General features: G+C 42.6%; 1 protein-coding gene and 1 pseudogene across 5 annotated transcripts; both read left to right on the forward strand.

Annotated features, from left to right (window-relative positions):
• Positions 1-34,645: 34,645 nt before the first annotated feature.
• LOC135524014 (rho GTPase-activating protein 44-like) lies at positions 34,646-57,426 on the forward strand (annotated as a pseudogene).
• Positions 57,427-69,161: 11,735 nt separating this feature from the next.
• LOC135524015 (nuclear distribution protein nudE-like 1-A) lies at positions 69,162-92,717 on the forward strand. 5 transcript variants are annotated; one of them, XM_064951125.1, is made up of 10 exons: positions 69,628-69,728; positions 74,216-74,316; positions 76,990-77,143; positions 78,327-78,475; positions 81,555-81,691; positions 81,916-82,083; positions 87,533-87,621; positions 87,763-87,917; positions 88,302-88,336; positions 89,560-89,648. In XM_064951125.1, the coding sequence occupies exons 2-10, from the start codon at positions 74,222-74,224 to the stop codon at positions 89,568-89,570; spliced, it is 993 nt and encodes a 330-aa protein (XP_064807197.1). In that variant the 5' UTR covers positions 69,628-69,728; positions 74,216-74,221; the 3' UTR covers positions 89,571-89,648. The 5 variants fall into 5 exon arrangements, with proteins under 5 accessions (XP_064807195.1, XP_064807197.1, XP_064807193.1 ...); XM_064951123.1 differs by lacking the exons at positions 69,628-69,728; positions 88,302-88,336 and adding an exon at positions 69,162-69,281 and having other exon boundaries at positions 89,560-92,717; XM_064951121.1 differs by lacking the exon at positions 88,302-88,336 and having other exon boundaries at positions 89,560-92,717.
• Positions 92,718-103,259: the final 10,542 nt, after the last annotated feature.

Consider the following 103,259-nt stretch of genomic DNA (forward strand, 5'->3'; position numbering starts at 1 on the left):
TAGATTGATCATTTTTAATACATTTTAGAATAAGACTGTAACGTAACAAAATGTGGAAAAAGTCAAGGGGTCTGAATACTTTCTAAAGGCATTGTATACTGTGATCAGTGTCCCGACCTTTCACTGGCCTGCAACATTTTCTCTGTCCCTCTTATCGTTCTCAGGAGCACAACAAACAAGAACCCTCCCTTAGAAACAGCACGTGGATACATTTCCCGTCATTTCAATCCTGTCTGCATAATTGTTTGCTCTAACCTATCCACTTTCATTACTATGCACTGAAATATGTCCATGTAGATTTGAAGACGCTATTGTGCCACATTCTCAGTCTGCACTGTAGTGAACTCTTGTAACTTGGGATGGGTTTTTAGGGTGTTCATCTCCTCTTACTTTCCTCCTCTTCCTCCCGGCACAGCTATTAGTCATTCTTTCTGCTCAGTCTCTTGTTCAGTATGAGAACTTGGCAGTGTCTGAGCCTCCCCATGCTCCTGCTGTGAAGAGTCCAAATAACTGTCCCTACACAGGGTGCCAGAGTTCCTCTCTCTGTCAACAAAACACAACACTGGGGGGAGAGTTGGAGAAACAGGGGATGAGAGAGAAAGGAAGAAAAAGGGAGAGACATAAATAGGGAAGGAGAGAGAGAAAGAAAAAGACAAGGAATGGAGAGAAAAGAGAGAGAGTGACGTAGGATAGAGGAGAGTCAGAAACAAAGGGAAAGAGTATAGGTCCATTTGCCAAATGTGTGATTCTCCAGAATAACACCATTGGCTCTGGTTCAGGCCTGATTGGGGAGTGAGAATTGAGTAGTAGTGAATCTGTAAAAACTGTCCAATGAACCATTGGTGTTGTTGGATGCAAAACAGACCTCTGACCAGACGTTCACTACTCTGGGGAAGCATTCCCTGTTTTTATGCTCCTTGTACCATATTGACATATGGTAGTTAATAGCAGTCACGTCCTTACACTCTGCCCTCCATCACAACTACACAGTACCAAACATACCCACCAATACACTACTGTGGGCCTCTGCTATGTTTTATCAGTGTTGAAATATTGATGCTACAAGAGCATGAAGCATTAATGTTTCAGCGACACTCATCTTGTAGCAGCATAGCAATGCTACTTCCTGAGACCTCTGTTGCCCGTCTGTCTCATCATGGTTCTGGTCTAACCTTTGAACCATAATTGTGAGTTACTGTAGGTAAACCACTTTCATTGTTTTGAGTAGCTCTCTGTAAAATGGCGACCCCCTTGGAGAGTGAAGTACGCTAGTAGACTTTTCAGATGTTGCTCATCTTTCGGGTTAACACGAGGCTTTAAGTTTGGCTTGGCTATGAGTGCCGCATGTGTTTGTCAAGCTTTTTGAAAACTTGAAGTCTCTAGTCTTGTGTGTCCCTTATACTGAGTTTTCTGTTTCCTATGCAGCATGTGTATTTGGCTCTGAGGTCATTCCCAGACCGGACCGTGTGTTGTCCAGCATGGGGGGTACATTATTGTGATATACAGTTGAAGTCGGAAGTTTACATACACTTAGTTTGGAGTCATTAAAACTTGTTTTTCAACCACTCCACAAATTTCTTGTTTAACAAACTATAGTTTTGGCAGCTCACTTAGGACATCTACTTTGGGCATGATAAGTAATTTTTCCAACAATTGTTTACAGACATGTTATTTCTCTTATAATTCACTGTATCGCAATTTCAATGGGTCAGAAGTTTACACACACTAAGTTGTTTGTGTCAAGCCCTGACCTTAGTTCCTTTTTTATGTCTCTATTTTGGTTTGGTCGGGGCGTGAGTTGGGGTGGCCATTCTATGTTGTGTTTCTATGTTTTCTGTTCTATGTGTTTGGCCTGGTATGGTTCCCAATCAGAGGCAGCTGTCTATCGTTGTCTCTGATTGAGAACCGTACTTAGGTAGCCTTTTCCCACCTGGTGTTTGTGGGTAGTTGTTTTGTGTGACAGGGAATTTTTACAAGGACTAAATGTCAGGAATTGTGAAACTGAGACTAAATGTATTTGACTAAGGTGTATGTAAACTTCCGACTTCAACTGTAGTTGTTGGAATGAAGGTTTTGTTTACAAAGCTTATCCCACAAATTTGAGGACAGCAAGTGACTTTTTCCAGCCAAGCGACCCATGTTATTATCAAAGGATTTTCAGTGACTCAGACTACTTTAGAAGACATCTGCTAGTGACAGCCTGCGGTTTATGTATCTGATTATTTATCCAGTCGTGTGTTTGTTGAAATAGAAAGTACAGCCAGGCCCAAAGGACATCCACTGAGATTAACACTAACACACACTGCAGCATACACACACAGACTTACATACTGTATACTTAGATTTCAGCATACAAAGACACCTAGTACAAGTATGAAGACTCAATTAAGATTTTTTTTAATTCCTCCCACTCACACACATACACACATTGCAGCACATGACCTTGAAGTTAGTGAAGAGATGTATTTTGTATTTTATTCTGGATACCGATTAGCTTCCTGGGGTCCAATCACGATTACGCAGTTACATACAATAAAACAGTACATAACACAACATATTATTACACTACCATAAAATAGCTACAATACAAAATCAATAATAAAGCCAAATAACAATTTTAAAATGTATGTGTTATTATTATTTGTTTTTTAAAATCTGATTTTACTGCTTGAATGAGTCACATGATGTGGAATAGAGTTCCATGTAGTCATGGCTCTATGTAGTACTGTGCTTTTCCCGTAGTCTGTTCTGGACTTGGGGACTGTGAAGAGACCTCTGTTGGCATGTCTTGTGGGGTATGCATGAGTGTCTGAGCTGTGCGCTAGTCGCTTAAACAGACAGCTCAGGGATTTCAACATGTCAATACCTCTCACAAAGACAAGCAGTGACGCAGTCAATCTCTCCTCTACTTTGAGCCAGGAGAGATTGACATGCATATTATTAATATTGGCTCTCCGTGTATATTTAAGGGGGGGGGGATTTCTAGCTGCCCTATATTTTCCCACTGTGCTATAAAAGATCAGAATATTTATATTCTCAAATTCTTTACAGATTGTAAATAGAGACCGACCAGCTCATAATTTCATTTAAAAAAAAATATTTTTATCATCAGATAATAAATTACATATGAGTTGTTAATGGACCTGTTTTTTTCTTCTATGTTTACCAAGAGACCTTAGAGATCCTTATTATTCTCTGTTTGGTTAGTCAGGGTGTGACTCGGGTGGGAAATTCTATGTTTTCTGTTTCTTTGATTTTGGCCGAGTGTGGTTCCCAATCAGAGGCAGCTGTCTATCGTTGTCTCTGATTGGGGATCATACTTAGCCAGCCCTTTTTCCCACCATTAGATTGTGGGATCTTGTTTTCTGTTTAGTTACTGTTGCCTGACAGAACTGTGCGTTTTCAATGTGTTTTTGGAATTATGAACACTTTCCACGCTGCTCTTTGTTCTACTCTTTCTACCACCAACGAGAGCCGTAACGTATCAAAAATTGAAATTGTATTTTTTATATTAGATAAAAGTAGTGCTGGGCGATATGGCCAAAATATCATATCACGGTATTTAAATTTAAAAAATCACGGTATGACAGTATTTCACAGTATTTTATGTTTTTAAATTATAACATTTCTAAATTTGCTTTAGAAATAGTCCATGACTTCAGGGTGGCAACACATACATTCTAAGTGATTTCAATGGGTCTTTCTCCATTCTGATTGTTTTATACTATTCAATTCAACTTCAACCACAAAATATTTTTTAGCATTTTCTTAAATTTCTGCATTTCCTGCACTCATTTGAGATAATGTCCACACTGCCATGCAGGGCTGCACGATATGGGCAAACAATCTTAACCTTATTTTGAACCAAATGTTCCAATAGCGATTAGACATGATTAAGAGCAAAACACTTGGGTGAAATGTTGGAATCATGGAAATATGATTATTCTATAGTTATAGTATGATTGTGGGCACTTCGAATATTGTTTCACATGAAAACAAATGAAAATTCCAGGGAGGAGTTATTGTGATAGGGTAGGAACCAAAGTGTTGATAATTGTTTCCTAGGAGACCCTATAATCTTTGGCTACATTGTCTGTTTTCTCTTAGCTACATCATGTAGCTAACATTAATGCTTCTTGTATTCCTCTTTGATTTAGGGTTAGGTATTGTTGCACAAACAACATGCTGATTTAGGTCTACACCATCACTGGCATTATGGTCAATACAGCACATGCATTGATCATAACAGGCTGTATAACTAATTATGTTTGCTCTGACTCGGTACATTTATTAGCTAGCTACCTGCCGATTAGCATTATCGGCTAACAAGATTTAGGCCCAACTTACTCAGAAAAGACAAACTAGCTTTTTGTGGATGTAAGCAACACAAACTAATAGTGTAATTATAGAACACTACTGGATTTATATGAAGAAGCAAAGTGAAAACAGCATTGTTGTCATCAACATTGTTGCATGTGCTGCATTGACCATGCATTTTGAACACACACACATACACACACACACACAACCACTAGCTCATATGTTCAATGTTTGTTCCAACTCAGGAGAAGACTTGATATGTGAATGCGTATACAGTTTGGCTGTTTAAGAAGGAATGCGAAATTGAGCAAGAATGGGAAGATTTGATTGACCAATATCTAGTACTAGCTGAGTGACCTCAGATACCCTCCTCACCCATACAGGCTGGCCCCCCATTAAGGCCAATCTTCCCAAGCACCTCTGTGAATGAACATTTAATTATTCTGTGACTCCCTCCCCAAGGGTTACTGCAGCCAGTGTTGCCAGTACTGCCGCGCCCTGAGTAGGGGTACTCCACCTGTATTCCCACCGGCTAGGTACGAGGTCGTCAAGGTTCTCATTAGCAGCTTTGAGAAAATCCTTGTATATTATGCTTACCCATCCGGGGGCTATGGCTTTTGGACCTAGCCTGCCAGGCAGGCTCAGACTCTTGAGGGGGCGGTGCTGCTTTAGTGGGTCTCTAACCACGTTCACCTTTCTGTCATGGCTGTGTAGGCTACTTGCCTATAACGGATAAGGACTTCTCCTTTGTGGGTGGGTCACTCATGTGGGTGTCTAGGATATAGGGTTGGCACTGTTCCATCATGATAGGACAAAAATAAACAAACAATATTTTTATTTTAAAATGTATATCTTTATCCGTCTTTGTGCTACTTGACCATATGACTGGGCAGTAGTCCAGGTGTGACAACTAGGGTCTGTAGTACTTGTTTTGTTGATAGAGATCTAAGAAAGCAGAGGGGCACTTTATTATGGACAGACCTTTCCCGATCTTAGCTACCGTTGCAATATGTTTTGACCATGACAGTTTACAATCCAGGGTTACACCAAGCAGTTTAGTCTCCTCAACGTGCTCAATTTCCATATTATTCAATACAATATTTATTTGAGGTTTAGGGTTTAGTGAATGATTTGTCCCAAGTACAATGCTTTTAGTTTGTGAAATATTTTAAACTATCTTATTTCTTGCCACCCATTCTGAAACTGACTGCAGCTCTTTGTTAAGTGTTGCAGTGATTTCACTTTCTGTGGTAGCTGACGTGTGCAATGTTGAGTCATCAGCATACATAGACACACAGGCTTTACTCAGTGCCAGGTCATTAGTAAAGATTGAAAAAAGTAAGGGCCCTGGACAGCTGCCCTTGGGAATGCTTGACTCTACCTGAATTATGTTGGAGAGCCTTCCATTAAAGAACACCCTCTGTGTTCTGTCAGACAGGTAACTCTCAATCCACTATATAGCAGGGGATGTGAAGCCATAACACATACGTTTTTTCCAGCGATAATGTCAAAAGCTGCACTGAAGTCAAAACGGCTCCCACAATGTTATTATCAATTTCTCTCAGCCGATCATCAGTCATTTGTGTAAGTGCCATAAATGTTGAATGCAATTCCCTATAAGTGTGCTGTAAGTCTGTTGTTAATTTGTTTACTGTGAAATAGCATTTTATCTGGTCAAAGTTTACTAAGGGTTGGTAACAGGTGGATTGGTTAGCTGTTTGAGCCAGCAAAGGTTGTTTTTCTTTTCATGGGGATCGGAATGACTTTTGCTTCCCTTCACGCCTGAGGGCGCATGCTTTCCTGTAGGCTTATATTTAAGAGATGGCAAATAGGAGTGGCAATATAGTCCAATATCTTCCTCAGTAATTTTCCACCCAAGTTGTCAGACCCAGGTGTGTGTGTGTGTGTGTGTGTGTGTGTGTGTGTTTGTGTGACAGATCTCAGCTCAGTAGGTGTTGACAAATGAAAGCTTGGCCTCCATCTAGCTCTACCACCACCGTGTTCCCCCAACAGAGAGACCACTCTTAACTTTAAAACTGCATTCATCATCAGATGACATCTACACATTACAGTTTTATCCACCCCGACCGTTGTGGAACATTGTGCTACCATGACAACCCATCCCCCACACCCCATCTCCATTGCTGCAGAGTGAAGCATGCTGGGTAATCTAAATTCACCTGGAAGAACTCTCCTTCTCAATAGACCGTACTTTAATGTAAGAAGCAGAGTTACAAGGGGAAACACAAATCTACTAGCATGAATAACAGTTTAGCTAACATTTCACTCCTTTACTCTGAGTGGAATGTTGGCTAAACAGCCTGGTACATGGCTACAAATCTACAGCGTGATGACATTTACAGTTACGTTTACCAGTGTGGGGTATGAACAAATGCATGACTATCTGTCTCTTATATCAGTCCTTAGGCCTTCAAGCCACAGGGAGCACACATGACATGATTACTGCTTTATTGAGTGTTGTGTGCCTGTGGCAGGCAGGTGGGAGAAATCCAGTGTGTAATTGAATGGTGTTATGAAGAGCCATTTTATTTGTCCCAATGTGACTCTTCACAAACAGGGCTTTTATTGGTTGAGTCATGTCATGATGTCATGAAGCAAAAGGGTGGTGGCTTGTGATATCAGACCATGCAGTGCGTCCATGAATCCAGAGAAAGAAAGTTGTTTTTGGAGACTGCTAATACTATCCTCCCATTTTGATTTTCATTTTGATAGGAAAATCACTTCATAAACTCTCTCAATTTGTTATTGTGATGTGGCAGCCTGAGTTGCTCTTGGAATTGTGCTGTTATGTCAAATTTTGTAACTCTTCAGCTTTCGACCAACCAGGTTGTGTCACGCCCTGGTCTATATTTATTATGTTATCTTCAATTATTGAGTCAGGCCAGGGTGTGACATGGGTTTATTTGTAGTGTGTTTCGTCTTGGGGTTGTGTGGGGTGTATAGATTAGTCTATGGCTGCCTGAGGTGGTTCTCAATCAGAGTCAGGTGATTGTCTCTGATTGGGAACCATATTTAGGTAGCCTGTGTTTCACTGTGTGTTTGTGGGTGATTGTTCCTGTCTCTGTGTTTGTTGCACCAGTCAGGGCTGTTTCGGTTTTCGACGTTTGTTGTTTTGTATTGTTCGTGTTCTTCTTCATTAAAGATGTATCGAACGAACCACGTTGCATTTTGGTCCGATCCTTATTCCACCTCTTCGTCAGAGGAGGAGTTGGAAGAAAGCCGTTACAGAATCACCCACCACAAACAGACCAAGCAACGTGTCAACGGGCAGGAGCCACAGGAGAAGCAACAAAGGCAGCAACAGCGATCACAGGACTTCTGGACTTGGGAGGAGAAATTGTTCGGAGAAGGACCCTGGGATCAGCCTGGAGAATATCGCCGCCCCAAAGAAGAACTGGAGGCGGAGAGAGCTGAGAGGCGCTGGTATGAGGAGGCAGCGCGGCAACGTGGATGGAAGCCCGAGAGTCAGCCCCAAAAATTTATTGGGGGGGGGGGGTCAGGGAGAGTGTGGCAGAGTCAGGAGTCAGACCTGAGCTCACTCTCCCTGTTTATCATGAGGAGCCAAGGAGGAGACCAGAACCGGTGTTGGAGGTGAGCGAAGCAGAGACTGTGAAGGAGTTAATGGGGAAATTGGAGGAGAGAGAAATGAGGGAGTTGCTGTGTTGGTGCTTTTTGCATGGAATTCGCCCGACGGAACGTGTCAGGAATTTAATGGCACCTGGGTCAGCGCTCCATACTCGTCCTGAGGTGCGCGTTAGTCGGCTGGTGAAGTTGGTGCCAGCCTCACGCACCAGGCCTCCTGCGCACATCCCTAGCCTTGCACGTCCTGTGCCAACACTGCTCTCAAGATCTCCAGTACGCCTTCACGGTCTAGCCCATCCTGTGCCACCTCCACACACCAGCCCTCCGGTGGCAGCTCCCCGCACCAGGCTTCCTGTGAGTGTCATCGGCCCAGTACCATCAGTGCCAGTACCACGCATCAGGCCTACAGTGCGCCTCGCCTCTCCTGCGCTGCCGGAGCCTCCCGCCTGTTCAGCGCTGTCGAAGCCTTCCTCCTCTACAGCGCTGCTGGAGTCTCCCGCCTGTTTAGCGCTGCCAGAGCCTTCCGCCTCTACAGCGTTGCCGGAGTCTCCTGCCCGTTTAGCGCTGCCAGTCTGCATGGAGCAGCCAGAGCTGCCAGTCTGCATGGAGCAGCCAGAGCTGCCAGTCTGCATGGAGCAGCCAGAGCTGCCAGTCTGCATGGAGCAGCCAGTCTGCAAGGAGCTGCCAGTCTGCATGGAGCAGCCAGAGCTGCCAGTCTGCATGGAGCAGCCAGAGCTGCCAGTCTGCATGGAGCAGCCAGAGCTGCCAGTCTGCATGGAGCTGCCAGTCTGCATGGAGCTGCCAGTCTGCAAGGAGCTGCCAGTCTGCAAGGAGCTGCCAGTCTGCATGGAGCAGCCAGATCTGCCAGTCTGCATGGAGCAGCCAGAGCTGCCAGTCTGCATGGAGCAGCCAGAGCTGCCAGTCTGCATGGAGCAGCCAGAGATGCCAGTCTGCAAGGAGCTGCCAGTCTGCAAGGAGCTGCCAGTCTGCAAGGAGCTGCCAGTCTGCAAGGAGCTGCCAGAGCTGTTAGTCTGCATGGAGCAGCCAGAGCTGTCAGTCTGCAAGAAGCCGCCAGAGCTGTCAATCTGCATGGAGCAGCCAGAGCCGCCAGTCAGCATGGAGCAGCCAGAGCCGCCAGTCAGCATGGAGCAGCCAGAGCCGCCAGTCAGCATGGAGCAGCCAGAGCCGCCAGTCAGCATGAAGCAGCCAGAGCTGTCAGTCTGCCAGGATCCGCCAGTCAGCCAGACTCTTCCAGATCTGCCAGTCAGCCAGACTCTTCCAGATCTGCCAGTCAACCAGACTCTTCCAGATCTGCTAGTCAACCAGACTCTTCCAGATCCGCCAGTCAGCCAGGATCTGCCAGAACTGCCAGCCAGCCAGGATCTGCCGGATTCAACTGCCTGGCTGGGCTTCCTCTCGGTGCTGGGCTTCCTCTCAGTGCTGGGCTTCCTCTCTGTCCCGAGCTGCCCCTCTGTCCCGAGCTGCCCCTCTGTCCCGAGCTGCCCCTCTGTCCCGAGCTGCCCCTCTATCCCGAGCTGCCCCTCTGTCCCGAGCTGCCCCTCAGTCCAGTGGGGTTCTGGGTGAGGACTACTAGGCCATGGTCGGCGGCGAGGGTGGACAATCCTAGGACGCGAGGAGGGGGGACTAAGACATTCATAGAGTGGGTTCCACGTCCCGAGCCGGAGCCGCCGCCATGGACAGGCGCCCACCCGGACCCTCCCTATTGTTTTGATGTGCGTCCGGGAGTCCGCACCTTAGGGGGGTTCTGTCACGCCCTGGTCTATATTTATTATGTTATCTTCAATTATTGAGTCAGGCCAGGGTGTGACATGGGTTTATTTGTAGTGTGTTTCGTCTTGGGGTTGTGTGGGGTGTATAGATTAGTCTATGGCTGCCTGAGGTGGTTCTCAATCAGAGTCAGGTGATTGTCTCTGATTGGGAACCATATTTAGGTAGCCTGTGTTTCACTGTGTGTTTGTGGGTGATTGTTCCTGTCTCTGTGTTTGTTGCACCAGTCAGGGCTGTTTCGGTTTTTGACGTTTGTTGTTTTGTATTGTTCGTGTTCTTCTTCATTAAAGATGTATCGAACGAACCACGTTGCATTTTGGTCCGATCCTTATTCCACCTCTTCGTCAGAGGAGGAGTTGGAAGAAAGCCGTTACAGGTTGTTAATGTAAAACTGTCTGTTACCAGTGACTTACAGTTGAAGTCAGAAGTTTACATACACTTAACTCGTTTTTCAACCACTCCGCAAATGTCTTGTTAACAAACTATAGTTTGACAAGTTGGTTAGAACATCTACTTTGTGCATGACACAAGTCATTTTTCCAACAATTGGTTACAGACAGATTATTTCACTTATAATTCACTGTATCACAATTCCAGTGGGTCATAAGTTTACATACGCTAAGTTTACTGTGCCTTTAAACAGCTTGGAAAATTCCAGAAAAGGATGTCATGGCTTTAGAAGCTTCTGATAGGCTAATTTAGAGTCAATTGGAGGGGTACCTGTGGATGTATTTCAAGGCCTACCTCCAAACTCTGTGCCTCTTTGCTTGACGTCATGGGAAAATCAAAAGAAATCATCGTAGACCTCAGAAAAAATGGTAGACCTCCAAGTCTGGTTCATCTTTGGGAGCAATTTCCAAACTCCTGAAGGTACCACGTTCATCTGTACAAACAATAGTACGCAAGTATAAACACCATGGGACCACACAGCCATCATACCGCTCAGGAAGGAGACGCGTTCTGTCTCCTAGAGATGAACGTACTTTGGTGCGAAAAGTGCAAATCAAATCCAGAACAACAGCAAAGGACCTTGTGGAGATTCTGGAGGAAACAGGTACAAAAGTATCTATATTCTCAGTAAAACCAGTCCCATATTTACATAACCTGAAAGGCCATTCAGCAAGGAAGAAGCCACTGCTCCAAAACTGACAGAAACAAAGCCAGACTACGGTTTGCAACTGCACATGGGGACAAAGATTGTGCTTTTTGGAGAAATGTCCTCTGGTCTGATGAAACAAAAATAGAACTGTTTTGCCATAATGACCATCGTTATGTTTGGAGGAAAGAGGGCGAGGCTTGCAAGCCGGAGAACACCATCCCAACGGTGACGCACACAAGTGGCAGCGTTATGTTGTTGGGGTGCTTTGCTGCAGGAGGGACTGGTGCACTTCACAAAATAGATGGAATCATCAGGATGGAAAATTGTGGATATGTTGAAGCAACATCTCAAAACATCAGTGGTACCTTCAGGAAGTTAAAGCTTGGTCGCAAATGGGTCTTCCAAATGGACACTGACCCCAAGCATACTTCCAAAGTTGTGGCAAAATGGCTTAAGGACAACAAAGTCAAGGTATTGGAGTGGTCATCACAAAGCCCTGAGCTCAATCCTATAGAAAATTTGTGGGCAGAACTGAAAAAGAGTGAGAGCAAGGAGGCCTACAAACCTGGCTCAGTTACACCAGCTCTGTCAGGAGGAATGGGCCAAAATTCACCCAATTTATTGTTGAAAGCTTGTGGAAGGCTACCTGAAACATTTGACCCAAGTTAAACAATTTAAAGGCAATGCTACCAAATACTAATTGAGTGTATGTAAACTTCTGACCCACTGGGAATGTGATGAAAGAAATAAAGCTGAAATAAATCATTCTCTCCTATTATTCTGACATTTCACATTCTTAAAATAAAGTGGCCATCCTATCTGACCTAAGACAGGGAATCTTTACTGGGATTAAATGTCAGGAATTGTGAAAAACTGAGTTTACATGTATTTGGCTAAGGTGTATGTAAACTTCCGACTTCAACTGTAGCTGGCTAAATAAAGGTTAAATCAATGTGTTTCTCAGTGGGCTCTGTCACACTCCTTACCCTGTTCTGTCCATTAGGCATTTGGTTAGAGGAGTGCCTGTGAGCGTACCACAGAGGCTAACCAGGGACCAGAGAGGAAATGGAATTATGGGAGCCCTGGCTGGGCTGACTTGGCCTTGGGCCTTATCTGGCACCTACTGTACCCACTGTATCCTACACACACACACACACACACACACACACACACATACCCCTCTAGAGGTAAGCAGTACCTTAAATCCCGCCATAGTGCTTATCTGCTTTTTAAAAAATCGCAATAAAGAAAACCAGGATTGATCCCCCCACACAGCATACTGCCGTAGGGGTCCCGGCGCTTAACAACGTTAGTAATGGATTTATCTCCCATTCATAGCTGACCTGTCCCTATTTTAATGCTGAGGAAAGCCATTAACTAGTGATTTGATGTGATCCTGACAGCACGCTAGCAAGCTTCAGTTAATTCATTAAGAGCTGCTACTTAGCTTTTAGCATCCTCCCATAGGCATGCACTGCACAAAGGGCTAACTAACATCACCATCCACGATCAGTAGCCTTTAGCCACTGTAGCCAATGATAAGACATCCCTTGGTCCTTGAGGCTGATTGAGATGAAGTACTTGGCAGATTAATGAATATTTGATGAGGATAGTCATCTCCTGTGTGTGAAGTGTTTAAAGGGCCATTTAAGGTAACTGGTTCACCCCCTGAACGAGAGATGGAGGGGCAGGGACCCATGTAGGGTTGAATGGCGGGAACCCAGTTGCCAAGATTTACCGGGATTTGCCGCCCCAAACCACTCCCTTTTGCCGGGATAGATAACTGAGAGAAACTGGTAAATTACAATAAATTATTTATATGAACAGCATGGTGTGAAATGGAACTGTTAAATTATATGCAATGTCTAAATCTGGCTTCTCTATGGCCTCTGCATGATGAATCAACGCTCAGGGTGGTGACAGACTGCCCATCTCAGTATGGAGCGCAGATCACAATGCATGTAGACCTATCATCTCATAATGATAATTTGTTTTTCTTTGACAGGTAGGCCTACATTTGCTGTAGAATATCCTATGCTACAGTAGCCTAATATAAATACTTAATGTGTGTCTAATGTACCCATCTCATCTGGCTTTCAGGGGTCACCTTGTTTTTAATTGTAAAGATGATTTAATATTTTAGTTTTAAAACAGCTTATCTGTAACGCACTGGGCGTAGTGGGTGCGGAGTCAGGCGCAGGAGGCAGAAGGTACAGAATAGCGGTACAGAATAGCGCATTATTACGCACAGGAAAAATAGTACTCGCCAAGATACTGGGCGCACATACACAAATGCCCAAAACCAGGACCTAACCAGTCCGGAGGGAAAACCCCAAAAACAACACGCACTACCACACAATAACACAGTGGGAAAGAAATAAGCCCGCACAAAGAGCAGGCCTACCGGCTTAAATAGCCCAACTAAAACCTAAACCAGATACAGGTGTTACTAATCAGACAAACAACAGAAAAGGGAAAAGGGATCGGTGGCAACTAGTAGGCCGGTGACGACGACCGCCGAGCACCACCCGAACAGGAAGAGGAGCCACCTTCATTAGGAGTCGTGACACTATCACTCGAATCTCATTACTTTAAATCTGTGCACGCATGAGCAGTCTCTCGCAGTCTTTCTCTCTCTCCATCAACTACATTCAAATTGCATCCAAAATAGATAATCCTGTTCTAGATTGATATATACAGTGCCTTGCGAAAGTATTCGGCCCCCTTGAACTTTGCGACCTTTTGCCACATTTCAGGCTTCAAACATAAAGATATAAAACTGTATTTTTTTGTGAAGAATCAACAACAAGTGGGACACAATCATGAAGTGGAACGACATTTATTGGATATTTCAAACTTTTTTAACAAATCAAAAACTGAAAAATTGGTCGCCTCGCTTCGAGTCTTTGGAAGTATTTAGTTTTTTATGTATTATTTCTTACGTTGTTACCCCAGGAAATCTTAAGTCTTATTACATACAGCCAGGAAGAATTATTGGATATAAGAGCGATGTCAACTTACCAACATTACGACCAGGAATATGATTTTCCTCTGTTTGTACCACCACCTAGGACAATGGATCTAATTCCAGAAGCCGACCCAAAACAACGGTGCCCGCAGAAAGGGCAGACGGAGCGGCCTCCTGGTCAGGCTCCTTAGACGTGCACATCGCCCACCGCTCCAGAGTATACTACTCGCCAATATCCTGTCTCTTGACCACAAGGTAGATGAAATTCGAGCAAGGGTCGCCTTCCACAGAGACATCAGAGATTGTAACATCCTCTGTTTCACGGAAACATGGCTCTCTCGGGTTATGTTGTCGGAATCGGTTCAGCCACCTTTCCTTCTCCATGCATCGCGCCGACAGAAATAAACACCTCTCTGGGAAGAGGAAGGGTGGGGGTGTATGCTTCATGACTCGTGTTGTAATCATAACAACATGCAGGATCTCAAGTCCTTCTGCTCACCCAACCTAGAATTCCTTATAATCAAATGCCGACCATATTACCTCACAAGAGAATTCTTATCAGTTATCTTTACAACTGTGTACATTCCCCCTCAAGCAGACGCCCTCAATGAACTTCAATGGATGTACCAGTGACTAGAACCATTCAACCAATGCTGGTCTGACCAATCGGAATCCACGCTTCAAGATTGTTTTGATCACGTGGACTGGGATATGTTCTGGTCAGTCTCAGAGAACAACGTCGATCTATACACTGACTCGGTGAGTGACTTTATAAGGAAGTGCATTGGAGATGTTGTACCCTCTGTGACTATTAAAACCTACCCTAACCAGAAACCGTGGATGGATGGCGGCATTTGTGCAAAACTGAAAGCGCGAACCACCGCATTTAACCATGGACAGAGGTCTGGGAATATGGCTGAATATAATCAGGGTAGTTATTCCCTCCGCAAGGCAATCAAACAAGCGAAATGCCGGTACAAATGCCGGTACAAACTAAACACCTTCTTTGCCCGCTTTGAGGATAATACAGTGCACACCCCCTCCTACGGCATCCCTAGCCACGTCCTCAGAGCAGAGCAAACAGGCTGGTGTGTTTACGGACATATTCAATCACTCCCTATCCCAGTCTGCTGTCCCCACATGCTTCAAGATGGCCACCATTGTTCCTGTACCCAAGAATGCAAAGATAACTGAACTAAATGACTAACAGGGCATAGCACTCACTTCTGTCATCATCAAGTGCTTTGAGAGACTAGTCCAGGATCATATCACCTCCACCTTACCGGCCACCTTAGACCCACTCCAGTTTGCATACCGCCCCAACAGGTCCACAGACAATGCAATTGCCATCACACTGCACACTGACCTATCCCATTCGGACAAGAGGAATACCTTTGTAAGAATGCTGTTCATTGACTACAGCTCAGCATTCAACACCATAGTACCCTCCAAGCTCATCATCAAGCTGGAGGCCCTGGGTCTCAACCCCGCCCTGTGCAATTTTGTCCCGGACATTCTGACAGGCCGCCCCCAGGTGGTGAAGGTAGGAAACAACAGCTCCACTTCGCTGACCCTCAACACTGGGGCCCCACAAGGGTGCGTGCTCAGCCTCCTGTACCCTTCTGTACTCCCTGTTCAGCCAAGACTGCCTGGCCATGCACGCCTCCAACTCAATCATCAAGTTTGTAGATGACACGACAGTAGTGGGCTTGATTACCAACGAGACAGCCTACAGGGAGGAGGTGAGGGCACTCTGAGTGTGGTGTCAGAAAAACAACCTCTCACTCAACATCAACAAATCAAAGGAGATGATCGTGGACTTCAGGAAACAGCAGAGGGAGCACCCCCTATCCACATCAAAGGGACAGCAGTGGAGAAGGTGGAACGTTTTAAGTTCCTCAGGGTACACATCACAGATCAAATGAAATGGTCCACCCACACAGACAGTGTGGTGAAGAAGGCGCAATAGCACCTCTTCAACCTCAGGAGGCTGAAGAAATGTGGCTTGTCACCCAAAACCCTGACAAACTTTTACAGATGCACAATCAAGAGCATCCTGTCGGGCTGTATCACAGCCTGGTACAGCAACTGCACCACCCTCAACCACAAGGCTCTCCAGAGGTTGGTGCGGTCTGCCCAACGCATCACAGGGGGCAAAATACCTGCCCTCCAGGACACCTACAGCACCCAATGTCACAGGAAAACCAAAACGATCATTAAGGACAACAACCACCCGAGCCACTGTCTGTTCGCACCGTTACCATCAAGAAGGCGAGGTCAGTACAGGTGCATCAAAGCTGGGACCGAGAGACTGAAAAACAACTTCTATCTCAAAGCCATCAGACTGCTAAACAGCAATCACTAACTCAGAGAGGCTGCTGCCTACATTGAGACTGGCCAATACATTGACACTGGCCACTTTAATAAATGGATCACTAGTCACTTTAAACAATGCCACTTTAAATAATGCCACTTTAATAGTGATTTACATATCTTACATTACTCATATCATATGTATATACTGTCTTTTATACCATCTATTGCACCTTGCCTATGCCGTTAGGCCATCTCTCATCCATATATTTAAATGGACATATTCTCATTCACCCCTTTTAGATTTGTGTGTATTATGTAGTTGTTGGGGAATTGTTAGATTACTTGTTAGATATTACTGCACTGTCGGAACTAGAAGCACAAGCATTTTGCTACACTTGCATTAACATCTGCTAACCATTTGTATGTGACCAATAACATTTTATTTGATTTATCTGTTTTACAATAGTTCTTTTGCTTGTCTTTACTCATATCCTTAACCCCTCCCATCTGTTTCTAAAGACCATTCTATTTGCCATATATTGTAAGGGATTTCCTCCTCTTCTTCCGAAGAGGAGAGGCGAAAAGGATCAGAGGACCAATATGCGGCGTGGTAAGTGTCATGAACAACTGACTACATAGAACAAGAAATGTGAAAACCCTAACAGTCCTATCTGGTACAGAGACAGGAACAATCACCCACAAACACACAGTGAAACCCAGGCTACCTAAGTATGATTCTCAATCAGAGACAACTAATGACACCTGCCTCTGATTGAGAACCATACTAGGCCGAAACATAGAAATACACAAAATATAGAACAAACAAACAGACTGCCCACCCAACTCACACCCTGACCATACTAAATAAAGACGTTCACATGTAAACATGCAGTGGACTGGCTATTTTGAAAATATGATTATATTAAATTAATAGAAGGAATGAAGCAACAACGCTAGCTAATATTAGCTATGTCGGCTAAGTTATCTAGCTAGGTTAGCCAGCTACTGTCATGGTAGCTAGGTTAAAAAACGTTCACAGGAAGAGTGAAAGAGATAGTGGAGGAAAGGCAAAGATATGATTACAGAGCCTGCCAATTTATTATTGCAAACCATTTTTTTTAGATAAAATACAAAAATGAGGCAAGCAATGGGAATCTGTTAAAATACTTTGGTTATCTAATAGTGTACTATTTATTATTAATGATTGGAGAAGTAGAAAAAAAAAGGAGTAAAAAGAGGAGAGTGGAAGAGTGAGGTGGAAAGGTAAAGAGAAGGAAAGGAAGAAAGAGCAGGAAGATGAGTGGAGAAAGATTGGAGGAGAAGAAAAAGTTAAGAGAGTAAGAAGAGTGACACAAGGAGAGTGAAGAAGAGCAGAGAGAGGTGGTACAATGGCTCTTTCCAAGAAATGGAAATGCCATTTTAATGACAACGTGATGAGAGAATTTCCATTTATACGCTCAGGTCAAGACTATAGAATGGTTAACTGCACCCTTTGTAATTCCTCTTTTTCAATTGCCAGTGGGGGAAGAACGGCAGTGGTAGAATATCAACAGATGAAAAAGCATAAAGCCTGTCTGATTGGCCGTGTTGGTATGCCCTCTGTCACCACATTCTTCAAGAAGGTAGAGCCTTCCCAAGAAGAATATGATTTAGGTGTGCAGTCTTTGCATACCACACTATGCGACACAATCATAGTTACAGATCTGTGGACTGCACAGCACAACTGACACGAAAGCTTTATGAGCCGAAGTTTACATGTGCTAGGACAAAATGTGAAGCCATAGTGAGTAACGTGTTAGCACCATGGGCAACTACTTTGGTAACACAGGACCAAGACCAGGTTGAATTTGTGTTCCTGTCCATTGATGCATCCAATCATGGACATGTAAAGCTGCTGCCAGTAGTAGTCAGATATTGTAAGATACAGTATATGGTGGCAACACATCTGTGGAAACAATACTGCATGATTTTGTTGAATTGAAAGGAGAAACAGTAGAGGATATTGCAGCTGAGGTCCTGGTGGTCATCCAAAAATGTAACCTGCAAAACAAAGTTGTGACATTCTCTGCCGACAACACAAATACCAACTTTGGAGGACTGAATAGGCTGGGGAGGGTCAATGTCCATACCAAAGTTAAAAATGCTCTGCAGCGGGAGGTGATTGGCTTAGGTTGTCCTGCCCACATCATTCATAACACGGCTAGAACAGCTTTGGATATGACTCCCCTTGATGTTGAGTACCTGCTCACAAAGATATTTTCATATTTTCACCGTCAAAATAGAAGACTGAAGAGCTTTTGTGAGTTTGTTGGCCAGAAGTACCATAACATTTTAGGACACAGCAATGTTTGCTGGCTGTCCATGCTCCCTGCTCTAGAAAGAGTGCTGAAAAGGTATGTGCCATTGAAATCCTTTTTCTTTCTGAAGAAAAATGCCCTGTTGTCCTGTGAGCAATGTTCAAAGATCCACTGACTGAACTTCGGCTGGCCTTTGTCCATGGAAACTTGACCATATTCAGTGACATGAGCAAGAAGCTTGAATGCCAGGACCGCTGTGCTGTGGAGTCAGCTGCAATTCTGAGAAACATTGAAGCAAAATTGACTGCAAGATGTGATGACAACTTCATTCCAGTTTTAGTCAGAGGACTTCTGAGAGAGCTAGAGGAAATGGAGCATTGTCTAAAGTGAGCTTTCTCAAAACATCCCAATCATTCTTCACTACGGCTGTGAACTACTTGCAAGCATGGGGAAAGCACACAGATAATCTAAAATATTTACATTGACTCAATTTAAAAAGGAAATATCCCTCTCTCTTTCTCTCTCTCTCAAAGAATTCCAGCAGTGATGTCAGAAACTGCTTCAGTGTTTGATGCTAGTCCCTGACTGCTGTAATGGAACCTATGCTGATCTAGCTGACTGATGCCCTGATGCAGCGCTTTAATTGTACAGCATTCCAGTTTTTTTAAACACGTATAATTGCCATTTCCTGCAATCTAGAGCAAAAAATTGCCTTATATAATAACAAAAAGTTATATATAGTGCGGAAAGTATTCAGACTCCTTGACTTTTTCCACATTGTGTTACGTTATAAAATTTAGGGGGGAAAAAAATCCTCAGCGGGTCGAGAGTTTCAAGTTCCTTGGTGTCCACATCACCAACGAACTATCATGGTCCAAACACACCAAACAGTCGTGAAGAGGGCACGACAATACCTTTTCCCCCTCAGGAGACTGAAAAGATTTGGTATGGGTCTCCAGATTAAGATCTAGAAGATAGCACTATTTGGTAAAAGACCAAGTCCATATATTGGCAAGAACAGCTCAAATAAGCAAAGAGAAACGATAGTCCGTCATTACTTTAAGACATGAAGGTCAGTCAATCTGGAACATTTCAAGAACTTTGAAAGTTTCTTCAAGTGCAGTTGCAAAAACCATCATGCGCTATGTTGAAACTGGCTCTCATGAGGACCGCCACAGGAAAGGAAGACCCAGAGTTACCTCTGCTGCAGAGGATAAGTTCATTAGAGTTAAATGCACCTCAGAAATTGCAGCCGAAATGAATGCTTCACAGATTTCAAGTAAAAGACACATCTCAACATCAACTGTTCAGAGGAGACTGTGTGAATCAGGCCTTCATGGAATTCACGAATTGCTGCAAAGAAACCACCACTAAAGGACACCAATAAGAAGAAGAGATTTCCTTGGGCCAGAAACACGAGCAATTGACATTAAACTGGTGGAAATATGTTATTTTGTCTGATGAGTCAAAATTTCAAATTTTTTCGTTCCAACCGCCGTGTCACGGAGTCGGTGAACGGATGATCTCTGCATGTGTAGTTCCAACCGTGAAGCATGGAGGAGGCGGTGCGATGGTGTGGAGGTGCTTTGCTGGTGACACTGTCTGTGATTTATTTAGAATTCAAGGCCCGCTTAATCAGCCTGGCTACCACAGCATTCTGCAGCGATACGCCATCCCATCTGGTTTGCGTTTAGTTGGACTATCATTTGTTTTCAACAGGACAATGACCCAACACACCTCCAGGCCGTGTAAGAGCTATTTGACCAAGAAGGAGAGTGATGTAGTGCTGCATCAAATGACCTGGCCTCCACAATCACCCGACCTCAACCCAATTGAGATGGTTTGGGATGACTTGGCCCGCAGAGTGAAGAAAAAGCAGCCAACAAGTGCTCAGCATATGTGGGAACTCCTTCAAGACTGTTGGAAAATCATTCCAGATGAGGCTGGTTGAGAGAATGCCAAGACTGTGCAAAGCTGTCATCCAAGCAAAGGATGGCTACTTTGTAGAAAATAAAGAATAACCCCTGAAGGTGTGTCCAAATTCTTGACTGGTACTGCATATATAATTTATTATTATTATTTTTTTTTTTATTGTGGCGCAACCAATCCACAAGGTGGCCCAGCTCCTCTCTTACATTCTTTAGGGAGAACCCTGGTATTAACTAACAGATAAAAAGGACCAGTACAAAAGCCTATATGGCCAAGACCGGAGTCATATAACCTGAGTTTACAAAACATTTAGGAACACTTTCCTAATATTGGGTTGCACCCCTTTTTTGTCTTCAGAACAGCCTCAATTCGTCTGGGCATGGACTCTACAAGTTGTCGACAGCGTTCCCCATGTTGACTCCAATGCTTTCCATTGGTGGACAATTCTTTTTTTTTTTTTACCCCAATTTCGTGGTATCCAATTGTTGTAGTAGCTACTATCTTGTCTCATCGCTACAACTCCCATAAGGGCTTGGGAGAGACGAAGGTTGAAAGTCATGCGTCCTCCGATACACAACCCAACCAGCCGCACTGCTTCTTAACACAGTGCACATCCAACCCAGAAGCCAGCCACACCAATGTGCCGGAGGAAACACCGTGTACCTGGCAACTGCGCCCGTCCCGCCACAGGAGTCGCTGGTGCGCGATGAGACAAGGACATCCCTACCGACCAAGCCCTCCCTAACCCGGACGACGCTAGGCCGGTTACGACAGAGCCTGGGCGCAAACCCAGAGTCTCTGATGGCACAGCTTAACATCCCTACCGCCCTTAACCACTGCGCCACCCGGGAGGCGGTGGACAATTCTTGATACACACAGGAAACTGTTGTGTGTGAAAAACACAGCAGCGTTGCAGTTCTTGACACACTCAAACCAGTGCGCCTGATACCTACTACCATACCCCGTTCAAAGACGCTTAAATATTTAGTCTTGCCCATTCACCCCCTGACTGGCACACATCCACAATCCATGTCTCAATTGTCTTAAGGCTTAAAAATCCTTCTTTAACCTGTCTCCTCCCCTACATCTACACTGATTGAAGTGGATTTAGCAAGTGACATCAGTAAGGGATCATAGCTTTCACCTGGATTCACCTGGTCAGTCTATGTCATGGAAAGATGTTTCGTATACTCAGTGTGTACAGGGCCAATGCGATTTCTGTCTGATCGTTCCGAGAGCGCTACTTTCTCCTCCATAGCCGTTGCTAAGTGAAAATCAACACTGTTTATTTCGGATAGTTTTCAAAACTCATGAAGATACCACAAGAAAGCAGATATGCAATTTGTTGACACCACAACACAGTACATACATGGATACACATATATCCATAATGCCAATCAATAAAAATGTCTGTTAAATTCGCTGTGTTGTTTTGCTTGTTTTACAGCGGGACATTTCATAGGGAATTGTTGGAGGCACTCTCGTATTGTTACATCACCAACATTTTGAGAATAAGATGGTAGCCATTCTAAAATCTGGCCAAACTCTCTATGGCTCTAGTCAAGACTAGGCTGACTCTTTTTCTTTTTGATAAACTCTATAGTATACAGTCTTTATATTTTACAACTGGAATAGTTCTATTCGTTACTGGCTACTTCCAAATGTAATCGAACCACCTTCTGTCTCCACCTGAAATGGTCAGAGCTGGCAGTCTCTGTAGCAAAAGTGTTGGTACTGTAACAATAATTGATGAAAAAGTAAATTAATGTTTCCATAGAGAAGCCTCCATGTTCCTCCCCAGCCTCTCAAGCCTCAGCTGTGATCCCCATACTACACTAACTATACGGGCCAAGTCCCCATAAAACCAACGTCAGCAAAATAGACACCTGATATTCTGCTTTCTCTACTCCATCCTGTCTCTATATTCCCTTCTCTCTCAGCCCTCTCTCTATTCTTTCTCCTTCCTTCCTCGTTCAATTCCACCTGGAACCACCTTCTGACTGGTGTTTTTTCTATGATGACCATCCTCTTTGCACATCTATTGTGTGTGTATGTGTGTGTGTGTGTGTGTGTGTGTGTTGGCTGGCTAAATATGTGCTAGAGAATGAAAAACATGTCTGCAGAGAGAACTAGAGCTCAGACGATAACAAAGCAGCAGCCATGTGGAATCTGTTGCTCTGAGGAGGCGGTGTTGGATTTCTCAGCCTCTATCCCTCTGTGTCATGTATGTGTAGGCCATGCATGTGTACAGTAGTATTTCAAGTAGTTTTTGGCCTACAGATGGACATTTTGGCCCCGTTTTACTTTCTCTGTAAGTCTTTGTGTGCCTGTTGCATGATCCCACAGGGCACACACTGGTTGAATCAACGTTGTTTCAGTGTAATTTATCAACATATTGTGACGTGGAATCAACTTGGAAAATACATAGGATTTTTTTTTTAGAGTCATCAACCAGTACTGTTTTCATCTAATTTCAAGCAGCATTGTAAACATTGAAATTAGGGGTAAAACTTCAACTTAAATACTGTACATTGACTTGACATGATTAACAGGTTGTTACATCAATCTAATTTCAAAATAATCATCAGAACTATGTATACATTAAAATTGCGTTACAAATTCCACATAGAAAGATTTTTTTTAAATAATAGAATTTTTATTCAACGTACTATGTATTGGGGTGGTTGGAATTATGTTGAATTTCTGATTTGATTAGACATAGTGTTTTAATTGACCTTGTTTCAATGTTGATAGTAAAATGGTATGTTTGAATCAACGTCATATTTTCAACATCATGCTATCAACCTAAATAAAGAGGTGTATTGAAATAAAATGTGAAGCCACAGTCCAATGATTTCTGCCTGAACAGTGACTCCTACTGGTGTCTGAAATGTAATGCACATCAGTGAGAATGAGTCTACCATCCAAATGCCTTCTCTACTGTCTGCACTCTGCTTAGCTTTGGAAACAAGCTGTGTTTGTTTCAGCTGAGCTATCATGTCAACACATTTAGATATTGATCAGCTTCCATACTCATGTGTAAACTACCTAAATAACATTGAATAGTTGAAAGTAACTCCTCTGACTTTTCTTACACAAGCTGTATGTGAAAGTAAATTCGGAGTGAGGTTGGTTTATGTAGGCTACATTGACATCTGATTTGCACAACAAAGGGCAACATCATTTCAACGTGTAGCTAGGTATACTATCATTCATCCATGGTTGATTGGATCATTGAAAATATCTACCATTAGCCCTATAAATTGGATATTGTCTTGTATATGAAGGATGGTCAGTGGATTTTAAATGTTATTAATATGTTGGATTCACGTCTCTCATCTCAACCACAAGTCTTTAAAGTTTGATTTGATTTAGTGCTATTGTTTAACTTAGATTTTTGGTTGAGATGGAGAAGTGAATTCAACATATCAATTAATAATTTAATTTAAAAAAAATTAAAAAATGGATATTGAATTGTGAACACAAACAAACATTTGAAGGAGATGTGTCTTCTGCTTCGATAGTATACAGTGCCTTCAGAAAGTTCACACCCCTTGACTTTTTCCACATTTTATTGTGTTACAGCCCAAATTTAAAATATCTTTTTTTGTCACTGGCCTACACACAATCCCGCCTAATGTAAAAGTGGAATTATGTTTTTTGACATATTTACCAATTAATAAAAAATGAAAAGCTGAAATGTCTTGAGTCAACCGTATTCAACCGCTATGTTATGGCAAGCCTAAATAAGTTCAGGAGTAAACATTTGCTTAACAAGTCACATAATAAACTCAGCAAAAAAAGAAACGTCCCTTTTTCAGGACCCTGTCTTTCAAAGATAATTCGTAAAAATCCAAATATCTTCACAGATCTTCATTGTAAAGGGTTTCCCAACACTGTTTCCCATGCTTGTTTAACGAACCATAAACAATTAATGAACATGCACCTGTGGAACGGTCATTAAGATACTAACAGCTTACAGACAGTAGGCAATTAAGGTCACAGTTATGAAAACTTAGGACACTAAAGAGGCCTTTCTACTGACTCTGAAAAACACCAAAATAAAGATGCCCAGGACCCCTGCTCATCTGCGTGAATGTGCCTTAGGCATGCTGCAAGGAGGCATGAGGACTGCGGATGTCCGTACTGCGAGACACCTAAGACGGCACTACAGGGAAACAGGACGGACAGCTGATCATCCTGTCAGTGGCAGACTACGTGTCACAACACCTGCACAGGATCGATACATCCGAACATCACACCTGCAGGACAGGTACAGGATGGCAACAACAACTGCCCGAGTTACACCAGGAATGCACAATCCCTCCATCAGTGCTCAGACTGTCTGCAATAGGCGGAGAGAAGCTGGACTGAGGGCTTGGAGGCCTGTTGTAAGGCAGGTCCTCACCAGACATCAAAGGAAACAACGTCGCCTATGGGCACAAACCCATCGTTACTGGACCAGGCAGGACTGGCAAAAAGTGCTCTTCACTGACGAGTCGCGGTTTTGTCTCACTGGGGGTGATGGTCGGATTCATGTTTATCGTCGAAGGAATGAGCGTTACACTGAGGCCTGTTCTCTGGAGTGGGATCGATTTGGAGGTGGAGGGTCCGTCATGGTCTGGAGCGGTGTGTCACAGCATCATCGGACTCAGCTTGTTGTCATTGCAGGCAATCTCAATGCTGTACATTACAGGGAAGACATCCTCCTCCCTCATGTGGTACCCTTCCTGCAGGCTCATCCTGACATGACCCTCCAGCATGACAATGCCACCAGCCATACTGTTCGTTCTGTGCGTGATTTCCTGCAAGACAGGAATGTCAGTGTTCTGCCATGGCCAGCGAAGATCTCAATCCCACTGAGCACACCTGGGACCTGTTGGATCGGAGGGTGAGGACTTGGGCATTTCCCCCAGAAATGACCGGGAACTTGCAGGCGCCCTAGTGGAAGAGTGGGGTAACATCTCACCGCAAGAACGGGCAATTCTGGTGCAGTCCATGAGGAGGAGATGCACTGAAGTACTTAATGCAGCTGGTGGCCACATCAGATACTGACTGTTACTTTTGATTTTGACCCCCCCTTTGTTCAGGGACACATTCCATTTCTGTTAGTCACATGTCTGTGGAACTTGTTCAGTTTATGTCTCAGTTGTTGAATCTTATGTTCATACAAATATTTACATATGTTAAGTTTGCTGAAAATAAACGCAGTTGACAGTGAGAGGACGTTTCTTTTTTTGCTGAGTTTAGGTTCCATGGACTCACTCTTGCATGGACTCACATAATTTTTGAATGACTACCTCATCTCTGTACCCCACACATACAATTGTCAGTAAGGTCCCTCAGTCGAGCAGTGAATTTCAAACACTGATTCAACCACAAAACCAGGGTTTTCCAATGCCTTGCGAAAAAGGGCAGGTTGTTACGGTTTTCTTGCGGTGAAGGAGAGGAGGACCAAAATGCAGCGTGGTTATTTAGATTCATGTTTAATGAATAAGAACACAAACAATAACCGTACCGCAAAAACCGAAACAGCCTGTACTACTGCAAACTAACACAGAGACAGTAACAATCACCCACAAAACACTCAAAGAATATGGCTGCCTAAATATGGTTCCCAATCAGAGACAACGATAAACACCTGCCTCTGATTGAGAACCACTCCAGACAGCCATAGACTATTCTAGATAACCCTACTATATCACAATACCGATACCTACAACAACAAACAAACAAGACAAAACACACCACATAATAAACCCATGTCACACCCTGACCTGACCAAAATAATAAAGAAAACACAAAATACTAAGACCAGGGCGTGACACAGCTATTGGTAGAAGCAAACATTGAATATACCTTTGAGCATAGTGAAGTTAGTAATTATACTTTGGATGGTGTATCAATACGCCCAGTCACAAAAATATAAAAGAGTCTTTCCTAACGCTGTTGCCAGAGAGGAAGGAAACCGCTCAGGGATTTTACCGTGAGGCCAATGTTGACTTTAAAACAGTTACAGGATTTATTGGCTGTGATAGGAGAAAACTGAGGATGAGTCAACAACATCGTAGTTACTCCACAATACTAACCTAATTGACAGAGTGAAAAGAAGGAAGTCTGTATAGCGGGGTGTGGAACCCATTCCACGGAGGGCCTAGTGCAGGATTTGTCCCCGGGCCAATTTTTTTCTGAGCTAATAGTCGGTGGGCCAGAACATAATTAGTATATAATATAGCACAATGAATTGGCCTACACTACAAATTAAACATGTTTTTAACACATCTGATTAGTACATAATAAACTAAGTGACAATAACATAATAATAACATAAAATCACCATGTATCAATTATTATTTTTGTCTATTTCTATGTGCATTGATCGGTGGGGAAAAACAGGTCTACGTAGCTTACTGTAGGCTACACTATTGTTTTTAACATCAACATTCGTTCAGAACAATTAGCCTGATAGCAAGAAAAAAAAATGTTGTATCAAAAGAAAAGTGGATAATGAAAATCGAAGTTTCAGGGAAGAATATACAGAGAGGTGTGTGTTCATCTTACCATCTTTGCCCAATGCCAAGCCAGTGTGTCTTATGACTCTAAGCATGGAACTTTCAAAGTGGACTTCCCGCCCCAGAGAGGCCAGACACAGAAACATTGAAGCGTTAGCTGCAAGCTACACACACAGTTTTTTGGGCTGACAAATTCTGTCACTTAAACAGGTTAAATTTGCAGTTACAAGGAAGAAGAAAAACAGTTGTGGACATGGTGGAAAAACTTGAGGCCTTTACTAGGAAGCTTGAGTTGTTTGGTTTGGACTTGTCAACTGGAAGGCTACTGCATACTGAAGAACGACAGGCAGAGGGATCAGACAACTTCTCCACCAAATCTGAATACTACAGCATGCCCAAGGATATCATTGTGTTTGTACATGATCCTCTCACAGTCCACCCAGGTGGAGAATTGTCCTCCCTTGCCAAGAGAACAATACCCTCGCTGGATGAGGCTGCAATTCAAACTGAGCTGATGAATTCCAGACATCGAGCCACTTCAAATCAAATCAAACTTTATTTGTCACATGCGCCGAAAACCACAAGTGTAGACTTTACCATGAAATGCTTACTTACAAGCCCTTAACCAACAGTGCAGTTCAAGAAGAGTTAAGAAAATGTTTACCAAGTAGACTAAAATAAAAAGTAATAATAAAAAGTAACACAATAAAAATAACAAGGCTATATACAGGAGGCACCAGTACCGAGTCAGTGTGCGGGGGTACAGGTTAGTTGAGGCAATTTGTACATGTAGGTAGGGGTGAAGTGACTATGCATAGATAATAAACAGCAAGTAGCAGCAGTGTACAAAAGGGAGGGCGGGCGGGTCAGTGTAAATTGTCCAGTGGCGATTTTATTAATTTTTCAGCAGTCTTATAGCTTGGGGCTAGAAGCTGTTGAGGAGACTTTTGGTCCTCCGGTATCGCTTGCTGTGCGGTAGCAAAGAAAACAGCCCATAAAATTGTCAGAGACTGGAGTCTCTGACAATTTTATGGGCTTTCTTCTGACACCGCCTATTATATAGGTCCTGGATGGCAGGAAGCTTGGCCCCAGTAATGTACTGGGCTGTTCGCACTACCCTCTGTAGCGCCTTACGGTCAGATGCCGAGCAGTTGCACTTGGCCATGGTCTTGGCCAAGAGGTCTTGGCCATTGTGGAGAGGTTGGGGTCTGTTTGATTGAGTGTGTGGACAGGTGTCTTTTATACAGGTAACGAGTTCAAACAGGTGCAGTTAATACAGGTAATGAGTGGAGAACAGGAGGGCTTCTTAAAGAAAAACTAACAGGTCTGTGAGAGACGGAATTCTTACTGGTTGGTAGGTGATCAAATACTTATGTCATGCAATAAAATGCAAATGAATTACTTAAAAATCATACAATGTGATTTTCTGGATTTTCACAGTTGAAGTGTACCTATGAGAAAGGGCAATGTGGAGTAAAATTGAGATTGCGTCATCTGTGGATCTGTTGGGGCGGTATACGAATTGGAGTGGGTCTAGGGTGTCCAGGAGACTGCTATTGATGTGAGCCATGACCAGCCATGCCGGAGTCGCTTCTTCACTGTTGACGTTGAGACTGGTGTTTTGCGGGTACTATTTAATGAAGCTGCCAGTTGAGGACTTGTGAGGTGTCTGTTTCTCAAATTAGACACTCTAATGTACTTGTCCTCTTGCTCAGTTGTGCACCGAGGCCTCCCACTTCTCTTTCTATTCTGGTTAGAGCCAGTTTGCGCTGTTCTGTGAAGGGAGTAGTACACAGCGTTGTACGAGATCTTCAGTTTCTTGGCAATTTCTCACATGGAATAGCCTTCATTTCTCAGAACAAGAATAGACTGATGAGTTTTAGAAGAAAGTTATTTTTTTCTGGCCTTTTTGATTCTGTAATCGAACCCACAAATGCTGATACTCCAGATACTCAACTAGTCTAAAGAAGGCCAGTTTTATTGCTTCTTTAATCGGAACAACAGTTTTCAGCTGTGCTAACATAATTGCTAAAGGGTTTTCTAACGATCAATTAGCTTTATAAAATGATCAACTTGGACTAGCTAACACAACGTGCCATTGGAACACAGGAGTAATGGTTGCTGATAATGAGCCTGTGTATGCCTATGTCAATATTCCATTAAATATCAGATGTTTCCAGCTACAATAGTCATTTACAACATTAACAATGTCTACACTGTATTTCTGATCAATTTTATGTTATTTTAATGGACAAAAAAATTGCTTTTCTTTAAAAAACAAGGATATTTCTAAGTGACCCCAAACTTTTGAACGGTAGTGTATATTTTGTTATTGTGAAAGATAGCCTACCTCAGCCAGTTAAGTTAAGTAACTTTTTACTGAGTACCACTCTCCATATTTTCAAGCATAGTGGTGGCTGCATCATGTTATGGGTATGTTTGTAATTGTTAAGGACTGGGGAGTTTTTCAAGATAAAAATAATAAATTAAATGGAGCTAAGTATAGGCAAAATCCTAGAGGAAAACCTGGTTCAGTCTGCTTTCCACCAGACACTGGGAAATTAATTCATCTTTCAGCAGGACAATTTGCTTACCAAGAAATTGCTTACCAAGTTGCTTACCAAGAAGACAGTGAATGTTCCTGAGTGGCCTAGTCACAGTTTTGACTTAAATCAACTTAACAATCAATGGCAAAACCTGGAAATGGGTGTCTAGCAATGATCAGCAACCAATTTGACAGAGCTTGAAGAATTTTGAAAAGAATATTGGGCAAATGTTGCACAATCCAGGTGCGGGAAAATAATATTTAATACATTTTGAATTTAGACTGTAACACAACAACATTTGGATACAGTGGAGGCTGCTGAGGGGACGACGGCTCATAATAATGGCTAGAATGGCGTTAATGGAATGGTATCAAACACATCAAAGATGTGGTTTCCATGTGGTTGGTAGCACTCCATGGACTCCATTCCAGCCATTATTATGAGCCGTCCTCCCACCAGCAACCTCCTTTTCAAAGAGTATCTTAAATATCCCACTCCCCCCTCCTAGCTCTGAATTTGCTGATAGCTACTTTACTGAGGAAAAATGTACTTACTATGCCTGTGATATGTGGTTGTCCCACCTAGCTATCTTAAGATGAATGCACTAACTGTAAGTCGCTCAGGATAAGAGCATCTGTTAAATTACTAAAATGTAAAATGTATGAATAATTATTGAAGGAACTGTATATACTGTAGCTTATATTATGAATAACATATACATGTATAAAAGACAATATCCAAAGGTAAAAGTTTATTATAAATATCATGAATTTTGCATCCTATTTGTAGGGGGAATGGAATAGAAAAACTGCTCAACTTCCAAAGGTCCAATCAACCATAGACAAATGATAGTATACCTAGCTTCACGTTGAAATTATGTCCTTCAGATATCAGCTTGTGTAAGAGAAGTTAAAAGAGTTACTTTCAACTATTCAATGTTATTTAGGGGTCCTACGCAAATGAGTGTGGAAGCTGATCAATGTCTAAATGTGTTGACATGACACCTCAACTGAAAACAAACACAGCTTGTTTCCAAAGTTAAGGAGGGGTACATAGAGGTAGGCATCTGGACGGTAGACTTGTTCTCATTGAAGTGCATTACCCCTAATACACCAGTAGGAGTCACTGTTCAAGCAGGAATCATTGGACTGTGGCTTCACATTTTTTTTAATATACCTCTTATTTCAGGTTGATAGCATGGCGCTGAAACAATGACATTGATTCAGACCATTTTCATATAAACATTGGAACAAGGTCAAATAAAATATATCTAATCAAATATGAAATTCAACATAATTTCAATCACCCAGTAAATATTGAATATAGGATGAAAAATATTCAATGCAATTTCAATGTATCTTCTGTAACTTTTGATGATTATGTTGAAAATAGATTGATGTAACAGCCTAGTCTAGTTAAGTTAATTAATTATTACCCTAATTTCAATGTTTACCATGCTGCTAGAAATGAGATGAAAACAGTACTGGATGGTGACTTTTTTCAAATCCAATGTTCTTTCCATGTTGATTCCAGAGAGGGGCACGTCTGTCAGGATAACTCAACTCCTATTTCTCTTATGCAGTGGTTCGCCTGTAGACTGAAAGGAATCTACCTGACACCAAATTATTTAAAGTGTCCTCTTATGGTGACTGCCGAAGAACCCTTTGAATAACCCTTTTTGGTTCCAGGTAGAAGATATGCACCATATCCTGACAAATTCTTAATCTTTTAGACATATTTTTGACGCTTGACGCATTGCAAGTCCCGCCTTTCCCATCTCCTCATTGGTTTTTAGGAACATATACCCACGTGGGTGATTGAAAATGAACTGATGTCCACACTCCAGTCAAGAGAACTGTTGCCTTCTGTTCAGACCTACACTGACTGTAGGTCTATAACCTCTCACCTAGCCTTAATATTAACTCATGCACATTTCTTGCTGTAAAATTATACACCAAATGTAGGCTAAATCTTGACTCGGGAACAGGATAAATATTATTTCTTTCTTTCAGCATCTTGAGAGGAAGCCAATGCACAGTTAGATGCCATCTGTAGAGGTGCTATCTTTATCAGCATCATAAAATCTGATAGTAGCTGAAAGCTGATAGTAGGATTTAAACCACGTAAAATATGCATCCAAGCCGAACTGGAATCTTATCAGAAACATATTGGGTCGTTTTCACAGCTTTTTAATTTCTTACAACCGGTCAAACTGATGTCATTTGGACATTTTGCGCAGAAAATCTCCCATTCTTTCAGAGGTAGGCCATTACATTTTCTCCCCGTGCCCTAAAAGTCTTTTCTCCGCAAAAGATGCTGAGATGACTGAGAAAACTTTTACCAATGTCAACTAGATTGAAGCATTCATTCGATTTATGACATTACTCTGGTGAGCAAGGGTTCATTTAGTCTTCCAGGGAAACATCACGACAGAAGAGAAGCTGCATGTATCTAATTATAGACAAGTTGACTAACAAATAGCCTACCATGGTCTTGGAAATTCTGAGCAAACGTATCTAAATCAGGCCAAAATAAATCCTGCACCCCCTGTCAAAAAGTCGTTCCTCCGTCTGACTGTAGTCTACTGTGCATTTTCTATTCGAGTATTTAGAGCAGCCTCAGCCCCTTCCTGGAAAATGACAGTGTTTGTAACTGTGTGAGCAAAAGAGAGAGAGAGTTCCAATGTTGGCCGTCACAACAATTGACTTATTTGTAATGCACTCATTAAACTGTTCCAGTGTTTGTATGAGGGAGTCATTAACTCACGGTTTAATTCATACACTGGAGTAAATCTCATTCAAAGTCCCGTCCATCTAATGGCTCAGGGATTGAATCCAAGAATAGAGGGACCCCGCCATATCCATATATATACCGTTCTGGTACCCACTGATATGCCCTCAGGTTTACATCCAAGAAGTACAGAAATTATTGATTGTTTATAAATGGAGTTACATTGACACTCTACTATAATGCACTCTTCACGCACACGCACCCACTCACCCCACCCCTACACACCTTCACCCACTGACACACAGCTTTATTTGCTAAGTGTTGAAGTGTGTACTGCAAAAGACCTAAGCAGAAGACATAGGGAGCTACACGCTGCTACTCTTAGCCAGAGGTGGGACCAAGTCATTGTTTTAAGTCACAGGTAAGTCTCAAGTCTTAACACTCAAGTCCCAAGTCAAGACAGGCAAGTCCGAGTCAAGTCTCAAGTCAAGTCTCAAGTCCTAAACGTTTGAGTTTCGAGTCCTAATCAAATCATAATGTGCATTTCACCAAATGTAATACAATTTCATATTTTTAACAAGAGTAATAGTTAGTATATTACATTTATGAAAATCATGAATGCTTTTAAAAATCTCTATATTTATTACTTTCCAAATAAATGTTATATTACCATGGAAAGACATGGGTAGCCATGAGAAAGACCCCCCCAATAGTGATCGACTATCGAGGATCGCTATGGGGCACACTGTGTGTGTGGTTACAGTAGGCTAACATATGTCAATGACTTTAGGAACAGCAGTAACATCAGGCAGGATTTAGGCTACCAACTGCCTAGCAGTTGTAGCTCAATCTTGGGTGCAATGATCACATTCCCGCATTGACTGACTGTGTGGAGGCTCATTGATTCAACGTTACGTTGCCTACATGCTACACTAGTAAAGTTATAAATTATATAGCTGTCGGCTATATTAGCCACGACTTACCGTTCTTTGTGCAGCTTCAAATGTTGAACAAAGTTGTAAATTGTTGCGCCTTTGCAAGTTGCAATCTGTCTTCTGTTGATACAGCATCGTCTTTATATCCGAAAATAATAATTTTGGGTAATGTCTTTCCAAGGGCTCAATCTGATTTCACCCACCGACATTCCTCTGCACTGCCACTTTTTCTCAGCTGGCACAATTTGATTGGCTGCTGTTCGATTCATACTGTAATCCGTTAAAAAAAGAGTTGATGCGCTGCACACTTTTTTATATTTGGGCTTGGGGAGGGTATCAAGTGAGTCCAAGTCAAGTCATGAGTCATTGGTGTTAAAGTCAAAGTCGAGTTGCAAGTCATCATATTTGTGACTCGAGTCTGACTCGACTCCAAGTTATGTGACTCGAGTCCACACCTCTGCTCTTAGCACAGAAAGGCTGCTGAAGATGGAATAAATACCAAGTCTCCTCTCCAGCCTCTCCTGTTATTCATGACCTAGATCAGTGCTTCCAAAATCCAGTCCTCAAGTACCCCCAACAGTACGCATTTTTGTTGTAGCCCCGGACAAGCACATCTGATTCAACTTGTCAACTAATCATCAAGCCCTCAATTAGTTCAATCAGGTGAGTTTGTCCGGGGCTACAACAAAAATGTGTGCTGTTGGGGGCTACTCGAGAACTGGAGTTGGGAAACACTGATTGTTATGTTCTGACCTTTATTTCCTTTGTTTTGTCTTTATTTAGTATGGTCTGTGTGTGAGTTGGGTGGGCAGTCTATGTTTGTTTGTTCTATGATTTGGGTATTTCTATGTTTTGGCCTAGTATGGTTCTCAATCAGAGGCAGGTGTCATTAGTTGTCTCTGATTGAGAATCATACTTAGGTAGCCTGGGTTTCACTGTGTGTTTGTGGGTGATTGTTCCTGTCTCTGTACCTGCACCAGATAGGACTGCTTAGGGTTTTTCACATTTCTTGTTTTTGTAGTCAGTTGTTCATGTGTACATTTACGTATTAAAAGAACCATGGACACTTACCACGCCGCATATTGGTCTTCTGATCCTTTTCGCCTCTCCTCTTCGGAAGAAGAGGAGGAAATCCCTTACACTAATCAAGATCAATACCCAGGGCCTGGCAAGCTAAGAATAGAAACAGCCTAAGTTATAGAACCGCTGCCATAGGAGTTGAACAATATAAATGGACACTGGCTAGGAGCCTGAGCAGTAGTCCCATCCATCAGATCTAGATCTATGCTTGGCCTCTCATCACCCTCATTGTGAGTTGCAGCTGATCCCTCTGCAGAAATACAAGGCCTTTCTGTTTTTCTCTGCCTGTTGTCTCCTATCATGTTCTATTCCTGTCAAGGCACAGATACAGAGAGCCAGAGAGAGGAGCTGTTAGAGGGGGTGGAAGTGAGGGAATAGGTGAGAGAGTGAAAGGAACTGACAGTCAGGTCTCATTCTTGCCCCCCCCCCTTCCTTCTGACTCTCTCGCTCTCTCTTTCCCAATCTTCTGTCATTGCCCGAAACCAGTCAGTGTGCACATGTTTCCTCCCACACTCTGTGGGTATGTGGAAGAAAAGGCTGCAGGTATCTAGGAGCAGGGCTTCACGCAGGAAATGCAATTCTTAGTAAGTTTCTATAGCCACTGGCATTCAAGGGTTAGGATGGAGTGCTTTCTCAATTGCTTGTTGGAGAAGGTAGGGGTTGATAGTGACATAGTTAACATGATCTGTGTGGTTTGGAGTGAACTAGAGTTAACTGTGATTTTGTATTAGTTAGCCTTTGCGCGAATGATATCTGTGAGACCAATACATCACTTGTGTTGATAGTAATACAAATGTATTTGTAAAGCGCGTACATTACACATAATGTATGCACTGTGTCCATTTTGGGCAAATAATACCTCAGTGCTTTACCCTAACTGCCATGTTACTAGTGTTTTCTTTTACTTTAAGTATGACTCTGCTGCTAAACCGTTTTGGACAAGAGTAGGCATGGGTCAAGATCCTATCTCCATCCATTCTATTGTTTTTTGAGTCTCTTTTCACACGTGTATTTGGGTTTTATGAGACACCCCGTGAGAGCCTTCGTGCCCAAACCCATGCAGCGTGATAAATGCAAAATATTTGGTCATGTATCAAGTGGATGTAGATGGGAGGGGTATTATATGCCAGCTGAGCCTAAATGCTGCAATTGTGGTGGTGAACAAGCACCCAAATCTCTGAAGTTTCCTGTTTAGGGTGAAGGAGACGGAGGTGGTAAGAATAAGGGGTGTCCAGTATGTCTCCTATTCGGAGGTGGTGAGAAGAGTGGCAGAAAGGAGTGAAGTTGAAAAAGAATGGCAGTAGAGCGTATAGACACCAGATGATATTCCTTGTCAACAGAGGGATCCTGACATTTTGCATGTAAAGAAGGCGGACTTTGTAGCGTTTACTGTATTGGTTATCAACTGCACAGCACAAACAGAGAATCAGCACAAGGAACAAGGAAACAAGGAATCCTGTCGATGAATGTTTTTTCTATCAGGGATGTTTTTGTAGTGATGAAGGATGGGATGGTTTTCATATTTTTTTGTATGATATTGCCCCCCTGGAAATGAATATTTTCTGTTTCAATACCTCGTACAGTAATACACCAATAGCTGTAGTTTGCCATAAAACCTTAAAGAAGAAGAAATAGGCAGAGTTTACGTTGCGGCTGAGATCTCCCCCAATGTAAAGTGAACATTCCTGGTATATGGTTAGCTCAGCGCATGAAAATGCCATATGTTTGTGATTTTTTATTTATTTATTACTCTACCTTCAGTGGGTTATTTTGTTTATTCACCTTAGTGAAAGTATACATTCATGCTCATCCTAGTGATCTTAGCAACCTCATTCTCTGTTATACCAAAGTAACTGACAAAATGGCAACTTAGCTAAAGTAAACAAAATAACTATGTTTGTTGTACAGTATTGAGCAATATTCTGTGACCGTGAGTGATGAGGGAGTGGGTGACGTAATATGTCAGATTTCTATTCACTACACACCATAAATGTCCCAAATATAGCTTGGCCTAGTTTGTTCTATAAGGCAGCCAAATGGCTGTTACTCAGAAGAATGTTACATGTTTTTCTTTAGCACACTGTTTAGTAAAGTTAACCTTCCTGTTATATGGTTAGGTCAAGGGATTATCAGGGAAATGAATTATCCAAATTTAAATGCTCTCTAATTACGTTGATTCATCGCTACGTGCATACATTTACCAATTCCCATGATAACTTGTAATATAATGTCTCCCCAAATTCCCCATTCCACCCTAATCGTCTGTTTCTTCATCTTCATCGCAGAGCTGAAAAAACAGAAGTATTAAGCGAAGACCTTCTACAAGTAAGAAATTAGTAAAAATGTAATTTTGTGTGTGTGCATTTATGTGTGTGTTTGTGTGCTTATAAAGGCCTAATTAATATACAGTACCTGTCAAAAGTTTGGACACACCTACTCATTCAATGGTTTTTCTTTATTTGTACTATTTTCTACATTGTAGAATAATAGTGAAGACATCAAAACTATGACATAACACATATGGCATCATTTAGTAACCAAAAAAGTGTTAAACAAATGTTATATTTATATATTTTATATTTGAGATTCTTCAAAGTAGCCACCCTTTGCCTTGGTGACAGCTTTGCACAGTCTTTGCATTCTCTAAACCAACTTCACCTGGAATGCTTTTCCAACGGTCTTGAAGGAGTTCCCACATATGCTGAGCACTTGATGGCTGCTTTTCCTTCACTCTGCCGTCCAACTCATCCCAAACCATCTCAATTGGGTTGAGGTTTGGGTGATTGTGGAGGCAGATCATCTGATGCAGCACTCCATCACTCTCCTTCTTGGTCAAATAGCCCTTACACAGCCTGGAGGTGTGATGGGTCATTGTCCTGTTAAAAAACAAATGATATTCCCACTAAGCGCAAACCAGATGGGATGGCGTATCGCTGCAGAAAGCAGTGGTAGCCATGCTGGTTAAGTGTGCCTTGAATTCTAAATAAATCACAGACAGTGTCACCAGCAAAGCACCCCCACACCATCATACCTCCTCCTTCGTGCTTCACGGTTGGAACCACATGGAGATCATCGCATCACCTACTCTGCGTCTCTACAACGTAGAAATAGTACAAATAAAAACAAGTCTTGAATTAGTAGGTTTGTCCAAACATGTGCTGATACTGTAGGTCTAGGACGTGTGTGTGTGTGTGTGTGTGTGTCTCTCTGTGTGTGTGTGTGTCTGTGTCTGTGTGTCTGTGTCTGTGTGTGTGAACTGCAAGTAGGTCATACCTCTATCCTGAATGTGAAACTCTATCCCTAAGAGTATGCTATGTGTGAAATGAGTGTCGAATTCCCCAAGGCAAAATTCATCAGCAATGGGAGACAAAGTCTGAACATCCCCTCTGATTTACTGAGGGAGCCTGGTTGCCGTCTCTGTTCAGCTATTTCATTCCAGTTCTTGCCACTCCTGTCATTTGGCAAACGGCAGGATTGGAATGTTATGTTAGCTAAAAGGGCTGGTGCCCAGACTAGGCTACTGGCTATAATTGCTACAGATGAATGAAGTTGTCAAGGGATGTGACATCGGTTCCACTGGATGGATTTCGGATGAGTGGAGCTGTGTAGGGAACACTTAAGTCTCAAAGAGCACACTTACTTGGCACACTTCAGATTACCTGTGTGTGTGTTTGTGTGTTTGTGTGTAGAGAGATGCCCAGCTTACTGAGCCCTGTCCTACTGTCTGTCCATCAGGTGGAGAAGCGGCTGGAGCTGGTCAAGCAGGTGTCCCACAGCACCCACAAGAAGCTGACCGCCTGTCTGCAGGGCCAACAGGGGGTGGATGTGGAGAAGAGATCTGTCAGATCGCCCTCGGTGAGTCTGCCTGTCTGCCTGTATTTTTCCTTTTCCTTCTTGTAATGCTGACATTGATATGATAGTAGAGTGTGGTACATGTTCTCCTGTTCTATTTTCTGTGTAGAAAAAGCTACCCCTTACAACACTAGCACAATGTCTGGTGGAGGGAGCAGCAGTGTTGGGCGACGACTCGCTACTGGGGTGAGTGCACACACAAACAGACACAAATACACTAACACACATACATTCATCTCCTTAATTACAGAATGATCATCTGCCACATCCTCCGTCATGGGATTTTTTAAAGTGTGCTGACATGGAAAACGTGGAAGTGTCACCCAGTGAACCAGGCCCGATTCATGATCATGACACATGATCAACAGCAGAGCGATTATTACGGTCATTGCTAGTGAAGACTGAGCTCTTTATTGTATTGCATCAGCAAATTTAACAGCATATAACACTTTTATCCATTATTGTGAAGGTGTGGACTTTGCCATAGTGATAGCACATACAATAATACCACACAATTTCTAGTGAAATGAGGTCTGGTCTCGTTTTGTGTTCTAATTGGCTATGTGCTATTTTCTCTGGCCTCTCATTGGCTGGTTGCAGGAAGATGCTGAAGCTGTGTGGTGAGACACAAGGAGAAGATGGCTCTGGAGCTCATTCTGTTTGAGTTCACCATTGAGAGAGACGTGGTGGAACCCCTATACGAACTGGCAGAGGTACTTACTGTAGACCATAACAACCATCATCTGTACCACGGTCATGAACGTCACCACTGCAAATTTATCTCACCTACAAAGCTGCTGTGAGAACATGATTCCTATGACAATGCCTGTGTGTCTCTATCCAATCTCTCACACTACAGAACAAACCAGAGTAAAGTGTCTTTGTTTTATGATGTGATTTCACTCAGGTGGAAATCCCCAACATCCAGAAACAAAGGAAACATTTAGCAAAACTGGTTTTGGACATGGACTCGGCACGCACAAGGTACGAGCTGCTGACTGACAGTGTGTGTGGGTGTCTGTGTCAGTATGTGAGGAGTCTCTGTGTGATTTTCAAGGTGCTTTTGTTGTGTGTATCTGTGGGTAAAAAAGAATTTGTGATTTGCCCGTCGTTTCCAAAACAGAGAGAAACTCAAATCCTCTGTGAATGGACCTCTTTACAGCGTTTCACATGAATGTCACTGTTTGATCGCCCATATTTTACAGTGAGCATCTAGGCGTCGCCACATTCTCCACCCCTCAAATACTCACCTCATCATACCCCTTCACCTTATTAATAAACACCTCTCATTGGCTCTCCACCTCACCTTGGCTCTCCACCTCACCTTGGCTCTCCATGGATCTTCTTTCCTTTACCAGGATTTCCTTTTACATTCATGCTTCCAGCATAACTCAGTATCTCTCCAATGCCCTTCCCGTATTCAGGACTGTGGCTCAGGGATAGACTGCAACCACTGCCTCTGTGCTGAGTCTGACCCATACATATTACACACACATTAGGGGCCAAGACATTGGGGAAATGTAATGCATTTTCCTCACAGAGCTCCTGCAGTTTCTTCTGCTGACCCAAATGTGTGTCACGTTTTTTCCCCATCACCCTGCTGTGTGCATTGAGCTCCCCTGGCAGCAGTGGACATTATCTCTGCTCTGTGACTCAGACCTTTCAGACACATACAAATAAACCAGAGAGAGGGGGAGAGATACTATGGACAAGTGGGTAGGATAGAGAGGAGAGAGAGGACGGCAGACAGAAGGACAGGCAGGCAGACAGATAGACAGACACAGACAGACTGGGAAGTGAACAAGTGCACACTTAGGGCATAACAATAGAGAATTGGGAAGCAGCGGATGTCTATATGTTTGCATAGGATGTGTAACCCCCCTCTTTCTTCCCTCCACCCCTCAGGTTCCACCAGTCCTCCAAGTCTGGTATGTCCAGCAACGTGCAGCCAGGGGCCAAGGGCGAGCACCTCAGGGAAGAGATGGAAGAGGCAGCCAATCGAATGGAGATCTGTCGAGTCAGTCTACATCTCCTTTTCCTCGCTCTCGTTCTCTTTCTAACGCTCCTCAATATGTTTTCTCTGAAATTGCTGTTTATTTTCTGAAGTTATCCTTTTGTATTTTTCCAGGATCAATTATCAGCAGACATGTACAATTTTGTGGCCAAAGAAATTGACTATGCAAGCTACTTTCAGACAGTAAGGACTGAACGGTCTCTCTCTAATAGCACTCACTATGTCTTCATTGAGGTACAAACAGGGACATAGAAAATACACTCATCTCTCTATTTCCCATCTCTCTCTCTCTCTCTCTCTCTCTCTCTCTCTCTCTCTCTCTCTCTCTCTCTCTCTCTCTCTCTCTCTCTCTCTCTCTCTCTCTCTCTCTCTCTCTCTCTCTCTCTCTCTCTCTCTCTCTCTCTCTCTCTCTCTCTCTCTCTCTCTCTCTCTCTAGTTGATAGAGGTGCAGGCAGAGTACCACAGGAAGTCGTTAGAGCTCCTTCAGAATATTCTGCCTCAGATCAAAGCTCACCAGGGTGAGTCTGTCTGCCCAGTGCCCACCCGGCCCTCACTCATTATTACACACACATTATGCCATCTCTGTCCTCATTCATCCCTGCAGTAGGAGCACTGGTGCACATCTTCTCTTTATTCATCATGGTTGGTCAATTCCGTTTAAATTTAGTCAGTTCTGGAGATGAATAGAATGAATGAATAGAATTAAATTTGTGAATTTGAATTTGAAAAGGGCCATTTCGTTTTTTTTAATGAAGACATTTCAATTCATGAATGGAATTTCAATTAACTCACAGAATTTCTGTAGTTTAAATAGAACTGAACCCAACCCTGATATTCACAATGCACCCATATCTGTGGTTGCAGTATGCTTTTCGTTAACTTTTTCTGTATAATTTAAAGTCAATAGGGACTGCTCAGAAGCTATATGTATGAGGCAACCGTAATAATAATCCAATGAACCTGCTGTGTAACCTTGGTGCTGTGTGTGTTGGGGTTGACAGAGACCTGGGTGGAGAAGCCGTGCTATGGGAAACCCTTAGAGGAGCACCTTGCCCTCAGTGGGCGGGACATTGCCTTCCCCGTCGAAGCCTGTGTCACCATGCTGCTGGAGTGTGGCATGCAGGAAGAGGTCAGTGTGTATTCCACACAATCAGTATGTCTTCCCATTACCAAGTGACAACATACTGATTAGCCTAATCTCCTGTGTCCCTGTCCCATTCCAGGGCCTGTTCAGAGTAGCGCCCTCGGCCTCCAAACTGAAGAAGCTCAAGGCGTCTCTAGACTGTGGGGTGATGGACGTGCAGGAGTACTCTGCAGACCCTCACGCCATCGCAGGTGAGTTGGCAACCCAACACCCCCAAATACCTCACTTCATTTCACTCTGCACTGTATTATCATGGCAGCTGACATTGTCACGGAGATCGTTCCGAATCCTGCCCCTAGTCCGTTCGGGTTATCAAGGGCTCCCTGTCAACCTAAGAACTTCAACTTAGGTCTTGTCTTATACACAGCCTTCTTATGATCCTGGCTGTGTGAGTACCTGTGAATACACAGACCCTGAGTTAGCCTTGAAAAGAATCCTCTCTGAATCCTTTTCCATGTTTATTTCTATTGATTCCATATCAACCAGGTTGATACACAGAACCAGCACCAAAAGGAAGGCCCATTTGCAACCCTCTCCCGAGGGGAGAGTAGTACCAAGGCGGATTCATGTCCCAAGTCACCCAGTTTAAACACAGCAGAATCAAGTCAACAGCATAGCGCGTTCTAACAAAGTGAATAACATTTTTTAAATGTTTTATTGTCACATACACCGGATAGGTGCAGTGACATCTATTGTTTTACAGGGTCAGCAATAGTAAAGATGCTCCCTGGAGGGATTCAAACTTCTTTGAATTTAATGTGTTTATCGAGTGCAGATAGACACACTGCCATGCCTACACATACAGTTGAAGTCGGAAGTTTACATACACTTAGTCATTAAAACCCGTTTTTCAACCACTCCACAAATTTCTTGTTAACAAACTATAGTTTTGGCAAGTTGGTTAGAACATCTACTTTGTGCATGACACAAGTAATTTTTCCCAACAATTGTTTACAGACAGATTATTTCACTTATAATTCACTGTATCTCAATTCCAGTGGGTCTGAAGTTTACATACACTAAGTTGACTGTGCCTTTAAACAGCTTGGAAAATTCCAGAAAATGATGTCATGGCTTTAGAAGCTTCTGATAGCTCAAATGATGTGAATTAGCCTAATTGGAGGTGTACCTGTGGATGTATTTCAAGGCCTACCTTCAGTGCCTCTTTGCTTGACATCATGGGAAAATCAAAAGAAATCAGCCAAGACCTCAGAAAAAAATGGTAGACCTCCACAAGTCTGGTTCATCCTTGGGAGCAATTTCCAAACGCCTGAAGGTACCACGTTGATCTGTACAAACAATAGTACGCAAGTATAAACACCATGGGACCACGCAGCCGTCATACCGCTCAGGAAGGAGACTGTTCTGTCTCCGAGAGATGAACATACTTTGGTGCGAAAAGTGCAAATCAATCCCAGAACAATAGCAAAAGACCTTGTGACGGTGCTGGAGGAAACAGGTTCAAAAGTATCTATATCCACAGTAAAACGAGTCCTATATCAACATAACCTGAAAGGCCGCTCAGCATCCAACACTTCCCACACTGCCCCTACTCGGATGGTATCGCGCCGTCCCAACCTTCGCTCTCTCTCCCCCGCTACTCTCTCCTCTTCCATCCTATCATCTCTTCCCTCTGCTCAAACCTTCTCCAACCTATCTCCTGATTCTGCCTCCTCAACCCTCCTCTCCTCCCTTTCTGCATCCTTTGACTCTCTATGTCCCCTATCCTCCAGGCCGGCTCGGTCCTCCCCTCCCGCTCCGTGGCTCGACGACTCATTGCGAGCTCACAGAACAGGGCTCCGGGCAGCCGAGCGGAAATGGAGGAAAACTCGCCTCCTGCGGACCTGGCATCCTTTCACTCCCTCCTCTCTACATTTTCCTCCTCTGTCTCTGCTGCTAAAGCCACTTTCTACCACTCTAAATTCCAAGCATCTGCCTCTAACCCTAGGAAGCTCTTTGCCACCTTCTCCTCCCTCCTGAATCCTCCTCCCCCTCCCCCCTCCTCCCTCTCTGCAGATGACTTCGTCAACCATTTTGAAAAGAAGGTCGACGACATCCGATCCTCGTTTGCTAAGTCAAACGACACCGCTGGTTCTGCTCACACTGCCCTACCCTGTGCTCTGACCTCTTTCTCCCCTCTCTCCAGATGAAATCTCGCTTCTTGTGACGGCCGGCCGCCCAACAACCTGCCCGCTTGACCCTATCCCCTCCTCTCTTCTCCAGACCATTTCCGGAGACCTTCTCCCTTACCTCACCTCGCTCATCAACTCATCCCTGACCGCTGGCTACGTCCCTTCCGTCTTCAAGAGAGCGAGAGTTGCACCCCTTCTGAAAAAACCTACACTCGATCCCTCCGATGTCAACAACTACAGACCAGTATCCCTTCTTTCTTTTCTCTCCAAAACTCTTGAACGTGCCGTCCTTGGCCAGCTCTCCCGCTATCTCTCTCAGAATGACCTTCTTGATCCAAATCAGTCAGGTTTCAAGACTAGTCATTCAACTGAGACTGCTCTTCTCTGTATGGCCCCAGCCGGAGTCGCTTTGGCGCTCCGATATATTATTTATTATATTAACTGAGACTGCTAAACTGCTAAAGCTAACTCTCTCCTCTGCTCTCATCCTTCTAGACCTATCGGCTGCCTTCGATACTGTGAACCATCAGATCCTCCTCTCCACCCTCTCCGAGTTGGGCATCTCCGGCGCGGCCCACGCTTGGATTGCGTCCTACCTGACAGGTCGCTCCTACCAGGTGGCATGGCGAGAATCTGTCTCCTCGCCACGCGCTCTCACCACTGGTGTCCCCCAGGGCTCTGTTCTAGGCCCTCTCCTATTCTCGCTATACACCAAGTCACTTGGCTCTGTCATAACCTCACATGGTCTCTCCTATCATTCCTATGCAGACGACACACAATTAATCTTCTCCTTTCCCCCTTCTGATGACCAGGTGGCGAATCGCATCTCTGCATGTCTGGCAGACATATCAGTGTGGATGACGGATCACCACCTCAAGCTGAACCTCGGCAAGACGGAGCTGCTCTTCCTCCCGGGGAAGGACTGCCCGTTCCATGATCTCGCCATCACGGTTGACAACTCCATTGTGTCCTCCTCCCAGAGCGCTAAGAACCTTGGCGTGATCCTGGACAACACCCTGTCGTTCTCAACCAACATCAAGGCGGTGGCCCGTTCCTGTAGGTTCATGCTCTACAACATCCGCAGAGTACGACCCTGCCTCACACAGGAAGCGGCGCAGGTCCTAATCCAGGCACTTGTCATCTCCCGTCTGGATTACTGCAACTCGCTGTTGGCTGGGCTCCCTGCCTGTGCCATTAAACCCCTACAACTCATCCAGAACGCCGCAGCCCGTCTGGTGTTCAACCTTCCCAAGTTCTCTCCCGTCACCCCGCTCCTCCGCTCTCTCCACTGGCTTCCAGTTGAAGCTCGCATCCGCTACAAGACCATGGTGCTTGCCTACGGAGCTGTGAGGGGAACGGCACCGCAGTACCTCCAGGCTCTGATCAGGCCCTACACCCAAACAAGGGCACTGCGTTCATCCACCTCTGGCCTGCTCGCCTCCCTACCACTGAGGAAGTACAGTTCCCGCTCAGCCCAGTCAAAACTGTTCGCTGCTCTGGCCCCCAATGGTGGAACAAACTCCCTCACGACGCCAGGACAGCGGAGTCAATCACCACCTTCCGGAGACACCTGAAACCCCACCTCTTCAAGGAATAGGATAGGAAGTAATCCTTCTCACCCCCCTTAAATGATTTAGATGCACTATTGTAAAGTGGCTGTTCCACTAGATGTCATAAGGTGAATTCACCAATTTGTAAGTCGCTCTGGATAAGAGCGTCTGCCAAATGACTTAAATGTAAATGTAAATGTAAGAAAGAAGCCACTGCTCCAAAACCGCCATAAAAAAGCCAGACTACGGTTTGCAACTGCACATGGGGACAACGATCATACTTTTTGGAGAAATGCCTTCTCGTCTGATGAAACAAAAATCGAACTGTTTGGCCATAATGACCATCGTTATGTTTGGAAGAAAAAGGGGGAGGCTTGCAAGCCGAGGAACACCATCCTAACTGTGAAGCATGGGGATGGCAGCATCATGTTGTGGGGGTGCTTTGCTGCAGGAGAGACTGGTGCACTTCACAAAATAGATGGCATCATGAGAATGAAAAATTATGTGGTTATATTGAAGCAACATCTCAAGACATCAGTCAGGAAGTTAAAGCTTGGTCGCAAATGGGTCTTCCAAATTGGACAATGACCGCAAGCATACTTCCAAAGTTGTGGCAAAATTGCTTAAGGACAACAAAGTCAAGGTATTGGAGTGGCCATCACAAAACCCTGACCTCAAGCCTATATACAATTTGTGGACAGAACTGAAAATGCTTGTGCAAGCAAGGAGGCCTACAAACCTGACTCAGTTACACCAGCTCTGTCAGGAGGAATGGGCCAAAATTCACCCAATTCATTGTGGGAAGCTTGTGGAAGGCTACCTGAAATGTTTGACCCAAGTTAAACAATTTAAAGGCAATGCTACCAACTACTAATTGAGTGTATGTAAACTTCTGACCCACTGGGAATGTGATGAAGGAAGTAAAAGCTGAAATAAATCATTCTCTCTACTATTATTCTGACATTTCACATTCTTAAAATAAAGTGGTGATCTAACTGACCACCACTGAACTGACACCACCACTGACACCACTGAACTGGCCACCACTGAACTGACACAACATTTTTACTATGATTATGAATTGTGAAAAACTGAGTTTAAATGTATTTGGCTAAGGTGTATGTAGTCTTCTGACTTTAACTGTACACTCTACAGACAGAATGGTGGCACAGCTGTTGTGGTTTCCTCTGTACCGTCAGAATGCAAGGGACATCCTGAAGTCCTGATCCAACCTTCACATAAAATACGTAACCAGGAGAAATAGTTGCATTAGAGACCTACACCCCCCCCCCCTTCTCCATCTTTCTGTGTCTGTGTGTTTTATGACGTGTTTTATCCTTTGGCACTGACGTCTTTAGGCCTGACGTCTTTAGGCCCATTTTACAATTTCTTACTTCAAGCTCTCCCTCTCATTTTCAAAACACACAACACCCTCATCCTCTCTGTTTATCCATCAAACTTTCACTCACCCTCCTATTGTCTCATCCCAACAGGTGCTTTGAAATCCTACCTACGGGAACTCCCTGAGCCACTGATGACCTTTGAACTTTATGATGAATGGATCCAAGCTTCTAAGTCCGTATCAGTTTGTAATGGTGCCGCCATTAGTTGATGTTTATTCATTGTGTTATATTCCTACTCTATGCTGCTGATTCTTTATTTACTTGAAAAGTATGAGATCATTGGATGTGGAGTTTCTCTTTCTCGCTAAGCTGTTATTTTATGGTTTGTCTGGCAGCATTCAAGACCAGGACAAGAGACTCCAAGCCCTCCTCACAGCCTGCGAGAAGCTACCCCTGGCCAATGGCAACAACTTCAAGTGAGTCGCCCTATCCGTGTTTCGCTTTTTCTCTGTCCCGCACCCATTTCACTCTCTGGTCTTTCTTGGCACTTGCCTGACCATTAAATTATTTCCGTTTCAATCACCTTTCACTGTTTCTATCCTTCTCTACTCATTTCACATCAGCAGTTGCACTGAACTGGTGAAGAGTTCATCATAGCCTTCAAGCAGCCAGAACTGGGTGTGCTTTCTGTGTTTTTCTGTGTTGGCTGCTTGATCAAGGATAGCATCATGGAATATTGGTTGCAGGAGCTTGACATATGATCAAAAGGAGTGGGAGTAGAGGGTGTACGGGTGAAACAGAAATCCAAAGGCTGACAGACTCCGGTGCTTGTCAGTGTCATCGTTGAATCTCACTTAATGGGCTTATTTTTAGGTTGTCTTCTTTTGCGAACACCTGTCAAACCTGTCCTTGTCATAGCCCAATTGAAATGAGCTGCCTGGGGTTCTGTCTGAACAATCAGTTCATCTTAGATGAGCCAGAAAACAACAATCTGTAGGATTCAGAGATTTGTCAGCCAATGCAGTATACAGTACATAAATAATCATGATTGAAAAAAAACATAAACGTATTGTTAGTTTAATTGTTTCTTTTTCAGGTATTTAATAAAATTCCTCGCCAAGTTAGATGACTACCAGGATGACAATAAAATGACTCCTGGGAATATTGCAATAGTCTTGGGTCCCAACCTGCTGTGGACAACGCAGGAAGGGTAGGACCTCACCTATCTTTAACACACTATTTAGTCATACCATAGAGACTATACATCAAGTACCTTTTTTAAAATCATTTCCTGGCCATTTCCTGGCCATCAATTGCATTGAATTCACTGTCTGGCAATCACTCTTCATCAAATTAAACTAACTCCTCCATATCTCTTCTTCTCCATCCATCCAGGAACATTACAGAGATGATGACCACTGTGTCCCTGCAGATTGTAGGCATCATTGAGCCCATCATCCAGCACGCTGACTGGTTCTTCCCTGGAGGTGAGAGAGGACACAGTGTCTGTTCAGCCTCTGTAAGCCACGACCGCCTATCTCATCCATTAGAATGTAATGTCCCTCTCTCACCCTCTGTATGTGGGTAAATGGAAACCGGCACCTGCACGTACATATACAGTATGACAGTCAGTCATCTTAAGGGGCCGTAGGAGACCTATTCACAATTTTAAGAATCAGTTCTTATAACGGGATACATGTTTATTGTAACAAAAGTAATCGCCTCACCTATCACTTTCCTCTCTCTCAGAGATTGAGTTTAATGTCACAGGAAACTATGGCAGCCCGGTCCACACCAACCACAACGCCAACTACAGCTCCATGCCCTCTCCGGATATGGACCATTCCGATCGCAAGCACAATGACCAGAGCCGACGTCCGCTCAGTGTGGCCACTGACAATATGATGCTAGAGTTCTATAAGAAGGATGGGTAAGAAGATCCGACTCGTGTTGTACCTGTCTTGCCCTACCTTTTCCATGTCTCTTAAATCCCTCTTTCTGAAGTCAACTACCTAACCGCCTGTCTTCCCTTAATGTTCTTGCTGAACATTCTTAACTGGAACATGAACCATTGGACAACAAGGATTACTAGTGGTATTGGTTATTGCTGTAGAGTTCAGAATTAAGGATAGTTGTGTTGACATGTTAATGGGGACAATGGGCCTTTTGAGGTATGGATGAGCCGATGAAAGCTGATGGCTTGATCGACTAGTGAGAGGTTTGAGTGTTTTGTGAAAGCTATATACCTTTAGATATAGCATCATGCCACCTTTCCATGTCAATAGTTTTTGTTTCTATAATAATATAACTCTGTACACCCAGTGAAAAGGAGAGCTTAGTAAAGAGTTCAGTCTGGGTGTGAGAGGGGTGGAGAGAATGTCACTAAATTATTCTTCATCTTGGGTGAGGTCGACAGATATAAATGCACTAAAACAGACAGACAGAACAGGGAGCTCAGAGAAATATGTTGGTCTATGGTGTTGCAGTAAGCAGTCTTGTGCTGTACGGAGGATTTGTTTCAAGTCAATCATGTTTTCTCTCTCTCTTTTCAAATGACCTCCCTGTTCAGCAGACGTCTGAGCCCCTCAGCTCATGGGCCACGTAAGCCCAGCTAATTAAACTTGGCGAGGACTGTGTTGGGACCAATCAATAGAGCGCTGCTCTCATTAGAAACACACGCCCCTCCAGATAGAGCAGGAAGATCAGGACAAGGAGCATTCGGCCCCTAGTACAAACTGAGACCAATGAGGAAGTAGCATTCCCAGATTTGATGTCCAAATTCAAATCCATACCTCTGTTATGGTTTTATTCATTCTGGGCCTTTCTCTAAAGCACTATGGGAGATGTCATGCCATGTCCTTGACTGTTTCTTTGCTTGGTGTGTGAGATTGTCATTGATTCCAAAAACATCTGAATATTACCTAGCCTTTAACGATCAATGGTCGTACATTGTTTTTTAAAGTAAACAAGCACATTGACCACTGCTGCAAGTAACTTCCTGTATGTTGGTGTTATTTTGGGGTATTTATTACATCGGTGGGGAATCGTTGCCCTAATTGGTTAACTGGCTCACTGGTAGGACATGCTTGGAGCTCATTTGGGAAGGAATATCTTCACCCCTCAAATCCCTCACCTCATTACTCTCAGCATGACTTCCATCCCGCATAACCTCCTGCAATCCAAGCCTTGAAGGCTCGACCTGGTGATCCTCCATCTCGGGATCCGAACCCTGACCCGACTGCTCCCCCAGTTGCTTTGATATACACTACATGTCGTGATGCTTTGAATCAATTAACAGAGGTTCTCATGATCCTTACCTTTTATTGTGATGTTTTTGTCCTACCAAGCAGCGTTAGGAAAATTCAAAGGTACTGTACTTACTCTGTTCTTCTCTCTGTTTACTCTTGTCTGAACTGCCTGTGGAATGAAAGCCTCTCTCTGTCGTCATGTGTCTGTCAGTATTCCAGTATTCCAGTCATGATTATTCTATCGTCCAAAAGACACACTTGTAATCCTATAGTTCAGCGTTCCCTTACAGAGTGCTGTTGTCAGACAGTGCTGTCAACTATCTGTTGTCAAGTTCCTGTGTGTACAATGTTATCACACTGTCCGGTTTATTTACTTAAAATGCATCTTTGCAATTGCTGGAATTAGATGTACTCGTCTGATTTGCTTTGACAAGTACTAATGGCAATCGCAGGTGCCAACAGTTGTTTGTCACACAGCGACCAACCATACATACACCCACACTGTGACTCATTATTACAAATGTCTCCTTTCCCTAGTGTTTCTATGCATATTGTTTGGTAAGGAGTGTCCTGACGATTGTGAGCACTACAGGATGAGGCTCCCTGGGCTTGGCTGACCTCTGACCACTGTATTTGATTGACTGTGTGTCTCTGTCCCACTGCAGCATGGGGGTCAGGGTGATGGACACTTCTTGGGTGTCGCGCAGGGGCTCGTCGTCAGTGCGTAAAACCTCCTCCACGCCCCCGAGTATGCAACCCCCCCTCCCTCCCTCAGACGCTCTCATTCCTGAGCAGGGCGAGCTCTCTGCGTCCCCCTCACCAACACCTCCTCCCGCTGGCAGTGAACGTGCCAGGTAAGGCTGTTGTGCCCCCCCTCTCCAATTTACCCCAATCCTCGCGTCCTGAAACTGACATCGACACGGCGCTGTCTACTTTTTCTGTTTACGTCTTCTAATTCTCTTTCCCATGCATCGTCTTCACCTTTCTGTGAACCAATGCCCAGTTTCATCTCAAACTTGGTTTGACCTTGTGTGATGTTGTTTTCATTGTGGTTGATTGTCCTTGTGTTTGATCTTCAGAGTTTCTAGACCCCTTTGAAGAAACTTTTGTGCTTGTTTAATTTCAAATACAGGTTGTACCAGAGGGTTGTTTTTCGGTAGAAGGACATAAATTAATAGTTTTTTAGTTTTTCAGATAGCACTTTTTTATCCATTACATTATAAAATTGTAACAATGTGAGCAAAGAAAAGGCTCACCTCATCACAGAGGTAGCTTGCCATGTACATGTTTTTCCTTTCTATCTATCAGAACAGGTTTCATTAACACTGATCATGGATGAAAGGAGCCTAACGTTACTCCTTATAGTCCAAGGGCAATTACACGTTCTGCTTAAAGACGATTTGTCTCTGGAAGCCAAAACAGCCAAATACTCCATCTAAACTTGAATCGATTCTCAATTGCGGAACGGTCTTAGAAACATAAATCCCTCTACTTTCATGTCACATCAAAATAATTTCATAAATGCAAAATACATACTTACTGTTTTAACTGGTTTTAACACAGTTGCAGCCGACAGTATTTTTCAGTGACAACACGTTTGTGGCTTCAGTCTTCCGTTTACACACAAGTGTTCGGAGATGCAGATAGCTTATTAGCACACCCCTCTGTCTTTCGTCTGTTTTCCGTGAACAAGCGATGTCACATGAAAATATGGCCGTGTGGGAACTCTAACCCTATAAAGGTGTAATTTAACCTTTTGTTTTTTGAAAAACATTTCTTGCTGATATGAAAGATACGTCCTTATGTTTCCTGAACCGTACCACGAGTGATGCGTGTCAACGTTTAGAGCAACCATTGGGGGCTCGTAGCAAAAATTCCCTGGTCACGGCCTCCCGAGTGGCGCAGAGGTCTAAGGCACTGGTGCTTGAGGCGTCACTACAGACCCTAGTTCAATCCCACACCCGACCGGGAGACCCATGAGGCGCAATAGGCCCAGCGTCGTCCGGGTTAGGGGAGGGTTTGGCCGGCTGAGACTTCCTTGTCCCATCTTGTCCCATCTTGCTCTAGCGACTCCTTGTGGCGGGCCGGGCGCCTGCAAGCTGACTTCGTTCGCCAGCTGGATGGTGCTTCCTCCCGACACATTGATGCGGGCAGTGTTTCAAGAAGCAGTGTGGCTTGGCAGGGTGGTGTTTCGGAGGATGCATTGCTCTCGATCTTCACCTCTCCTGAGTCCGTAGGGGAGTTGCAGCGATTTGACAATTGGATTACATTGAAATTGTGGAGAAAAAGGGGTAAAAGTATATATAATAATAAAAAATATATATAATAGTAATAATTCCTGTTCAGAAGATACGATCGTCAATAGGCGCTAAGGCAGTTAGCGTCTATGAATGGGGTATGCTCATGTAAGATGGGGGGGAAAAAATCTTGCATTTGTCAAGCAGTTTTAGGATTTGTGCTGAATGAATATACTGTATGGCATGGCCTGTATTAATGTTTTTCCTTTGCTCTTTTTTCTTTTCAATTTTTCTATTTCCTTAGACCTCTCTCCTCACCCTCTTAATACGTCTCTGTTCAACGTTGGTTGACTAATTCCTTCCCTGATACAAAAACCCGCACTTGTTCTCCTTCACACTTAACTGCACTGGTTATTGAGTGTTCACGAACATGCCAGAATGGCCCACTGGACTTCCTCACATACAGTATAATTTTTTATACAATGCTTTTCGTTCCACAACAAGAACGTGCCAATATTGGCCTCTTCCTGACTCAGAACAATTCAATTCCCTGTGAAATCATTTACATTTTTATCATTGCAGCTCCGATGATGCGTCATCCACTTGGTCGGACTCCTGTTATGCCTACCCCTCTCCGGAGGAGGAGAGGCCCCCTCCCCCTTACCCCTCTTCTTCCTCTTCTTCCTATTGCTACCCACCTCCTCACCATTTCTACCCCCGAGCACCGCAGTACGCGCGCCCTGTCGCCCCGGTCCCGAGTCCGTGCCCCCTGGGCCGTCTCCCCCACCTCCCCCACGCTGGTCTAACTACAGCCCTCACCCACTGCCCCCCTCCTCGTGCCCCTCTCCCTCCCCACAGCAGCTTGATATTAACTCTAACCCCAAGCCCAGCTCCCTGCACCTGCCCAAACAGAATTCCCTGGCCGAAGCTCTGCATGCGTCCCCACCGTCAGAAACTAACGTCTCCCCCCTCCACATCAAAACCCCCCTCGTGCTAACCCGACACGACCCGTCCCTCGTTCCCCAGACCCCTAACTTTCCCCTGTCCACACCTCTACCGTGGGCCACCTGTGCCTGTAGCCGAGAGAGAGGAGCCAAGCTGACTGGGTAAATACTATGCCACATCGTCCGGCCACTCCTAGAACCTGGACACAAACTCAGTCTTCGTAACACACACAGGCCTGAGTGGCTCATAATGACAAGATGAGAGAGGGATATTGGGAGACAAACGGGAGAGTGAGAGAGAGAGGGAGCTGCCTCCAATATGCCAACATCCTGTTTTATACATTTTGTTAATTTTCTCATTCTGTTCTATTGGAGCGTTTTAGTACCTTATTTTATAGGAGGATGTTGCCAAGCAACAAACAATATTCAAAGCTCTCAGCGATAGCAGAATATAGTGGGTGTTAATGAGTCATTTTAGTGGGCCCAGTTGGCCTTGGATGGTAGTTGGCTAGTTTGGTTTTTGAATAGGAATTGGATTTAGAGTGACTAAGTGAAAAATATGGATGGGCTGGGCATGATTCCTAACCAATCATTGGCTTTACATCAACAGCCATAAGGAATGCCTCATTGGATAGCTCCACCCTAACTCCAAATCCCTCCAGTCCCGATCACCCATCCTCATCTGCTGTCAATAGGAGGGGGAATTTGGGGCTGGGAGAGCTGTCACTCCCATCCTATTATAAACTGGTTAGGTTTTTTCCTTCAAGCTCTGTACCCATTGGCATTCTGGCTGCATAGTGCCATAAAAGGCAACAAACATCTATTAAGCCTACAGGCTTGGGCTTGGATTTTGGGGGGTTTATGCTCCACTGCAATATAGCTGGTAGTGCGTATACTTGCAGTAGTGAAAGTTGTCACTCAGATTATTTGACGTTGAACTACAGGGATTTTCATTCCTATGGATGTCATGACATATGCAGGAATAAGGTCAATATATTCATCCTGATTGGTAATTGTTAGCTACATGACGTTCACTGCTTACTGACAGGCAGTGAACACGGACACACACAGTCTCACACACAAACACACACACACACACACACACACACACACACACACACACACACACACACACACACACACACACACACACACACACACACACACACACACACACACACACTACCTGAAGAAAAAAAAATGACATATTGTTGTTCATATATCCTTTTTGCCTCCCCAGTACTCTGATGAACAAGGAGCTCTCTCCAGTGATTGGACAGAAGGGCTTCCAGGGAACAGCACCCTCTGGTGGGCCATCACAGCCCTCTTCTGAACATAGCCCTCACACCCTGAGAAGAGGTACTGATGGAACGTTGTGTGTGTGTCTGTTTGTGCGTGCGGGCGTGCGTGTGCATGTTGAGAGAGACTGTGCTATGTACAAAGCAGCCAGAGTGTTTTGTTTTGGCTTGTCACCTCTTAATTACAATCTGTGTTGCTTTTCTCTCACACTTGGCATTCTGTCTGGTCTCTCCACAGCTAAAAAGCTGGCCCCCATCCCACCTAAGCACTACTCTCAGTCTGGGGGAATGTCTGACCAGTCCACAGGTCAGCCCTCTCCAGTCAGCCTGTCCCCCACCCCTCCCAATACCCCTTCCCCGTATGGCTTTGGCTACCCTCAGGGCTACGCCACCATCGGCTCTCCGGGACAGGCCCAGACCGCCACCCTCTCCTCCCCTCCCTCGCTAGCCGGCACCCTCATCAAGGCCAGGCCCACTCCCAAGCCTCCCAGGCAGAGGCCCAGCCTGCCCCCACCGCAGCCCCCCAGCACCCCTGGCTCCAGCCCCCAACCCCTGGAGCACAGTGGTGTCCTGCTGGATGGATTGTCTCCTGTGGAGAGCATGTCCACAGGTAAATGCTTCAATGCAGTTTCTACACACTAGGAGCCCGCTTACACACTCTCATCTCTGGTAAAGGTGGAGCTTCTCATTCTCCAGTGTGCCTGACAGCATTTTAATCATATAATTAATTTAATAGGATCTCTGTGGTTTTAATGTGGTTTTAATGTGAACTCTTTTCTGTCATTTTTTAAATGACTGATACTTTTTGTGTAAAACTGCTGGGAACAGGTTCAAAGATTCTAATCAATATCTCTTGTTCTTCCATATTTTTCATTATTTTGTCTACTATTATCGTCTGCCTACAGCTGTATGAGGCGAATGGTTCAATATGGGCTAAATGTGAAAGGGCCTTTTAGGGTAAGCAGGAATTCCAGTACTGTACTCACCCTCCCGCCCCTCCAACCAACAAGCCGTCCGCCATCCTGGCTCACTGTGGAGCTGCATGGCTCCAGCTCTCTGTATATACCTGTATACATGACGTCTCATATGTATATATCTATATATCTCTGAATTGTCCAGTCCACCACTAACCAGTTTTGTTGCCCTTTGCATGGTGGCTGAGACTGGCGCGATGCATGGCTTGTGGATATGTCTGAAAGACCGTCCACTGACTCCACCTCACACAGAAGATTGACGTCATTTTACTATCCCAAGAAGCTTTCTTTACTGTTCTTCCCCCGAAACCATGCCACATCCCACCGCTGTACCCTTGCTTACACTCTGTAAAGTCACCCCCCCCACACTTCCTGTTGTCCCCTCACTGGTTGCCGTCCATTTCAAGTGTTACACAATGGATGTCATAATTCTCACATGACTGTGAGATCAAAGACAAAGTATTAATGTTTGTGGTGACTGCACTGGACACTGTTGGGGAATTGTTGTTATCCACACCTCGAACAAGTGTTCTTTCTTCACATGAAATTTGCAGTATTACAAACCTACCCCGAGCACCTCCCTGCTGTGTGTAATGCATCATTCAGCATTGACTTAATCATGTCTGGGAACAGACTTATTCTAAGCAACCCTTATTTTCTCTATCTCTTATTTTCTTTTCTCTTCTCATGTTGATCTTTGACCACTCAGACTCTTTCTGCAACCTGGATATCCCCATCATCAACGTGGAACTGGATGGCATCTTCGATGAGCCTAAGATGGTCCCCTACAGGAACTCAGTGGCGGTGGTCCAGCCTACCCCCAAGACAGAGTCAGAGGAAGAGTCTGAGAGCACGATACTATGACATCACGAGTTTCCACCCCCAGCCCTACTATACCAGCCTGTTCCCAGGACCCGTTCTCTGACCTTTGACCCAATGGGACTCACTCCAGACCTCACCTCCACCCATAGAGACCAAACACCGGGTTCAGCCCTGTAAATCAAAGTTAATCTTATAACCTGAAATATATATGAATACAGAAAATACATACAGTATATCCACATCCAGAGTTTCTCTCTGAGACTGTGGGGGTAGGAACTTTTGATACACAGAATCGCTACACAATGCTTTGTTTTTATGTTGACTGGATTCCTTTGATTCTGTCTGTGGTGCATTCAATTTTAAGAATTTTCTTTTTCAACAATAGTGTTTATTTTTCTTTCCTTTTGGCTTATTTGAGTCATTTGCAATATTGCCTCTAACTTCACATACAAGGCATGAAAACGATTTGCTCGGTGGAATGGATTCTACTCTTGTGAGTGTAGTAGTAAAGGAAAGGGACAGTAGATTTCTGATTTCCTCTCCCTGTCATCCTTTTGATGCCATCCTAAACCATTCCTCGTACTTTGAGATCACTGGCAACCCCTTGTTCCTTCCTGGCTGAATGTGTGTTTGTGAATTGTGTGATGTGTTTGGAAATGTGCTGCATCATTAAGTGGCGAGTTCAGCCATAGGAAATATATATGGTACTGCAAAACCAGTTTGAGTTTGAATCCCCAATCAGGGAGATTAAGATTGCATTTGGCTGTTAGACGGGAAGTTAAATCTGGGTAATATAGTATTTACTATTTAAAATGACTGTTTATACTGTACATTTCAGAGTATATTATATTAACAGTGATACAAGAGATATTATATGTGTCATATAATATAAGAATACAACCATAGGTATACAGATATAGAATTATAAATACGGTATACAGATATTCTATAGTATAGCATGTACATTATCATAGGAGAGGCTGTAGAGGGAATGGGACATAGAAACATAACAAACAGAATAATTCTATATAAAAGGAATGGAATGCTGAAAAGTGAGTATGAGTGGAATGTGCAGGTTGGGACTATACCTCCTCTCTGCACTCAGCCTCAGCTTCTTTAACGAGTGCCCTGAGAGCCTTATCTGGCAAGAGCCTGTCACTGGGGAGCCTGCTCAGCTGTTTGAAAGCCAATATTGAAAACTTTTTTGTTAGAGCAAGTGTGTATATGAGTGCGGTCCTGTATGTGTGGGTGTTATCCGGAATATAGATACATTTCTTCTGGTGCTAGAACGTGTGTTTATATTCTATCACACAGGGAATAAGAATAGGCTCTCGTTGAAAATATACGGCGGTTGCTGTTTCAGTCCCCTATACCCCCATCTTTAGTAAGAGGAATCCACCATATAAAGGATTTGATGATGAGGAATGTGATACTTTGTGCTGAAAGTATTTATACCGATGATTACGGTGCAGAGGAGTATGATTGACATCCACAACACATAATAGCAATGTTCCAAACTGATGATCCAGTGATGAGGTTCAAAGGTGAGGGGCCCGTCCATGACCAACACAAACCTATGGTCTCCTTAGAAACATTCCATCCATAACACTGATTAGTGTTTGGAAGCCACAACAAATGTTGCTCTTTCATGCACTTACGTTCAAGTGCTATATATTTTATCCATCACAACACTAGTGTAAATACTGAAGCCTCTGTGTATGTGTGTATATAAAAAGGCGAGAGGATGAAATATATACAGTACCATGTAAAAGTTTGGACAAATCTACTCATTCAAGGGCTTTTCTTTATTTTGACTATTTTCTACATTGTAGAATAATAGTGAAGACCTCAAAACTATGAAATAGCACATATGGAATCATGTAGTAACCAAAAAAGTGTTAAACAAATCAAAGTATCCTCCCTTTGCCTTGATGACAGCTTTGCACACTCTTGGAAAGAATGTAAAATCTAAAATGTATTTTGATTCGTTTAACACTTTATTGGTTACTACATGATTCCAAAGTAGTTAGTAGGAGTAGGTGTGCCCAAACTTTTGACTGGTACTGTATATATTTCATCCTCTCGCCTTTTTATATACACACATGTATACAGTTGAAGTCGGAAGTTTACATACACCTTAGCCAAATACATTCAAACTCAGTTTTTCACAATTCCTGACATTTAATCCCAGTAAAAATTCCCTGTCTTAGGTCAGTTAGGATCACCACTTTATTTTAAGAATGTGAAATGTCAGAATAATAATAGAGAATTATTTATTTCAGCTTTTATTTCTTTCATCACATTCCCAGTGGGTCAGAAGTTTACATACACTCAATTAGTATTTGGTAGCGTTGCCTTTAAATTGTTTAATTTGGGTCAAACGTTTCAGGTAGCCTTCCACAAGCTTCCCACAATAGTTTGGGTGAATTTTGGCCCATTCCTCCTGACAGAGCTGGTGTAACGGAGTCAGGTTTGTAGGCCTCCTTGCTCGCACACACTTTTTCAGTTCTGCCCACAAATTGTACTGTATATAGGCTTGAGGTCAGGGCTTTATGATGGCCACTCCAATACCTTGACTTTGTTGTCCTTAAGACCCTTTTGCCACAACTTTGGAAGTATGCTTGCGGTCAATGTCCATTTGGAAGACCCATTTGCGACCAAGCTTTAACTTCCTGACTGATGTCTTTAGATGTTGCTTCAATATATCCACATCATTTTCTACCTCATGATGCCATCTATTTTGTGAAGTGCACCAGTCCCTCCTGCAGCAAAGCACCCCCACAACATGATGCTGCCACCCCGTGCTTCATGGTTGGAATGGTGTTCTTCGGCTTGCAAGCCTCCCCCTTTTTCCTCCAAACATAACGATGGTCATTATGGCCAAACAGTTCTATTTTTGCTTCATCAGACCAGGGGACATTTCTCCAAAAAGCATGATCTTTCTTTGTCCCCATATGCACTTGCAAACCGTAGTCTGGCTTTTTTTGTTTTGGAGCAGTGGCTTCTTCCTTGCTGTGCAACCTTTCAGGTTATGTCAATATAGGACTAGTTTTACTGTGGATATAGATACTTTTGTACCTGTTTCCTCCAGCATCGTCACAAGGTCCTTTGCTGTTGTTTTGGGATTGATTTGTACTTTTCGCACCAAAATAAATTAATCTCTAGGAGACAAAACCCGTCTCCTTCCTGAGCGGTATGACAGCTGCGTGGTCCCATGGTGTTTATACTTGCGTACTATTGTTTGTACAGATGAACGTGGTATCTTCAGACATTTGGAAATTGCTCCCAAGGATGAATCAGACTTGTGGAGGTCAATTAGCCTATCAGAAGCTTCTATAGTTATGACTTAATTTTCTTGAATTTTACAAGCTGTTTAAAGGCACAGTCAACTTAGTGTATGTAAAGTTCTGACCCACTGAAATTGTGATACAGTGTATTATAAGTGAAATTATCTGTCTGTAAACAATTGTTGGAAAAATGACTTGTGTCATGCACAAAGTAGATGTCCTAACTGACTTGCCAAAACTATAGTTTGTTAACAAGAAATGTGTGGAGTGGTTGAAAAATTATTTTTAATGACTCCAACCTAAGTCTATGTAAACTTCTGACTTCAACTGTATATATGAAGATATGAAAAATATAAATATTGATTTAAAGTATGTGTATACAGTGGGGCAAAAAAGTATTTAGTCAGCCAACAATTGTGCAAGTTCTCCCACTTACAAAGATGAGAGAGGCCTGTAATTTTCATCATAGGTACACTTCAACTATAACAGACAAAATTAGAAAAAGAAATCCAGAAATTCACATTGTAGGATTTTTTATGAATTTATTTGCAAATTATGGTAGAAAATAAGTATTTGGTTAATAACAAAAGTTTATCTCAATACTTTGTTATATACCCTTTGTTGGCAATGACAGAGGTCAAATGTTTTCTTCACAAGGTTTTCACACACTGTTGCTGGTATTTTGGCCCATTCCTCCATGCAGATCTCCTCTAGAGCAGTGATGTTTTGGGGCTGTTGCTGGGCAACACGGACTTTCAACTCCCTCCAAAGATTTTCTATGGGGTTGAGATCTGGAGACTGGCTAGGCCACACCATACACAGTGAAGGAAAAAAGTAGTTGATCCCCTTCTGATTTTGTACGTTTGCCCACTGACAAAGAATGATCAGTCTATAATTTTAATGGTAGGTTTATTTGAACAGTGAGAGATAGAATAACAACAACAAAAAAACAGAAAAACGCATGTCAAAAATGTTATAAATTGATTTGCATTTTAATGAGGGAAATAAGTATTTGACCCCCTCTCAATCAGAAAGATTTGTGGCTACCAGGTGTCTTTTATACAGGTAACGAGATTAGATTAGGAGCACACTCTTAAAGGGAGTGCTCCTAATCTCAGCTTGTTACCTGTATAAAAGACACCTGTCCACAGAAACAATCAATCAGATTCCAAACTCTCCACCATGGCCAAGACCAAAGAGCTCTCCAAGGATGTCAGGGACAAGATTGTAGACCTACACAAGGCTGGAATGGGCTACAAGAACATCACCAAGCAGCTTGGTGAGAAGGTGACAACAGTTGGTGCGAAACACAAAAGAACTGTCAATCTACCTCAGCCTGGGGCTCCATGCAAGATCTCACCTCGTGGAGTTGCAATGATCATGTGAACGGTGAGGAATCAGCCCAGAACTACATCTTGTCAATCGGGGATCTTGTCAATGATCTCAAGGCAGCTGGGACCATAGTCACCAAGAAAACAATTGGTAACACACTACGCCGTGAAGGACTGAAATCCTGCAGCGCCCGCAAGGAATCCCCTTGCTCAAGAAAGCACATATACATGCCCGTCTAAAGTTTGCCAATGAACATCTGAATGATTCAGAGGACAACTGGGTGAAAGTGTTGTCAGATGAGACCAAAATGGAGCTCTTTGACATCAACTCAACTCGCCGTGTTTGGAGGAGGAGGAATGCTGCCTATGCTGCCAAGAACACAATCCCCACCGTCAAATATGGAGGTGGAAATACTTCGGGCGGGGTTTTCTGATAGGACAACTTCACCTCATCAGAGGGACGATGGACGGGACCATGTACCGTCAAATCTTGGGTGAGGACCTCCTTCCCTCAGCCAGGGCATTTGAAAATGGGTCATGGATGGGTATTCCCGCATGACAATGACCCAAAACACACGGCCAAGGCAACAAAGGAGTGACTCAAGAAGAAGCACATTAAGGTCCTGGAGTGGCCTAGCCAGTCTCCAGACCTTAATCCCATAGAAAATCTGTGGAGGGAGCTGAAGGTTCGAGTTGCCAAACGTCAGCCTCCAAACCTTAATGACTTGGAGAAGATCTGCAAAGAGTAGTGGGACAAAGTCCCTCCTGAGATGTGTGCAAACCTGGTGGCCAACTACAAGAAACGTCTGACCTCTGTGATTGCCAACAAGGGTTTTGCCACCAAATACTAAGTCATGTTTTGCAGAGGGGTCAAATACTTATTTCCCTCATTAAAATGCAAATCAATTTATAACATTTTTGACATGCGTCTTTCTGGATTTTTTTGTTGTTATTCTGTCTCACTGTTCAAATAAACCTACCATTAAAAATTATAGACGGATCATTTCTTTGTCAGTGGGCAAATGTACAAAATCAGCAGGGGATCAAATACTCACAAGCTTTATACAGTACAGTAATTGTAATAGCAGTGACATAGTTTCAAGGTTAAATCTATTTTAGAGGAATGTTAGATTAAAAGTGCCGAGTCATCAGCCTAGAGCTTAATGATACAGTATGTCTAAACCGAAAGTGCTGCATCACAGTGTTCAGCAAGTCTCCACTAGTCCATAAGCCTGACCAGTAGAGCTATTATAAGGGATGTTTTCATGATTGTCAATTGGTAAGTAAAACGAGGACCACCATCCCTCGAGGCAAAAACCAGTTGAGTCAACATAGTTTCCTAGTTATTCCAACCTTACAGTACAGAGTATATTCCCCAGTGGAGAATACTAATATTATCCTCTGAAAGTAATACAGTTCACCCAATGCTTACTAGACAGTTCCAGAACCAAAAGTTTGAATTTCTAAACGATAAAACAAAGTGCAATTACAGTATTTATGAACAGAGAAACCTCAAAGATTAAGAGGGTCCCATGTTTTTTACTGTTTATACTGATGTTTTTTTTGCTTTTGTCTTAATTCTGCCTGTAGTGATGCAACAAACGCTAATCATGCCATATTATTTTGAGGAATTCAAAAAATATATAATATAGACAAAATTGCATTTACATTATTAAAGCTGTTCTTACAATTTGGATGTGCTGAAGTGAATGGCCAGTTTTGTGTCTATCTGGACGTTTGTCGGTGGTGATAATGTGCTGTTCTGTGGCTGTTCTGTTCATGAGTAATGGTTTGTACATATTGATTGAAAACACAACTTTATTAACATCGGAAATCCTGTCTATCAAGGGCAGTAGTTGGTGAGAGAGATTCCACAGAATATTTCCACTGTTACAGTTTTTTTAAACATGCCATTTGAGTTACTGTAAGATAAAAACATGTTTTTTTCAATGAATAGGAGGAATGTACTAGTGACTATTTGGACTGTTTGCCTCAGGTTGCTTTAAGGGGGAATTCTCTGTGTTGTGGATGTAGTTTTAACAGGGTGGATAGGTGTTTGGCCGTGATGTGAACAGGCTTGAGGATTATGACTAGACATTGTTCTATGTGTGAAAATCAGCAGCATGATTTTTCATCATGCTTGTGAAATTTGTCTTATCTTTGGTCCTATTTACCTGTGCTTGTCATATTTATTTTTATATGTGAAAAGAAAAAAAGAGCCTTGCAATGCAGGTAGAATTATTCCGTTTTGCCCTATGATCAGTTTATCAGTCCACAGTTCTTATATTGCATTTTGCTCCTACTTCCATCCTGTCAATCAACTATTCACTCAGCAGAGTCAAATAAATATGATGGAGGCTACTGTACATCTAAGCATGACTTAATAATTGCCAAACTGAATTACTTTATGCAACTTGGAGACAATATAGCATCTAGCTTTTATCTTTTTTGCCCAATGAATCAAGACAGAATGACACTGAATGGATTACTTTATTTTTGTCTGTAAACATGGAATGCTATTCTCTGACGATAACCTTTATATCGGCATAAATCAATCCAATTATCCATCAGATGAACAAATCCTCCTGATTTATATTAGGCAAAACAAAGATACACCTTTTTTATTGGCCAATCAGGCAAGCCTGAAAAAGTGTGAGATATAACACACCTGGTTTGCCTGTATGAACATTTGCAAATGGTGACACAGTGGTGCATGCAGCTATTGTTTGGTAAGCAAGTACATCTACATGAATGTGTTTGCATAGTTATGTTCAAATATTACATTTATACAAGGGGGCCAAAATAAAAGGGAAGGTTTGATGATCCAGAGACATTGTTTTTAGATATAAAAAGGCCCTAATGTACATGTCAACTGCGGTGAGGTTGGGGACACTGAAATAAGACATACCCTCTCCCAGTCAGAGTAGAACACTTGCTGTGGACAAGTACTGTAAGATTGGAAACAATCCTCGTCAGAATGTTAAAACGATTAAAACATTTTTTTGTATGATTTGGGTTTGGTGTGTATTTAATCATGCCTTGTGAGTATGGTGTGTGTGTGGCAGTATGTTAACAGGAAAGAAAATGCATCCAATGCCAGTTCACATTGAGTAAAATATACAACAAAACCAATCCCGCAGTCCCTGTGTATTTTAAAGCTATAGTTTTAGGAGCAAGGAAAATTATTTTGAGTTTAATGTTCCACACAGTCCAGATTAATGGCAGTTCTCAATAACACATACAAATAACCAGGCATGAACCCTGAAAACATATAGAGTAGGAAACACATGAAAATGTCCATTTGTATCACATCAGAAGTCAGAATTCACATCTAAGGTGAATATTTCCACTGTTACAGTTTTCTTAAACATGCCATTTGAGTTACTGTAAGATAAAAACATGTTTTTAGGCCAAGTACGCTCTGTGGAAATAATAAAAAACAATGTGAATGAATCATCCACAAAATCAACCCTTATATAAAAGTCTACATGCAGAGGCCTTTGTCAAGGACAAGAACACAAGACAAAGACAAGTAAGTAAATAAATATAGCTGGGAGCAGCAATGAACAGGGTTCTCAGAAAGGACACAAGATCAGTTGGATAAAAAAGCAATCTATAGGTACTGTGTGGCCATATTTAAATGCAGCAACTATTTTTTCTCTCAAGACCATTAAAGACTGACTGAGTCTAAATAACAAATCTGACATCTGAGGATAAAAAAAATCTGAGGAGAAGCTGATTGCAGATGATTTTGAGTATTAGCAACACATATGCAAATCATTAGTTGTTAATAGTTTCCTTGCATTTTGAAATATCAATACCACATTAAGTGTGGTTCATCTTATGGACGTCCATGATAGCAAGGACACGTTTCAAGTTGATAGGCGACTGTGGAGTGGATAAACAGTGGTTTAAATGGACACGTAAAATCTGATTTCTTATTTGTCAAAAACTCAGACATTCTTTGACCAATCCCTTTTCTCAAACTTAGTTAAGACATGTACCATGTGCCTGCATTCCACATTTCATGTGATTTGTAATTTGGTCCTTCATGGGAAGATTTTTGAAGTATTTTTAACATATTTTAGCATATGTTATTTTCTCACATTCTTTAGTGTTGTGATGAGTGATGACTATTGTGATGAGTCCAAAGTCCAAATTTGGAGTGAATCTGATTTTCATGAGGAGAAGATTTTTCATGATTATTTTAATTAGACCTGGGTATGTAATTTTAGGCGGAAATTGAAAAAAAGGGTCAGATCCTTAAGAGGTTGCATTAGCATTACATAGTCAAAAAAGGGAATTGTTAACACTTTCCTTATATTTTAAGATATCAATGCCAAACTTAACAAGGTTCAACCAATCTATGCTTGAGTTATTTGACCATGTCAAATAATAATAATAGAACTCAGACAATAACAACAGGTATTCACAGGTATGCTGTGAACCCCAAATTATATGCACAGCATAACCTCAGAATCTCTGTGGTACACAGAAATATATTGTGCCGGAATCAAAATATCCTCTTCATTCTGAAAGAATCAGTCATTCAGGTCAAAAGTGAGATGATGCATGCAATGTTAGACTTGTGCATTGGTTTGATGTGACATGCTGACAGACCCATACCTTTGACCTTTGTGACAAACACTACACCGCTTCCAAACACATGCCCTTTGAACAATCACAGAACATACAGCATGTGGTCATGTTTAGGTATCAAAGTTATCAGGTAATGTAACCCATGTAACAATCTGAGAGCCATTGACTTTCATTGGCAATTTGTTCAATTAATCAATGTACTGGAACTTCATATAACTTATTAAATTCACTGAATTCAAATTGAGTTAACCAGCCCTGTTGATGAGTGTGTAAAGTCCTGCTCACCAGAGTCCATGAGGATGTGGCGAAGGGTGTGTTAGGCCCGCAGGTACACTCTTAGAAAAAAAGGTGATATCTAGAACCCTAAAAGGGTTCTTCTGCTGCGCCATAGGAGAACACTTTGAATATTTTTTGGTTCCATTTAGAAGCCTTTCCACAAATGGTTCTACATGGAACCCAAAACGGTTCTACCTGGAACCAAAAAGGGTTATCCTATGGGGAAAGCCAGAGAACCCTTTTGGAACCCTTTTTTGTAAGAGTGTACTGCTTGGGGCTTAGAAGTTCTCCTCTGGACAGGTGCTGGACCAGGACGTCCGGAGGAACTATCATCTCTGGTATCTCATCCAACACAAAGCCCGGGGGCATCTTTGAACCTTGTACCCATAGAGAGATAATGGAGACACCAAAACAAATGGTCAGTCAGTGATAAGGGATTCCAAATTGAAATCTATAGTAGGCCTAATTTCTTTCAAAATTAGCATGTGACTGATAACTATCTATCATTAGATCTTCCCCACAATGAACCCAAGACGTGATTGGATAAGTCTGTCTCTATAGTTTGACCACCAGTGGTAATGTTGCAATTGATGACTCACCTTGGTTGCTTTGAGGAGGTGGTTTCCCAGTGATGACCAGTGTTTCTGTGTCCTCCTCCTCGTCATCAGCCTGTCCCTACTCAGAGCCCCTCCCACCCTGGGCTGCACGTTCAGCACCTTGCAGCTCTACTGCTGAAACATCCTGTTGGGAATGTAATGTGACATCACCAGGACCCTTGGGCGCCTCGATCAGGACGCTGCATGACGATGACAGGGACCATGACAACATCAAGACAGCATGTCAAACAATGTTTATGGCCAAGTTTTAGTCAAGCTATAAGGACTTTGGTTGGTCTGTCAACAGAATGTACATGCTTGACCCTCTGAATTTAGTGCCAGAACAGATATAACTATGATATATTGATTCAAATTTGCATGAAGTAAGATACTATGCCTGTGTGGCCGTTCCTGCATGTTTCTCAGATCCTGCAGCAGAGACACAAGAATCTCGCTGGAAGACTAGAAGAGAAACAAAAAGAATGGTAATGTGTGAAAATCACACATATCATTATTCTAATCAATGGTAAGATGGGCCATAGAGGTTTTACTTGTATTCAAGTAATTGACAGATTTGCATATAATTATTGCTATGGGTTTCATTAAAAGGTGTTACTGGCCAATCTCAACTACCTCAATGATATGAAGCATGTTGGGTACAGCAAAAGCAGGCTTGTGATAGTGTCACCTTGGTAATACCTCTGCAAGCACTGGTTCAGCTCCTTGTAGTCTACTGCACAACCAAAGGAGAAAGAACGTAAGGTTAATTGCGTAACCCTGGTTCTACGATAACAGAGTCAATAAAGCTTTATTGCATGCATTATATTCAGTTTTTTAGTTTAGAGTGTCTTCAATCTGTGGGAGACAAAAGGCCTACACCATAATGTCCTTTCTTCTCATTTGCAGACCTAGGTGTGACAGCCATAAAGTGGCCCATAACAAGGAACTTGTTAGAGTAACCCCAATAAGGATCATTCAAAATTGGAGTAACTGTTGAAGGCTTTTTCTAACAAGAGGAAGTTGTAGAGGAAGTATGTCTCAACCTCAGAGACTCATAAACACCTTATAAAGAATTTTGAACATTGATTTTGATTTGACATATCAGCTATAAACAAAACCGTGCTTAGGAGGAGGAAGAGAAACCTGCATCAATGTACAGGGAAGACTTCTATCAGTGAACGAGTGATGCCTTCTAATCTGCCCTGGGATGCACACCCTCTTTGTCCTAATAGCTCTTAAATGTGTTCTACAGTAGCGTTTGGCTGACCTCCCAGGTCTCTCCTGTCGGTGAGTTGCTGGGGGAGGCAGGCAACGACCATCAACCGGTGTAACAGGAACTTCTGGAGAGGCAGAAAATAATGGTATTAAGGTATCTGATGAGTGGGAGAACAGGTGTCAAGAAATTAGAAATAGCAGTAGGTCTATTGGCCCTACTTAAAGACTTAAGGCTACAAGCCTAGCGAACTCTAGATTGGGTGGGTTGGATTGGGAATGTGCTAGTATAGGTAAATCCATCTGTTGATTTAGGTATGTTCTTTTGTCTCAACTGATTAAATAAACCATTTATATATTTTTTAAGAATAGTGACATCAACATCAACCCACTGACCCATCACACAAACAATCAAAGAACAATCACTGACATATTCAAATACTGTCACAGAATAGTCCAATATTATTTAGAAATTTAACCTGAGAGGTTATGACAAATCATATAATACCTTTGTAAATGGCATGCAGACACATGGTCAACCAATAAACATCCTATAGTTCTCAGACACTCTTTGTGGAGTTTATAAGCATTTCAAATCTTATACATCAATTTAAATTGTAGTACAATGCAAACAAATTGGACTCTCAGATAGCATTGAACCTGACTATTGAATATAGTTCCTGTAGTCCTACCAGACAATAAACCCCCTACCAAAAAACTGTTCAGCCAACTCTGACTTTAGCCTACAGCGCATTGCTATATTTGCGGGTTAGGGTCAGGTGCCGGCCTCAGATCTTCACTTTATCACATATAGTTGGGCGGTTGCAAATGAGCTATTAGTAATTGCGGGTGGGTGTGGGTGAACCCATGCACCAGTACTATGGCTCACAACAGTGGTGCTATGAGTTTGTATGGAGAGCACCCATTTCATGCACTGAAAAGTTCCTTTTTCCAACACTGCAGCACAATCTGCCAGCACAAACCTTTCTAAGGGCCCTCTAGCCCTGTGGGATTACTCCAGCTTTGCAAACAGCAATTTTTGACATTAGTTGTTTGGACTTGTTGCTAAGCAACATGTGTGTGGAGTGGGGATTTGGAAAGAGGGGGAGCGAGTGGAAAGAGGCAGGGATATGCACCTGTGTGCGAGCTGGATGCAAGAGTTTTTATTTTTTTAACATTTTATTTAAGCTTTATTTAACTAGGCAAGTCAGTTATTAAGAACAAATTCTTATTTACAATGACGGCATACCCCAGCCAAACCCGGACGACGCTGGGCCAATTGTGCGCTGCCCTATGGGACTTCCAATCACGGCCGGATGTGATCCAGCCTGGATTCGTACCAGGGACTGTGGTGACACCTCTTGCACAAGCCGAAGGCACTTGCTTATAATACAGCATTTAACAATACAGCATATAATACAGTCTATAATAAACAGTCTATAATAAACAGCCTATAATAAACAGACGTGTCCAGTGAATAAGTTAGCACAAAAAAAATCTTCCAGAATGTTATACATGAATAGGAGATATCACCCCAAAAAAATCAACCAATTAATTCACCACTCAACAACAATATATAATTCTGGTTCGAGATAGGTTATTGTTACGTTCTCAGTCAAACACTGTAGTAGCTTAAACATAAGCAATCATATACACTGAGCTATATATTAACTGGTCGGCTATAAGAACCGTGTAATTCGAAAAACTAATTGAAGACGTGCATTGCAGCTTTTGACCACCAGATGATGCTAAAATTCTATTTTGATGCACTTGCTCTGCTCTTGTGTGTGTCTTGTCCTTGTATGATGAAAGCTGCGCGTGTGTACCATCCTACACGTAGCATCAACAGTTCCTTCCCAACAGAGTAGTGATGGAAAGTACTATGGAGGTAAAATATTGACTTCCTTATACAATCATGTAAAGTATGAGTTGCACCTGTAGACTGAGTTTTGTAGTTATTTTGAGAATAAATGCAACACTTGGAAGCGTGATGTGTGAATAAATACAACACTTGCAAACATGTAAGTTGATATGTGAATAAATTCAATAAGATTTGCAAGCACGCAACTACATTTCAGAATGAATACAAATCATTGAGTAAACTTGCGACTGGTGAATCTTCTTCTATGAATCAAAAATACATTTGCCGATGTCGAATCTGTGCACTCAAGAGTTTTGGCACACAGTTTGCGACTAACCTGTGCCAAAAGTTTAGCAGTTAAAAACAAAAATCTGCAAGCAAGCACGAAGGGAATGACATGAGCTCTGGTGGACAGGACATTTTCTTTTGACCAATCAGGTGAGGTGTTGACATTTTTGAACGTGCTTTCATGTTTTACTCGTGTTCGTTGAGGAGATGCGGTGTATGTTTTGGTTATACAAAGCTGTTTTAAATCATAATATTCAATCAATTATCAGGTGTAAACGTGTATTTTTCTTCTCTATGCTCATGATCTATTTCCCTGCGCGCAAATGACAGATGAGCGTGTATTAATCCTGCTGTCGGACTGACTCATTGCTGCCAGCATTTAACAGTTACAGTAGGTCAAACAACCCCCTAATATGAACGAGTCACTCAGAAAAATGAATCAGGACTCTCGAGTCAGAAAAAAAGAGTCGTTCAAAAAGAACGAATCGTTAGCGAACTGCACATCACTACAGAGAACCACCGAGAGGACAGCTATGGACTGAAAACCATCGAAAGGGGCAATACACCGACTGGAAATGTTCAAGTACGTCGCAATATGTATGTATGACATTGTGTTGGGATTTTAAACAATGTAATCGTTGTCTTTATTATCGCAAAATTCAAGAAAATACAATTCCTTCCAATTGATGCGGGTAGCTACCAGTAAGTAGCTAGCCTAGTTAACGTTAGCCAAGCGTCGCCCCGTGTGGCTATAGCGACTCGAGACCGGGCATGTTTGACAGCTGACAGTTTGGTTTTGACAGTTCGTTTTGGCGTACTATCTTGTGACTAATGACAGCAAACTAAATGACAATGCTCTACTTTATTTGTTATAGATGGATAGATTTGTGAAGTATTATTTTTCCACATGCCAGATGGCCTTGAAATGGGCTTGTCATGTCAGTGTTTTTTCTGGCAGCAGAAGTTCTTCACGTTAAGGATTCCTGTTAGAGATGATGATGATGCAAGAATGAGACCATGATGTAGCTAGCTAACGCGTTACCTTCAGTACGATCCAGTATATTATTCTTTTACTATTCTTCTGCACCACATTTTGTGATATCATTTTTGCCAGAGAGGAGAATTTCTCCTTTTCCCACTAAATAATTCAGTGGTAATAGAAAACGTGTCAGGCACTGCATGCATCTTCCTGTCATGTGGGCTTAATATTATAATGCGTAGTGGCCTTCAAGTACAAGCTACATTACCTCTTTCTCTCCTCTCCAACTCCCTTCTCTCAGTCCTAGGGTTGCAAAGGTTCAGAAGCTTTATGGTAAATTCTGGAAATTTTCCATGGGAAGTTAAGCCCTGGAATTTGGGGAATTGTGCATACATTCGTCAAAAAAGTTAGCTTATAACAGTGAACCTTTTTTGTGGTATACATATAAGGAAATTCTAGGTCTTGTGGCATATTTTGGTTAAACTATCCCCAATTCCAATGGAATTGCTACCCTCTGCATGCACAGTGAATTCTTCCATCACGTGCAGTGCACTCATCCATCATATGTACAGCTGATTCTCAATATCTTGCACACTAAGGAGATGCTATTGAGCTCACGCTACTACACTGTCTGAGCCAAGGACTACATGCTTTCCGGTAAGTTTTGCTGGTAATACTGGGAGTGGTGAATATATTTTATGACATAATGTTTTGTTAATTAGTAAATAGTAGCCTACAGCAAGTGTGTTTAAATAATTTCTAACTTAACCATTTCTGCTAGTTAGTTTTTGCTACCATGTGGGTTTTAGCTTGCTTGAGCCTGCTAACTGAGGAGTGTTAATTCAGCAGTTTCCATACATGTTTCATTTTAAAACATTTATCTTACAAAGGAGTTGTTTAATCTAACTGCTTAACTATTTATCTGTACATGGAATTTTGTTAGTTTTTTTTTACTCATTTGTTTTCTCATCTTTACAGGAAAATGCCACGGGCACTATCTAATGTGTGGAGACATTTAACTGCAGCTCATGTAGAAGGAAAAGCTGTGTACATTTGCAAAAACTGTACCAATTCTTATGTGAAGAATGCAACAAAGAGTTCCTCTACTTCTATTCGAGGTGAAAATTATGAATCAGACACCTTATCGATAGCAACAGCACATGGTCCTCCTGAAATCAGAAGTGTTTTTGACTCAATGGAGGAACGTAGTCAGAGAAATACTGATGAATGTCTTGCTCAAGCTGTGTATGCAACTGGTTCACCTCTGATGCTCACAGGGAATGTGTATTGGAAGAGATTTCTTAATGTTCTTCGCCCAGCATACACCCCTCCAACCAGACATGCTTTATCTACTCATTTGCTGGATGCAGAGTTCAAGTGAAGGTCAAGAAAATCATAGAGAAAGCATTGCAATCATCTCTGATGGTGATCGAATGTTTGTGGGCAAGGAATAATTAACTACATCCATCCCTCAACCAGTATTCTACAAGAGCACAGAAGCACCGGTTTCTACATTGCAGATGAGCTAAAGGCAGTCATCAATTGACCTTGACCTTGAACCACAGAAGTTTTTGTACTGGCGACAGACAATGCTGCGAACTTGAAGGCTGCTTGGTCTGAAGTGGAGGAGTCCTACCCTCACATCACACCCATTGGCTGTGCTGCTCATGCATTGAATCTGCTCCTCAAGGACATTATGGCACTGAAAATAAGAGAGCCAAGGAATTGGTTTGGTATGTGAAGGGTCAAGCGTCATGTCTGGAGGAATCCTGGCACCATCATGCTGTGGGGATGTTTTTCTGTGGCAGGGACTGGGAGATTAGTCAGGATTGAGGGAAAGATGAATGGAGCAAAGTACAGAGATCCTTGATGAAAACCTGCTGCAGAGCGCACTCAGGACTTCAGACTGGGATGAAGGTTCACCTTCCAACAGGACAATTACCCTAAGTACACAGCCAAGACAACGCAGGAGTAGCTTTGGGACAAGTCTCTGAATGTCCTTGAGTGGCACAGCCAGAGCCCAGACTTGAACCCAATCGAACATATCTGGAGAGACACGAAAGTAGCTGGGTAGCGACATTCCCCATCCAACCTGACAGCTTGAGAGGATCTGCAGAGAAGAATGGCGAGAAACTCCCTAAATACAGATGTGCTTCAAGAAAGTACTTCAAGAAAGTACTGTCTTCACTTGTAGCCTGTGAGAAAGACCTGATCACATGATGGAGAGCCATGTGAGTGAGAGGCGCTTCGGAGCACGCAGCACTTAGGAAGAATGGAACAACCGGCCGCTGGCCGCAAAAGGCATAGCTTTTTTTTTAGGGTGCATTACGACCACACACAGGGGATGCCGCCTGGAAATTCCAGTCATTATTAAGTGCTTGTCAAATTGTGAATGAGAGACTGATGAAGTGTTTACATACAGCCTGTGCAAAAAAACTAAGCAGAGCTCATGCCTTTCAAATCATGATTACTCGCATCATACAGCCTTAAATTCTAAACATATAGCCCAACGTTTGTGGAACAACTAAAGTTACATAACTCTAAATGAAGCATATAGGAGTACCTATTTCTTTGTTAACCGCTCAACACAGAATAGCCGCATGTGCGCACTCCCTCAAATCATTTGGAGAAAATATCCTTTCTTTTTTATTCATCTTTGTTCAATTGTATTCTACATTATAAAATAATGCCACAGAATTCTAACCAAATCTTGTCTGCTAAATGAACTAGTGTAGCCCACGGCCATATGACATAGCCAGATCAGGACCTTAAATAAGGACAACTCAGAGTATGCTATTCTGTTCTTCTGAAATAGACTACATTTTCTTCATTAATGTTTCTTTAGACCTGTCTAAAATAAACAATGGATTTATTGTGAAGGTGTAGGCTATATTACATGGATTTATTAGACTTGATTTCCAAAGGTCTGCATCAGTAGGTTGTGTGGAAGCCAGGAGATGCTAGATGTGTTTGTAAGTTACCGTGAGACCGACGGTTATTTACTTGATAATCACCGGCTGACGAAATTTCATGACCGCCACAGTCCTACTCCTGGCCACACTTCTTCTTTTTTTTTACCTCCAGGGAAATTAGAATGTCTCGTTTTATACTTCAACCTATTTCCATTTTTTTACATTTGAATCTAGAGTTATCTGGAACTTAATACTGCAACAGCAGTTGACACAGCAGATCTCTATGTATAGGCTAACACATCGCTTTTTAATTTCTGTTTCCTCTTTCCAGGAATCTCAAATATGCGTTGTACATCCCTTTTTTCTGTGCTCGGGGAAATTAATACAGTTATTTTAATAATCGACCCTGTTTGAGGCTACGGACTCAGACATGCCCTTTGATTAGTTCCCAGAAATCATTGATCTACAGATTTCTGCGTCCTGATGGGACCTGATGCTACAGCCCAGGAGTTGATGTCGGTCTTATTAGGCGATAGGCTAACACTTGCAGTCCTGGGAGTCCAACACGAACTGGCCTGGAAAGTTCAAGAGCTAGGAAACCTGCGGAAGAGCCAACTACTGTGGCTTTGGCATACAGTGCATAATAAATTATTACTAGATAAGAGTTGAAATTGCTGAGTTGAAAATCATTCCAGTGTGTTTTGTGACCATACAGAAGAGAGGGCTCGAGAGAGGATGAGCGGGGGCACACATCCATTACGCATAAACACACCCTATGGCACTCGGCTGCAACTGTACAAAAATAGCTTGAGAGGATGTTGAGAAGGTATTGATTGGAGAGGACAGAGCAGGGTACTTCAGGTCATTATGTTCATTATGTTTCTAATGAAGAATGTCCTGTGTCACTGATGGATGCCCTGTGTACTCTACTGTGGTCCTATTCCTTTTTGGAAACATGTCTAATGTACCATATTTACTCTGGTGGTTGTTCGTCTATATGAAGATGATGTATTTCCACTCAACTTTTTCAACCCAACAGTGCTACTGATAAATGTAGTTGTTTGTACAGTGCTTCTGTTTGGGGTTTTAGGCTGGGTTTCTGTACAGCACTTTGAGATATCAGCTGATGTAAGAAGGGCTATATAAATACATTTTATTTGTGTAATATAAATTGTTTCTGTTGATTTTTCCAGATCTAAATGTATATCATGAACACAGATATGATTCCAAAATTCACCTCGAAAGACGAGGAGATTGACTTCTGGAAGACTCTTTCCCTCAAGTACCAGAAAAAGTAAGATATGCACAAATCATGCCTTTTTATGGTACATTAATGCTATATCTAAGATCATCAGGCTTCTTTTACTTGAACTCACCAGAAACTCAAAGTATGACAGTATGTTGGAATCCTGTGGTTTCACTGTGTGCATGGTAACCGAGCAGCACTATTTTATATATATATATATGTATATATATATGTATACATATACATATACCTATCTGTACTTTAAAATCCTGAGTACTTCTGAAAGGAAATTCCCCAGCCAGACTTGTTACATTGACCTCCTAGCCGAGCTCTTTCGTTTTTAAGAGCATTAATGAATGACAGATACAGTTTAACCTGTGAAAGTCCTTTATGTAAGACCATGTTAGGAATGTCCTTCAATACTCCTTTATACTTCCAAAGGGACAGATCTGGTTTCACATTATAAAGTTTCTTAAGGCCTCCCGAGTGGCGCAGCGATTTCAGGCACTGCATCGCAGTGCTTGAGGCGGCACGACAGACCCGGGTTCTATCCCAGGCTGTGTCACAACCGGCCGTGAACGGGAGTCCCATAGGGCGGAGCACAATTGGCCCAATGTCGTCCTGGTTAGGGGAGGGTTTGGCCGGGGGACTTTACTTGGCTCTAGCAACTCCTTGTGGTGGGCTGAGCACCTGCCAGCTGATTTCGGTCATCAGTTGAACAGTGTTTTCTCCGACACTTTGGTGCAGCTGGCTTCCGGGTTAAGCAGGCAGGTGTTAAGAAGCGCGGTTTGACGGGTCATGTTTCGGAGGACGTATTACTTGACCTTCGCCTCTCCCTAGCCTGTTGGGGAGTTGCAGCAATGAGACAAGATCGCTATTGGATATGATGAAATTGGGTGGAGAAATGGGGTAAAATACAAAAAAATATACCTGAAGTCTACACTGAATGGGATTATTTAATAGCGGTCTTAGATTTATGTTTTCTTTTCCCATCTGTGCAAGACTGGCAGTGGGCGACAGACGTGACTCTATTTCTCTCAATGAACATCGTCATCGCACAGCACGGGCGCACTGCTATTTTGATACAAAAGACTACTGATAAGATTGCAGTGGACAACAGATACACCCAGCGCTAGGGGAAACTACACTCTGTTATATGAGGCTCTATGGACATTTACACCCAATGGGAATCAAAGCCACTCCCCTTTGTATCGCTCAATAAATGTGTGTTTTAAGATTGTCATGAATTTGGTAGTGAAGCAGCTCCTTAATATCAACAATGGATGCTCTTGCTTGAGGATTCCCCTAAACACTGTTGCAAAAATAGTTTGCCAATAAAAGGATGCTTGGGTTCCCTGACAGCTCAGGGATATCTGAAAGGGACATTCACTTCTTGGGCAAAACAAGCAGTTCAAAGACCGCCGAGGGTGCTGATGCTGCGTTTGGAACTAACCACAGATGGAGGAAGTGGTGACCTGCTGGGGTTTTAAAGTTAAAGAGCCCACTTGGCTTTCCCCTTCAAAACACCACTGCCCCCAGGGTAGCAACACAGGACAGACAGCCCATAGCAGGAAGGTAGGTGCTGTTTCCAGGCCCCCCTTCCACCATGTCCCACCGGTCACATGCCTGTAGCGTGCAATGCCGATGGCCCCTGGACACATTTTTAGAGCAGCTGTGTGTCCATGGCTTTAGCGGGCGGCAGACACTTACTTACATAACCCCATTCAACCCAACCCCCACCCTGAAACGCTACCCTGTCCTGGCCACATGCCCACAGTAAACAACCCAACCTTTTGGTTATTTATATAATATCTACTTTTGCTCTGGGTAGCAGACAGACAGTCTGTTGCCGTTTTGGAGAGGCCAGGGTGGACAAGTGATGCAATGTGGTGTTAGGAAAGTCAGAGGGTTCTTTGATTGGCTGGATCACAATCAAGCGTAACCGTGCAAATCCTGTGTGGGCTTTGTGAAGCGGCCAGGATCGGCGCTTTCAATTTCCACTGTTTAAATGGCCTGAAGACAGTGTATGTTTAAGTACCTACTGTATGTCATGTAGGATTTTCATGTTATTAGATAAACAAAGAAGATTGGTCATCTATGGGTTGCTAGTTCCTGTTACTGTCTACAAAACAGGATACGCTTTGACTTTAAGAAGTCTTGTAGATCGTAGATACCATTCATCGTAGAAGGCAGTAACATGATTTTGTGATTTCTATTTTTAAAGATATGCTCCGAAACTTTGATGAATACTGAGTATGTTTTAAACCTCCCACTATGAGCAGAATTACTGTCTTACTGCAATTAGCCTAGCCACAAAATCCCTAGTTTGAAAGCGACTGTTTCTCTGGAAGCTGTGCTGCGCCATTTTCCCCTATGTGGTCCAGCCTCCTAGCAATTTGAGTTCAACCAATGAGCTTCAGCCCCTCACCATATGAGTGACAGCTAGCAAAAGTCACATCATGCACCCACAGCAGAGCGAGAGGGCAATGATGTGGTGCACATAGCTGCACATGTGTGACGTTGTACTCAATTTTCGGGGACCACTTTTGGCTCGTGAGCTCTACTTTCAGAACTACTGGTTAAAAAGTATACAAAAGTACAGGAGAGTTTCTTTAAGTCTTATATACTTAACCTGGGTACTTTTATTTCATAGTAAAAACCAAATAAATACTAATGGACTGTTGTACTAACCATGTCCTCTGGTGGCATCTGCCCTGTCAGTTGCCAGGAGGCCCAGGAGGAGCTGCTGGAGTTTCAGGAGGGCAGCAGAGAGCTGGAGGCAGAGCTGGAGACCCAGCTGGGCCAGGCCGAGCACCGCACGAGAGTCCTGCAGTCTGAAAATAGCAGGCTCAAGAAAGAGGTGGACTCACTCAAGGTACACAAGAGGGACACCATACACTAGATCGGCTCAAGTAAAAAAAAATACGTGTTGTTATTGGAATGTGAGTTTACTGCATGAATTGACAAGAAAATATTTTAGAGGCGCTTTTAGCATTCATGCTCCTATTTTGACAACCCAAGAAACACTCCATACCCTTGACATAATAAACTATTGATGACTATTTGAAGCTGCCTTATATCATCATGGCTTGTTTTTTATTGCGGTCTCCAGGGTTGAGGCACGTTTCGTTAGCATGTGTCTGTCAGTATTCCAACCTAATAGAAGTTCTTAATGACGTATCAGGCATGTTCAACAGTAAAGGAGACTGGGTTCTTAGACAGAAATGGTATCATTCAGGCAGACAAGGAACTCTCTTTCCCAATCTTGCTCTGATAACTACTATGGGGAATCGGCACCTGTGTTTTACTGCCCCTCGACATCCTGTTATATCCAGCTGTGGTTAATTTGCATGAAACTCATCATTCTCATACACAATGCATCAGCAGCACATTCATTCTCATGCCGTAATTAGCGCTGGGATGAGTGTGGCTCCCTTGTCCATGTTCACATTACGACTCAAGCCATGCGAGTCACCCCACCGGTGATGGTGAGATTGTCTTCTGTTCTGCTTTTTTTTCAACTGTTTGGTGGTTATTCCAGGCAATAAACAATTATTGCTTTCAAGCGTTTGTTTATGGAAAATACCACAGCAATGACTGGTTTTCTCATTCTAATGTCTGAGACCGTGTCTGTCACCTTGAGTAACGCCTAGTTATGAGCTACTTGACGTAGGCTAGCATGTATGTGCTGATGAGTATGTAGTTAATGTAAAATGGCATTTCAGGACAAAGCAGGATTTGTCTGGCCCAGGTTAGTGGTTAATTGATTCAGACGTGACATATCCAGAAGATATAGGTCAGAAAGACTGGCAGACCCAGACAAATTTTTGAGCTGAGCTCCAGGAGAAGATAGGGTCACATCATCATCCCATACCCTGAGAACGCTGGAGTAAACGGATCATAACGGAGTGCTCTGTAAAATAGATGACAGAATGTAGGTTACCATGGTGGTTCCCTCCACTTGTTTGGGTATGCGTGTGACTGCGAGGTCTTAGGAAAAATGAAGCTTTAATGTCCTATTTAAAATGGTCCCCCCCTTTTCTCTCTCCCTCCCCCAGGAAAAACTAGAGCAGCAGTATGCCCAGAGCTACAAACAGATCAACATGCTGGAGGATGACCTGGGACAGACCCGAGGCATAAAGGAGCAGCTCCACAAATACGTGCGGGAGCTAGAGCAGTCCAACGACGACCTAGAAAGAGCCAAGAGGTCAGCAAAGAGACCAGACCACTAAACAGTATCTGACAGATACTGGATACAGCATTAGAAGAGGAGCTGTAGAAGTCGTCATAACCTGATATTTACTGTATACTTCAGGATGTTTTGTTTTGGATGAAAAAGGCAATAGAACTACTACCAGTAGTACTAATTTAACAGTTGATGCAAAATTATTCATCCTCTTTCAGAACACAAACTCATACATTAACCCCATGCAGAGAGGTGCTGATGAATGCTGGAGGCTGAGATGCTTGTTGCATGTTTTCTAATTAATTCCCCACTGTTCTCTTCATTGAGAGTAATTAGATGACTGATAGAAAATCCCCATTCCAATTAAAATATGCCTCTGGCCCAAATGGGTCTGATTGCTGTAAATTCCCCGACCAGTTTATTAGGTACACCACCACATTTACGAAATTGGATCGCTCCTACAGACAGTGAGTCACGTGGCCGTGGCTTGCTATATAAAGCAGGCAGACGGTCATCAAGGCATTCGGTTACTGTTTGATTGAACGTTAGAATGGGCAAACGAGTGACCTAAGCAACTGAGCGTGCTATGATCGTCAGTGCCAGGCTCGCCGGATCCAGTATCTCAGAAACGGCCACCCTCCTGGGCATTTCACGCACTACATTGTCTACGGTTTACCGAGAAACAACCAGTCTGCGGCAGTCCTGTGGGCAAAAGGAGCTTGTTAATGAGAGTAGTGTTGTCACGATACCAACATTTTACTAACGATACCAGGCCAAGTATTACAATGCAAAGTAATTTCGTAATACCACAGGGTGAAAATTCAATGGCCCTGTGTCCTGTTCGACAATTGTTCCCGTTTTCTAAACGTTATGTGCATGTGCTACACAAAAAAACCTGTCACTGATATTCACACTTCTACTCAATACAACACATATAGCATTTCACTTCACACTGTATAATTCAATACGGCATAGAATGGCATGGACCCATGCCAAATCCTTTTAGTTTCCTGAGCTTCACAACCGTCTTGGTGTGTTTGGACCATTCTAGTTTGTTGGTGATGTAGACACCAAGGAACTTGACGCTCTCAACCTGAATGGGGGCGTTCTCGGTCCTCCTTTCCCTGTAGTCCACAATCATCTCCTTAGTCTTGATTACATTGAGAGATAGGATGTTATTCTGGCACCACCCGGCCAAGTCTCTGACCTCCTCCCTAAAGGCTGTCTCGTCGTTGTCGGTGATCAGACCTACCATTTTTGTGTCGTCTGCAAACTTAATGTTGGAGTTGTGCCTGGCAGTCGTAAGGTGAACAGGGAGTACAGGAGAGGACTGAGCACGCACCTCTGAGGGGCTCCAGTGTTGAGGATCAGCGTGGCAGATGTGTTGCTACCTACCCTCACCACCTAATGATCTGCATGTCATTGTGGCAATAAGTGGAAAACGCTGCATGAAATCTTCTTTACTCTTCAGTTGGAACACACACACTCCCTTCCTTACACACTCTCTCTCTTATAAACACACACACACCACTCTTTGATAAAGTTTAGGCTTACATTAGGCCTATATGAATCCTTTGAAACACGTCTCATGAGTAGCAGACCCTTTTCCTTTCTTCCAGTGCCAATCAAATTTGCCTAGACCTACTGTCAAGTTACCAGGTTGTTTGCTAGCTAGGTAAAATGACTGATTTAATGTTGTTCTTTATCAAACCAGTAATTATCACCCCAGGATTGGTTTTAAAATGATATCACGCAGGAAGAAAAAAAAAGGTAGCTCCGGTTGTATGGCTCATATTTCTTAAATAATTTGAACTAGGGAAGAGCTGTTTTCTTTGATGTAAAGCTGCCAGCATGCCTGTTGAAAAGCTGTTTTTCCTCTCCGGCACTGCTGCATGACAGTGAACTTGCAAGGCTGACACAGACTGGTTATATCTGGGATGAAATGATATACAATGTATCAACTTTGCTTGCTCCAATGTATGAAATGCAGAAATGTAACAACAGTAGACTGGTCAGTATCTGAATCCCTGCTTTCCTTCACAGATACATGATATTTTTAAAACCTGATGGAGGAATAGACTAGCAGGAAGAATAGGCTGGAGAGAAGCTAGTGAGGGCTGGAAGGGGAAGGGGCTGGCTGATTACAGCTGCCACACGTGATACGCGCATGAAAGTGACATTATTGAACTGGCGAATGCTAGTTGCTGTTGCTTAAAGTTTTACTGAATTTATAAGCAAAGTGTCAGTATCATATGAAATGGTATTATAAAATGTTGGTATCATAAGTATCGTGACTTTTTTGGTACTGTGATGTTGTACAGCGTTATGTGGTATTGTGATTAGCTTGATGAGGACATAAAATGTTTAATAAATATATATTTTAGAATAAGGCTATAACGTAACAATGTGGAAAAAGTCTAGGGGGCTGAATACATTCCGAATGCACTGTATATGCTCCCAACAATTTAACCTAACAACTTTTAGCAACTCAGTGCCATACATCATGAACGCTTGAACCAGGGTATGTAGACAATCAGTGCAACCAATGAACATAGCATAGGTCATTCTAATTAGAGTTAATAAGGGATTAAAAAGTTTAACTGTTTAAAAAAAAAAATAGTTTACAGCATGTTGAATATATGGGACTATTTACATCATATTTCAAAATGATTCATTATTGTATGATACATTGTATGAGTCATTGTTTCATTTCATTTTTGTTTCATTGATTTCATTTCATGTAATCTTTTGGTTCAAACAATGCTTATTAAGCATCATCGACATGGAATGGAATATGACATGTTCAAGCTGGTAAGCTGTGGAAAGAATATGTCCTTTTAGCAAACATGTTAATTGAAATGTTAATTTAGCACTGACCTCTGTTAACCAAGAACAAAAATCATCCATAATTTAGTCAGAGGCTCGAATTATGTTTGCGCAGTTTGTCCACAAGAGATTAATTTAGCACTAAATAACAGTAATGCATCACGGTGAAACACGGGTATCAGTGTATGTTTCAGCATGTGCCTTTGTGTGCAGAAGCAAAGAGTCCACTGAACAGTGGTTTCCTTTGAATTAAATTATGTATTTATTTCTGCAGGGCTACAATTGTGTCCCTGGAGGACTTTGAGCAGCGTCTGAACCAGGCTATCGAGAGGAACGCCTTCCTGGAGAGCGAGCTGGATGAGAAGGAATTTGTCCTGGTCTCAGTGCAGAGATTGAAAGACGAGGCCAGAGGTGCTTATTGATCTGTTTTGACTCATTAGAAAATTAGCTGTTCCCTTTTTCTCTTTCATCTTCTCAGTGATATGTGTGAAATGAATAGAACCCATGTACTCACAGCATTAGCATTGCTTACAGCCACAAATTATTGTTGGGAGAGACTATCACACCATTAACCTCAATCTGATTGTCTGGTCTGACTTAGCCTTAAATAGTCTGTCTCTCTGCTTGTCTGTCAGATCTGCGTCAGGAGCTTGCTGTCCGAGAGCGAAATACGGACGTAACCAGGATGACGGCGCCCACCCAGCAGGACAACGACAAGATGGATTACTCTGTCCAGGCCTCCCTGTCTCTCCCTGCAACGCCGCTCGCGGAGAGTCTGGACAATGCCTTCGCCAACCCCACAGGTACCCTTTTTGCTCTGACCTCAACACTGTCTCCTTTTTTATGCGAAGTATACTGTATGTCAATGACTGTTCTATTGGTGAACGTACAATCACTGGATAACAAAATGGACGAGCTCCGTTCGAGACTATCCTATAAATGGGACCTGAAGAACTATAATATCCACGTTTCTCGGAGTTGTGGCTGAACAAGGACATGGATAAGATACACTATACAGTGGGGCAAAAAGTATTTAGTCAGCCACCAATTGTGCAAGTTCTCCCACTTAAAGATGAGAGGCTTGTAATTTTCATCATAGATACACTTCAACTATGACAGACAAAATGAGGGGGAAAAAATCCAGAAAATCACATTGTAAGATTTTTTTATTGAATTTATTTACAAATTATGGTGGAGAATAAGTATTTGGTCAATAACAAAACTTTCTTGATACTTTGTTATATACCCTTTGTTGGCAATGACAGAGGTCAAACGTTTTCTGTAAGTCTTTACAAAGTTTTCACACACTGTTGCTGGTATTTTGGCCCATTCCTCCATACAGATCTCTAGAGCAGTGATGTTTTGGGGCTGTTGCTGGGCAACACGGACTTTCAACTCCCTCCAAAGATTTTCTATGGGGTTGAGATCTGGAGACTGGCTAGACCACTCCAGGACCTTGAAATGCTTCTTACGAAGCCACTCATTCGTTGCCAGGGCGGTGTGTTTGGGATCATTGTCATGCTGAAAGACCCAGCCACGTTTCATCTTCAATGCCCTTGCTGATGGAAGGAGGTTTTGACTCAAAATCTCACGATACATGACCCCATTCATTCTTTCCTTTACACGGATCAGTTGTCCTGGTCCCTTTGCAGAAAAACAGCCCCAAAGCATGTTTCCACCCCCATGCTTCACAGTAGGTATGGTGTTCTTTGGATGCAACTCAGCATTCTTTGTCCTCCAAGCATGACAAGTTGAGTTTTTACCAAAAAGTTATATTTTGGTTTCATCTGACCATATGACATTCTCCCAATCTTCTTCTGGATCATCCAAATGCTCTCTAGCAAACTTCAGACGGGCCTGGACATGTACTGGCTTAAGCAGGGGGACACGTCTGGCAATGCAGGATTTGAGTCCCTGGCGGCATAGTGTGTTACTTATGGTAGGCTTTGTTACTTTGGTCCCAGCTCTCTGCAGGTCATTCACTAGGTCCCCCCGTGTGGTTCTGGGATTTTTGCTCACCGTTCTTGTGATCATTTGGACCCCACTGGGTGAGATCTTGCGTGGAGCCCCAGATCGAGGGAGATTATCAGTGGTCTTGTATGTCTTCCATTTCCTAATTATTGCTCCCACAGTTGATTTCTTCAAACCAAGCTGCTTACCTATTGCAGATTCAGTCTTCCCAGCCTGGTGCAGGTCTACAATTTTGTTTCAAGTGTCCTTTGACAGCTCTTTGGCCTTGGCCATAGTGGAGTTTGTAGTGTGACTGTTTGATGTTGTGGACAGGTGTCTTTTATACCGATAACAAGTTCAAACGGGTGCCATTAATACAGGTAACGAGTGGAGGACAGTGTAGCCTCTTAAAGAAGAAGTCTGTGAGAGCCAGAAATCTTGCTTGTTTGTAGGTGACCAAATACTTATTTTCCACCATAATTTGCAAATAAATTCATTAAAAATCATACAATGTGATTTTCTGGATTTTTTTTTTTTTTTTTTTTTTTTTCATTTTGTCTGTCATAGTTGAAGTGTACCTATGATGACAATTACAGGCCTCGTCTTTTTAAGTGGGAGAACTTGCACAATTGATGGCTGACTAAATACTTTTTTGCCCCACTGTATATACAACAGTATGTGGAAACTCATTCCAATTAGAGGATTCGGCTATTTCAGTACACCCGTTGCTGACAGGTGTATAAAATTGAGCACACATCAATGCAATCTCCATAGACCAACATTGGCAGTAGAATGCCTTACTGAAGAGCTCAGTGATTTTGAACGTGGCACCGTCAAGGGATCCCACCTTTCCAACAAGTCAGTTAGGCGTCCCCACAGTGACCGTACGTATATATTCCAACCAGAATCCATGATTTATAGGCAACATCTGCAATGAGCTAAAGGCTAAAGCTGCTGCTTTCAAGGAGAATGACACTTCTAAGAAATTCTGCTATGTCCTTTGAAGAACCATCAAACAGGCAAAGCGTCAGTACAGGACTAAGATCGAATCATACCACACCGGCTCTGACGCTTGTCGGATGTGGCAGGGCTTGCGAACTATCACGGATTACAAAGGGAAACCCTGCCGCCAACTGCCCAGTGACGCAAGCTAAATGCCTTCTATGCTTGCTTCGAAGCAAGCAACACTGAACCATGCATGAAAGCACCAGCTTTTTCGGACGACTGTATGATCACGCTCTCCCTAGCCGATGTGAGTAAGTCCTTTAAACGTTTTGACATTCAGGCGGATTTACCAACATACATACTCAGAGCATGCACTGACTAGCTGGCAAGTATCTTCACTGACATTTTCAACCTCTCCCTGACCCTGTCTGTAATACCTACATGTTTCATGCAGACCAACATAGTCCCTGTGCCCAAGAACTCCAAGGTAGCCCGTCTAAATGACTATTGCCCGTAGGAGTCGCATCCATATGAAATGCTTTGAAAGGCTGGTCATGGCTCTCATCAACACCATCATCCCAGACACCCTGGACCCACTCCAGTTCGCATACCACCCCAACGCAATCTCTATTGCACCCTACACTGCCCTTTCCCACCTGGACAAGAGGAACACCTCTGCTGATCATTGACTATAGCTCAGCGTTCAACACCATAGTACCCTCCAAGCTCATCACTAAGCTAATTACCTGAATACCTGCCTGATAAGTTTCCCGACGACACAACGGTGGGAGGCCTGATCACCGAAGACAGTTGGGCAGCCTATAGGGAGGAGATCAGAGATCCCAGGACAACAACCTCTTCCTCAACGTCAGCAACATAAAGGAGCTGATCGTGGGCTACTGATCGCTGGAGAAATGGGAGGAAGGAATGTACATGAATAATGGTCTGCATGCCATTGTGGCAGTCAGGGGAAAACGCTGCATGAAACCTTCTTTACTTTTCAGTTAACACCAGCGCACACACTCTCCTTCCCTTACACACACACACACACTCCGTCTCTCTCATAAACACACACACACACACCACTCTCTCTCTCTTCCAGGATGCTGGCCTTCTAGGCAGATTTCTTCTGTCCAGTGTCTGTGTTCTTTTGCCCATCTACTTTTTATTGGCCAGTCTGAGATGTGGCTTTTTCTTTGCAACTCTGCCTAGAAGGCCAGCATCCCGGAGTCGCATCTTCACTGGTGACGTTGAGACTGGTGTTTTGTGGGTACTATTTAATGAAGCTGCCAGTTGAGGACTTGAGGCGTCTGTTTCTCAAGCCAGACACTCTAATGTACTTGTCCTCTTGCTCAGTTGTGCACCGGGCCTCCCCTCCTCTTTCTATTCTGGCTAGAGCCAGTTTGCGCTGTTCTGTGAAGGGAGTAGTACACAGCGTTATACGAGATCTTCAGTTTTTTGGCAATTTCTCGCATGGAATAGCCTTCATTTCTCAGAACAAGAATAGACTGACGAGTTTCAGAAGAAAGTTCTTTGTTGCTGGACATTTTGAGCATGTAATCGAACCCACAAATGCTGATGTTCCAGATACTCAACTAGTCTAAAGAAGGCCAGTTTGGTTGCTTCTTTAATCAGAATAAAAAATTTCAGATGTGCTAACATAATTGCAAAAGGGTTTTCTAATGCTCAATTGGCCTTTTAAAATGATAAACTTGGATTAGCTAACACAACGTGCCATTGGAATACAGGAGTGGTGGTTGCTGATAACAGGCCTAACAAATGAAAATATATTTTTGATTTTTGATTCTTCAAAGTAGCCACCCTTTGCCTTGATGATAGCTTGGCATTCTCTCAACCAGCTTCACCTGGAAGTTTTGAAGGAGTTCCCACATATGCTAAGCACTTATTTGCTGCTTTTCCTTCGCTCTGCGGTCCAACTCGTCTCAAACCATCTCCATTGGGTTGAGGTCAGTTGGTTGTGGAGTCCAGGTCATCTGATGCAGCACTCCATCACTCTTCTTCTTGGTCAAATAGCCCTTACACATCCTGGAGGTGTGTTGGGTCATTGTCCTGTTGAAAACAAATTATATTCCCACTAAGCGCAAACCAGATGGGATGGCGTATCGTTGCAGAATGCTTTGGTAGCCATGTTTGTTAAGTGTGCCTTAAATTCTAAATAAATCATTGACAGTGTAACCAGAAAGCACCATCACACCACCTCCATGCTTCACGGTAGGAAACACACCATGCAGAGATCTTCCTTTCACCTACTCTGCGTCTCACAAAGACACGGTGGTTGGAACCAAAAGTCTTACATTTGGACTCATCAGACCAAAGGATAGATTTCCACCGGTCTAATGTCCATTGCTTGTTCTTCTTGGCCCAGGCAACTCTCTTCTTCTTATTGGTGTCCTTTTAGTAGTTGCATCTTTGCAGCAATTCAACCATGAAGGCTTGATTCACGCAGTCTTCTCTGAACAGTTGATGTTCAGATGTGTCTGTTTCTTGAACTCAAGCATTTATTTGGCTGGTAACGCTAATGAACTTATCCTCTGCAGCAGAGGTAACTTTGGGTCTTCCTTTCTTGTGGCAGTCCTCATGAGAGCCCTTGATGGTTTTTGCGACTGCACTTGAAGAAATGTTCCGCATTGACTGACCTTCATGTCCTAAAGTAATGATGGACTGTCATTTCTCTTTGCTTATTTGAGCTGTTCTTGCCATAATATGGACTTGGTATTTTACCAAATAGGACTATATTCTGTATACTACCTGTACCTTGTCACAACACAACTGTTTGGCTCAAACGCATTTAGAAGGAAAGAAATTCCACAAATTAACATTTAAGGCACACCTGTTAATTGAAATGAATTCCAGGTGACTATCTCATGAAGCTGGTTGAGAGAATGCCAAGTGTGCAAAGCTGTCATCAAGGCAAAGGGTAGCTACTTTGAAGAATCTCAAATATAAAATATATTTTGATTTGTTTCACACTTTTTTTTTTTTAGTACATGATTCCATATGTGTTATTTCATAGTTTTGATGTATTTGCTATTATTCTACAATGTAGAAAAAATACAGAAAAAAATTAAGAAAAACCCTTGAATGAGTAGGTGTGGCCAAACTTTTGACTGGTACTATACGACTTGGTACTGGTACCCATATAGCCAAGTTATCGTTAGTCATTGTGTATTTATTATTACGTGTTCTACTTTTAGAATATTTTGCTATTTTCTTTCTCTCTGCATTGTTAGGAAAGGTCCGTAAGTAAGCATTTCACTGTTAGTCTACACTTGTTGTTTACAAAGCATGTGACTAATAAAATGTGATTTTGATTTGTATATTGTATTCATTTTCCAGAGTTCTCCAATGGCCTTGGTAACTCACTGACTCCCTCTGCTAGAATATCAGCCCTCAACATCGTCAGTGACTTGCTACGGAAAGTGGGGGTGAGACATACATTATTCTATTTGCACACATTCGCTATTCACTGTATACTCTGGTACACTGACGGTATCTTATACCATATATCGACCTCTTGCTAATAGTGGAACGTCTCTATCTTTTTGCGTTCTCTACGTCCATCTCAGGCTCTGGAGTCTAAGCTGACAGCCTGCAGGAACTTTGCCAAGGACCAGAAAGCCAGGAACTCTTATGCCATCACGGAAAACGGGAACGTGATCAACGGCAACACAGCCAAGTTCTCCCATATACTCCACGCGACGTCGTCATACTACGACAAAACGTAAGTCGAAGCCAGATTCAACTACACCCTCTCTGACTCTCTCACACACACACACACATTACTCATTTGTGAGGTACAGGAGATTGAAGATATGGTTTTCCGAGAAAGCCACCTTGTAAAGGACAACAACATTTCTTAGATGTCAAATCTTTGTTTTGGTCATAAGCCTAATGCATTAGTCATTTTCTCAATGTATTGTTTGCTGTGTTAAGACCCCTCTGGCTTTACAGTTAGATTTCTCAATGGTGATGTTGATCCATTTGACAGTAGAAATGTGTATTTGAAATGTTTGTTTAGTGTTGGGAGTACATGGAATTGTGTTGACGTTGGAGGAGTTATGGAGGTTGACAAGGTCTCTCAGACCCTTGTGTTTTTCCCCAGTAGGAGAGAGAGGGTCATATTCCCTGCATTAATTCTAGGTAATGATCTTCCTCCTCTCATGATGTGTGGGTCACCTGCATGCTGTTTGATTAACAAGCCTCCCTACTTTTCTCTTATAGCGCTGGGGTAGACTCACTCACTGTGGGGCTAGATATCTGCTCTGGGTGGCGGTACATTTCTCTGCTTCTTAACACTGCTGTACAGTAGATATATCTCCTTCCCATTGAATATATCTGTAGGTCTGCTGGTGTGTTGGTAGCTTTCATGGTCTTTGGATCAATAATCATTTTGGGGGGATATTGATTCTCAGTTTCGTGGTGTGTAGGAGAAAGCATGTACTGTAGTGCAATGGAAAGTTGGTTGTGGTACACTTTTTGAATTGTGTGCTCAATTATTGTCAATTAACTACAAACTACTGGATGTGAACAATACATTTTTGCAGCTGATTCTAAAGTAAAAAGTAACTTTTTCCTGTTCTTATGTAGCCGGTGCTGTCCTTCTGTTTTTCCTTATTGAGGTTGTCTTTCAAGGTATGAATACTATGTCCCCTGTAGAAGTGGTGTGACTGTGTGTAGAGGTTATAGTGCCATGGCGTTGTTTCTACTGTGTGAGGAACTTTAGATATGAGCTTGACTGAGCATGTTGAGCTGGACATGCACACAAGGACACGGTTTGGGTTTCACCACAGGGAGGAGCAGAGAAGTTATAAATATAGCTCTTTACTAAAGAGCACACTCACCACTGTGCCATACTATTCATATTACTAAATAGATAAGAAGGAATCAGATTCCAGATACGGGTGTTTGAAATGGAATACATTAATACACAACACACCTTTTTAGAATGAACTTTTTTTTTAAGGAGTGGGGCAGTCTCACATCTTTCACCCACTCCTTTTGTCATTTTATTTTAGCTCTATTGTAGAGAGATTACAGTGGAAAGATGGGGGAGCCAAAGGGCAGTGGGACGGATTCGAACCCATGCCGACTCTGGAATTAACTTTTTTTATATGGTCAAAACTAGGTTGAACAAATTCCACTAGGTATTAAAAGAGAGGGGAGGGAGCATGTGTATGGTTTTACATTTGACTGGCAATACCTAGGTATTAGGCAAGGCAGATTTTATGTTTGCTATGCTAATATACCTATTTTACCACCCCATAATATGAATCCAGTAAGGTTCATTTTGGAAGTAACAATAAGTGAGATGGTGCCTAACCGTCAGTAGACCAGACTAACCCATGTTGTGTTTGTGTTTACAGCAGGGCGGTGAATGGCCTGGACCCCGGCACACTGACAGCCATCACAGTACCCCCCTCTCCCGCACCCCCTGACCTACTGCCTCTCATTGTGTGACGGTGACAGACAGTCCCCACTGCCAAGCCCCCCCCCCCAACACCTTCCTTCTGCCAATGGACAAGACTGTCTTAACACAGAAAGCATTGTGTTGACTTTCAAATGAGGACATAAAAATGGCCCGCACGATTAAACACTTTTCACATACTGTAATACTGGCCCCTCTTTGCAGTCACTACATATTAACAGGCTGTCTTTGTGTCATTCTGACCCTTCAGTGCTTGTGGGACTATTATAGAGGAAACTGTGAGGGATTCAAATATACATTGAGTGTACAAAACATTAAGAACACTTCCTAATATTCAGTTTTACCCCCTCCCTTTTGCCCTCAGAACAGCCACAATTCGTCAGGGCATGGACGCTACAAGGTGTCGAAAGCGTTACACAGGGATTCTGGCCCATGTTGACTCCAATGCTTCCCAGAGTTGTCAAGTTGGCTCGATGTCCTTTGGGTGGTGGACCATTCTGGATACACACCGGAAACTTTTGAGCGTAAAAAACCCAGCAGGGTTGCAGTTCTTGACACAAACCGGTGCGCCTGGCACCTACTGCCATACCCCATTCAAAGGCACTTAAATCTTGTCTTCCCATTCACTCTCTGAATGGCACACATACAGAACCAATGTGTCACTTTTCTCGAGGCTTAAAAAAAACGTATTTAACCCTTCATCTACACTGATTTGAAGTGGATTTAACAAGTGACATCAATAAGGGATCATAGCTTTCACCTGAATTCACCTGGTCAGTCTGTCGTGGAAGAAGTGGGTGTTCATAATGTTTTGTACACTGTCTATTTTATTTAACTGTTACGATTTGTCAGTGCGTGGCAACTGATACTGTAGCAGGTGAGAGACTATAGATTAGCCAGAGTCAGAAGAAATAAGATGCACATGTCTGTATTACTGTATCTAGCAGCTTTGCCTCAGGCTGTGGAGAGACCCTATCTCCTGCAACTTTCCATCTGTTATTTTCCATTTATGAATGGAAAACTATGGTTAATGACTTGGCAGCTGGCACAGCGGTGTAGATGTGTTTAATAGCCTGGAATGATCGTTCACCACATGGACCTGCTCCTAACAGGCTGACATATTGCCCATCAATAATTGATGGTGGTTTAAATATCCTGTCAACCTTATATGCCTTTCTGACCTTGAGTTTAATTCCAGTAACCATTTGAAGAATCTAATATTTTACAGTTTTGTTTGTGTGTCTGTGTTAAAATTGAATGGAAACCGTAAACATATGTGTTGGCTTAAACATGTTCAGAAGGGATGATGACGGAAATCCTTCTTGTCTTGTTGTGGTGAGTATTCTGGGCTTCCTGCCCTGTTAACCATATGGTGCACAGTATTGGTCATATTGATCACATATTTAAAGTTGTCCACTTGAGTGGTGTTGTCATGGTGTTTTAGACCACTTTTGCCAGATTTTGGGATTTTAACTGAAAGTTTTTCTTAATTTTCAGTGTTATCTTATTGAAGAAGAAAAAAAATGTTTATACAGCGTATTCGGAAAGTATTCAGACCCCTTGACATTTTCCACATTTTGTTACGTTACAGCCTTAATCTAAAAGGGATTCAATTGTTTTTTCCCCCTCATCAATACCCCATAATGACTAAGGAAAAACAGGTTTTTAGAGGTTTAAAAAAAAAAAGAAACATAAAATGAAATCACATTTGCACAAGTATTCAGACCCTTTATTCAGTACTTTGTTGACGCCTTGAATCTTCTTTGGTATGAAGCTACAACCTTGGCACACCTGTATTTGGGGAGTTTCTACCATTCGCTGCAGATCCTCTCAAGCTCTGTCAGGTTGGATGGGAAACGTCGCTGCCCAGCTACTTTCAGGTTTCTCCAGAGATGTTAGATCAGGTTCAAGTACAGGATCTGGCTAGGCCACTCAAGGACATTCAGAGACTTGTTCCAAAGTCACTCCTGCGTTGTCTTGGCTAGGTGCTTAGGGTTGTTGTCCTGTTGTGCTCTGAAGCAGGTTTTCATCAAGGGTCTCTCTGTACTCCATTCATCTTTACCTCAATCCTGAGTAGTCTCCCAGTCCCTGCCGCTGAAAAACAACCTAACAGCATGATGCTTCCACCAACATGCTTCACCGTAGGGATGGTGCGAGGTTTCCTCCAAACATGACACTTGGCATTCAGACCAAAGAGTTCAATCTTGGTTTCATCAGACCAGAGAATCTTGTTTCTCATGGTCTGATAGTCCTTTTGGAAAACCAAGTGGGCTGTCATGTGCCTTTTACTGAGGAGTGTCTTCCGTCTGGCCACTCTACCATAAAGGCCTGATTGGTGGAGTGCTGCAGAGATGGGAGAACCTTCCAGAAGGACAACCATCTCCACAGAGGAACTCTGGAGCTCTGTCACAGTGACCATCAAGGCCCTTCTCCCTCAATTGCTCAGTTTGGCCGGGCAGCCAGCTCTAGGAAGACTCAGTGGTTCCAAACTTCTTCCATTTAAGAGTGATGGCCACTGTGTTCATGGGGACCTTCAATGCTGCAGACTTTTTTGTTATCTTTCCCCAGATCTGTGCCTTGACACAATCCTGTCTCGGAGCTCTACGGAATATTCCTTTGACCTCATGGCTTGGTTTTTGCTCTGACATGCACTGTGGGATCTTTATATAGACAGGTCTGTGCCTTTCCAAATCATGTCCAATCAATTGAATTTTACAACAGGTGAACTCCAATCAAGTTGTAGAAACATCTCAAGGATGATCAATGGAAACAGGATGCACCTGAGCTAAATTGAGTCTCATAGCAGAGTCTGTTACGTTAGTCTATTCTAAAATGTAAGTACTCAATGTGGAAAAAGTCACGGGGTCTGAATACTTTCCGAATGCACTGTGTATCACACAATTGTGTGTTGGCAACCTATATTTGAAGTAAGTAGCACTTCATCCTGTGCAAATATTTTCCCCTTATTTTCACATTTATTTTATCAGTTTTATTCAATTGCAATATTGCCTGTTTGTATGTTTTAATGTACATAGTTTTGTTAATTTATTTCAGATTTATTTCATGGGATGATTTTAGATTCAAATAAACATTTTGATTATACATCAGTCTATTAGTCATATGTCATGATGTATGATCAGATGTCTTCAAATGTTGAGAAAATAAAAAATATATAAAGCTAACTAACTAACTTCAGGGAGTCCACAATCCAAATAACAGAAAATCAATCCTAGCGCCTTATGACGAGCTAAATACAGATTGTATATTGGAGTTTTCCTTTGATCTAGGCCATACCCCATAATGACAAAGCAAAAACAGGTTTTTAGAAATTTTAGCAAATAAAAAAATCTAAACATTTTAAAAACAGAGTGGACTACGTTTAGTAGACTTTACCCGCTATGATTAATTAGTTCCCGTTGGAAACGTCAGGCTCTGGTCTATCTTGCTATGACTACATTAAAATGGGGGAACCCCTCAAAGGCGCTGCCCTATGGCTTGAACCAGGGTCTGCTGCCTCGCCAACACACATGACCGCCCGATTGACAACATACAAGTACAAACAAATTCGATAGCTTGAAATGTTGCCAATGGTGCTAACTGTGGAGTGAGCAAGGTCGAAGGACCCCACTTGGACCTTCTCCATTGCGGTTTGAAGAAGTGAGGAGAGACTGTGCAAGGAGACGAGGGAAGATGCATTGAGAAAGAGTAAGATTAAATAATGAAAACGCCGTTAAGTGTAAACTCTGCCCACTGACTGTTCAGTCACATTTGTTCTGCCCTCAAAACAGTTCTGACGAAAGCATTTCGCTACACCCGCAATAACATCTGCAAAACATGTGTATGTGCCAAATATAATTTGATTTGACGAGGAACAAGACTGAATGAGAAACTCCACGGAACCTTAAATTCACACTGCCACCTGGTGGATGACCTTTGTACATGTAAATGAAATAAAACTACACGAAAACTATTCCAAATAGTTTTCTTTCTAAATTAGGATGTAGATTCATATTATTTTATATGTAGAAGGGATCACACAAAATAATTCCCCCCAACATTATCATGTGTTCATTCAAACAGAAAGGAAACCAGCAATCGCATACATTGGCAGTGACTGATCTAAACCAATCTATTTTAAAAGTAGTCCATCTGCCCATCTAATCCAGTTTAACCACTGTCAAAAGATCAGGGGACCTCAAATTGTTATTTAAGAGTCTAGACAAAATGTTCAGGATTCTACATGTTTCGAAGCTATGCATGAAACATGTAGAATCATGATCATTTTGTCTAGACTCTTAAATAACCATTTGAGGTCCCCTGTTATTTTGACATAGCTGGCAAGAAAATAACGAACCAATGGTGTGAACAACACAAATTCCCTTTCAATTATTGGCATTTAATCACATTCATATCATAAGTTTCTAAATGAGTTTGCATATACTGAAACAGTCCCTCTCAGTGAGTAGAACTAACAGGAGAAGATTAATCATTCTGGGTGCACATTGTTTTGCCTGTGTTTACAGTTGGTTTCTTCACAGCTGTAACTTATTATCATACGAAGGAAAAGGGTCCAAAACAATATGATGCTTTGCTCATTTAACAAGTCTCGTAGTGATGTTTCAGCAGCCAGCAGCAAAAGTTTTAAATTCTACCCACAACCCAAATACCTTATTGCCTTTCTTTGACAATGATTTAGAGGGCCATGAAACACTTCAGTTAGGTGAACTTTCCACATTGAAAACCTTCACAATAACGATGCTCTTGACATTACTTTTTGCTCACTGTACATTTGTTTGTTGGAAGATTCCCTCACCACAAAAGGCCTGTATGGCACAACCCCCTGTCCCCCACCAAAGGGAGGTTGTCGTTTTGTCTTCCTAGCCCAGTGTCTGTTATGACCATTGGGTCAATGGTCATCATGCCTTCTTCTCTGCAAGCGCCTCCATCCAGAGCTTTATTTTAATGTTTTATTTTATTGAACCTTTAACTAGGCAAGTCAGTTAAGAACAAATTCATATTTACAATGACGGCCTACACCGGCCAAACCCGGACGACACTGGGCCAATTGTGTGCCGCCCTATGGGATTCCCAATCATGGCTGGTTGTGATACAGAGGTGGGGCCAAGTCACTATTATTTGAGTCACAAGCAAGTCTCAAGTCACAAGATCTGAATCTCAAGTCGAGTCCCAAGTAGAACGGGTCGAGACTCGAGTCAAGTCCTGTGCATTCTAAAAGCAAGTCAAGTCTCAAGTCAAGTCACAAATATATATATACTTGTTCAACTACAAATCTTTGTCTATTTATTGAGGCTACCAGACAGCCCTTTTTATGATTTTGTCTACAACACATTTTGATTAGCCTATGTAATTGTAAAATAGGGACCTTGTAGTAGTCATAAGGGCATGTCAGCAGCAGGCAAGGCAGGTTGACATGCTCAGTGTAGATTTATTTACAGGCCTTGGTGCTCCAAATGGTGATAGTGCCATATCATACAACATATACAATTAGATGTATCAAATATACACAGACAATATCTCAAAATAAATAGTTTTATAACAAAAATATAAACCCACCATGTAAAGTTTTGGTCCCATGAGCTGAAATGAAAAATCTCTGACATTTTCCAAATGCACAAAATGCTTATTTCTCGCAAATTTGGTGCAAAAATGTGTTTATATTCCTGTTAGTGAGCATTTCTAATTTGCCAATATAATCCATTCACGTGACAGGTGTGGCATATCAAGGAGCTGATTAAACAGCATGATCATTACAACACCTTGTGTTGGGAAAAATAAAAGGCCACTTTAAAATGTGCAGTTTTGTTACGCAATAACACATATATTTCAAGTTTTGAGGGAGCATGCAATTGTTATGCTGACTGCAGGAATGTCCACCAGAGCTGTTGCCAGAGAATTTAATGTAGTTTTAGAGAATTTGGCAATACGTCCAACTGGGCTCACAACCGCAGACCACGTGTAACCACGCCAGCCCAGGACCTCCACATTAGGCTTTTCACCTGTGGGATTGTCTGAGGGAGGGAGGACACATTCAAGGGTTTTTCTTTATTTGTACTATTTTCTTTATTGTAGAATAATAGTGAAGACATCAAAACTATGAAATAACACATGAAATCATGTAGGAACCATAAGAGTGTTAAACAAATCAAAATATTATTCAAAGTAGCCACCCTTTGCCTTGACAGCTTTGCACACTCTTGGCATTCTCTCAACCAGCTTCATGAGGTTATCACCTGTAATGCATTTCAATTAACAGGTGTGCCTTGTTAAGTTCATTTGTGGAATTTCTTTCCTTCTTAATGCGTTTGAGCCAATCAGTTGTGTTGTGACAAGGTAGGGGTGGTATACAGAAGATAGCCCTATTTGGTAAAAGACCAAGTCCATATTATGGCAAGAACAGCTCAAATAAGCAAAGAGAAACGACAGTCCATCATTGACTGACCTTCATGTCTTAAAGTAATCTGGCTCTCATGACGACCGCCACAAGACAAAAAGTGACACTGATTTTTTTTCTCCAACAGGACAATGACCCAAAACACACCTCCAGGCTGTGTAAGGGCTATTTGACCAAGGAGAGTGATGGAGTGCTGCATCAGATGACCTGGCCTCCACAATCATCCGACCTCAACCCAATTGAGATGGTTTGGGATGAGTTGGACAGCAGAGGGAAGGAAAAGCAGCCAACAAGTGCTCAGCATATGTGGGAACTCCTTCAAGACTGTTAGAAAAGCATTCCTCATGAAGCTGGTTGAGAGAATGCCAAGAGTGTGCAAAGCTGTCAACAAGGCAAAGAGTGGCTACTTTAAAGAATCTCAAATATAAAACATACTTTGACTTGTTTCACACTTTTATGGTTACTACATGATTCCATATGTGTTATTTCATAGTTTGTCTTCACTATTATTCTTCAATGTAGAAAATAGTACAAATAAAGAAAACCCCTTGAATGAGTAGGTGTGTCCAAACTTTTGACACGTACTGTGTGTATATATGTTTTTTTAAGAGCAGAAAAAAAATACTCCTCAGCAAATCATCCTGTTGTCCCGCATTTGGGTATCATAAATGTGGTCTCCCTACTTACGACAGACAGTTGATGTTGTTTCATGGTAGACAACAACCACGGGTCACGAAATTATGCCAAATGTTCTCGTCCCATTAGTATCTTGCAAAAACATGGGAAACATCTATAGTGACCTCCCCCACTGAGGTATAATAACGGTACCTCTCCAAGCATGCAAAAGCTGCACTTACAGTGACTTTATCCGGATACGCCCCCTTCATCACGAAATACATTGATTAAAACGATTTAATCGTGTGATAGGTTATTCAAACTATTTAAATGATAAAGCATACACATTAATATAGTTGCCACCTATTCACCAATTAAGTAAAACACAGTAATATCCTCCTCCACAAAACCATTAAAAGGGCAATCAGCAGTTGCTACATACATTTATTTATTTATTTACTTTTAATTATTTGTACCCATTGATTATTGAAGAATATAACTTAGAAATTGCCTCATGAGCTTAGTTCAACTGTCGTACCTCATCAGAACCCCAAAACATACACTTGTTTTCCTCCAACATATGTAAACAAAGAAAATGTAAACAATATAGCCTCAAAACATGGTTAAAACTATAATTTGTGTATCATGGTTGGTCAGTCCTTGCATCCATAGCGCTATGAATTTGAGAGTGGTTCCATTTCCCCAGCACCATCCATTATCTTTCACCGAACTAGGGGCGGGGAGTCGGCTTTGTTATTGTTTCAACTGCTGATTGCCACTTTAAGGACGTATCCTGGTAGGGAAACAATTCTAAGACAGACCAATGCATCCCAAGCATCCAGCAACAACACCTAAGTGAAAAATTCAAAGATGAATGTTTAATTTATCTGGAATGAACGTTTGTCATTGTAAATAAATTAGTCAATCGTTTACTCATAGTACCTGTGACATGATGTCGGGAAAAGGACGTTCTGTGACGAGATCTGATTCGTTCACTGAGTTTCGGGACACAGACAGTGACGGTACGTTTCTAGCTTAGTTATGCAGGCGGCCATGTGGTTAATAGAATGTGTAAATATTGGTGTAACTACAAGATAGAGCAAGTGTTGGCAAACTTCGCCTACAATCAGAGGAACCTGGAGGACCTGAGAACCCTTCAGGTGACTGAACTCTTCTTGGACATGCTCACAGAGGAGAATGAAAATGGCTGAGTATGGCACAAGTGACACATGTTGTGATAAATATAGAGAGAACGTTTAGATGATACATACAGTTGAAGTCGGAAGTTTACATACACCTTAGCCAAATACATTTAAACTCAGTTTTTCACAATTCCTGATATTTAATCCTAGTAAAAATTCCCTTTAGGATCACCACTTTATTTTAAGAATGTGAAATGTCAGAATAATAGTTGAGAGAATTATTTATTTCAGCTTTTGTTTCTTTCATCACAGTCCCAGTGGGTCAGTAGTTTACATACACTCAATTAGTATTTGGTAGCGTTGCTTTTAAATTGTTTAACTTGGGTTAAACGTTTCAGGTAGCCGTCCACAAGATTCCCACAATAGGTTGGGTGAATTTTGGCCCATTCCTCCTGACAGAGCTGGTGTAACTAAGTCAGGTTTGTAGGCCTCCTTGCTCGCACACACCTTTTCAGTTCTGCCCACAAATGTTCTATAGGATGAGGTCAGGGCTTTGTGATGGCCACTCCAATACCTTGACTTTGTTGTCCTTAAGCCATTTTGCCACAACTTTGGAAGTATGCTTGGGGTCATTGTCCATTTGGAAGAACCATTTGCGACCAAGCTTTAACTTCCTGACTCATATCTTGAGATGTTGCTTCAATATATCCACATAATTTTTCACCCTCATGATGCCATCTATTTTGTGAAGTGCACCAGTCCCTCCTGCAGCAAAACACCCCCACAACATGATGCTGTCACCTCCGTGCTTCACGGTTGGGATGGTGTTCTTTGGCTTGCAAGCCTTCCCCATTTTCCTCCAAACATCAGATCAGAGGACATTTCTCCAAAAAGTATGATCTTTGCCCACATGTGCAATTGCAAACCGTAGCCTGGCTGTTTTATGGCGGTTTTGGAGCAGTGGCTCCACAACGTGTCTCCTTCCTGAGCGGTATGATGGCTGCGTGTTCCCATGGTGTTTATACTTGCGTTCTATTGTTTGTAACAGATCTACGTGGTACCTTCAGGCATTTGGAAATTGCTCCCAAGGATGAACTAGACTTGTGGAGGTCTACAGTTTGTTTTCTGAGGTCTTGGCTGATTTCTTTTGATTTTCCCATGATGTCAAGCAAAGAGGCAATGAGTTTGAAGGTAGGCCTTGAAATACAACCTCCGATTGACTCACATTATGTTAATTAGCTTCTAAAGCCATGAAATCCTTTTCTGGAATTTTCCAAGCTGTTTAAAGGCACAGTCAACTTAGTGTATGTAAACTTCTGACCCACTGGAATTGTGATACAGTGCATTATAAGTGAAATAATCTGTCTCAAAACAATTGTTGGAAACATTACTTGTGTCATGCACAAAGTAGATGTCCTAACCGACTTGCCAAAACTATCATTTGTTAACAGAAGATTTGTGGAGTGTTTGAAAAACCAGTTTTATTGACCTCAACCTAACTGTGTGTAAACTTCCGATTTCAACTGTATCTACAAAGGGGAGGAGAGCGCATATATGCGAGAAGGAATTATACAACGATCTCGCTGCTTTGAAAGTGAACTGTGTTTGCGTGTGATCAAGGGTGTATCAATTTCGGCGATTCTGTTGAAAAAAAATTCTTAAACAGGAGCAAACGAAACGGGGCTACAAATACCTGAATTTGTCCAATAGAAACTCTCGTTTGCAACTGTTGGACTAATGATTACACGCTAGATCAGCTCGATGCAAGCGAGAGTGTGCAAGGCGGAATTGAATGTGTCAATGTGTGTCACCTTGATTACAAAAATGTATCTTGACCTGTGCACATATGTTGAAACTTTCATTCATATGCTAGGTTGTAGCAACCTCATGATGGGTATGGAGAAAATGTGAGTATCATGTAGTAGCCGAAATCTATCGCTGTTACGTTGAACTGGTTGAATCCAATATGCTGCAATAGAAATAAGGCCATGCTTATACACCTGCATTGCTTGCTGTTTGGGGTTTTAGGCTGGGTTTCTGAACAGCACTTTGAGATATCAGCTGATGTAAGAACTATATAAATACATTTGATTTGATGCTCATAAAAAAAATCATCCTTATCAATGGCACCGACCACCACTGCTCTCCATCACTGAATACTTCTGTGTATTTCTAGGGGTCTATGTAACCCGATCAGGAGTACAGTGGCCAGATCCTACAAAGGGAAGCCATCCCTTGGGTAAAGGGTTGTCTATTAAGCTGGCGTGAGGAGACTGTGCTTATGTGAGGAGACTGAACCTTACTATGGCCGCCTCACGCTCCCAAACCACCAACGCCGCACTGCTACAATGCATGCTGTTCTTCTCCATCTCCCATAGCCCACGTAACTTGGCCTCTGTGTTCCTCCAGGACTGCTGCACTAAGGACTAGTCTGAAGACATGATAGCTAGATCAGATGTCTGATCTAATAAAGCAGGACATTTGAATATATATTTAATTTTACCCCTTTTTCATGATATACAATTCATAGTTACAGTCTTGTCCCATCGCTGCAACTCCCCTTCCCACTCGGAAGAGGCGAAGGTCGAGTGCCATGCGTTCCCTGAAACACAACCCTGCCAAGCCGCAATGCTTCTTGACACACTACTCACTTAACCTGGAAGCTAGTCGCATCAATGTGTCGGGGGAACACCGCCCAGCTGGCAGGCAGCTGGCCTGCCACAAGGGGTTGCTAGAGCCCAATGGGACAAGGGAATCCGAGCCAGCCAAACCCTTCCCACATGACGCTGAGATAATTGTGCATTGCCTCATGGGTCTACCGAGTCACAGCCAACTGTGACAAAGCCTGGGATCGAACCCGGGTCTGTAGTGAGGCCTCACGCACTGTACTAACCTTAGACTGCAGCGCCACTCGGGGTGCCTGGATATTATAAATTATATTATGCTCTTTATGAGAGGGACAGAGAATCACATAGAATCACACATTATGCAGGACTTCGTAGCAAACATACTTTCCAAGATTTAAAATTGCTTTACACTTCAATGCCACATGAGGGAGACCAGTACCACTGGTTTGCTTTGCCACATTGAAGGCTGTGAAGTGAACTGGCTCTGTTGCTCTCAGCTACTGACAATATAGACTTTAGACTCTTCATCCCAGTTAGTCATTGCTGATTTAGAGATGACATAAGCTATTATGTCCCTTTGATTGGATTTACTCAGCATGTTCAAGGGGATTGGACTAAGCAAGGCACTGCACAGAATCAGTGATCTACAAATCACAATGTATCCCAAACAGCTTCTGAAGAATAGCCTTGTTAGTGGTCCTCTGGAATGTGGGGGATGTCTGAATATCATAGGTACTGCAGTGTCATACTGCCTGGGTGGTGTGGGCTGTTCTGGTGCTCCACATCCAAGTTGTGGTGGAGAATGACAGATATTGTTGGCCTGGTCATAGTCAAAAGGGTTCATAAAATATATTTTGGATCAGTCAATGTCACCAAAGCTGGTTAATATTGGGCCAAAATCTCCAGCAGTCATGTCTGTGATCCAGTACTTTGCTGGTCAGTGACATACAGTATTGACATACAGTATGGTCCCAAAGAAAAGTCTCTGCATTCAGTAAACAAATCTCAATATTTGTAAAACAATGCATTCCTGAGATACACCCACATGTATTTTCCATTTGATTTTCAAGTATTTGTCTAACCCTCAGCAGGCCTCGAAGGCACCTGTGATCTTTTTGGCCCTCTGATCTGTTCCAGGGCAGGGTCTGGGTCTCTCATCTAGAAGAATTGCAGACCTAACTCAGACAAGTGTCATGTGCAGAGCATATGTATTGTGGAAAAAATGAACCTGAGAGGAAATCCTAACCAGCTGTATGTCTGCATGCCTCTATAGGAATGTTTGAGAGGTGTCCCACAGGCTTAACAGCCGTCCACCTTCCACTGAGATCAATGGAAAATCAAAAAACGTCTGTCCTCCCAATAAAAACATACACACCTACGCCTGACATTTAATGGTGCAGTTTGTTTTATTTTAAGAAAGTATTCAGATCCCTTCACATTTTGTTACAGCCTTATTCTAAAATGGGTTAGTGCCTTGCCTATTTAGGGGCAGAACGACAGATTTGTACCTTGTCAGCTCAGGGGTTTGAACTTGCAACCTTCCGGTTACTAGTCCAATGCTCTAACCACTAGGCTACCCTGCCGCCCCAAGATCAGGGTTGGTCCTAAAAAATAGTGCAAAATCTTTTGGCTGTCGGTGTTTAGCTGACGGTGCTGTGTAAGGCACTTTGCTGTACATGGCCTCCCTTTCCTGTTAACCTGTGCCTGCTAAAACATAACATTGGTCCAACGGGTTCTGCAAACATGTTGGTACAATTGAGCTCAACACAATGGCTTTGATTCTTTGGTGATGCACTCGTCTGTCTTGGCAACGGCCTTCCCAGTACTCCAGCATCATACAGTAATCCCTGAAGAGGCTTGAGCTCTCCAGAGCCAGGGTCAACTACCTTAGCCTCAGAAACAAGCAGTGGTAAGAACAACAGGGTTAGGGTCTACTCTACTCTACTGCAATCATTTACCACATGGTAATAAAATCATGCTCTCAGCAGTTCTATGTTTGTGGATAAGACATGTACATGTGTAGGCATGCTTAATAGACATAGCTTTGAAGAAAGGCATTTCACTGTACTCGTGCACGTGACAATACAACTTTACAATATACAATAAGTATATTTAAGTTTAAGACATTCAAACATATGCACATAAATTGACTCAGGTGGATGAGACGTACCTCTAAGTTATTGGTAATGCATCCAAGTTTGTGACTTTCTCACCAAGTTGTCTCATGGGAAGCCACAGAATGTCACGGGTCTGTTCTCCATAGTTCCATAGGCAATCTGTCAATCAAAAAATAAACCACACTGTTAGAGCACAATTAAACATACAGTATCACCACACCACTATTCATGACTATCTACAACCCTGTCAAAAGTGATGTTATTTGCAGAGGTAGTCAGATAAGGTGACTGAGGGTGCATGGAAAAGTATGCCTGTATGCCAGTGCCCAGTGTCTGGTGGAGAGTTCCCTGTCAACGCTGGACTTCACAGTTCACACACTGGGACCAGCTTCGTCAGCTAAGAGCAGGAGGGGAATCAGCAGGCCAGAGCATGGGAGCTAGTGAGGTGTCACTGTTTACATCCCTGACTGAGTCATCCTGATAACCTTTTCTTGATAACTGCTTTTAAATTGACACATTTTGACTAGGTCAACTTGTAAATAGAGGGAAGTGAAGACAAAGACTTGGCATCTGGACCAACAGAGTCACCATCATTAACAGCCTTTGAAGCGCTTGTTAGATGATTGATCTGCTGCCACATGAGCCCATCCCTCTGGGGGTGAAATGTTCAACTCACAGGTGTAAGTCCAGTAGTGATAGAGTGGCTGAGTAGGGTCATGACTGGT

The sequence above is a fragment of the Oncorhynchus masou genome, chromosome 31 (genome assembly GCF_036934945.1).
Source record: "Oncorhynchus masou masou isolate Uvic2021 chromosome 31, UVic_Omas_1.1, whole genome shotgun sequence".
Taxonomy (NCBI): domain Eukaryota; kingdom Metazoa; phylum Chordata; class Actinopteri; order Salmoniformes; family Salmonidae; genus Oncorhynchus; species Oncorhynchus masou.

Excerpts from the sequence above, each read along its gene's own strand:
- LOC135524015 (XM_064951123.1), top strand. The coding sequence starts at position 74,222 with ATGTATATCATGAACACAGATATGATTCCAAAATTCACCTCGAAAGAC. Across the intron at positions 74,317-76,989 it reads TCCCTCAAGTACCAGAAAAA|TTGCCAGGAGGCCCAGGAGG; the intron begins GTAAGATATGCA and ends CTGCCCTGTCAG. Across the intron at positions 78,476-81,554 it reads GACCTAGAAAGAGCCAAGAG|GGCTACAATTGTGTCCCTGG; the intron begins GTCAGCAAAGAG and ends TTATTTCTGCAG.